We start from the raw sequence: 144,179 nt of genomic DNA on the forward strand, positions 1-144,179 counted from the left end.
TCCAGACATTCTATTTTTTTTATGGGCTAAAAAATAGTGACACTCCTTCACGCGTGTGTAATGATATCTGAAACATTTTGAAATCTTGAAGTTCTGCCTTTGGATTATTAATCGTTGGTGCTAATAGTTGATTTGGCTTTGTACCTGCCTGTTTATTCTGCCCAAAATTTCTGATTACGTTCTTAAGTTTGTTAAACATACATTGATTTGTGATGATACTTTTACAAAATTCATTACGTTAAATGATACTATTCAAACAAGATGTTAGTTTATGTTATATTTTTTCCACTTCTTTTAGTTAGCTGATTTGTATGTTTTTTGGCTTGCAGACTTTGTTCGTCCTGCTACTATCAGAGGGGATGCTTTTGGAAAAGAAAAGGCAACACAACCTTTAACAGACATAACAAATCGTCAAAATTTCACGCGATTTCATTATACACCTTTAAAGAGTTGTGGACTGTCATGACCCAAAATTCACTATAGATCGTGATGATGCCTAACGCCACCGTCAGGCAAGTCAACGGTGATTAATCAACTTAGTTACTTATTTTATTATTTTCAAAATCATGAATCACATTGAATAAGTAGAGTAAAACCTGGTACGCATAGAAAACCCGTGATTTTATTTTCTATTTTCCGTATAAAATATAAATTCAAGGTGAAATGGTAATAATTACGTGAATTACAATAATGAACATCCAGTAGGAACCCCCAAAACCCAGTGTCACAAGTGCATGAGCATCTACTAAGGAGTACAATAATAATACAACATATGTCTAGAACACAAGTTAGACAGGAGAATATAAATAACTCTGATGGAGATTATGTCGTAACATGGAATGCAGCTCACCATGAAGTCCCTGCAACAGCCGCGCCTTTGCGCCCAAAAGACTACCAAACATATATATATGTACCTGCACAATAAGTGCAACAAGTGTAGCATGAGTACGTAAATCAACGCGTACCCAATAAGTCTTTAGCCTGACCCCGGAGAAGTAGTGACGAGAGGTCGACATCGACACTTACTAGTGGTCTAATAAATCAAATACGATAGGAAGTAAACAAATTATATGCCAGGGAAATAAAAAGTATAAACAAATTGTCACGACCCAATTTCTCCCTCCGTGAACCGCCGTGACGGCACCTAGTCTCTACGACTAGGTAGCGTAACACTTTGCGAAAATGAAACAAAAGCATGAATATTAACTACTAACAGTAACAAATATCTAATAAGCAACTGAATGTCACTTGGCATATACAATTATCACCTCTGAAAAGTACGAAAAATATTTTTCCAAAACCCGAAAACCCGCAAGTCACAAGCTACTGAGAAGACTTAACTGTTCTATACATCATTTCTATAGAAGGAAGGAAAAGTGAACATAGGGGAATAGAGAGGGACTCCGAGGATCTGCGGGCAGATGTACCTTGAAGTCTCCAATAAGCAGCATCGACTGCAACTAGTGATGAGGCTGGTAAGATGAACCTAGATCTGCACACGAAAAATATGTGTAGGAAAGGGCGTGAGTACACTACAACGGTACCCAATAAGTGCCAAGTCTAATCTCGGTCGAGTAGTGACGAGATCAGGTGAGGGCCCTACTGGTATAAATATAATGAAAAAGGACAGAATGAAATATAGCAATAAAAATAAATACAGAAATCTAAACAGGAATAGAATCAATGAAAGACAACAGCTTCAACACAGTGATAACAATAGGGGATCTCCCAGGATACCGTCCCGTAGTCCCAAACGTAAATGTGCAGGGAGGATCTACCGAAATACCATTCCGTAGTCCTAAAGTAAATATGTAAGACAAGGGGGATCTACCGGAATACCGTTCCGTAGTCCCAAAGTAAATATGCAAGACAGGGGGATCTATTGGAATACCGTTCCATAGTCCCAAAATAAATATACAAGACAGGGGGATCTATCGGAATACCGTTCAGTAGTCCCAAAGTAAATATGCAGAACAGGGAGGATCTATCGGAATACCGTTCCGTAGTCCCAAAGTAAATATGCAGCGCAAACAATAGAAATACAACTACATCACGAATTCTTACAATTTAGACTAAGTCAAGTCAAGGAAGAAGCAAAAAATTCACTAAGCATGCTGCAGAGAGTTCACATAAGCAATTAAGATATGTAGACATGTTGTTCTAAACTAAACAGGATAATTACATATGCTAGTGTAGCTCAGTTAAGGAAGACAAGTATTTTACTAAATGAATATGAACCTCAACCCTCGATTCTGCCCCTTATCTGCCCAGCGATCATCGCACATGCGGGCCATGGGTCGCACCTGCGACGCCGCATCTATGGAAAATCCCTCGCAGGTGTGTAATCACTTAAGAGGGTTGGGTCCGCATCTGTGACAATGGGGGCCACACCTGCGGAACACTGTCCGCTTCTGCGGTCTTCCTCTGCGCCTGCGAATCCTTGGGCGTATCTGCGAGCATCGCAGATGCGGAAATTCCTCGTACCTACGAGCCCTGGTCAAGCCTCCAAATTCCACATCTGCGCCTGTTCCTCTGCACGTGCGAGCCCGCACCTGCGGTCTCCCCTCCGCAGGTGCGAAACACCAGAACCAGCAAAAACTTAGCAACTTCCCTAAGTCCAAAATTCATCCGTTAAGCATCCGAAACATACCCGAGGCCCCCGGGACCTCAACCAAACATACCAATCAATCCTAAAACACCATACGAACTTAGTCGAGCCCTCAAATCACATCAAACAATGCAAAAATCACGAATCACCCTCCAATTTAAACTCAAAGAAATTGAAACTTCCAAATTCGACAACCGATGCTGAAACCAACCAAACCACGTCTGATTGACCTCAAATTTTGCACACAAGTCATATTCAACACTACAGACCTACTCCAACTTCCGGAATCGGAATCCGACCCCGATATCAAAATTTTCACTACCAATTCAAATCTCCAAAAATTCGACTTTCGTCATTTCAAGCCTAAATAAGCTACGGACCTCCAAAATACAGTCCAGATATGCTCCTAAGTCCAATATACCAAATGGAGCTAATGGAACAGACGAAACTCCATTCCGGAGTCGTCTTTACACAGTTTCGACTACGGTCAAAATCTTAATACTTAAGATTTCGTTTAGGGACTAAGTGTCCCAGATCACTCCAAAAACCAAAACGAAACCTTCCGGCAAGTCACAATAGCAGAAATAGATATGGGAGAAGCAGTTAATAGGGGATCGGGGCTATAACTCTAAAAACGACCGGCCGGGTCGTTACACAAATATAGGTACGTGGTATGGTCCTCCTCCGAACAGTAAACGCAAGCCCTCAATTATCGGTCACCTCCTCAACCAGAGTATATATGGAAAATAGTTCCCACCAGATAGATCGTCACAACTCAAATCAGGAAACCTCACGGATACGATGGCTTCTTTCCAAATATTACGCACGACGCTGCTGAGCCAAATGATCTGATCCCATAAGAGTATTTATAGAAATGTCGGGGCGTACGACCCGATCCCATAATAACGTGTACACTGCCGAGGGTCGAACGACACGAACCATAGATGCATCTATTATACTTCCAAGGCGAACGACCCTCTCCCATGAGAATATGATACTTTAACGGGTCCTTGACCCATTCCCGAAGATATGTGTGAGTTGTGAAATGTCAATAAGCTTTTCAATGAAAACTCACAACGCGCGAGAATTTCGTAAGGGAAAACACAATTATTTTGCGGTTAATCAAGTAGCTCGTCAAATCTCTACAATAGCGAGTCTATCACTCTACGCAAGCCTAGTCTCAGGTCGCAACGTGAAATAAGGGAAATATACATGAAAGGATAACTCAAATAATACAATTAAAGCATAGCGTGAACCTAAGTCTACCCGGACATAATTAGGAACTATAGCATACACACGGACACTCGTCACCTCATATGTGCGTAGCTCCCACAACATGTAGCACATAATAATATAACACCTACGGGGTAAATTTCTCCCTCACAGGGTTAGACAGGAGAGTTACCTCGCTCCGATGTTTAGTAACCGGCTCCAACGCTACTCTAACACCTCAAACCGATGCACGTCGCTCCAAAACTAGTCAAACAATGTGCAAACCAATAAAAATATACTCTAATACTCATAATAAATCAATTTATAACAATTCACAACTCCGCTCGAAAAGTTAATAAAGTCAACCCTCGGGTCCACGTGCCCTGATTCCAAAACTTTTTGAAGATAAACTTTACCCATAAAATTATGAACTCAAATATATGATTTATTCCCAATTCCATGTCCAATTTTGTGGTCAAAATCCAAAAATACCAATTTCTAGGTTTCTTTCAAAATCCCACAAATTCCATAAATTTTCATGTATAAATCCATATATAACTCATGTATTTAACTCGCAATAGGTGGGAATAGCTTACCTCACAATGGATGACAACAATATCCTCTTCGAGAACCCCAAAAGTAGCCCAACCAAGTGAAAAATGAGAGAAGAAGAGCCAAATCATGTTCTTAAAACAGTTCTGCCCAACGATATTTCCGCACCTGCGGCATCGCTTGCGCGACCAAAACTCTGCTTCTGCGGAGAAGAACTGAGCCCGCCCTTCGCACCTCTGGAAAAGGCTCCACTCCTACGACATTGTGGGTGCGACAAGCTCCCTCGCTTTTGCGCTCCTCTCCGCTTCTGCACTCCAAGAAGCCGTACCTGTGGCATAGCAGGTGCGGTCCAAACATCGCTTCTGCGAACCATCCCCACGCACCCCTCTCTCACTTCTGCTGTGATGACCGAAAAGGTCATCTTATATTTTAGAACTCGAATCTGCGCTCTTAAGCTTTAAAAATCTCATTTTTACCCTTCTCGATTTGCGTGCGCAGTCCGGGCAGGTTTTCGGAAAGCTTTTATGTTGAAAATTGATGAAAATAAGAATTTTTGCCTTAAAAGTTAATTTTAGTTGACTTCGGTCAATATTTTTGGTAAACGGGTCCGGATCCATGCTTTGACGGTCCCGGTAGGTCCGTATCGAATTATGGGACCTGGGCGTATGCGCGGAATCGAATTCGGAGGTCCCTAACTTGAGTTATGAATTTTTGATGAAAATTAAAAGTTTGGAAATTATTTGTTTTTAAGAATTGATTGATATTTGGCATTGTTAGTATCGGGTCTGTATTTTAGTTTCGGAGTCCAGTACAGGTTCAATATGATATTTAAGACCTGTCTGTGAAATTTGGTGAGAAACGGAGTTGATTTGACATGATTCGGACGTCCAGTTGAGAAGATAGGAATTGTAAAGTGTTGTTGAGTATTGTATTTGATTTGGTGCTAAATTCGTAGTTCTAGGTATTATTTTGGCGATTTGATTGCGCGAGAAAGTTCGTATGATATTTTTAGACTTGTGTGCATGTTTAGTTTGGAGCCTCGAGGGCTCGGGTGAGTTTCGGATAGGCCACGGGATGTTTTGGACTTTGAAAATCTAGTATTTTGCTGCAGCAGGTATTCTAGCATGTCCTTCTACCTTCGCGAACGCGAAGAGTAAACTGGGAAGCTGAAGTTTTCATCTTCGTGAACGCGAAGGCTTTGTCTCGAATGCGAAGCGATAGGGGCGTTACCCTTCGCGAACGTGACCAGCTCCTCCCAAAAACGGGATATTAGCCAAAACCTCATTTTTCTCAAAAACCAAACGGTGAGAGGCGATTTTTCAAGAGTCATTTCTTTCCCAAATTATTGGTAAGTGATTCTAAACCATTTTCTTTCAATTACCCATTATATTTCTTGAATTATCAACCTAAAATTTAGAGTTTTTATGGTAGAATTAGGTGTTAGGGTAGAAACTAGGAATTTCAGAAATTTGAGGATTTAAACCCGAATTTGAGGTCGGATTCCAAAACTAATTACATATTCGGGCTCAAGGGTGAATGGGTAAAAGGATTTTGGTCCGAACCTCGGATTTTGACCAAGCAGGCCCGAAGTCGATTTTTCGACTTTTTGGAGTAAAATTTGGGAAATTTAATTTATGAAATATAATTGATTCCTTTAGAAATATTTGATATTATTGAGTCATTTTTGAATAGATACGAGTGGTTTGGAGGTGAATTCCAAAGGAAAAGCTGTGATTGAGAATTAAGTGTTGTTCGGAGCGAGGTAAGTGTCGTGTCTAACTTTAGCTTGAGGGAATAGGCATTATGTGTTCATTTGCTACGTGTCTGGTTGTTAAATACGATGTATAGATGAGGTGACGAGCATCTATGCGTTGTTGTCGAGTCATAGCATGCGAGTGAAATTCTATTCTTGTCTATTTTATAGCCTTAAATTCTACTATCCATGCTTAGCGGGTTATTTAAAATGTTGGGTGACTTATATCTGGTTTCACTGAGATTTGGTAACTTTCGAATATTGATTCAAGGTTGAGATTACATTGTGTTATTGATTATGGGTAAAATACTGGTTTCTTTACGGTACTCCTATCTATCTGTTGTTATTGATCCTTTTATATTGTGAGGAAGAGTGTAAAGCACGAAGGGCGATGCCGTGCATGCATTATTTATATTGTGAGGAAGAGTGTAAAGCACGAAGGGTGATGTCGTGCAGTTTTCCTTTGCTGTTTTAATTGCTCAATTCGTTTAAGGATTTTCTGTGTAATTCTGTCTTTTCATTATTCTCACTCTTTATGTTGTATTCCCCCATTGTATTTCCCCTTCCCATTATTTCTGCATTTTTGCTTTACTTACTGTTGTTGCCACTAACATGATTATACTGTTCAGGTTATATGTGGATGTCTTGTCCTAACCTCGTCACTACTTCGGCGAGGTTAGGCTTGACGCTTACCAGTACATGGGGTCGGTTGTACTGATGCTACACTCTACACTTTCTATGCAGATTTTGATACCGGCTCAGGTTGATCGAGATTTGCTATTGGTCCGCTGTCCGGAGACTCAAGGTAGATCTGTCGGCGTTCACAGACCTAGAAGTCCCCGTCTATCTTTTATGTCCTACTGTTTTCTTTCATTCAGACAGTTGTATTTCTTTCAGACTATTACTTGTAGTAAATTCTAGAATGCTCGTGAATTGTGACTCCAGATCCGGGTGGTAGTAATTAATACAGTTTTATGACATTTCGCACTTATTATATTTTATCTTAGGTAGTTATTGTTAATTACTGAATGGGAAAAAGGAATTGGTTTAATGATTCTCTAACGTGGGGTTTGCCTAGCAAGTGAAATGTTAGGCGCCATCACGGTCCCCTCGGTGGGAAATTCCAGGTCGTGGCAGTTGGTATTAGAGCTCTAGATTGCCTAGGTCTCACGATTCACGAGCAAGCTTAGTAGAGTCTGGAGGATCGGTACGGAGACGTCTGTGCTTATCTTCTAGAGGCTATGAAGTTTAGGAACAAGTTTCCCTTCTATTCTTCTCTGTCGTGCGATTTTGTTTTCTCAATACTGATTGAACTCTTCTACTCTTATTCTCTCGCAGAGGGCAAGAACACGTACTGCTTCCTCAGCTGAGCAGGAGCCAGAGCCTTCAATGACAGCTCCTACGCGGGGCAGAGGTCGAGGCCGAGGCCGAGGCCGTGCCAGAGGCCGAGGCACGGGCAGGGCTCAGCCTAGGGCCCGAGCAGCAGCCCCATCAGTGGAGCCTCAGATAGAGCTTGACGAGGAGGTTCCAACCCAGACTGTTCCTGCCGGACCAACTCAGGTTCCGGAGGGGTTCATTGCTACCCCAGTACTTCAGGACGCTTTGGTACATTTGGTGGGCCTTATGGAGAGTGTGGCCCAGACTGGCGCATTTCCCATGGCACCAGCAGTCTCTCAGGCTGGAGGAGGAGCCCAGACTCCCACCACTCCCGCTTCGGAGCAGATAGCTCCCCAGTATCAGGCTCCAACAGCTCAGCCAGTAGGATTAGTTCAGCCGGTTATTGTGGCATAGGACGGAGATGGGCCAGCTATGTCTTCTGAGGCTTTATGGATATTGGACAGATTTATCAAGCTCTTTCCTATTCACTTCAGTAGTGCTTCTTCAGAGGATCCGCAGGAGTATCTTGACAGCTATCACGAGGTTCTACGAAACATGGGTATAGTGGAGACCAATGGGATCGATTTTGCTGCATTTCAGATGACTGGTTCCGCCAAGAAATGGTGGAGAGATTACTTGTTGACCATACCAGCTGGATTGCCTGCTCTTACTTGGGACCAGTTCTCTCAGCTCTTCATAGAGAAGTTTCTGCCTATCACATTGAAAGAGGAGCGTCGCCATAAGTTTGAGCATCTCTAGCCGGGCAGTATGACTATTACTCAGTATGAAACCCGTTTTATGGATTTGGCCCGTCATGCCATTCTTCTGCTTCCCACCGAGAGAGAGAGAGAGTGATGAGGTTTATTGATGGACTTGCTCAGCCTATCAGATTGCAGATGGCTAAGGAGACGGGGAGTGAGATTTTTTTTCAGGCGGCTGCTAATGTCGCCAGACGAGTCGAACTGGTTCTTACTCAGGAAGATCAAGGGTCTGACAAGAGACCTCGTCATTCCGGTGAGTTCAGCGGTGCCTCACCTAGAGGCAGGAGTACTTTTGGTAGAGGCCATCCTCCCAGGCCATTTCATTCAGCGTTCCAGGCATCCCACGGTGCCTCAGGCGGTCGTGGCCCTCAGATGCATTATTCCGACTAGCTAGCCTACAGTGCACCACCAGCTCCTATTAGTGCACCTCCACTCCAGAGTTATCAGGGTGGTTATCCAGGTCGACGGGGCCAGCTTCAGGGTCAGCAGTCACAGCAGCCGAAGTTATGTTATACTTGTGGTGATCCAAGGCACATTTCTAGATTTTGCCTTCGAGCAACGGGCAGCTCATAGCATCAGAGTTCACGTGCCAAAGTCCCGACACCAGTTGCTGTACCACCTGCTCTGCCAGCCAGAGGCAGGGGTCAGGAAGCCAGAGGTAGAGGCCAGACTGTTAGAGGTGGAGGTCAGGCCGTTAGAGGTAGAGACCAGCCAGTTAGAGGCCGTCCCACGGACGTAGTTCATGGTGGTGGGGCCCAGTCCCGGTGTTATGCTTTCCCAGCCAGGTCTGAGGCTGAGTCATCTGACGCTGTTATCACAGGTATTGTTTCAGTTTGCAGTAGAGATGCTTCAGTTCTATTTGATCCGGGATCTACTTACTCTTATGTGTCATCCTATTTTGCTTCCTATTTGGTTGTGCCCCGTGATTCTTTGAGTACTCCTGTGTATGTGTCCACACCAGTGGGAGATACTACTATTGTAGATCGTGTTTATCGTTCTTGTGTGGTCACCATTGGGAGTCTTGAGACTCCTGTAGATTATCTACTTCTCGACATGGTTGATTTTGATGTCATACTAGGTATGGATTGGCTGTCACCTTAACATGCTATATTAGATTGTCACACCAAGACAGTGACCTTAGCCTTACAGGGGTTGCCTCGATTAGAGTGGAGAGGGAATCTTGGCCATTCTGCCAGTAGGGTTATCTCTTATGTGAAGGCTCGGTATATGGTCGAGAAGGGGTATCTAGCTTATTTGGCTTATGTCTGCGATTCTAGTACGGAGGTTCCTTCCATAGATTCGGTGCCAGTTGTTCGTGAGTTTCCAGAGGTATTTCCTGCAGACCTGCCGGGGATACCACCCGACAAGGATATTGATTTCCGCATTCCTCTGTCCGGGCACTCAGCCTATTTCCATTCCGCCATATCGCATGGCCCCGCCATAGTTGAAAGAATTGAAGGAGCAGTTGCAAGATTTGCTTGATTAGGGCTTCATTAGACCTAGTGTCTCACCCTGGGGTGCACCTGTGTTGTTTGTTAAGAAGAAAGATGGATCGATAAGGATGTGTACAGATTATCGGTAGTTGAACAAAGTCACCATCAAGAACAAATATCCATCGCCGAGGATTGATGATTTATTTGATCAGCTTCAGGGTGCCAAGGTGTTTTCAAAGATTGATTTGAGATCTGACTACCATCAGTTGTGGATTAGGGCATCCGATGTTCCTAAGACAGCTTTTCGGACTCCGTATGGGCATTATGAGTTTCTAGTGATGTCATTTGGGCTGACAAATGCCCCAGTAGCATTCATGGATTTGATGAACCGGGTGTTCAAACCCTACTTGTATTCCTTTGTGGTTGTGTTTATTGATGATATCTTGATCTACTCCCACAGTCGAGAGGAGCATGAGCAGCACCTTTGGATCGTTCTTCAGGCTCTGAAAGACAGCCAGTTATATGCTAAGTTCTCAAAATGTGAGTTTTGGTTGAGTTCAGTTGCTTTCTTGGGTCACGTTGTATCAGCAGAGGGTATTCAGGTGGATCCTAAGAAGATTGAGGCAGTCCAGAACTGGCCTAGACCCACATCAGCTACAGAGATCCGTAGTTTCCTGGGTTTGGCGGGCTATTACCATCGATTTGTGGAGGGATTAGACACAGTGCGGCACAGTGGTGCCAAGCAGGTTACTGTTGCCCCGTTCAGGTGGTCGGACGAGTGTGAAACGAGCTTTCAGAAGCTCAAGACTGCTTTGACCACAACACCGGTATTGGTGTTACCCACAGGTTCAGGTCTTATACAGTATATTGTGACACATCTCGTATTGGTCTGGGTGCGGTATTGATGCAGGGAGGGGCAAAGTTATTACATATGCTTCACGACAGCTGAAGGTTCACGAGAAAAATTACCATATTCATGATCTAGAGCTGGCAGCCATTGTTCACGCACTGAAGATTTGGAGGCACTATCTTTACGGCGTGCCATGTGAGGTATTCACTGATCATCGGAGCTTGCATTATTTGTTCAAGCAGAAGGAACTCAAATTGAGGCAGAGGAGGTGGCTGGAGCTATTGAAAGACTATAATATCACCATATTGTATCATTCCGGGAAGGCCAATGTGGTGGCCAATGCTTTGAGCAGAAAGTCAGTCAGTATGGGTAGCCATGCATATATTCCAGTTGGTGAGAGACCGCTTGCAATGGATGTTCAGGCCTTGGCCAACCAGTTCATGAGATTAGATGTTTCTGAGCCCAACCGTGTTCTAACTTGTACAGTTACTCGGTCTTCTTTGGTTGAGCACATCAGAGATCGGTAGGATGACGATCCTCATTTACTTGTCCTTAGAGACACAGTGCGGCACGGTGGTGCCAAGCAGGTTACTGTTGGAGATGATAGAGTTTTGAGGATGCAGGGTCATATTTGTGTGCCTAATGTGGATGGACTTTGTGAGTTGATCCTTGAGGAGGCTCACAGTTCCCGGTATTCTATTCACCCGGGCGCTGCCAAGATGTACCAGGACTTGAGGCAGCATTATTAGTGGAGAAAAATGAAGAAGGACATAGTTGCCTATGTAGCGCGGTGCCTAAATTGTCAGCAGGTGAAATACGAGCATCAGAGACCCGGTGGTTTGCTTCAGCAATGGAGATTCCTTAGTAGAAGTGGGAGCGTATTACCATGAACTTTGTTGTTGGACTCCCATGGACTCAGAGGAAGTTCGACGCCGTGTGGGTTATTGTGGATAGGCTGACTAAGTCAGCGCACTTCATTCTTGTGGTAGTTACCTATTCCTCAGAACGGTTAGCAGAGATTTATATTCGTGAGATCGTCCGTCTTCACGATGCGCTCGTTTCTTTCATTTCTGATCGAGGTACGTAGTTTACCTCACACTTTTGGAGGGCAGTTCAGCGTGAGTTAGGTACGCGGGTTGAGTTGAGCACAACATTTCATCCTCAGATAGACGGGCAGTCCGAGCGTACTATTCAGATCTTGGAGGATATGCTCCGCGCTTGTGTTATAGATTTCGGAGGATCGTGGGATCAGTTCTTGCCCCTTGTAGAGTTCGCCTACAACAACAGCTACCAGCCAAGCATTCAGATGGCTCCCTATGAGGCATTATATGGTAGGCAGTATCGGTCGCCAGTTAGGTGGTTCAAGCCGGGAGAGGCTCGGTTATTGGGCACAGACTTAGTACAGGATGCCTTGAATAAGGTCAAGATTATTCAGGATCGACTTCGCACAGCTCAGTCCAGGTAGAAGAGTTATGCCGACCATAGAGTTCGTGATGTTGCATTCATGTTTGGAGAGAGAGTGTTAATTCGGGTATCACCCATGAAGGGTGTAATGAGGTTCGAAAAGAAGGGCAAGTTGAGCCCTAGGTATATCGGACCTTTTGAGATTATGGAGAGAGTGGAAGAGGTGGCTTACAGGCTTGCATTGCCACCTAGTTTAGCAGTTGTTCATCCGGTATTCCATGTGTCCATGCTTCGAAAGTATCACGGTGATCTATCCCATGTATTAGATTTCAGCTCGGTCCAATTGGACAAGGATTTGACTTATGAGGAGGAACCGGTGGCAATTCTAGCCCTGCAAGGTCGCCAGTTGAGATCAAAGAGTTACCCTTCAGTTCGAGTGCAGTGGAGTAGTCAACCTATTGAGGCAGCTACTTGGGAGTCCGAGTCCGATATGCGGAGTAGATATCCCCACCTTTTCACCAGTCCAGGTACTTTTCTATGTCCGTTCGAGGACGAATGGTTATTTTAGAGGTGGAGAATGTGATGACCCAAAAGGTCAACGTATATTTTAGAACTCAAATCTGCGCTCTTAAGCTTTAAGAATCTCATTTTTACCCTCCTTGATTTGCATGAGCAGTCCGGGCAGGTTTCCGAAAAGCTTTTATGTTGAAAATTAATGAAAATAAGAATTTTTGCCTTAAAAGTTAATTTTAGTTGACTTCGGTCAACATTTTTGGTAAACGGGCCCGGATCCGTGCTTTGACGGTCCCGGTAAGTCCATATCGAATTATGGGACCTGGGCGTATGCCCGGAATCGAATTCGGAGGTCCCTAGCTTGAGTTATGAATTTTTGATAAAAACTAAAAGTTTGAAAATTATTTGTTTTTAAGAATTGATTGATATTTGGCATTGTTAGTATCGGGTCCGTATTTTAGTTTCGGAGACCTGTACAGGTTCAATATGATATTTAAGACCTGTCTGTGAAATTTGGTGAGAAACAGAGTTAATTTGACGTGATTCGGATGTCCAGTTGAGAAGATAGGAATTTTAAAGTGTTCTTGAGAATTTTCATTTGATTTGGTGCTAAATTTGTAGTTTTAGGTGTTATTTTGGCAATTTGATCGCGCGAGCAAGTTTGTATGATGTTTTTAGACTTATCTGCATGTTTGGTTTGGAGCCCCGAGGGCTCGGGTGAGTTTCGGATAGGCCACGAGATGTTTTGGACTTTGAAAATCTGGTATTTTGCTGCAGCAGGTGTTCTGGAATGTCATTCTTCGCGTTCGCGAAGGTACTCTCGCGAACGCGAAGAGTAAACTGGGCCGCTGAAGTTTTCTTCTTCGCGAACGCGAAGCGATGGTGGCGTTACCCTTCGGGAACGCGACCAGCTTCTCACGAACGCGTAGTGTTAGGCTCACCTGCGGGAGGGTTGGTCGTTCCTTCATCGCAAACGCGAGCCATGCCTTGCGAACGCGAAGGCTAGGAGGAGTAACCATCGCGAACGCGAGCTGAGTCTCGCGAACGCGGAGGCTTGGCAGCCAGTACCCTTCGCGAACGCGACAATGCTCTCGCGAACGCAATGAACACTGTCACCCAGCACTTAACAGAATCCAAAAACGGAATTTTAGCCAAAAACTCATTTTTCTCAAAAACCAAACGGTGAGAGGCGATTTTTCTAGAGTCATTTCTTCTCCAAATTGTTGGTAAGTAATTCTAAACTATTTTATTTCAATTACCCATTACATTTCTTGAATTATCAACCTAAAATCTAGAGTTTTCATGGTAGAATTAAGGGTTAGGGTAGAAACTAGGAATTTCGGAAATTTGAGGATTTAGACCCCAATTTGAGGTCGGATTCCAAAACTAATTACATATTCGGGCTCAAGGGTGAATGGGTAAAAGGATTTTGGCCCGAACCTCGGATTTTGACCAAGCGGGCCCGGAGTCGATTTTTTGACTTTTTGGAGTAAAATTTGAGAAATTTAATTTATGAAATATAATTGATTCCTTTAGCAATATTTGATATTATTGAGTCATTTTTGAATAGATACGAGTGGTTTAGAGGTGAATTCTAAAGAAAAAGCTGTGATTGAGAATCGTGTCTGGTTGTTAAATACGATGTATAGGTGAGGTGACGAGCAGCTATGCGTCATTTTCGAGTCATACCATGCGAGTGAAATTCTATTCTTGTCTATTTTGTAGCCTTAAATTCTACTATCCATGCTTAGCGAGTTATTTGAAATGTTGGGTGACTTATATCTGGTTTCACTGAGATTTGGTAACTTTTGAATATTGATTCAAGGTTGAGATTACATTGTGCTATTGATTATGGGTAAAATACTGGTTTCTTTGTGGTACTCCTATTTATCCGTTGTTATTGATCCTGTTATATTGTGAGGAAGAGTGTAAAGCACGAAGGGTGATTCCGTGCATACATTATTTATATTGTGAGGAAGAGTGTAAAGCACTAAGGGTGATGTCGTGTCGTTCTATTTATTTATTTGGGTGAGGTTGAGAGTAAAAGCACGAAGGGTAATGCCATGCCGTTCTATTTATTTATTTGGGTGAGGTTGAGAGTAAAAGCACGAAGGGTGATGCTTTGCCATTCTATTTATTTATTTGGCGAGGTTGAGAGTAAAAGCACGAAGGGTGATGCCGTGCAGTTTTCCTTTGCTGTTTTAATTGCTCAATTCGTTTAAGGATTTTCTATTTAATTGTATCTTTTCATTATTCTCACTCTTTATGTTGTATTCCCCCACTGTATGTCCCCTTCCCATTATTTTTGCGTTATTTATTTATTTATTGTTGTTGCCACTAGCATGATTATACTGTTCAGGTTATATGTGGGTGTCTTGTCCTAGCCTCGTCACTACTTCGCCGAAGTTAGGCTCGACACTTATCAGTACATGGGGTCGGTTGTACTGATGCTGCACTCTGCACTTTTGGTGCAGATTTTGATACCGGCTCAGGTTGATCGAGATTTGCTATTAGTCCGCTGTCCGGAGACTCAAGGTAGATCTGTCGACGTTCACAGACTTTAAAGTCCCCGTCTATCTTTTATATCCTACTGTTTTCTTTCATTCAAACAGTTGTATTTCTTTCAGACTATTACTTGTAGTAAATTCTAGAATGCTCGTGAATTGTAACTCCAGATCCAGGTGGTAGTAATTAACACAGTTTAATGGCATTCCGCACTTATTATATTTCATCTTAGTTAGTTATTGTTAATTACTAAATGGGAATAAGGAATTGGTTTAATGATTCTCTAACGTGGGCTGAAGACTTTTATGATCTATATAGATATCAGCATGAATGCCATACAAAATAGTGCCTCCACATCTTTAGTGCATAAATCACTGCGGTTAACTCTAAATCGTGGGTCGGGTAATTCTTCTCGTGCTTTCTAGAAGCATAAGCTACAACCTTACCATGTTGCATCAGCACACAACCCAATCCAACGCCCGAAGTGTCACAATAAATAGTATAACCCCCGGTTCCTTCTAGGAGTGTTAGAACCGGTGCTAAAGTTAATTTGTCCTTCAATGCTTGGAGACTCGACTCGCAAGCATCAGTCCATTGAAACTTAGCTCCCTTCTAAGTCAACTTTGTCAATGGTGCTGAAAGAGAAGAAAATCCCTCTACAAATCTCCTGTAATAACCAGCCAAACCGAGAAAGCTACGAACCTCCGTTGGTGTCGTGGGTCTAGGCCAAGTCTTCACTGCCCCAATCTTTTGGGTATCAACCCGGATACCTTCACCTGAAATAATATGCCCAAGGAAAGCTACATAATTCAACCAGAATTCACATTTAGAGAGTTTTGCGTACAACTTCTCTTTTTGAAGAACTCTGAGTACCGTACGCAAATGATATGCATGCTCAGCCTCTGAACGGGAGTAAACTAATATATCATCGATAAATACAATCATGAATAGATCTAGAAAGAGTCTGAACACTCGGTTCATCAAGTCCATGAATACTGCTGGGGCCTTAGTCAAACCGAATGACATAACACAAAACTCAAAGTGCCCTTATTTGGTCCTGAATGTTGTCTTCGGAATATATTTCTCCTTAACCCTTACCTGATGGTACCCGGACCTCAAGTCTATCTTCGAGAAACACTTGGCACCTTGCAACTGATCAAATAAATTATCAATCCTCGGGAGCGGGTACTTATTCTTGATCGTCACCTTTTTCAACTGTTTATAATCAATACACATCCGCAAGGAACCATCTTTCTTCCTCACAAATATCACAGGTGCTCCCCACTGTGATGTACTAGGTCTGATAATGCCTTTTTCAAGCAAATCCCTTAGTTGTTCCTTTAACTCTCTCAGCTCTGCAGGTGCCATTCTATATGGAGGAATAGATAGTGGCCGAGTATCTGGTAAGAGGTCAATAGCAAACTCAATTTCTCGCTTTGTGTCACGACCCGAAATTCCCACCTTCGGGACCGTGATGGCTCCTAACATTTCACTTGCTAGGCAAGCTAACGTTAGAATAATATTCGCAATTTTAAAATAATTTTAAATTAATTAATAACAAAGAAACAAATGCGGAAGTAAAGGCTGAAATGTAGTGAATAATCCATAATAATAGCGATGTCTAAATACCATCCCAGAACTAGAGTCACAAGTGCACGAGCTTCTAGAATAATACAAACAAAGATCTAAATAAAATTCAAGTTGTTTGAAATATAATACACAGCTGAGACAAGATAGAAGGGGACTTTAGAACTGCGAACATTGTGCAGTATACCTCAAGTCTCCACTAGTAGCTGTATCCGGGCAAATCTACTATACGCCATTGGGACCAACTCCGAAATCTGCACAAAAAGTGCAGAGTGTAGTATCAGTACAACCAACCCCATGTACCGGTAAGTGCCGAGCCTAACCTCGACGAAGTAGTGACGAGGCTATGACAAGACACGTACATACACAACATGTACAAGTATATACAAATACGAAGTAACAATAATACAATAAATAACAATTACAAATTGGGAACATGCGAAGGGGAAAGATATAATAATTTCAGCAGGAGATGTATCACTTAGCAGTTAATTAATTCATCTACAATAAAATGAGCAAATGATAATAAGAAAATGGCACGACACCACCCTTCGTGCTTTTACTCTCATTTGACACGGCATCACCCTTCGTGTTTTTACACTCACAAATGGCACGGCACACCCTTCGTGCTTTTACACTCACAAATGGCACAGCAACACCCTTCGTGCTTTTACACTCACAAATGACACGGCAACACCCTTTGTTCTTTTACACTCTTTCTTACCATGAAAATGATAATATAAATTCGAAAGAGTATTTAAATGTAGGGATATACACTTATCAATCAATTCAATACCAAAATACCGACTTCACCTTCCAAAATATTCAACAATAATTAAATGAATAATAATTTCACGAATGATGATCAAATAATCAATAATACTTAAATAGGAACATCTTTAATTAAAGAGACAATTATTCACAATAAACAAATTTCACCTGCATACTTTGACTCAACCACAACGCATAAGTACTCGTCACCTCACATATATATTGTACCCGCACATTAAATCATGAAGCAAATAGACAACTAATTCCTACTCCCTCAAGTCAAGGTTAACCACGACACTTACCTTGCTTGCAACCAAATTCAAGAATCCAATAAACCTTTGCCTCGCGAATTCGTGTCCGAAATCCTCAAATCTAGTCATAAACAATTCAATATATTCAATACAAATCGTAAGAATTAATTCCATATGAATTTGCTAATTTTCCAGATTAAAATCTGAAATTCATCTCAAAAATCAACAGTGGGGCCGATGTCTCGAATCTTGGAAAAACTTGCGAAATCCGAACACCCATTCCGAGACGAGTCCAACCATACAAAAATTACAAAATTCTGACATCGTATTGGCTTTCAAATCCTCATTTTACATTTTTGGAAGATTTTATAAAAATCTGATTTTTCTTCCATAAATTCATGGATTCATGATGTAAATAAGTATGGAATCATGAAATATAATCAATATAGGATAAGGAACACTGATCCGGGTCCGTTTTTCCAAAATGTTGACCAAAGTCAACTCAGTTGAGTTTTAAGGCTCTATTTCACATTTTAATCCATTTTTCACATAAAAGCTTTTCGGAAAATTATACGGACTGCGCACACAAGTCGAGGAGTGAGAAATAGTCTTTTCGACGTCTTAGAACTCATAATTAATTATTAAATTTAAAGATGACCTTTTGGGTCATCACATTCTCCACCTCTAAAACAAACGTTCGTCCTCGAACTGAATTAGAAAAAGTATCTAAGCTGATGAAAAGGTGTGGATATTTACTCTGCATGTCCGACTCGGACTCCCAGGTAGATGCTTCTATCGCCTGACCTCTCCATTGTACCCGAACTGAAGGATAACTCTTAGACCTCAACTATCGGGTCTGCCGGGCTAGAATAGCTATCGCCTCCTCTTCATAAGTCAAATCTTTGTCCAATTGGACCTAGCTGAAATCTAACACATGGGACGGATCACCATGATATTTTCGAAGCATAGACACATGGAATACCGGATGAACTGCTGATAAACTAGGTGGTATTGCAAGCCTGTAGGCTACTTCACCCACCCTTTCAAGAATTTCGAAGGGTCCAATATACCTAGAGCTCAACTTGCCCCTTTTCCCGAACCTCATTACACCTTTCATAGGTGAAACCCGGAGCAATATTCTTTCTCCAACCATGAATGCAATATCACAAACTTTATGGTCGGCATAACTCTTTTTCCTAGACTGAGTTGTGCGAAGTCGATCCTGAATAAGCATCCTGTACCAAATCGGTACCCAACAACCGAGCCTCTCCCAGTTCAAAATCCATAGTGAACCGCTCTGAAGAATGGTAACTGCCACCGGAATGAAATGTGCTGACTTGGTCAACATGTCTACAATGACCCAAACTGCGTCAAACTTTCTCTGAGTCCATGGGAGCCCAACAACAAAATCCATAGTGATACGCTCCCACTTCCACTCAGGAATTTCTAACCTCTGGAGCAAACCACCAGGTCTCTGATGCTCGTACTTAACTTGCTGACAATTCAGACACCGAGCTACGTATGTAACTATTCCTTCTTCATTCTCCTTCACTAATAATGTTGCCGCAAATCTTGATATATTTTGGCGGTACCTAGATGAATAGAATACCTGAAACTATGGACTCTTCCAGAATTAATTCACGATGCCCATCCACATTAGGCACACAAATATGACCCTGCATTCGCAGAACTCCATCTTCCCCCACAACAACCTGTTTGGCATCACCGTGCCCCTAAAGACAAATAAATGAGGATCATCACACTGTCACTCTCTGATGCGGTCATATAAAGAAGACCGAGCGACTGTGCAAGCTAGAACCTGACTGAGTTCCAAAACATCTAACCTCACGAACTGATTAGCCAAAGTCTGAACATCTGCAGCTAACGGTCTCTCACCAACCGGAATATACGCAAGACTGCCCATACTCACAGCCTTTCTACTCAAAGCATCAGCCACCACATTGGCCTTTTTGGGGTGATACAAAATAGTGATATCATAATCTTTCAACAACTCCAACCATCTTCTCTACCTCAAATTGAGATCTTTTTGCCTGAACAGATACTGGAGGCTACGATGATCAGTAAATACCTCACACGAGACACCGTAAAAGTAATGTCTCTAAATCTTCAAAGCGTGGACAATGGCTGCCAATTCTAAGTCATGAACAGGATAATTCTTCTCATGAACTTTCAACTGTTGCGATGCATATGCAATCACCCTGCCATCTTGCATCAATACTGCACCAAGCCCAATGCGAGATGCTTCACAATACACCGTATACGATCCTGAACCTGTGGGTAATACCTACACTAGCATCGTAATCAAAGCAGTCTTGAGCTTCTGAAAGCTCAACTCACACTCGTCTGACCATCCGAATGGAACACCTTTCTGGGTCAGTCTGGTCAATGGGCTTGCTATAGATAAAAACCCCTCCACGAACCGACGATAATAACCTGACAAACCTAGGAAACTCTGGATCTCTGTAACTGAAGTAGGTCTAGGCCAAATCTGGACATCCTCAATCTTCTTAGGATCCACTTTTATGCCTTCTGCCGATACAACATGCCCCCAAAAAGCAACTGAGTCTAACCAAAATTCACATTTTGAAAATTTGGCATATAATTGATTATTTTTCAAAGTCTGAAGCACACTCCGAAGATGCTGCTCATACTCCTCTCGACTGCTGGAGTAAATCAAGATATCATCAATGAATACAACTATAAAGGAATCTAAATAGGGCTTGAACACCCGATTCATGAAATCCATAAATGTTGCTAGAGCATTTGTCAACCCAAATGACATCACTAGGAATTCGTAATTCCCATACCGAGTCCGAAAAGCTGTCTTAGGGATATCAGATGCCCTAATCTTCAACTGATAGTAACCAGAACTCAAGTCGATCTTTGAAAATACCTTGGCACCCTGAAGCTGATCGAATAAGTCATCAATTCTTGGCAGTGGATACTTGTTCTTGATAGTAACCTTGTTCAACTGCCGATAATCTATACACATTTGTATTGAACCATCTTTCTTCTTTACAAATAGTACTGGTGCACCCCAGGGTGAGACACTAGGTCTAATCAATCCCTGATCAAGCAAGTCTTGTAACTGCTCCTTCAATTCTTTCAACTATGGCGGGGCCATACGGTATGGTGGGATAGAAATGGGTTGAGTGCCCGGAGCTAAATCAATATAGAAGTCAATATCTCTGTCGAGTGGCATCCCCGGCAAATCTACAGGAAATACTTCTGGAACTTCACGAACAACTGGTACTGAGTCCATAGAAGGAACATCCGCACTGGGATCGTGAATATAAGCCAAATAGGCTAGATACCCTTTCTCTACCATATGCTGATCTTTAATATAAGAAATAACCCTGCTGACAGAATGACCAGGAGTTCCTTTCCACTCTAATCGTGGTAACTCCGGCATGGCCAGGGTCACCGTCTTGGCATGACAATCCAATATAGCATGATAAGGTGACAGCCAATCCATTCCCAAGATGTCATCAAAATCTACCTTATCAAGAAGTAGAAGATCCACACTAGTCTCGAGGCTCCCAATAGTAACCACACATGAATGATAGACATGATCTACTATAATAGAATCTCCCACCGGAGTGGACACACACACAGGAACACTCAGAGAATCACAAGGCATCACCAGATATGAAGCAAAATAAGATGACAAATAGGAATAAGTAAATCCTGGATCAAATAGAGCTAAAGCATCTCTATAGCAAATTGGAACAATACCTGTAATCATGGCATCGGATGATTCAGCCTCAGGCCTAGCTGGAAAGGCATAAAATCGGGGCTGGGCCCCACCACTCTGAATTGCATCCCTAGGACGGCCTCTAACTGGCGGGCTTCCACCTCTAACGGCTTGACCTCCACCTTTAACTGTCTGACCTCCGCCTCTAGCTGCCTGACCCCTACCTCTAGTTAGCTGAGCAGGCGATGAAACAACCGGTGCTGGAACCATAGCATGAGAACCCTACTGCTGCATGCTACCCTAAGACATGTGGCAGAATCTAGCAATATGCCTCGGATCACCACAAGTATAAAGATCTCGGCTACTGTGACTGCTGACCCGAACGGGCCGAATAACCGTAGTAGTAACTCTGGAGTGGTGGTGCACTGATAGGAGTTGAATGTGCACTAAACGTTGGCTGCCCAAAGTAAGGCATAATCGGACCGTGACTCACTGAAGCACCGGAAGATGCCTGAAGTACTGAATGAAACGGTCTGGGAGGATGACCCCTACCAAAATTACCCCTGCCTCATGTGCAAGAACCATCTCGATCCTCCTCGCGACATTAGCAGCTGCCTGAAAGGAAATCTCACTTCCGGCCTCCTTGGCTATCTGAAGCCTGATAGGGTGAGTGAGTCCCTTAATAAACCTCCCCACTCTCTCTCCCTCATTAGGTAGTAAAAGGAGAGCACGGCGGGCTAAATCCAAAAAATGGGATTCATATTGAGTAACAGTCATACTGCCCTGCTGTAGACGCTCAAATTGCCTGCGATAATCCTCTCTCAATGTGATAGGGAGAAACTTCTCTAGAAATAGCCGTGAGAACTGTTCCTAAGTCAATGCAGGCAATCCAACTGATCTGGTCAATGTATAATCTCTCCACCACCTCTTGGCAGAACCCTTCACCTGGAATACAACAAAATCGACCTTATTGGTCTCAACTATACCCATGTTCCGCAGTACCTCACGGCAGCGGTCAAGATAATCCTATGGGTCCTCAGAAGGTGTACCACTGAAGTGAACTGAAAAGATCTTAGTAAACTTATCCAATCTCAATAAGGCCTCAGAAGACATGGCGGGCCTATCACCGGTATGTGCCGCAATAACTGGCTGAACTATCCTAACTGGGGGGCTGCTGGAGCCTGATTCTAGGGGCAATCTGTTCCGAAGCGGGAGTAGTGGGAGTTTGTGCTCCTCTCCCAGCCTGTGAGACGGCTGGTGCCACTGGAAATGTACCATTCTGGGCCACGCCCTCCATAAGACTCACCAAACGGACTAGAGCGTCCTGAAATGCTGGAGTAGCTATAAATCCTTCCGGGACCTGAACTGGTCCAACCGGTACAGTCTGAACGGGAACCTTCTCCTGAAGATCCACCTGAGGTTCTACAACAAGTGCTGCCGCTCGAGCTCTAGACTGAGCTCTACCTCTGCCCCTGCCTCGGCCTCTAGCACGACCTCGGCCTCGACCTCTACCCCTGGCCATAGTTGTCACCGGGGGCTCTGGTCCCTGTCCATCGGTAGATGTATCACGTGTTCTCACCATCTGCGAAAGAATAAGAATAGAATGGTTCAATTATCAATGATAGAATAAAATCGCACTACAGGATAAGAAAGAAGTGATATTGTTCCTAAACTTCATAGCCTATGAAAGATAAGTACAAACATCTTTGTACCGATCCTTAAGACTCTACTAAGTTTGCCCATGACTCGTAAGACCTATGTAACCTAGTGATATGATACCAACTGTCACGACCCGAAATTTCCACCTTCGGGACCGTGATGGCGCCTAACATTTCACTTGCTAGGCAAGCCAACGTAAGAATAATATTAGCCATTTTAAAATAATTTTAAATTAATTAATAACAAAGAAACAAATGCGGAAGTAAAGTCTGAAATGTAGTGAATAATCCATAATAATAGCGATGTCTAAATACCATCCCAGAGCTGGAGTCACAAGTGCACGAGCTTCTAGAATAATACAAATAAAGCTCTAAATAAAATTCAAGTTGTTTGAAATATAATATACAGCTGAGACAAGATAGAAGGGGACTTTAGAATTGTGAACGATGTGCAGTTATACCTCAAGTCTCCAATGGTAGCTGTATCCGGGTAAATCTACTATACGCCACTAGGACCAACTCCGCAATCTGCACAAGAAGTGCAGAGTGCAGTATCAGTATAACCGACCTCATGTACCGGTAAGTGTCGAGCCTAACCTCGACGAAGTAGTGACGAGTCTATGACAAGACACGTACATACACAACATGTACAAGTATATAAAAATACGAAGTAACAATAATACAATAAATAATAATTTATAAATTGGGAGGGAACATGTGAAGGGGAAAGATATAATAATTTCAGTAGGAGATGTATCACTTAGCAGTCAATTAATTCATCAACAAGAAAATGAGCAAATGATAATATGAAAATGTCATGGCACCACCCTTTGTGCTTTTACTCTCATTTGAAACGACATCACCCTTCGTGATTTTATACTCACAAATGGCACGGCAACACCCTTCGTGCTTTTACACTCACAAATGGCACGGCAACACTTTTCGTGCTTTTACACTCACAAATGGCACGGCAACACCCTTCGTGCTTTTACACTCTTCCTTACCATGAAAATGATAATATAAATTCGGAAGAGTATTTAAATGCGGAGATATACACTTATCAATCAATTTAATACCAAAATACCGACTTCACCTTCCAAAATATTCAACAATAATTAAATGAATAATAATTTCACGAATGATCAAATAATCAATAATACTTAAACATGAATATCTTTAATTAAAGAGATAATTATTCACAATAAACAAATTCCACCTGCATGCTTTGACTCAGTCACAATGCATAAGTGCAAGTCACCTCACATATACGTTGTACCCGCACATTAAATCATGTAGCAAATAGACAAATAATTCCTACTCCCTCAAGTCAAGGTTAACCACGACACGTACCTCGCTTGCAACCAAATTCAAGAATCCAATAAACCTTTCCTCGCGAATTCGTGTCTGAAATCCTCAAAACTAGTCATAAACAATTCAATATACTCAATACAAATCGTAGGAATTAATTCTATATGAATTTGCTAATTTCCCGGATTAAAATCCGAAATTCATCTCAAAAATCAACAGTGGGGCCGATGTCTCGAATCTCTATTAAAAAATTATGAAATTCGTATACCCATTCTGAGACAAGTCCAACCATACAAAAATTACCAAATTCCGACATCAGATTGGCTTTCAAATCCTCATTTTACATTTTTGGAAGATTTTATAAAAAACTAATTTTTCTTCCATAAATTCACGGATTCATGATGTAAATGAGTATGGAATCATGAAATATAATCAATATAGGATAAGGAACACTTAGCCCAATTTTTTCCGTGAAAATCACCCAAACATTCGCCTTACCCGAGCTCAAAATAACCAAAATGAGAAAAAAAAATCTCGGAAGCCTTCGTTTTTAACACTGCCCAGGCATTTCCGCACCTGCGAGCTCGCATTTGCGAGAAAAATCTCGCATCTGTAAAATGGCTTGTCCAACGTATGTCCGTATCTGCGGAACTTGAGCCGTAATTGCGGCTGCACAGATGTGCATGAAGGAGCCGCAGAAGCGGTGTTTTCCGCATTTGCGATGGCTGAGCCGCAGAAGCGATACCGCACCTGCGCTCCAAAAGTCGCAAGTGCGAAACATCAAACCAGAACTGGTAGTTTTTGCAAAAAATAATCTGAAACTCACCCGAGCCCCTCGGGACCTCGTCCAATTATACCAATCAGTCCCGTAATATAACACGGACTTACTCGGGGTCTCAAATCACATCAAACAACATCGAAATTTCAATTCACACCTCGATTCGAACTTTTGAGTTTCAAACTTTTCAATTTACAAAACTTGTGTCGAAACATGTTAAATGAATCCGAAATAACTTCAAATTTGGCACACAAGTAATAAATGACATAACGGAGCTATTCAAATTTCCTGAATCGGATTCCGGCTCCGATATCAAAAAGTCAACTCTGTGGTCAAACTTGAAAATCTTTAACCTTTAAATTTCTAGTTTCCGTTAAATGGTCATAACTTGAGCTAGGGACCTCCAAATTAAATTCTGGGCATACGCCCAAGTCCCAAATCATGATACGGACCTACCGGAATTGTCAAAATACTGATCCGGGTCCGTTTTCTCAAAATGTTGACCAAAGTCAACTCAGTTGAGTTTTAAGGCTCTATTTCACATTTTAATCTATTTTTCACATAAAATCTTTTCGGAAAATTATACGGACTGTGCACGCAAGTCAAGCAGTGATAAATAGTGCTTTTCGATGTCTTAGAACACAGTATTAATTATTAAATTTAAAGATGACCTTTTGGGTCATCACACTCTGGCGGGAAAAACATCGAAAAACTCACTAACCACATGGATAGATTGAATGGTTGGTGACTCTACTTTCACATCCTGAACCCGAACTAAGTGATAAATATATCCCTTTCTGATCATCCTCCTTGCCTTGAGATAGGAAATAAATCTACCTCTGGGCGATGCCGTATTACCTTTCCATTCCAAAATAGGCTCCCCTGGGAATTGGAATCGGACCATCTTTGATCTACAATCAATGTTGGCATAACAAGAAGCCAACCAATCCATACCCATTATAACATCAAATTCTACCATATCTAACTCGATTAGGTCTGCTACTGTAGATCGATTATGAACTACTACTATATAACCTCTATATACCCGTCTGGCTATCACTGGATCCCCAATAGGTGTGGACACCTCAAAAGGTTTAACCAACTCAGGTTTTATTCCAAACTTACTAGCAACCAACGGAGTAACATATGATAAGGTGGAACTTGGGTCAATCAGTGCATATACATCATATGAGGAGACTGATAATATACCTATAACAACATCAGGTGACGACTCATGATCATGCCGTCCTGTTAATGCATATCTCGTTCTAAGGGCCGCTCGAGCTAGATGCTCCACCTCTGCCTCTACCACGACCGATTGGTGCTTGTGAACCTTTCCCGGGGGGAGGGGGGTTACTGATGATGACGAACTAGCTACAGATCTTGTTGGCTGAACTATACTTACATCACCTCTCGTCGGACAATCCCTCATAATGTGACATGTATAACCACAAGTATAACAAACACCCAACGCCATACGGCACTGCCCGATATACTGCTTACCACACTGAGCACATTGTGGCAAGGGCGGCCTCATCTAACTTGATTCACCCTTATACTGAGAACTTGAGGCCTTGGAATTTTGACTAGGTCCTGAATATGTGGAATGATCAAATTTTCTACTGGCAAACTGAGGGGGTGTGCTAGCTGATAGATGGGCCGGATACCTCGAGTATTGTTGTTTCTTACCACCTTGAAACTCACCAGAAGGACTCGAAGATCTCGCTCTCTTACTATGGCCCCTATCATGCTCACGATCGGCCCTTTTCTTCTACTTACGCTCCTCTACACCCTAAGCGTATGCCTGAATACGAGAAATATCCATTCCTGGCTGAAGTGAGACCGACATATAGTCGTTAAGCAGTTGTGTCTCCAACCTCATCACTAACCGGTAAACCCGATCCTCCATCTTAGATACAATAGTGGGATCATACCTAGCCAACGAATCAAACTGGAGATTGTACTCCCAAACACTCATGTTACCCTGTCGAAGGGTCAAGAACCTATCAACTCTGGCCCGTCTAAGCTCTGGTGGCAGATAATGACGAAGAAAAGCCTCTGTAAACTCCCGCCATACCGTTGGAGGGGCATCCTCACCTGTGGATAACTCCCAAGACTCGTACCAATTAACTGCAACATCCTAAAGTCTATAGGAAGCTAGCTCAACTGACTCAGTCGCAGTGGCCTTCATTACCCTCAAAGTCCTCTGTATCCTATCGATAAATACATGAGGATCCTCGTTTGGATCTGCTCTAGCGAAAAGCGGAGGGTCCATATTAATGAAATCAAGAACCCTCGCACTGATGGCCCTATCTGCATGACCAATACCTACTTCCTGACATCGAGATTGTGAGGCTACTAATTGAGTCAATAGCTGAATAACATCTCTCATCTCCTGCTCCGGTGCATCTGGTTGAGGAGTTGGTTGTACAGGGGCAGATACTGGAGCTGGTGCCCCTCGGAGCTCCTCTGGAGAGGGCGGGGTATGTGAAGTCTGAGATGGAATCTCACTATGAGACTCTACCCAAGCCTTGGTAACTCGTGGCGCTCGACTAGTAGTCTCATCAGCGACGGACTTGCCCTTCTGGGCGGCTGTAGCCTTCTTAGACATTGCTAAAAACATAATATATCGTTAGGGAAATGAATCTTATATCGCACGATCTAAGATAAGAAAGGAGGATAACATCCTATATTTCCTGTAGCCTTCTGTTTATAAATGTGGTGTACAGCACACTCATAAACAAGACTCTACTAGACACGGTCTGTAGACAACCCTAGGACAGAACTACTCTGATACCACTTTAGTCACGACCCAAACCGATGGGCCATGACGAGTGCCCGAGTCCTACCTGTCGAACACCCCTAAGCATTCATCTATGATATAAACATGAATTAAGGGTAGGTCATGAATAACATCAGTCATTAAACTGTTGAATCGCATGAATAACATACGTGAGAAAAACATGTCCAAAACATGGAATAAAAAATTCCACCTGTGAGTCTAAATAAATTTGTGAATCCTGAAATATTTATAATTTCATGCACGTGCGTATAACAGTTGTATTATGCATAGGTATAGGTGTACATAACATCATCAAGCCTTTGAGGGCATCCCATCATATCATCTTGGCCACTGTAGGCAAAATCATTAACATATACCAGCTGATTAGGTGGTGGTGCGTATATAACGGTGTAACCTTTTCCCATATCTCATATATATATATAATATACGCATATATAACGTCATCTGGTCATGGGTCAATGTACATGTATAAATGAATGAAATGCATAAGAAGTACGTTAATAAGATTTTTCGGAATGTCATAAGATCAATATGTCTTGGGATAAACTTTATCAACTATGTATCTTTCTAAGACCCATAAACAGAAGATATAATAATAAGACACATAAGAATTCAAGAACATAGGCATCTATAGTGCTTCTATGAATAGAGGTATTTATGAAAGCTGCGCGCTTGCTCGTTTCGTTTGTATCGTATGAATCATGCCAAAAAGAAAGAAGTGATAGCCTTAACATACCTGAGCCGATTCTCTTGACAATCCCTCTAACACATGTTAATTGCGACAAAACACGTAACGACAGATCGAAGTAGGGAAAAATCCGTATGATATTCTTGAGAAAGATTGTATCGTATTCTCTTAGAATTACATCTCACACTGCTATTACATAATCTTGTATGACTTTTGTTGAAGCAATCACGTTTCCATTCCATATGATATCTCTCTTTGTGAATTTGATCATAATCTTGTATGACTTTTGTTGAAGCAATCACGTTGCCATTCCATATGATATCTCTTTTCGTGAATTTGAGAAGTCTTTTACCTTAGTGGGTGTGGGGGCCACTTAGGTGATGACTTAGCCAAGAGTTCCTCTAAATGTGCCACCTTGCTTTGTGAGTAAAACGTCACTTAATTGGGCATAGCTTGCTGCCACATTGGGGGGAAATTTCCCACCTAATAATTATCCACCAATTCCTTAATTAACTTGTTAATTCTCCACTAATCTAATAATTAATCAATTACCCATATAATTAAGAATTATCGCAAATTACTTAAAATACTACTCATTTTTAACATACCTTATATATCTTACTATCATGGTCATGTGGTATCTTGTATGGCACTAGTCCATAAATACCGGATATTATAGCTCGCACCGTATTTTATCCCAAATTGACAACCTTAAACGAAACGCATTTTTTTTATTTGTTTACCCTCTAACCTTCACGACTCTTACTTATCGCCTGTTATAAATAGAATAAATTCTTGTAACCTCAAAAATAATCTCATTCCCGAGCTTACGTTGATTAATTTACGGTAAAACTTTAACGGACGAATTGCGGGATGTAACACTTAAAGTCTGCTGAATTTGAAGCTAGTGCAATGTGAGTTCCATCTATGAACCCTATTTTGTTCTTTGCAGAAAGGGCAATCAAGATGGACCTCATCTGTCCTCCATACCCTTTTCCATTGAAGGTTGAGCTTACCAGGTTCATCCTTAGTGAATCTGATGCATGAAGAAAGAAAGAGTGAGAGTAGTCTAGTGCAGCATTAACAATGTTTTCAGTGCTTGCACAGGTTACATCAGATGTTGAACATATTTCCAAATTTATGAAGATGATGAAGAAAGGAAATAAAGAAACAAAGAAGAAGGCAACCAAGAGATTAGGATCTTAGAGTTGCTCTGATACCATGTAGGAATTTAGAGAGTGAATTTAAGAAAATATTCCTTGTGTTTTCATTGCTGTAGTGTAATGTATTTATACAAGTATTTTTCTAAAAACAGAAAAGAAAAAACTGCTATATTTGTACATTATCTATTGGTTATACACTATAATTCAAATCCAGTTATTATACTTATTTAGTATACAACTATTGTACCTATACAACTAATGTACTGGTTGTACAATTCCCATATATATTCATTGTTTGTGTAATGAATCAACCTGATCTAACGACTCTGATGAAGCAGCAATATTTGATCTAAAAGCACACATTCCTCCACTTGGCTTGTTTGCATTTTTGCAAGCTCTATTCAAAACAATCTGATGGCTCTGGTTGAGTCTTTTAGTGTTTGATCTTGTGGGTTGAACACATTTCCAAATTTATGAAGATGATGAAGAAAGGAAATAAAGAAACAAAGAAGAAGGCAACCAAGAGATTAGGATCTTAGAGTTGCTCTGATACCATGTAGGAATTTAGAGAGTGAATTTAAGAAAATATTCCTTGTGTTTTCATTGCTGTAGTGTAATGTATTTATACAAGTGTTTTTCTAAAAACAGAAAAGAAAAAACTGCTATATTTGTACACTATCTATTGGCTATACACTATAATTCAAATTCAATTATTGTACTTATTTAGTATACAACTATTATACCTATACAACTAATGTACTGGTTGTACAATTCCATATATATATTCGTTGTTTGTGTAATGAATCAACCTGATCTAACGACTGCGATGAATCAACAATATCTGATCTAAAAGCACACATTCCTCCACTTGGATTGTTTGCATTTTTGCAAGCTCTATTCAAAATAATCGGACAGCTCTGGTTGAGTCTTTTAGTGTTTGATCTTGTGGGTTAGACAGCTCCACGTATCCCATTAAATTTATCAGATAATTTAGAGACAAAGTCTTTAGTCTCTTATACTCGTTTGTATTCCTGAACCTTCTTCTTGCTTTCATCAAAACTTTCACATCCAAACTCTTCCATTGTTCTGCTTTTCTTTTGTGAATCCTTGAGATGAAAATTGGAATTGAAGGTTTCAATTTTAACATAGGTTACAAAGACAATCTTAGAAATTAGAAGAGTAAGATTTTTCAAGCTATAAATAACCTCATATAACATTTTGTACATCATCTGCAATTAAAAAATTTCTAATTATATTGAGGTTTCTCAGCTAAGTTATGATGGTCGATCTAGGTGTGGCAAACGAGCGGGTCGGTTTGAATGTGGGCGGGTCAAAAACGGGTAATGCAAAAAAAATCTATAAAATATCCGATCTGATTCATATTTGATACAGATAGAAAATGGATTAACTGGCGTATAAATATGGATATTCATATTATTTAGCTTCTTGAATACGATCACTTTTGACAGAATTACTAGTCTCTCAAATTCGAGGAGCTCTCAATTTGAGTCTTTGCAAATGTAAAAGTTAATCCCATTCGTTATCCATTTTTTAAGTGGATAATATGGATTTTATCCATATTTAACTTATTTTTAAGAAGTTCATTATTCATCCCATTTTTTAATAAATAATATGGATAAATAAATTTTTATCCATTTTGCCACCACTAGTCAATCACAAGAGATTATACGAGACAAATGGGAGGCATGGATATTCAATTTTTGTAGCTTATTGTAATTTGTTCTTGCTAATTGGTAACAGGCATGTATTGTTCCTCATATTCCATTGCTAATGATATTGAATTTAACTGGTTATAATAATACTAGGCATTTTTTTTATTGGTATTCTACGTGTTCGCTTAATTTATGCAACATAATTATTATTTGAAGAACCAAATTATTTTTTCTTTTATTATGATTTTCGCAATTTTCGGTTCAACTAAATATAATAATTAGCCTATGAGATTTTGATTTTTTCATATACTTTTTGAACTAGCAGAATTTCTATAAAAGATAAGAAACAAAACTCAACGTATTATTACTACATGGTTAGACAGACTGTTGTAATGTGAATGATTTTAAGATGCAAGAAGTAAAATTAACAAAACAAAAAGAGAAAAAAGAAATTTGCTACAGTTTAAAAAGAGTTTTTTATTTAAGAAAAAAAAAAACTAGAACCGGCCGAGCTCTCATTCTGAACCGGGCACACTATCAGCAATATAAAAATGGAAAACTACCGGTTATGTCCATTTATAAGTAGCTCATTACAAAATTGGTCAATTCATAAAATATTACTAATATTAGAAAATTAGCTATTTGTAGCAAAAAATGTCAAATGTTTGCTTTCTTTTGAGTGTGTGTTATTAGAATAGATTAGGTATATCTTAAATAGCTTGAATCTCATATTTGAGATGATTTTGTGAAGTTTTGAGGTAGTTTTAATTGAAAATTCGAATTAAAAACTGAACATGAAAAAAATGATATGTGTATCATTTATGTATCACATATGTATCATATTTGTATCAATTGTGTATCACATGTATATCTATGTATACTTGTGTGTGAGATACATGCGTGATACATGCGACGCATAAGAATATTTTGAACTCGATTTAATTACGAATTTTGATATAAAATCAGTCCAAATCACCTCCAATCTTCCTCAAATTTTGTATATTGACTTATCTATATGTTTTCAATGAATTTCAATTATACCCATTGAAAAAGTTCCTTTTTTACTTAGATTTTTGGAATATTGTATATTTATTTTTTGTATTTCATCACCTTATTTGCTACCTCATTCATGAAATTTCATTTCCGTCTAGCACCTAATGTTGCTAATCACGCTTAAAAATATGGAAGGTGATTTTTGCATGTGGTTCTTTGACAGAAAGAACCTTATTTATTTGGTTTTCTAATTTTTATATGTGTTTGGCTAGTTTTGGTAAGTCTATGACTAATGGCTAGAGGTTGGTAAGTTGAGACTTATTTGAGACATTTGTGTAAGGGTATCTCCAACCTTTACTCCCATTTTGGGGACAACTTACTCCAACCATTCTCCCATTTTTTCCTCCCAAAAGAGAATATTTTTTTTTATATTCTTCTATTTCTTCTATATTATATTATTATCTTTCATTTCAATTTTATTTTTTAATTTCCATTAAATAAATTCCATCTTTTATTTTCATTAATTTGTAATTTCCATTAAAATAATTTCATAAAATTTTAAATAATATAATTTGTAGGCAATTATTATAGATTAACTAATAATTCAAATAAAAGTGAAATCATTGCGATACAAGATTAATTAAATACATATTACATAACGATAAAATTCATTCGAAATACTACATAAATATTCAACTTCAACCTCTAGTATTCTCCCATAAATGATCTATTAATGCATTACGAATTGCAAAATGAATATCTTTGTCCTTAATTCTTCTATGTCGAGCTAAAAATTCTTGATATCATTGATTTTCATCTACTGTCATTTCTATTGTTGGAGGTGGACCTTCCAAATCATTTTGAATTGGTGCATTAAGATCACGCTCATTCTCGATTATCATGTTGTGCAGTATAATACATGTAGTCATTATATCATGTAGCAATTCTTTTTGCCAAAAACGTGACGGTCCTGCAACAATTGCAAAACGTTGTGGCAAAACTCCGAATGCACGTTCAACATCTTTTCGATATGATTCTTGTTTCATCGCAAAATATTTCTTTTTTGCCGAACGTGGATCACGAGTAGTTTGCACAAGGGTTGACCTTTTTGGATATATACCGTCAGCTAAATAATAACCCATATTATATTCTTGTCCTTGAATAACATAATGGGCGGGAGGAGCAGTACCTGCAGCAAAATCAAAAAATAAATGTGATGACTCTAAAATATTAATGTCATTATTGGTGTCGGGCATACCAAAATATGCATGCCATATCCAAAGGTCATAATCAGCCACAACTTCAAGAATAATTATTGGGGATCCACTACGACCTGTATATTGTTCAGCCCATGCTGTTGGATAATTTTTCCATTTCCAATGCATGCAATCTAGACTGCCTAGCATTCCTGGAAAGCCACGTTGTTCACCGATGTGCAGAAGCCTTGCAACATCGTTAGGTGTTGGTGATCTCAAATAATGCTCGCCAAAAACCTCTACGACAGCTCGGCAAAATCTCTTCAGGCTCTAAATTGCAGTCGACTCTCCAATTTTCATATATTCATCAGTGGCATCCGCTGGCAAACTGTATGCCAGCATTCTAAACACGGCTGTAATTTTTTGCAGAGTAGATAATCCAAATCTACACATAGCATCGGCACGTTGTACAAAGTACATATCATGAGTTTTAACTTCATCAACTATTTGGAGGAATAAATTACGGGACATCCGATATCTACGACGAAACTGGAGATCATTATAGCGTGGATTTTCTTAAAAATAATCCATAAATAAATTATTATCAGAACCTTCACGATCTCGATTGATTACCACATGACCAGGAACAGAGCCAACTCTGATAGCATCATTATTTTGATCGTGCAAATACTGCAACACATATAATTCACTTTTCCTCTAATCACTTAGGAAAAAAATCCATTCGATCTGTAGGATAGTCTGTAGATGAAGATCTTCTATTATGCCAAATGTATTTAGATATTTCTCAAGATCCAATAACGGGCGTCTATCAATCTAGAGATTAATTTTGGTCTCGAGTTGTAGATGCATACAATAATGCAAAGGTATCTAATTGGGATGCATACAACTATTCGGATGTGGATTCTGTTTTGAATCCAGATCGTCTTGAATATTTGCTGCAAGAACCACAACAAATAATGTATAAAAGAAGTCAACAACCATAACAGTCACAACCACAACAATCATCTGTCCCATTCACTTAGTACTATAATAATTTTGGTGTACCTAAAAACGAAATGTCTCGCTACTAAATTATTATGTTATTTAACGTAGTTTCAATTTTAATGTATTTTAATTTAATGTATTTTCAATTTTAATATATTTTCAATTTTAATGTATTTTAATTTAATGTATTTTCAATTTTAATGTATTTTTAATTTTAATATATTTTCAATTTTAATGTATTTTAATTTAATGTATTTCCAATTTTAATGTATTTTCAATTTTAATGTATTTTAATTTTAGCAACATCAAATATTTTATATTTGCACCTTTCATTTTTTGTGATGGTTATATCTTTTTCATACAATTATAACTCATAATAAAATTAACTACCAATTTTACATAAAAAAAAATAGATGCACGATAATTAATTTTTCAAAATTATACGTCAAAGTTAAGATGAAAAATTAATTAGGTAAATATATTATATAAACATAATTAAGTATATATAAAAAGATAAATTAAAAGATTAAATAATAAAAATAATAATATTTTAATGAAAAATAGTAAATGGGGAGATGAATAGTGTGTTCCAAATTTGGGGACACCCTATTTACTCCCCAAAATGGGGAGGGTTGGAGTGAAGTTGTATACGGACCGTTTGACCATGAGTTTTCCCAAAATAAATTTGGAATTTATTTGGCAAACACATGTTTGGCCATAGATTTTGCCCACATTTTGACAAGATCCCAAATCTCAAATCCCAAAATCACTTCAATTGCTGATTTTGGGCTAAAACATGGCCATTACATTTTTTAAAATTTTTAAATATTACCCCAAACTTTTATAGTTTATAAAAGATCCCACATTTAAATAATTACCTCAATTTCTGCTCTTGTTCCTGCTTCTTTCTTTGTATCTGCTCTCGAAAGAAACTGAGATTGATATCTACTCTGAAGAAGCTGTGACTACCCACTTGCAATTTGTCTTGCAAAAACATGGTTTAGCTGACGAAAAATTTTCACCAGCAGTGCCTTTCTTGCTTAACCCCAGCTTTCGCAAGATATTCGTTCATATGACCGAAAAAAATCAAGTCGAATGGTTTGACGACTTAAAGAAAAATTGAGCTAACTGTTATTTTCATTTTGTTATATTGTACTCTAATGCATGAAACACTGATGCTAATTATTTTAGTTGTACGTTGTGGTGTAGGCATGATTGTAATCTGAGTAATGACTTCCTATGTGTAATATGAGTAATGACTTCCTATGTGTAATCTGAGTAATGAAGGTTATGTATATACAAGATAGCAAGTTTGTTTGTTTGGTACTATTGGGTATTTGTGATAGTTTTTGGAACTTGTGGGTATAAGTCATGTTTCATGTTTTTTCAAATAAAAAGTGAAATATGTTTTGAAAAATCATGTCCAAACACATTTTCATCTCCAAATCAAACTTCACCCAAATCAGAATTTTCAAACCAAATTTGGGAATCTATGGTCAAACGCTAGCGTAGTTGCTCTAAGAACCCTAGCATTCAATCCGAAGCTCCAAAGATGACAAAAAAGCCATATCTTTTCATTGAAAGCAGCAATAGAGAAGCTCCAATTGATCAGGTGAGTTCAGCGTGTATCTAATTGAGTTTATTTATCGGGATTTATTATTGGTTGAACTTAAATTTTATTTGTGTTTATTTCTATGGCTAAAAAGTATATTTCCCATGTTTAATTTACTTAAATTATATTGTTAGATGAACATGGGTTGAAATCAGACGCGGCTATGGATTCGGGATTATAATCCTTTTAAGTTATTGGGTTCTAAATTAATAATTTGTACATATTTATTGAATTTCTTAATACAAATATAGAGTTTGAACAAAAGCTAATGGGTTCAGCCTAACCCGCGACCAACACTAGCTCCGCCCCTAGTTGAAATTATCTAATACGTAGCACTTTTTATCATATCTAAGCCATGGGAATTCACTTTCAGGAGGAAATAATTATGTACATCCTCAGCAGGTTACCGCGCGGTCTCTTCTTCGATTCAATTGTGTTTCCAAATCTTGGAAAACATTGATCTCCGAGCCTTACTTTGCGAGGAAGCATCTCAATCATGCCAAGAATGACCAAAATTCCCAAAGAATGTTCATCTGCGAATTGGGCCCTGAGGATGGTATATTTTCCATGTATTGTTGTCCTTTATCGTCGAATCAACTGGTTGAAGATGTACGAAAACTTAATTTCCCTTCAGTTTGTGAACCGTTGTATTGCTCAAGCTATTGTGGTTGTGATGGCTTGATTATTATCGAGGTTTCTGATAATATTGCTGATGAATGCTCCATACTTTTGCTATGGAATCCCTCCACACGACAATCAGTAGTACTTCCTTATCCAAAACCCGGCGGAATTTTTTGTTTGGGAATGGGTTATGACTCAAGAAGTGACTATAAGATCCTTAAGATTATGGAGGTAGAAGATTTTGGTTGTGAAATACCTTGTGAAATTCTCGCGCTGAAAAGTGGTTCGTGGAAAAAAATTGATAAACATCCTCATGGCATTCGCAGTATGTTGTCTGCTATGCATTCTTTGGCATTTGTACATGTGGCATTTCATTGGATAGGCATTTCAAGAAATTATTATGTGGTTTCATTTAATATTTCAAATGAAGTGTACGGAGAGATGCCATTGCCGGAGCAAATATGTTTGATGAGCAACATCGGTATTGGCATTTCAGTATTGGAAGGAATGCTATGTGTTTATTCTACTTCTAATTTTGTGGGAGGGGATACTTTTTAAGTTGTGGATAATGAAAGATTATGGTGTCAAAAAATCCTGGAGTGCATTGTTTACCGTAGGAGATCCCGAGATTTTTTCACCCCTACCGAAATATAGGTTTCCCAAAGATGAAGTGTTATTCTGGTGCTTAGATCTTCAATGTAGTGGATTGTGGCCTCAAGCTGATACCTTTCAGAATGGATTCGCTTTTACAGAAAGATTTATCTCTCCAAAACTACTTACTTAGCATTTGCTTATGTATGATCGAGGCACTTTTTCTTTTTTCTATTATCATGTTACAACCTCTTATTCTTATTAGTTTATCTATTGCTCGCCAGTTTTTTTGTTTCAAGATGTTTTTACCAAAGCTGTCAGCTTCCTTATTTCATGTTTTCAGAGAAACAACAGGAGACATTTCTTTGTTTAGAAAGAAGTGGTTAAATCCCCCTCTCTTTTACTTATTATTGCTAGTATAGTCTACGAGTAATGCACTGTTTATTCTTCAGCTTTTAGTTCAGTGGAAGGATGCCTAGCTGAATTGATAGTTATTACTCTGAAGTCTTAATCAATTGATTCAAAATCTGATGATTAGAGCTTTTTACAGTTTGCAATATCATAAAGGACTGGACTTTTGCGTCGTGAGTTGGGATTTAGTGCGATGGTATATTTAAGGGTTTGTGGTTGGATATGTTAGAACTCTTCGATAGATGAGACACAGTAGAGAGAAAATTACATGTCGTAAGAAGATTATAGATTAGGTTTCTTGTGGATGAGAAAATGGGGTCAAACTGCAGGTGGTAAAATAGTTAAAGTTTACTTGAAACTGGGATGTCCCAGTTGTTTGAGTTTTGGGTTTATCCATAAATAGCAAACTCGTTTTTGTTTAATAATTATGGTTTCTAGCCCAGTTTAGGCACACCTCGACTAATTTCATGGGATACTCACTACCTCCGGCCAGCATTGGTGCCAGATAATAGAAAACTTTGTTATGTTGTAAGGTTAGGTAGTATTATGGTCTGGTGCGAGGGGTATATATACCAAGTCTCAAGTGGTGTCCCGTGATACTGCTTCTTCGAATTTTTTTACTAGTTATGATATTGAGTATAAATATTAAATATAACACCGCTGGTCGTTAAAGTGATTTAGTTATTTGTTCACATCTTGATATCGCTTACTAAAGTTCGTGCTTATGCCCCTGCTTGGTGCATAACATGTTTCTGAGAATAGGTGCACTTGATTATTTCTCAATGAAAATTTTATGAATGTGGGAAAGTGAAAAGTGCATTGCTTCTCATATCATCGGGGATCGAACTTGTTCGTCCAATGTTCCCTAGCATAATAATTGAAATTTGCAAAAAAGATAGTTCAAATGCATTGTGTTGATTAAGTTACTTTATTTCTAGTCTCGTTGTTTTCTTAAGATATTTGCCATATGACATTTTCTTAAGATATTTGCCCATGTTTCTTAAAATAATTCCAACATTTCCTGCATATGATATTTTCTTAATTGCTCAAGCAAACTGTATGTAGAATATTATTCTGTTTGGTCATCTGAAAATTATGGTGAATGGTCTTTGATGTTTCTGGTTTTGATAAGTCGCATTTGTTTAATAAAGCAACATGTGCTGCTATAACTTATAGGAGTAAAATTTATTGTTTCTATTTAATACTACGTGTTCTTTTCTCCTTTCTTTTTTTCCTATCACAAAGTCAAAAGTAAAAACAAACGAATTTGTAGCTGCTTATTCATGTTTGTTATATTGAAAAATGACAAAATACATCGACAACCCCTTAAAATTGTTCACACTTTTCACTTAAACACTCTATTTTAAGTTTCTTTCATTTGAACACTTTAAAGTGCTGACATGGCAACCTAAATATTTCTCACATTTTTCAAGCGCGTGAACTCATCCAATAAAGCAAACTCCACATACTTCTAGCCGGAAACTTAATACCTTCTGTCGGAAATTTTTTCGGTCAACTATTCTTTTAATTTTTTAATTTGTTCACACGATTCACCTTCAGATCTGGGCACACCACCATTCTGGCAACCTGTAACACTCGGAAAAAAATTTCGAAGTATTTTAGGACCATTAAGAAGATTGGCAGGTACTAATTATATTAATTCGGGTATGAGCAAGACTAATACTATAAATGATATTAATTTATCATAATAATATATGTATGAGGTGTATTAAGAATGGTTTATGGTCTAAGAAGAGCCCCAAGGCTAAGTCAAGTTGGAAATTATACGATAGAGTAAAGTTTCAAGTGAGTTCGCATAAGACCTAAATTCAAACGAGCATAACTCTCAATATATGAAGAGTTATATGGTATATAACCTATCAAAAGAAAGGTCTATGTGTCTAATTTCTAATGCTTCAAACCGTTTGTCATTTGGAGATTCCTACGAAATGTTATTACCTTTTTACTAAAGGGTGGCAGAACAGCTACCCGAGCCTTGTGTAGCCTACGCAACATAGTAGCGTAGCCTACACACCATTGCGTAGGCAAATCGAGCAGCTTCCAACTGAAGGGGGATAGAAGTCTATCCAGCATAGCCTTTGTGCGTAGCCTACGCAGCTTCAAGGGGCATTTTAAAGGGGCTGAAACAAGGGGTTTAGAAAGAGAAAATATTAGTTCTTCAACTTGGAATTGATTTTCAGAGAGAAGGATGAGCTCTTCCACCAAGGATACACTTCAAGGTAAGTTGTTTTGGCACAAGGATGATTATATAACATCATTTAGTGATAACATTAACATTATTATGGATCAAATTCATAGGAAATGGATTGAATCTTCAAGAATACCAAAAAGAGGAAAAGTGAGATTCTTCCACCAAGAGGTAATCTCTTCACTTGAGATTCATATTTATGTCATATTGGAGTATGGGTAGCATGTTTATGAGTTTTATTTGAAGTCATAATGGGATATTGAATGCCATTTTTGGGTAAGGATGGGTGATTGGGAGTATGATTATAGGGTATAAGAGTATTATTTATACATATACGTACCAATAAGGTTTGTGGAAAGATTATTGAGTTCAAATGAGTAAAGATTAGGTTGAAAATGGTAGAAATCTTCAAAGACTTTAATTGAAGATTTGAGGGTCGAGTTGATATCGGAATTTAGTAATTTTGGTATGGTTAGACTCGTGGTTGAATGGGCGTTCATATTTCGTAACTTTCGTCGGATTCCGAGACGTGGGCCCCATGGACGATTTTTGAGTTAATTTCGGATTTTATTAAAAAATTTAATATTTTCATATGGGATTGATTCCTATAATTTGTGTTGACTGTATTGAATTATTTTTGGCTAGATTCGAACCATTCGTAGTTGGATAATCGAGGGAAAGGTCTACTATTGGATTGAGATAGCATGATTTGAGGTAAGTATCTTGCCTAATCTTGAGTGGGGGAATTACCCCTTAGGCATCGAGTCTTATGTGCAATTTGTGAAATCTGAAAAGCTGTGTACGCGAGGTGACGAGTACGTACTCGGACTTATATGTGCAAAATTGATTGGGTTAAAGTCTTAGGCATATTGTGCAGTAAATTGGATAATTATTGGCATTTATTAAATTATCTATTTTTCATGCCTCAATTCGCGTTTGTTGAATTTATTTTTATATGATAATTTGATGTAGTTATTGCTTGTATATTTATGTGAATTCCGTGAGTTTGATGATTTGATATTTCCTGGAAATAATTATATTATGGATTTTCCATCTGCAAATAATTAATAAAATAAGTTTAAACCGAGGCGTTATATAATTATCAAGAATTTGGATTAATGAAGGCGTTGTCCTATACTGAGTATTTTCCACCTCTGTTGTTGTTTTGAGGTTTTATACACATTGTGTGGAGCCTTGGGTTATTTGTTGTAAAATTAATTGATTTTGTTATATCTTTGGAATTGGTTGTGGCCATTGGGCAAATTGTGATATGAATTGATTTTGTTATGTTGCCGTGATAATATTCTGTGTAAATTATTATGTTATTTGAGTTATTATTTTGAGGATATAAGGTTGGCATTTAACTGTTGATATTATGTAGGTATAAGGGTGGCATTTTACTATTGTTATGTGTGTTGGAATATTGTCTGGGCGGAGCGATAAGGGGGGCTATAAGAACGATAAGAGTGGCTATTGATATTGTTAGGGCGGAGGGATAAGAGAGGCTATTATAACAGTGATAAGGGTGGCTATTGTCAGGGATAATATGTGATGATGTGAGGCTATTGTGTTGGTAATTTTCATGTGATGTTGTGATTTTCCTTGTGTTTATTTTTATACCTTGTATAATTTGTCTTGTTGTTGGTAAATTGATAATAATCTGATCTATGTTGAAATTAGGAGCATGTGGTTATTGCCAGGCGGATTATGAAATAAAATATGGGCACGAGGTGCCGTGAATAAATAATGATGATATTAGCACGTGAACTGTCCATGCAGTTATGATATGAAATGTGGGCACGAAGTGCCGTGAGTAAATAATGATGATATTGGCATGTGAATTGTCCATGCATTTGTGATATGAAATGTGGGCACGAGGTGTCGTGGTTAAATGATGATGATATTTGGCTCGTGAGTTGTCCGTGCGGTTATGATAAAGAAATTGGTACGAGGTTCCGTGAAAATATGAAAGTGGGCTGAGACCCGTATTTTATAATTTTGAAATGTTGTGTCATAGTGTGACTTTTATTCGAAAGAGATTTATTTGAAAGATATTTATTTGAATGAATTATATTAGAAAGAGATTTGAAAGAGATTTATTTGAAAGAAATTTATTTGAAAGTATTATATCGTGAAGATTTCTATTTGAAAACATATAGGCAAAAGATATATATTGGAAGGACTTAATTAATTGGTTGTACTTGTATTCATTATTTGTTGTGCTATATTTATGGTATTCTTGTCGCCTTGCTGTGTATATCACTGGTTGATTATTGTTGCCATGTTGTGTATATCACTGAAGATTTTCTATTATTTTTGTATACTATATTGCACAGGTTATTAGACTAGTGAGTGTCTCGACTAAGGCTGTCCAACGGGACGGGCCGTCCCGTCCCGTCCCATTTAATTCTAAACGGGATGGGCCCATGTTAAACGGGACACGGGATGGGACGGGATGGCCATTTCGTCCCGTTTGTCCCGTCCCGCCTGTCCCGTCCTATCTTGTCCCGTCCCGTTCCGTCCTGCCTGTCCCTCGTCCTATTTATTTTTGTGCATTATATACAAGAAACTTGTAATCCTGCTTTTCAAGGTTTTTCTAAGACCACAGTTAGAAATGATGTTTTTATATTTCAAACCAAATATTTTCAGTATATTCGTTGTGTATTGTTTCACTTAGATTGTAAAGTGTCTATCACATCTGATATAGGTCGTAGTCCTAATGGTTGTGATTATTTAACTGTTACATGTTATTGGGTTGATCATCACTGGAACATGCAAAAACGTATTATTGGTTATAAATTTGTTGATTCAAAACACAGTGGAGCATATATTGCAACTATTGTTCTACAAATTATTGATTTTTATGGACTCATTGATAAAGTTTTAACTATCACCTTAGATAATGCTTCTGCTAAGTGCTAACACAACTGCAGCAACTAGCTTAATGAAATGATTGCAAAATTAATCCAACTTATGCACCGGCCATTAATGAAATGATTGCAAAATTTAAAAAGTATTTTTTCCCTATTCCCCAAGTTTATTTAATTTCTACTATACTTAACCCATCTTTAAAATTAAGAGGTGCAAATGGACTTGTTCGTAAAATTTATGAGAATTTAGCAATTCAAGAAAATGAACAACCATCTCTCGAAGACTGCCAAGCTAACATATATTCTTATGTTAGATCAATGTTTGATAAATATAAATCTATGGAAACAACAAGTGGTGAAACTAGGGAAGAAGAAGAATACAATGAGATACTTAGCACCGGGAGCTATGACGGCATGGAACATCAATCAACATTGCCAATTTCAGAACAATGTCCGAGAGAAATTATAGATAAGTTACAACGAAGTTATATAGGAGCTTACAAATATTAGTATGATAATTTATAATTGGCTACTAAGAGGCCTAGTTTAAACAGAACCTTTCCTAGAAGGTGGCTGCGTAGATTAGGTATTGTTCAAAAGAATTATATTTGTATGTGAGATTTGAAAGTTCTATTAATAAAATAAAAGGCTTTAAGCGTTGAATTATTTTTATGAATTGTCTTACACTCTTACCTAATTATTTAATGGCTTGAAATTATATTAAATAAATTATAACTCTATTATAAATTTATAATTACTAGAATATTTCATTACAAGTCTTTTGTTTTAATATTTTATAATTCTTTACTTAGTTTCCTAATTTCCGTTTAATTTTTAAGTTTATTAAATAACTCAAAAAACTAGCTGTTGCAAACTTTAAAAACTTAGTCATTGTCAAAAGAATAGCGATTTCCAAACTCAATGCTTAAATAATATTTTTTTAAAATGGCACTTAAGGCCCGCGAACCAGTCTCGTCCCGTCCCGTTTGTTAGCGGGACGGGATGGGCCTATCGTCCGTCCCGTTTGTTAGCGAGACGGGATGGGCCTACCGTTTCATCCCGTTTGTCCCGTCCCGTTTCGTCCCGTCCCGCCACCGTCCCGGCTAAATGTCGTCACGTCTCGTTAATTCTGTCCCGTCCCATCCCGTCCCGTTGGACAGCCATATTCTCGATTGTACCTCGTCACTACTCCACTGAGGTTAGTCTTGATACTTACTGGGTATCGACCGTGGTGTACTCATACTATATTTCTGTACATTTTTGTGCAGAGCCGGGTATTGGAGCTATCGGACTCGGACAGAGTTAAAGTGTGATCGCAAGGATTCAAGGTAGAGCTGTTTGGTCATCGCAGTCCCTTGAAGTCTTTCCATTTTATTGTACTTAATTATTAATCAAACAGTATTGAGTATTCGGTCCTTGAGATCATTTCATGTATTCAGTTAGAGTTCGTGACTCAATATTACCAGTCTTGGGAGGTTGTTATATTTGTAATTATTTTCGTTGTTAGTTTATATATATAAAAAAAATGGTTTGAATTGTTATTATAATCGGTTTACCTAATCTTACAGACTAAGTGCCATCACGATGCCTGTGACAGAATTTTGGGTCGTGACACAACCACCATAAACTACTCATTTTTTTCTCGTTTTTAAGATCCAATTGGCCGTTGCAATTGTGGCCGGAAAAGTAGCATTCCTATCAGATTTTTGTTTCTTCTTCCTCGAATTTTCAGATCTGAAAGCTTTTGATTCCTTCTTTTATATTCATTTTTTTTCAATCTAATGATATGAGTTGGTCCAGTTAAATTTCCAGATTAGTTATTATAGTTGCTAATACGTATTTTAGTTGAAGCCAATTTGTATTTTAGTTGAAGATTTAATCATTGTAATAGCTAGTTAACGATGGGTGTTGATACCCAATTTTTCCCTCATATTTCTCAAATATATATATATATATATATATATATATATATATATATATATATATATATATACTTTTAAAATAGTTTTCATAATTTTTAAAGGCTTTAAATCAATTTATTTCTGTATTTTATTATATAAATATCTAATAATTACCATATAAATTATTTTATAATGATTTAATCAGCTAAACTTATCATTTACACCCATATTAGGTTTTAGATATTTTTAGTACATTCGTTATAATTACATTTGTATTTTTTAAGGCTAAATTGCATATTTTGCAATAATAGCCTATATGTACTTATAAGTATATTATTTATGCAAAAAACAGTCTTTTATATTTTTATAGTGTTAAATAATGGGTTTTAATCATTTTTATACACAAATAATATTTTTGTTATTTATTTATTATTTTTTATAAATTATTTGTTTATTAAATTGAGTATTTAAAATCTGGCCCTAATTCTACAATTAATTTCGGACCTAAAACTACCCAAACCAGCCCAATTGCCTAAGCCCAATACCCTAGCCCAGTATCCTTACCCACTCAATTAAACCCGACCCAACCCTGCCTAAATCCTAGCCATTGATCACAAATGATCAACGGCTCATAAACGACCCCTCACTTTCTATATATCCCCTCCTCTCTACCCTAACCCTCATTTTGCAAAACTCGCCGCCTCAATTCCCCCTCCTCTGATGAACCCTAAGCCCACCGCCTCTCCAAAACTCCCCCCAATCCCGTCTATAATGGGATTTTCTTTCCATTTACCTACCATATCGAAATATTTCTTTTATTTGGTGATATTTTATGGAATAACTTAGTACTTGCCTAAACATGAAAAGTACCCCACTGTAATTCTGTCCTAATCGATTTTCACCTCTTGAATCTGGACGATATTAGGTCCATATACGTTTATTTGTACCATGTGAGCCCGATTTGTTCGTATCTCGCAGATTCGTACTTAACCCTAAGGTTAGGGTTTTCAGATTTTCTTTTGATTCGAACCAAAACTTGTTCAAGCTTTGATTTTTAGCATTATTTCATCATTATTCACCCTATTATGGGTGAATCTGTCTATTTTTATCGATTTCTTTTACTTACCCTAAATTAGGGTTTCAGATCTTTAATTGAACCAAATCTGGTTCGATACTGTGCTTCTTTTGAACAATTTCCTGTCTATGTTCATTGTATGCATTATGTGATGCTTTACCTTATTTTTCTGCTGATTTTGTGTATTATTACCTAAAATTTTGGCTTTCAACTTTACTGATTTAAATACTTGCCCTTTTTGGTATTTAAATTAACTATTTCCATGTTTATGTTCTAATATCTGCACTATTTAAACCCCTCCCCACTCCCCTTTGAAAAAGGTTTTTAAGGAAAAGAGCTCGAAAAATCTTTAACCACTAAGAACTAAAGCTGTGTGCTTCCACTATTGAGTAATCATGTTCTGTATTCTGATTCCTGGTCGGCTGAAAGCCAAGGCCAGAAATTTCTGAGTTCTTGCTTTTGTTTGGTACACTATTGGATCCCTTTCTCCCCTATTTCATTTCAACTGGTAAGTTATTAGACCCTTTGCCGTTTCATACTGATTTCTGTTAATGTGTTACTTCAATTAACCTATGCTATCCTAGATGTTATTACATTGTGGTTTGAGACATGCTTAAACTTATTTTGAGTTGATTAGATAGATTCTATTTAAACTCTATGTCATTGATGACTATCTTTTGAAGTTAAGTTTGTTATGAACCTGTTTGTACACATGCTCTCATACTTTTTTCCTGTGGACTAGTTAACCATGTATAGATGTATGCATTAACATAATCATAAGTCTGTTTGTTGAACCTGCTATAATGTGACCTGTTTGATTTTGTTTTCATCATATTTTGACACCTCTAATAACTGCCTTAATTAGCTTTTAACATGTCCTGATCTAGTGCTAATTAATGTGATTCCTTCTTATGACACTAGTGTTTGCACTTAGCCTAATCTGGATCCTCTGTTATCACTATGAATATGTTGTATAACTTGTCTTGTTAGCATGTGACTGAACTTATTTTCCTAAAACTTGATTAAGTTTGCTTAGGATTAAGCATGTCTACTATTTGATTGTATATGTTCAATATATGACTCTGTCCTTAAATGGATTCCCTAATTCATTCTACTCCTTCATATTCCTTTACTATCTGGTCCTTTAGAATTCTTATTCTGAGCCGGCTGAAAGCCAAGGCTATTTAAGTTCTGTCTTTTGACCTCCCTAGTATGAGCACTGCTCAGGGTCCATGTGAGACCCTTGTGAACTCTAACACACTAGGACCTGGTCCCTAATCTTTCCTTGAACTATTTCTGATCAATCTCTCTAGTGTGAGCACTGCCCTCGGCTCTTGAAGCCTTTGGGAACTCTAACACACTAGGGATTTGGGTTCTGTATGCTCAGCCTTAATATATGGGTGAATCACTCAATAACTGGTTATTTTGTATCTATGAACATAGACTTTGGAGATATTGTGAGTGGAAGGCCTGGCTTTTCCAGGTGTATTTGGGCCTGTTGTAGGCTCCCTATAGTTATACTTATTCTGTAATTCATTACATTAAATTTTGGTTTGTAATAATTATTTGTAATAATAATTCTGGGGTGTTAGTGAAATGGGAAGGGGTTTTTATTTTACATTTGCAACAAGATTGGGTAGAAATCCTGCCTATAGGTTCAGTACTGTGTTGTTAAATGTTGTATGTTAGAAATCATGCTTATAGGTGCCTTATTATGTTCAGTCATTATGTGCTAGCAACCATGCCCATAGGTTAAATGCTTGGTTCAATCATGTTCTGTTAGAGATCATGCTTATAGGAAATGGTGTGATCCAATATGTGTAAAAATTCTTGTTTACATACTGTTCTGTTCAAATTGTAGAAATCATGCCTATAGGATCTAAAACTGGATCAAAATGTAGAAAGCATGCCTATAGGTTCGAACCAAGTTAATTTCTGCCCGTTTATTCATGAGTTTCCAAATACTGTGTTGTTGCCCTCACTAGAAAACATGCCTATATGATTAAAACAAGTAATTTTGGATACGTTTCTGTGACTTGCCACTATTTATTATCGCGTGAAACACCTAGACACCATGCTAGTAGGTTTAATCTCATTATGCTAAAAATCAGTAGGCAAATTTATGTAGGTCTTGGTAATCGTATTAAGAAACTAGATTTTGCGTATAACTGTATACTCATTCGTTCAGTATCACATAGAGATCCTGCCTATAGAATTCTGCGATTTTGCAATTAATAAAATATGTTAGAGCTAATCAGTTTGGCGTGCATTTGATGTCTAAATGCGGAGGGTAACTTGAGCCCATACTTGTTTCTATTTGAAAGTCCTAACTGTTTTTGTATGTCGCCTAGTTTTCTCCTTTTGAGCAACCTAAATTAAGGTTTAGAACTACCCTGAAATAGAGGTCCAAATACCTCCTGGACCATAGGCATAGGACGGGTAGCGCACGCATAGGACACAATCTAGAATCAAATAGAGCGATTTAAGTAAACAACTTAAAGATAGTAATCGGGTAGCAGGAGATGATAGTTTGTGCCCGCTGAATAATATGAGTAACACCCCGTCTTGAGGGATTTACGAAGTATTATTTATGTTGTATGGGGTGATCCTTTAGGCTAAAAAACTTAGGACTCCCCATTCCTGTTAAAATAATTATTTCTTTATCCACTATTTTTTTTTCTTCTCTCTTAGACTAATTCACATGATTTGAGTTCGGCCGGGACCCACCGTTGTGGACCTCGAGGAGTGCCTAACACCTTCTCCTCGAGGTAATTTGAGCCCTTACCTGATCTTTGGTGACACAAACTAGTAAACCCGAGTCATTTGCAATAGGTGCCCTAATACACCTTAATCTGTTAAGTGGCGACTCTCTCTTTTAATAACCCTTCCTCCTTCTAAAAGAGTTGTCAACTTCGAAACCCGATTTCGCGAGAAAAAGGGACGCGACAACGTGCAACATGTGACTTCTGGTACAATTGTGAAGGAGTTAGTTATAACTAACTTCCGGATTCCCTTTCTCTTCCCAACTACTCGCGTATACGTAAGCAATGGATTTAGTTGTACATTTTATTAAAACATTTTAGCCAATAAGAATCTCTCTTATCTCTCTCAGTTCTTCTTCCATTCTTCCTCTTCTTCTTCTCCATTAAGCTCAAACTGTTCAGAAGCAATTTTGCACATTTACTTCTTATGTTTTGCTTATTCTCTTTCTAATTCTGTATAGTACGTATCATTAGTATCAGAGTAGTGTTCCTCCAACCTACTACCATGGATGATCACAACACTCATATGCAAGAGTTACGAAGAGAGGTTGATTCTTTGAAGGGATCGATAGAAGGTGTGGTTGGTTCTATCACAGATCTGCAGCAAACAGTAGATGCAAAGTTGCACAGGCGATAGAGGAAATCAAGAGATTAATGACAGGGATTTGAACCCTCCAATAGTTCAAAACCTTCCTGTTAATTGATAAAACTATGTGGATAATAATGATGTTCCTGGAGAATGGGTATAGGGTTAATAACCTAGCCGGCCACTGTCAAATAACAGCTCGAAACTACCAAGTTGATTTCCCAAAATTTGATGGCTATGGGTTGAAGGATTGGCTCTACCGCTGTGAGCAGTTATTTGATATGGATAAAACACCTGAGGATGCTAAGGTGAAATTGGCTTCCTGCAAACTAGAAGGGAAGGCCTTACAGTGGCATCAGTCCTACATGTAGCACATGGTCACAAAGGAATGGCCAAGATTGGGTGAATATGTCAAAAAATTGTATGCGAGATTTGGGTCAGAACTCTTCGATGACCCAATGGGTAACTTCAAGGAACTTCATCAGGTAACTATTGTCCAAGATTATGTAGATGATTTTGATGATTACTTACAAGAGTAGAACTTTCTGAAGATTATGTTGTGAGTTATTTTGTAAGGGGGCTTAAACCAGAGATTGGGTTAGCTGTCAAAATGCTAGGCCCTAGATCTTTAGCTAAAGTTGTAAGCTTAACTAGAATTCAAGAACAAACTCTAATGGTTCAGAAATAAATTTTTTCTAACCCTTCCCCTCAGAATCCCAGAACTAATAACAAATTTGGTCCTCATGTTCTTACCTTTTCTTTTAGATCCTCCCAGTCTGCTAAACAATCCCAAAACTTTCCTAGATCCCAAAGAACCACTCATAGCAATCCCCTGTCCAAACCAAATAGCAACCCAAATGTTAAACCAAACTTTAAATATGCTAAACTATTAACACCTACTGAAATTGATGAAAGGAGAAGTAAGGAATTATGTTTCAACTGTGATGAGAAATACACCTATGGTCATGTTTGTAAGAATAGAAGGCAGTTGTTTTCTAAGAAAATAGAGGAAAGTTGTGAAGAAATAAGAGAGTTAGAGGATGAGGATGTAATACTAGAACCTGATGAGTTCTTAACAATGGTTGGCCACGGATTTGAGACTGATTTAAGGCTCAATTCTTCCTCATGTATCAGTTCATGCTATGAATGCCTTGGATGACTTTAGATGCATGAGAGTCATAGTATCTGTCAAATGCAAGGTTATTCATGTGTTGATTGATACTGACAGCACCCATAACTTTTTGGATCTCAATACTACTAAGAAATTAGGGTGTGTCTTGATTGCCATAGCACCCTTTAATGTATCTGTAGTTGGTGGAAAAAAGATGCAAAGCCATTATGTGTGTAAGAAGTTGAACTAGAAAATGCAAGGGGTTACATTTGATTCTGATATGCTCAGCCTGCCTATTGGAGGGTGCAACATGGTTCTAGGGATACAATGGTTGATCACCTTGGGTGATATTATGTGGAATTTCAAGAAACCTAAAATGGAGTTTAGTGTTTTAGGACATAAGGTATCATTGAGGGGAATGCAACCAGCTGCTGTTAAAATGATTCAGCAACATAACATGGAGAAATTACTAGCTAAACCAGCTGAACTTTGCATGATATTTGTAGGAATTTTTAAGGGTGAACAGCAAGATGAAGTTGAAGTTGGTGCCAGTTTGTTTTCAATGAATGGATACACTGGCCAGCCAGAGGATATGCAGGAGTTGCAAACTATTCTACAACAATATGAAGATTTATTTGAAGTACCTAAGGAGTTACCTCCACTCCAGGACTATGACCACAAAATTACACTAAAGGATGGCACTTCACCTGTCAATATCAGACCCTACAGATACCATGCAGTACAAAAGGATGAGATTGAGAAGATGATAGATGAGATGCTGGAAACAGGGGTGATAAGACCAAGTACCAGCCCTTACTCTTCAACCATTGTAATGGTGAAAAGGAAGGATGACTCTTGGAAGATGTGTGTGGACTATAGAGAACTGAACAACCACACTGTGAAGGATAAGTTTTCTATCCCTGTGATTAAAGAGTTGCTAGATGAGCTCCATAGTGCTAAGTATTTTTTCAAGCTAGACCTCAGGTCTGGCTACCATCAAATTAGAATGTTTGAGCCTGATATTCCCAAGACAACATTCAGAACACATCATGGTCATTATGAGTTCACTATTATGCCATTTGGCTTAACTAATGCTCCTTCAACTTTTTAAAGTTTGATGAATAAGATCTTTCATTCTCACTTGAGTAAGTTCATCTTAGTCTTCTTTTGTACCCCAACTGGCACGACCATATGATTCACTTAAAAGAGGCTTTCAACATCTTGAGAACCAATGTCTTGTTTGTAAAGAAGAGTAAGTGTACCTTTGCGGTCACATAAATTGATTATTTAGGCCATGTCATCTCTGAAGAAGGTGTCTCCATGGACAGACAAAAGGTGGAGTCTGTAGTCAGTTGGCCTCAACCAACCACTCTCAAAATTTTCAGGGGATTCCTCGGATTAGTTGGATACCACAGAAGATTTATCCAAGGTTCTGGCATCATTGCAAGACCACTCAATGATCTGCTGATAGGGATGGCAAATGGTGCAGTGCGGTGCGGTTATGGGACAACCCCGCAAGGATTTCAACCCGTCCCGCAAAGCATTTCTACCCACGTTCACCCGCCCCACACCAACACCCACATCCACCAGCCCCGTCCTGCCCCGCCCCGTATAAGTTTTTTTTCTTTATTTTGTTAGTTTTTTTTTTAGATTTTGGATGAAATTTTCAGTTTAATAAAAATAAATACAAGATCTTTTATTGATCATATACTGAATTCGTCAATTAGGAAAAAAATAAGTTTTTGTTGCTCATTGTAAAAATCGCAAATCACCCCTTAGTATTTTACATTATTACTGTTTCTATTGATATTAACTCTCTCTATATTATCATCCCCTTTTCTCCACCTCTTTATCTTATCATTCACAATATATTAATTCCAATGAAATATAGTGCTGGAATCTTGAATTTGGTTTATCAACATTCTATGATGTTCACATCCATTTGTTCAATTTTCTTGTCATTAATTTTAGAAACGTGAGTTTTTGGCATCAAATATTGTGAAGTGCATATACTTATCTGTAATTATATGTTTAGGCATGGTTGAGAAGATGAAGCGCTAAGATGACTATAGAAGCATAAATGTATATAAAAATTGCTTAAACCCGCGTAAATCCGCAACCCGCCCCGCAATCGCGCCCGCCCAAGCTAAAACCTGCACTGCCCCGTTTGCCATCCCTATCTGCTGAAGAGGGACATTTTCAAGTGGAATAATGCAGCTGCACATGCCTTTAAGGAGCTCAAAAGAGCAATTAATTCAGCTCATGTCTTAGCTCTTCCGGACTTTTTCAAAGAGTTTGTGGTGGAAATAGATGCTTCACGTAGTGGAATTGGTGTTGTGTTGACTCACCACAACAAACCTATAGCATTCTTTAGCCAAGGTCTATATGACAGGAACAAGGCCCTTTCAGTCTATGAAAGGGAAATGTTAGCACTTGTTACTGTTGTGCAAAAGTGGAGGCCATATCTATTGGGAAGGAAATTTACTATCAAAACTGATTACCACAGCTTGAAGTATTTGCTGGAACAAAAGATCACTATTCTTAGTCAACAAAAATGGCTAGTGAAATTACTTGGCTATGACTACACTATTTCTTATAAGAAGGGAAAATATAATATAGTTATAGATGCTTTGTCTAGAAAGCAGGAGCCTATTCAACTATTCAGCATTTCTAGTGTGCAATCTCAGCTATTGGAAGTTGTCAAAGACTCATGGAACCAAGATGTTAAGTTGCAATAGCTAGTTCAATCCATCCAAGCAAGCAAAAACTCCTAACCATATTATAAGTATCAAAGGTGGTATCCTAAGCAGAAAGGGCAAGATGATGGTGGGCAATGTGTCGGAACTTAGGAAGGATTTGATATCTTTCTATCATGACAGTCCAAATGGTGGTCACTCTGGTATTACATCAACTTTCCAGAGGCTCGAACAAGAATTTTACTGGAAAAAGATAAAACAAGATGTGTATTCCTATATTAGATGTTGTGATGTCTGTCAGAAGTATAAAGGTGAAAATGTTGCCTACCCTGGCTTGCTAAAACCTTTGCCATCCCTAACAGGATTTAGAAAGATATTTCTATGCACTTCATTGAAGGTCTTCCCAAGGCAGCCAGCAAGGAAGCAATCTTTGTTGTGGTGGATAGGCTAAACAAGTCATCTCACTTTATGGCTCTCAAGCATCCTTACTCAGCATTGGATGTTGCACAGCTACTCATGGATATTGTATTCAAGCTGTATGGAATGCCTAAAATTGTTGTCTCTTATATAGATGCTATTTTTAGTAGTAAATTCTGGAAGGAATTATTTAAACTACAGAAGATGTCTCTCTTGACTTCCACCTCCTACCACCCACAAACCGATGGACAGATAGAGATGGTCAACAAATGTTTGGGGTGTTACTTGAGGTGTATGACCTTTGAGAAGCCAAAAGATTGGCCCTAGTTGTTATCACTAGCTGACTAGTGGTACACCACCACCTTTCACTTTGCTATTAGCATGACTCCATATGAGGTTGTTTATGTCTAGACCCCATCTGTGAGAAATTATTAGGCTTGTTGTTGTTGTATGGCCAGAAACCACCCCCTCTACTGCCTTACATGACCTTTGACTCACAACTTGATCTTGTGGATAGAAGCCTACAAACTAGAGAATCAACACTAAGGTGTCTTAAATTCCACCTACAGAGAGCTTAAAACATAATGAAAACTTAGGCTAACAAGGAAGAACTACAGGCAACTGTCTCTAAAGTCCCACAATTTCCAAAAATTATTTGTTAAGTTCTTTGGTCCATTTCAAATCCTGGCAAGGGTAGGAGCCGTGGCTTACACTCTGAACTTACCCAAGGATTCTAAGATTCATCCCACTTTTCATGTGTCTCAACTCAAGAAGAAATTGGGATCACATACAGTTGTTGTCACACTACCTGTAGTTCACTCAGAGGCAGGTCATGTTCTGATGGTCCCTGAAGCAATAATTGATAGGAGGTTGATAAAAAAGAATGTCAAACTTGAATCTCAACTATTGGTTAAATGGCTCCGTGCTGCTGAAGAGGACTGCACATAGGAAGATTATGAGTCCTTTTGCTAACAATTTCCTGATTTCAATCCTTGAGGACAAGGATTGTCTCAAGGGGGGAGTATTGATATGAGTGATCCCGTTAGATTTTCAGATTAGCTATTTTAGTTGCTAATTCGTATTTTAGCTGAAGCCAATTAGTATTTTAGTTGAAGATTTAATCATTGTAACAGCTGGTTAGTTAAGGTCACGTGTTGCATGTGACTTCTGGTACAACTATAAAGGAGTTAGTTATAAATAACTTCCGGATTCCTTTTCTCTTCCCAACTGCTCGCTTATGTATAAGCAATGGATTTAGTTGTACATTTCATTCGAATATTTTAACCAATAAGAATCTCTCTTATCTCTCTCAGTTCTTCTTCCATTCTTCTTCTTCTTCTTTTCCATTAAGCTCAAACTGTTCAGAAGCAATTTTGTATATTTGCTTCTTAGGTTTTGTTTATTCTCTTTCTAATTCTGTATAGTGCGTATCATCTAATCGACACTTATGAATATCGACGATCAACTTGACCAACTCCCGTGCTCAGTTGCTTCAATCAATTATGGTGATTTGGCCAATGGCCGACAATTATAAATACATGAAGTAATTCCTCATGTCATGGATTATATAATTGGATTTCTTCCTGACATCCCCATGCTCTAAGTTTAGTAAGAGTAGAATATATTTAACAAATCCTACGGTTTCCAAGCAATTGAAAGTTCCTGCAGGTGGCGGCCGACGGTCAACACAGGTCCTCCATTTTTCTATACTTTTTCCTCTTTTTAGATTTTTTTTATTTGTTTAAGTTAAGTCCACGTGTCCCCATTGTATTTGTCACCATGGTGTGTGAATTACACGCATATTTTGTATTTGGTTGGCTATCAATTTTGTATTTATATGACACACTAAAAACCTAGCTAAATTGTTTAAATAAAACAAACTTAAGATGAAGTATCTAAGTAAAAATTGTGAGCAACTTTAAGGAGTTGTCGATGCATTCTGCCTTGAAAAATTATTATCTTTGAGTTATGTTATGTGAATTCTCTAAAATAACGTTGTATCCGTGTCGGATCCTCCGGAAATACACTATTTTCGAGGATCCGACACGCACCCTGCAACATTTTCGGAGAGTTCGGGCAACATAGGTGTCAAGAGCATAATCCAAGCAGCTTCATTGCTTTTGATTAGTTCTGCTGAGTTCAAAATATAAATGTTGAGGTGCTTTTACATGCTTTTGACAATGCTTTTATCGACTTACTATTGACATTCAATATTTTTACCTTTTGTCAAATTAAATTATTTTTTTGTTTAGTTTCACATTCTCTTATTTAAAAGTGAAATTATGCTTTCTTGCGTTTACATATTTTAATGACAAAAATCACAAAAGGAATTGCTTTTTGAAGATTTTTTTTTTTAAAAGACAGAGAACATTTTTTTATATGTTTTGAACACATTTCTATTGAATTTTATTTCAAAGGAAACAAAAAATGAAATGCATTATGGTTTTGATTCTTTACGTATTTGAACAAAGAATTTTTTATTTCTTTTTAAAAGTTAAGAAACTGAAATCAACACTAATATTAGATAACTGTTGTTATGCCAATGATTTTAGAATTCGAATAAAAATTACCATTGGCTAAAAGGGAAAAAAGAAAATTCCCAATCATATCTAAAAAAGAAAAAATAGTTAAAAGGAAAAAACAACTTGAACCGGCCTAACCGCGCACTACTTCGGCAATATAAAAATAACACAGCGTTCAAATAAAGCTCCAAAAAAAGACGAAACTTTTCAATCAAAGCTAAATTAGGAGAAGAAGAAGATAAACCCTACCATTCAAATTCTCCAAAAAGGACACAAAGGGCAAATCGCCAACAGAAGAAGAAATCAGTACCTCTCAATCATATTCGCAAAGGTATTTATTTCCTTCTGCTCTGTTTTTTTTGTATAACAACAGTCAACTAGACGGATTTTGAATTTGAAGTTTATGGTTCCTATACTCGATTCACATTCAAATATTTATCAATATTCAGTTGATTTCATAATACATATACAAAGTCTGGGCAAAAACTATTAGATTCATGTGATTATTCGTCCATGTTTTTACGCCTTAACTTTGCCCACCAAACTTTAGGCATATAAGAAGATTTATTTCTCTTTTTTGCCTCCATTAACACAGGGGCCAATGCAACTTGAAAGCACTAGGTTCATCTGAACATAGTACTTTCGGCGCGCGGTATATATTTAAGCGTAAAAAATTACTAAAATTGCAAAAAAATAGTAGATATAAACCCCTTAACTTTAAAAATATAATGAATTTGAAATATCGTTGATCAGGTGAGTTGAGGGTGTACCAATTGAGTTTATCCATCGGGGTTTGTTGGTTGGACTTAGATTCTATGTGTGTTGATTGCTATGGCTAAAAGGTGTATTTTCCATGTTTAATTTAGAATTAAATTGGTAAAATATGTTAGACCTAGTGAGAAAATTTAGCTGAACATGGTTGCAGTGTTTCTAAACTCTTGGTAAATACTGAATTTGTCTATTATTTGAATACTTTAAAAATAAATTGACTGATAGCACTTTCTTGTTCTATCCAGGCAATGGAAGTTCACTTTCAAGAGGAAATACTTATGGACATCCTCAACAGGTTACCTGTGCAGTCTCTTCTTCGATTCAAATGTGTTTCGAATTTTTGGAAAACATTGATCTCCGGGCCTTACTTTAAGATGAAGCATCTCAAACATGCCAAGAATGATGAAAATTCCCAAAAATTTCTCATTTGCCAGTTGTGCCCTGAGGATGGTATATATTCCGTATATTGTTGTCCCTTAACGTTGGTTCAACGGGTTGAGGATGTACGAAACTTGATTGTCCTTCAGACTCTAAACTGTGGTATTGCTCAATCTCTTGTTGTTATGATGGCTTGGCTATTATTGAGGTTTGTGATAGTACTGTTGATTAGCACCACATACTTGTGCTATGGAACCCCTCCACAGGAGAATCAATAGTACTTCCTGATCCAGAATTTCCACCGAAGGGAGTTTCTTGTTTGGGATTGGGTTACGACTCAACTAGTCGTGACTATAAGATTCTTAAGGTTGACGAGAAGAAAGAGAATGGTCGCAAAGTACCTAGTGAAATTCTTGCGCTGAAAAGTGGTTCGTGGAGAAAAATTGATAAACATCCTCATGACATTCGCAATGAGTTGTTTGGTATGCATTCTTTGGCATTTGTACATGGGGCATTTCATTGGGTCGGTATTGAAGAAATTATTTTATGGTTTCATTTAATATTTCAAATGAAGTATACAGAGAGATACCATTGCCAGAGCAAATATTTTTGCTTAATATTGGCGTTTCAGTATTGGAAGAAATGCTTTGTGTTTATTCTACTTATGATTTTTTGTGGGAGAATACTTTTAAGTTATGGGTATTGAAAGACTATGGTGGCAATAAATCTTGGGATGCATTGTTTACTGTAGGAGATCCCCGGATTTATAAAGTCGTACCAAAATATAGGTTTGCGGATGGTGAAGTCCTATTCTGGTCCATGGGTTTTGACGGGCAGTCATTTAGGACGTCCAGAGGACCATTTGGATTGTGGCCTCGAGCTGATAGCTTTCAAAAAGGATTCGCTTTTACAGAATGCTTGATCTCTCCAAAACTACTTACTTAGTATTTGCGGATATATGATCGAAGGCACTTTTCCTTTTTTCCGTTATCATGTTACAACCTCTTATTCTTCTTAGTTTATCTATTGCTTGCCAGTTGTTTGGTTTCAAAATGTATTTACCAAAGCTTTGAGCTTACTTGTTTCATTCCCCCCTTCCTCCTCCTCTCTCTTCTACTTATTGATAGTCTAGTCTTATATATTAATTGCTTCGAGTAATGCACTGTTTATTCTTCAGCTATAGTTCACTGCAACGGTTCCTAGTTGGATTGATAATTAGAACTATGAATTAATTAATTCATAATTGGATGATTAGACAATATCATAAAGGACTGATCTTTTGAGTATGTGAGTTGGGCTTAAGTACAATGGTATGAAGGGTGCTAAAACTTTCTGATAGATGAGACACAGTAGAGAATATCACATGTCATAAGGAGATTTATATGTTAGGTTTGAGCTTGTGGCTTGGGAAGAAGGGGAGCCTTGGCGTAACCGGTAAAGTTGTTGTCATGTGACCAGAAGTTCACGGGTTCAAGCCGTGGAAATAGCCTCTTGCATAAATGTATGGTAAGGCTGTGTACGATAGACCCTTGTGATCCGGCCATTCCCGGAGCCCGTGCATAGCGAGAGCTTAGTGCATCGGGGTGCCTTTTCTTGTGGCTGGGAAATGGGGCCAAATTGCAGGTAGTAAAATAGTTAATGTCATCTGAAAATTATGGTGAATGGTGTTTGATGTCTTTGGTGTTGATAAGGTGCAGTTTGGTTCTTTTTGTTTTTCTTATTTTATAAAGTAACATGTGCTGCTATAACTTATAAATTTTGTTGTTTCTATTTACTTCTATAGGTACTTTTCTCCTCTTCTTTTCTCCTCACAAAGTTAAAAGAAATACTCATACGAGTAAACGAATTTTGCAGCTGTTTATCCTTATTGAAAAATTGCTATATTTTGTGTAATGAAGATTGTGATTTGTGAGTGTCGAGTTGTCTTAAATTGAATTTGTTCGAGTCTTTAACTTGACTGTCATGCACTTCTTGAAATCTGATGCGGTAATTTTCAAGACACAAACTGATATTCATCTTTTGTATAATTATTTACTATACTATGTTCATTCATAATGTTTTCATCAACAATTATTATACCCAATTGTAATTATAATTAGATTGCAACTCAAGCAAAATGGATTGTCTTGCAATGGATTCTATTTTGTTTTTAACTTTTTGGTCATTAAAGTATGTTTTAGTCATATAATAAGTTTTTACTTTGGTTCTATGCTTTTATATGAATCTTTTAGCCTTATCATAAATTTATAGGCCAATTAACATATGGAGAACTTCTAATATATTTTTACTATTATACACAGACACATTTACATATTGCTTAAATTATGTTTTTACTTTTATTTTATTACATATAGTGAAGGATTGAGATAGATTTAACGGATAAGGGTCTGATTTGCCCATTACTATCATAAATAGGCCTTATTTACCCTTCGTTTAATTTTTATATCAAAAATATCTTTACCGTTATACATTAGGTTCATATTTACCCCTTAAACGTTTAAAAGAGTTACATTTGTCATTCGTTATACTTTAGGATCACATTTACCCCTCTACTCTTCGAAAAGGGTTACATTTGCCCTTCGTTATACTTTCTTGACATATTTATCCTTACAATTATACCATACATTTACCCTCATCCGGTAGATCGCCATGTCCCACCTTTGTTTTCCTCCATGGGGCCTATGTGGATTTCTTATTCTTCCAATTTAAATATGGTCACCTATTTAAGATAATTTAACCCGCCCACCCAATTTAAATAAGACTTCATTAACTCTATTGTTGTGCAACTTCTTGTAATTTACTTTGGTTACTACAATAATTGTGAGTTGTATTAGATTAGTGATTTTGAGTTTAAAGTTATTATTTGTCAATATGTTGCCGCTTCTATAACTATTGTATTTCGCACAATCTTCATAAATATCGTATCAGGAAATTGCTTTTCGTGAATCAAGCATGGTCAATTGACCCAGTTTAGACTTTACAGAGTTGCATCTCTACAAACACTTCAAAATATCATTGAGTGATTCATGTCTCCTAACTCTGAAGTATTAAAGGGAAACAAAATAACATAGACAAAGGCGAAATAATTAAATAAATCAATTAGAGATAACACTATAGTTTCATTCACTCACTGTCCAAAATTTTTTCGCTCTCCGAAAAATATGGAGTTGACACGGATAAGAGAGATGGATGAGTGTGGGGGTGGGGGTGGGGGTGGGGTGGGTGGGGTGGGGGGGGGGGGGGGTGACGAGCTGACACAGATAATTATAAGGATAAATATGTCAATAAAGTATAACGAAGGGCAAATGTAACCCTTTTCGAATAGTAGAGGAGTAAATATAATCCTAAAGTATAATGAAGGGCAAATGTAATTCTTTTAAACGTTTAAGGGGTAAATATGAACCTAATGTATAACTGTAAGGATATTTTTGATAGAAAAATTAAACGGAGGGTAAATAAGGCATATTTATGATAGTAGAGAGGCAAATCAAACCCTTATCCGTAGATTTAAATAGGGCTGTGCATAATTTGGTAAATATCAAATTACCGTACAAAAAGCGAAAATTTTATTATTTGGTATTTAGTATAAGTTTTTAAAAAAATTGGTATTAAGTATGGTATTTGATATTTTAAAATGAAATACTAAAATACTGATATCGTACCAAATATATATTATATTACACAATACATATATTATTAATTATAATATAAATATAAAAAATCTATAATTTTTCTTTTCTTTATTCTTTAAGTTCATTAATTAACTCTATGCAAGTAACAAGACATTTCTAATGGCCAAATTTATTTCTTTATGTACATTTTTCTCTCTATTGGTTGATATTTTGCTCGTTTTGGACAAAACTTTTAACGTTTTCAGTTTTGTTCGTTTGAGTACTTTAATTAAGAATATTACAGTCTACGGCTCTATGTACTAGTCAGTATTCAAACCAAATAAATCGAAGTCACCGAACCGACTAAACCAAAATCGAAAGGAGAAAAATCGAATCATACGAATTTAATTAGGTACGATATTAGTATAACATTTAAGAAATTAAATACCGAAAATACCGAATCGAAATATCTAAATATCATACCGTACCGACTAACGAACACCCCTAAATTTAAATGGAGAAACATATTTAATAATAATTTATATAGACGATCATAACTTCTTTTTGGGATTGTTGCTCATACCAACGGATACAGCTTGTGGATTGACAATGAGTTCAAATTGCAGTTGTTGATAATATAGGATTGTTATTAGGTGAATTCGGCAGATTGGACTAATCAATTTTGTAAATAGTCAGCATATATGATTATAAGTTGAATGGAATGGATAAACATAAAGCTTATACTGTCTATGTTTGATCATGTGTTTTATTATTCTATCCCTTATAATTTTTATAATTCCAAAATAATCTTTAAAACAAAAGCCTTAATTCACACATTTCTTTTCCCTTTTTTTTCCTCCACTTTTTCTTCTTCGGCAATATTGAGGTTTGGTATGTAGGAAAATACTATTTTTTTTTAATGTTGATTTTTACTGGATTTTTTTTGATTTTTATCGTGTTCCTTATTATTCCAAAGAAAAAAGCAAATAAAAGAAAATAAAAACTATTTGAGAGATTGTATTGGTTGATAACCAGTATGTACCTTAACTCGAACATGATAAATCTATTAATTTAACTATTTGAGAGTTTGTATTGGTTAATAACCATTATGTAATGCTGATACCTTAACTCGAACAAGAAAAACATGATAAATCTATTAATTAATTAGACATAATTAAACGTAAAAAAAATGCAAAGAGATAAAATGACAAATATATACTTGAAATTATAGAAATTACACTGCTGTACAAACCATAAAAGATTTGTATTTGAACAATTTAGAATAAAAATTATATAGTATCAGCTCCTGGTAGTGGTAACAACTTTAAAAATAATTTAGTTATTTTTACAGAAAAATACTTATTTTTACCAGATACAACAATAACTTATTTTCCGAATATGTAGCTGCTAAAATCATTTCCGACAGTTAAAAAGTGTTTTTCACATTTTGGTACTTAAAAGCTACCAAACGGGCTCCATTCGCTCCTCTGCTAACGGATTGCCGAAAGGGTTTTGCTAATTTTCTTATTTTTTTCTGTTGTTCTTTCTCTGGTTACCTGTATGTAGCTTTATTTTTCTTTTCCAAATAGTAGTAATTGTCAATTTATCAGATTAAATTCGTTTATGTGTTATATCTTATATCATGGGTAATTTTGTGTTTTTTTTTTTGTGAAGGTAGGGGGAATTCATTAGGGTAAGTTGAATGATCAAAATAGTGGTGAAATGTTAGCTTCTAAAATCATCAAGAAAACATTAAGATGGAACTATATTTTGTTAGCAAGTCGATCCTTTTCTGTTGCGACGAGTGAAGCAGACAGCATTTTGTCTCTAATCAATATGAGGTAACATTCATTAATTAAAGCTTTTGAGAAAAATTTCTGATGTTAAACTTTCCTCTCTGTGTTTCAGTAATTTTGTTGCCGTGGTGTTTGATGAATTACTCATAGCCTAAGTTATTGAAGATTTATTTTGTTCCTGCTAATAGCGGAGCCAGGATTTTCATTAAGGGGTATCAAAATTTAAAGAAATAAATACACGTATAAGTTAAGGGGATTCAATACATAGTATATATATATTTTCTGGATTGACACCCCTTGGAGCTATGTGGCTCCGCCACTGGTTCCTGCACCATTTAATTTGTTTCCTCACCATAATTCTAGATAGTCGTGGATTTGGATTTTATCGTGACAACCAAGAGAATAAATCGATGGAACATTTAAGTGTAATGCATATACTTGGAGTTTTTCTGTGTTGGAATCATAATGACTGCGAAAAAGAAAAAATCAAAGATGAAATCATGCTAAATCATGGCAACTAACTGTGAACACCGTGGGAGAGAACATTGTTGATGTTTCTTGATAAATTAGAAAAGAGCTGATCTATCAGTGAAGCAAATGAATTAATAATGAGGTTCTTAATTTAGCAGTTATTAGCTCGCCCTCCTATTACTAAACTTTTTTGATGGCTAGATCATACCAGATAATGATGACAAGATAGAGGTCTGATATATCTATTTTGTGGCCTGAAGTCATTTTCCAAAATAAATCTAAGTAATATGTCCAGAAAAAAGTAGCTGTTTAGTGTGTCATTGCAGTTTGATCAGAAGATTGGAACCCCAGAAGCATTTTTTACAAATATTGGAAAATTTCATGCTATTCTTTCAAATTGAGTCACTACGGTGCGATGGTTTTCTGCGGTTACTTTAAGTCAAGTGTTTTGGAAAAAATCTGTGTTGTTTGAAGCTATTGTGCAAGGTTTTCGCTTTTATCTTTTTTTCCGATTAGTTTTACTGGCATCCAGTGAGTTTTGACAAGCAACTCTTCTTTTTCACCTTTTCTTGATAGTAAAGTAACTATTGCCTTGCAGCAACGACATTGGAGGAGGAGCATTCCAATTGCAAAGACAAATGAGAAGGGATTCATTATGTAGTCCTTTATTTAATCAAGATCATAGGGTGGTTAGATCAAGTATAGGATCTTTTTCTTTGTCAAATTGTTATTACAGCAGCCATGGATATTTAAGAGACGTCAAAGACAAGGTATTCTGTTTTTTGTCCGTGTTTGTGGATCTTGATGTCATTTCATGTAGTGTGCTTTCCTTTTTTGATTGTTGATAAAGATATGGACATTGGACCTAACTCAACCCCAAAAGCTAGCTCATGAGGTGAGGATTGCCCGAGCCATATAAGGAGACCAAGTCCCCATCCCTTAGCCTATGTGGGAGACTCAACACCCCCCTCACGCCCCAGCCTGCCAATTGGAGCGTGGACAATATAATATGGGGCCCAACATCGGTGAAGCAACAAATGGGATGGGTCCGGTTCTGATACCATGTGATAAATGGACATGGTAGAAATATGAACATTGGGCCTAACTCAACCCCAAAAGCTAGCTCATAAAGTGAGGATTTCCCAAACCATATAAGGAGACCAAGTCCCCCATCTCGTAGCCAATGTGGGAGACTCAACAATTGTTAACATTGGTGACCTAACTTGTGTAAGGGTTAGACATATGCTAACTTCCCCGAGTCGTCAGCTCTATGTTCCTTGATTTTTCTCTTTATAATTGTGGCACCATCTAATATATTGTGTAGTCCTTAGGATCTCTTCCTGAAGTTGTCAAGATAGTAGAAGTTGGCCCAAGAGATGGACTGCAAAATGAGAAGACAATAGTACCTACAGAAGTGAAGGTGGAGCTTATTAACTTACTTGTTTCTAGTGGACTGCCAGTTGTTGAGGCTACTAGTTTTGTGTCTCCAAAGTGGGTACCACAGGTATATAAATTTTGCTTGTCCTAGTGGATCTTATCTTTATGTATCTTGCATTGGTCATCCTTGTATAATTGACATACATTTTGTTGCTAATTTGTCCTTATCAACTGTGTGAAACGAGAAGAACTTTCCTTTCAGTTCAATCTTTTGATGGTTAGTTTTTTATCTTTAAGCATGAGTATGGGATTCTTCTTATGGTCATTAGCTATTCACTGGTTAGGACCATTACTAAGGCCCTTAAGGGTTGTTACTTTTGTATTTTGTCTATTTTGCAAAGATCAATGACCATGAAAAGCATTGTTTAATGCTCTTTGAGTGCTTTTGTAATTCATTTTAGATTTTTGAGGAGAAAACATGTGGTTCCTCAAAGATCTGGTTCCCTAAGGTAGAGATATTAGGAAAGGTTTCCCGTTTCAAGGTTCAAGTTCTTGATTAACTTTTTGCTTTACAATAACGACGTTACAAAATGTCAAATGAGTAGTATATGTGTGGAAATTGTATGGAACAAGTTTGAAGACTTATGCTGATAAATTGTTTATACATTGCAGTTTTATCAAATTCATACTTCTATATCATGAAAAGGATGTTCATTCTGCCAGACATGTGCAAGTCATGTCAATTTCACTAAAAGTTCAAACTCAAAACTGTACTCTGTGTCTACTCACTTCTTCTCCCGGATATGATGTCCCCCCTTCTCTTGCATAATGTGTTCTTTTCTATAATGTAAATTCTCTGATATTCTTCAACCAAATTTCTAATTTGACATGCACTTTACATTGTTTTAGTCGTAATTATGTTTTAGTCGTGGTAGTAGGTTTGTTAGGTCCAATGTTCGTTAGGAGTCTTTTTGTCTTGTCAGAACCTTATGTGGCAGTAGAAAAAGACTTCTAGTAGAAAATGTAGAGAACTTGGTGCTAGAAAAAAATTATTTTTTATAATATGAGATTGAGACTGGTTTAAATGGGGTGACATGGATAGTGAGGATTCATATAGCGATCCAAACCTGCTTGGGATTGAGGCACAGTTTCGAAAAATGTAATGAAAATTAGCACCCAGAGAGTGCAACGGATAAATAGTATGACCTAACAATATGCATCTCAGTACACTAGCAACATGTGAAAAGAACTAAGAAATTAACCATCCTATCTACTACTTAGTACATTTTCAGTTTTACACAAATAGGCCAAGAGAGCTAAACATCCACGCTTTAAGGTACACATTTTTTCCTTTTTTCCTACAAAGTATCTTTTGTTTCTCTCCTTCCACATAGTCCACCAAATACACATTGGTATAGTGTTCCACAACTTTTTTTCGCCTTTTTGTAGTCCTCCTCTATTCCAACAAAGTAGAACATCTTTATGATATTCTGGCATGTTCTGTTTAACTTCAAGCAAATTCAAAAATTTGTACTTGATCGGATTTTGTGATTCTACAGTGGATGAATAAATGCTTTGCATCTTCATAATCTTCTTCATCATTTACGAGCCTATAGTCTTCAACTTCCATCTCATGCTAGCTATAAGAGTTAAAACCCATTGTGTTAATTTGTTGAGATTTATGGAAATACTTCCTGGTGACTTAATCCTGTGATAGGCTTGTTAATGATTCTTCTAATTTATGTGCATGAATGTGCTTTGTTTAGCCTTTCATGAACTATATTGTTGCAGTTTATCCCTCAATCAGTATCTATAGAATCAAGGTTTAAGCTAGCAAAATGCCGTAGTTATTATTTAGAGTGTTGATGATATTGTTTCTCTGAAATATTTACCAAAACCAAATTGCAGCTAGCTGATGCTAAGGATGTAATTGAAGCAGTTAGGAGCCTTACAGGAGTCCGCTTACCTGTTTTGACACCAAATCTTAAAGTAAGCTGATAGAAATGCAAAGAGTGAGACTCTCCTTTATATTTCTTGTTGAATATGTACACATTTTCATGCTCGCACTGGAACCTGGATAATGGGGATAGCTCATAATTGTCATCGGCCCTATTCCAGGGTTTTGAAGCAGCTGTTGCAGCTGGAGCCAAGGAAGTAGCAATCTTTGCTGCAGCATCTGAGTCCTTTTCTCGGTCTAACATTAATTGTAGCATTGCAGACAGTCTTGCTCGTTATCGTGATGTTGCTCTTGCAGCCAAAAACCATTCCATCCCCATTCGTGGGTATGAGTTCTAGCAGATCAACATTTTCTAGGAATTAGGTCTAACATTTCCAATTACCGAATTAACATTTGTGACAAATTTGTGATTTTTTCTTTTCCTGATTATTTTAACTCTACTTACGTCTATGAGCTCAAATTATTCCTTTGTCAGTGGTTAGACTTCAACATGCAAAAACAATTTGTTTCTGGTATTAGATATATCTTCAAATCAATGTAGCTCTTGTATTTCAAGCTCCAAATGAGCACCAATAGTAAATTTGCTAGAATAATTGGTAGTAATGTGTAGGAATATGTTCTTTGGTTGACTTGTATGGGAGTTTATCTGGGGAAGTAAGGTTGTATCTCTTGAACTGAAAAAGTGGCTATCACTATTTTCTATCAGGTATATATCATGTGTTGTTGGCTGTCCCGTAGAAGGAGCAGTGTCTCCATCAAAAGTTGCATATGTGGCTAAAGAACTAGTAGATATGGGCTGCTTTGAAATTTCTCTTGGTGATACAATTGGAGTTGGTACTCCAGGTAATTCTAAACCTCATCTGCTTTCACCATTTTGCCATTTTGTACCTTTGGTCTGCCAGAAGAATCTGTATCTTGTGTGTTTGGTAAAATTCTAGCATGTGCCAGCATTACATTGCTTGTCAGTGGTTCTGATTCTTAATTGAAGAAGAATTTAATTTGCAGTTCCCTCCTTTGTGAGAGAAGATAATGATGGATCTTTCAGCTACGCGCTGCTGAGATAACATAGACAGCTAACGATATATTTGCTTTATTTAGAGAAGTGCAGTGTTACTATGTTATTTAGTTAATTAGTAATACATTTTAGTTGAATTAGCTTGCTTTGCAGAGTTGCTGGATTTTAGATTCAATTTCCAGTGACAGATACTGATGACTGCTTATTTTTTATGCTGAATGTATTAAGTTAGGTTTCAATGTGGTCTTCTTCTGGCTTTAGAGAATAAAAATATAAAAAGGACTGTCAGGATGGTGCCAAGTAGTTTTTAATGTGGCGTTACCCTGCCATAGACAAAAGCCTGGCATTTAAGTGGAGAGGGTGGAGGAGCAGGCCCATTATCCACTGAGTTCCGAACCGTGCGCCACGGGCCTTTAGGGATTTCTCGGTTATGGAAAAGGTTTTTACCGCGATGCTTTTTAAGGAGAGAGAAAGAAGTTAGTGTATATAATCCTTAAAATAACTGATATGATATCTGTCAAATGTTAACTGCTGAATGCTTGTACTGGCCATGATAACCTTGATAAAGGCACGATAGGAAAGGCAATGGTGTTCACCTTTTCCTTTTTCATTGTTAAAGGAACTACCTCAATGATTTTAACTGTAGACATATTTGCCATACTGATAAACTTCGTGTTCTACACTCCCTTAACTATGTTCGTTTGAACTCGATTACTTAATAAGGAGATGACGTTATTTGAAGCCAGCACAGAGTGCGTTCTACAATCTACACTCCCTTAACTATGTTCGTTTGAACTCGATTGCTTAATAAGGAGATGGCGTTATTTGAAGCCAGCACAGAGTGCTGTGAAGTCTACACAGAATCCTTCACTGAAAGTATTTCAACTTCATTGTCTATGTCGAAATTATTAAAATAAGTGCAATGAATGTTCACCAAATGTTTTTCCTTAAAATTAAAAGATGTTTACTATTTGTCAATCTGTTATTGAGTTTTATCTGAAATTGATTTGATTGTCAAAAATGTCATTCCTTGCTTCAGTAAACCATCTTTTATTTGTTACATTTTCTCATATTTCCTGTCCCCAACTATCCATTTGCTAGGTACTGTTATTCCGATGCTTGACGCTGTAACCCAAGTTGTCCCTGTAGAGAGGCTTGCTGTTCATTTTCATGACACTTATGGACAAGCTCTTTCCAACATTCTTGTGTCGTTGCAAGTAAGATCTCCTTTCTATACTTTTTGTAGTGAGATTTGTTTTCTAGATGTTTATTCTGGCCGTTTCGATCACATTATGAGAACATTTGTTTGGTGTATAGTTGGTGCTGTATCCATCCAAGTCTTTTAAAAGGTCTAGCATGTCTTTTTTTATTTTATTTATGCAAGCTGGCACTGTGAAAATAAAATGCAAAAAGCGGAATGTAAAATGAAAAATAGTGAAGGTATCAAGTAATCACAGGAACAATTCACTGAGCTAATTTCTTGCAAGAATGGCCCAAAGAACTTTCTTCACTTTTGTTGATTTCCCTTCTTTTGGAAGGAAAGCTCTGGGGAATTAATTAATTAATTAATTACAGAATCTTTAAGCATTTTCTTTCATCCGGGAAATAATTTTCTGTACCCCTTAAAACATGAGTTAACTTTGTATTTTCTTCTGTCATCCTTTTTGGTAGGTAGCTTTTGTTAGGTAATAAGAATAAAAATCCTGATAGTAGAGTAATGCATGAAAAGGATGTTAATGACTGCGCGGTCATTTAGTGTGTGGTTCTGAGAGGATAAGGGCAGATAAAAAAGATTATTATGTTGAGTTTGGTAGAAGATTATTTAGGATGTGTTAGCTACAGCCTACAGAACATCCTCTTAATATTTCTTCCTCGGAGGATTGGGGATTACAATAATGTCTTTTTATTTTAAAAATCTTAGATCAAAATCATGCTAACTCGATTGAACATCTTTGAACTTTCCTAATAATTTTTTGAAAAGATTAATTAATTAGGCTACTATTGTTGTTATTAATATTATAATAATGGCAATAATCTTTACTCATAATAATTTACTTCTAATATTTTTCAATTGAGATTATATTTTTATTATTGTGAATCATCACTACTTACTAAATTCTACAACAACAACATACTCAGTATAATGCCACGTAGTGAGGTCTGGGGAGGGTAGTGTGTACGCAGACTTTACCCTTACCTTGTGAAGATAGAGAGACTGTTTTTAATAGACTCTCGGCTCAGGAAAGCTTACTGACTAAACTAACGGCATAAATTATTTATCAAATTGACAAAATTAGTCTATCTAATAAATTTTAACAAGCTAAAAATAATTTTGAAAAATTAACTAAATGCTTTACAATTTAAGCTCTAATTAGTTAGATCATAAATGCCGACAAAATCAATATAAGTTGGATAAATATTTTTTGGTGAAAGTAAAGGATGAAATTGCGGAATTTTAGGAGATAAGAAGTTGATTTGATTAGGGTCTTGCATGTGCATCTTGTTACTTAAGTGATGGAAGTGGCATAAAACGTATTATGTATTCTTTGACACTTTGAACCTTACAACAACAACAACAAACCCAATGTAATCTCACAAGTGAGGTATGGGGAGGGTAGTGTGTATGCAGACCTTACCCCTACCTTCAAGAAGGAAGAGAGGTTGTTTCCAGAAGACCCTCGGCTTAGACACTTTGAATCTTAATGCATAAATATTGCTTTATTTACCGAAGTGTTTTATCTTGATAGATGGGGATCAGCACAGTGGATTCATCTGTATCAGGCCTTGGGGGTTGTCCATATGCTAAAGGTGCCTCGGGTAATGTGGCTACAGAGGATGTCGTTTACATGCTTAATGGACTAGGAGTGAAGACAAATGTGGATCTGAGAAAGCTTCTATTGGCTGGAGATTTCATCTGCAAACATTTGGGTCGCCCTTCTGGTTCTAAGGCTGCCATTGCCTTGAGTAGAACATCTACTGCCTCAAAGCTTTAAGGGGGACATCTGATGTCTTTGAATTTGTACACCGCTCCCGCTCTGAGGTGAAAATCACTTCACACCAACTCATACTGTACCATAATTTTCTTAAACATATCCATGTCTATGTGTTGTTGCCCTTCCTTTTTACTTTTCCTAAGCCGAGGGTCTACCGGAAACAGCCTCTCTATCTTCTTGAACGTAGGGGTAGGGGTAAGGTATGCGTACACACTACTACCCTCTTCAGACCCCACTTGTGAGATTACACTGGGTTTGTTGTTGTTGTATCCATGTCGATGTGACTGACTGGATTGGTCTTTTGAAGGGTGAGAGTGGGAAGGAAGAGGAAGTTCTCAATTGAGAACCAGTAGACCTGTATAATGCAAACTCATTACTATTAACAAGTTCATTTACACTGATACAGAGTCTAATAATACTTGTATTCATCGAATAGTCAATTTCTTACTGAATCTCCGTATGACGAGCATTGTATACTATATAGGGTTAGAGACATTCCAAACTACGTAAATAAATAACCTTATAGTATCTAATTCACAACCTTCGACAGGTAACAACAATCCAAACAAGCTGAAAAAAAACTTATTTAAGCATGTTGAGATCACAATCTCCAAAATATTTTTTAAAATATTTTTCAATTTTAAGATTTTCTTTTGTAATATAACGTAGGTGGTTATATCTATTCTTAAGCGGGTTTGTGAAACACAATTTAACCGAATCAACTTCAACTTTATTATTTGTAACACCAAATATTAGTAACGGGTAAGCGATTTCACATATACAAGTAGGCGATTTTAAATATGAATGAAGTAATTAAAGTCTTTCTTAAAGATGATCTTATTATTTCATCTTTTTGAAATATTTATTTATTTTTCTATACATAATTTATTCCGGAAACACATATTAATACATGAAATGGATGAACATTATATACAATATGGTTACAGACATTTCAAAACTACTTCATGACTTTCAAACTATTTGACAAACTTATTGTTTCTTAAAAAGGTTTGTTTAAGCATGTTCATATCGCAATTTCAAAAATATTTTACCAAAATATATCACGCTTTTAAGATTGTCTTTCGTTTAACATATGCAATTATATTCATTATTAAGCGGTTTTGTGAAATACACTTAGGCGATTCAACTTCATATTATGGAAATAAACAAGCTCTATTGTATATTCCATCTATTTTCTATTTGTTTTCTTCCTCAGAAGTCCTTAACATGGGAAGAGAAATACCTGAAAAATATAAAATCTCCTCAATAAAAGAAAAGAATAACACATTTCGTAAAAATTGATGCTCAAAGCTTGATGGCTTAATTGAATTGCTTTGATTGACCTATGCTTTTTCATTTTTATCATCAACTTTTTACTGTGGATGAAAAAAATCTAAAAATTATTATAAGAACAGGAAAAGGGTTAAAATTATTTTAAAATTGTAAAATTCCTCTTTAACTAATTTCGTATAAAGTGCACATTTTGGGAATTATTTTTCTAAAATAAAACTCTTATCTTCTCCCCCCTCATTCCCTCATCATCTTCAAAAACCTCCGCAAAACCTTATCAAATAAAGCCCCCGGCGATGGCGACGATTGCAGCCGCCGTAGCGGCGGCTTCCTCCGCCTTCACCTCCCTCCACCTCACTCGCGCAACTCCCTACACGCGCCGCCACATTCATACTCTCATCACATCCTCACTCTCCTCTTCCTCCTCAACTGAATTCAACATCACCTTCGCTCCTCCAAAACCAAAACTCAATAAACCAGAACCCTCACTTCCCAGAAACCCTAATTCCAACTCGGACATTGCCGAACTCGGTGATCAACTCTATATCCCCTGGATTGTTCGTGATGAAAAAGGTAACCTCACTCTCCAATCGACTCCTCCGGCGCGTCTACTCCACGACATGGCTAATGCTAGCACAAGTAAGAAGAATAATAAGAAGAGCAAACAGATTGCTTCTAAAGCCGCGACGGTGGGTCCTACAGCTGAACCTAAGTATTCAAAAGCGGCTCGCCGGTTTTATAATGAGAATTTTAGAGACCCTCCTCAACGCCTCAGTAAAGTCCTTGCTGCTTCCGGAGGTAATTTTAGCATCTCTAATTGTACCGTTTTCACCATTGTGCAAAATTAGAGACAGTTGTTGTAAAGTAAGGGAAAAATGTTGATATTTAGTTATGAGCAGATTGTGTTATGCGGTATCTAAGTGACATTATCAATTCCTTAAGTTGTAAGTGATAGATAGTTGCTGATGCCATAGACTGTGTTGAGGGGCGGGCCCATTATCCTAAAAGTTGTGTACTGTGATCACTGACCCTCGGTGGTTTCTCTGTTATCAAGAAAAAAAGTATTTGTTGTGGTGGCAATAATATTTAGAACTCAGCTAGACGTTAGTGGTGCTAGAAAACAGAAAATATATTTTGTTTATGTATGAACTAATAATGAGATGTACAATGGAGAACATCGGTGTATCAAGAACAATGGCAGCGCTGATAGATTATCTGAAATTGAGGTTTTGTTTATAGTGGCATCCAGACGGAGCAGTGAAGAGCTGATTTTTCAAGGTCGGGTTACTGTGAATGGTTCTGTTTGCAAAACTCCACAGGTCAAGTTTAGAAATGCTCCCATGTTGCAAAATTTGTTAGGGTTTGACTCCGGTGCATGTTTTTTTTGTTTGGTTATATTTTTGACATCTATTCTGCTTGTTGGCAGACTAAAGTAGATCCAGCTAGGGATGTAATTTATGTCAATGGAAATCGTCTTCCTAAGAAATTGCCTTCAAAGGTCTATCTTGCACTAAACAAGCCTAAAGGGTGTGTCTATCCTTCTTTTTTAATCAACAACCCTGGAGGAGTTCGGACTTTTGTTTGTTATGTCTGTGAATTGATTTGATTCAAGTTTAACAAAATTACAGGTACATATGCTCATCCGGGGAGAAAGAAACTAAGTCAGTCATGTCTCTTTTTGATAATTTTGTAAAGAGTTGGGTATGTTTTCTTCTGCTTGTATGGATTGTTTGTAAATATTTGTTCTTTCTGAGAAACCTGTGGCCTGGGAAGAATGGGCTATTTCGTAGTGCTAATTTATGGGATTTATGTTATATACACTGTCAGTTCTAAAAGTTGTTCCCAAAAAGAAAAGCTGTTACTTTCAGAAGCATTGCCATTACTATACTCTTGACTTTTTATTTCTGCTGTGTCTTTTTTTTAAAGGATAAAAGGCATCCTGGACAACCAAAACCTCGGCTCTTTACAGTTGGCCGGCTTGATGTTGCCACGACTGGCTTGATTATTGTGACTAATGATGGTATAGATGACATTTTCTTTTATAATTCCTCAGCACATACCATTTGTGACCTCACCAAGGTCTTTTTAAAAAGATAACCTCCATAAGGTTCGTTCAAAAACTGCCTGCATGGTAATCTGGTTTATGTTGCTCTTGCAGGGGAGTTTGCGCACCAGATTTCACATCCTTCGTCTAATTTGTCAAAGGAGTATGGTTTTTGATGTTTTCCCTCTTTATATGCCTTGCTTTTTTTTTTTGGGGGGGGGGGGGGGAACAAATACACAATTATCTAGGTAAATGACAAATTTTTGTTTTTGTGACGTTTACTGAACTTGTCTTTTGCTATTAGGTGATCTTTTTTCATCTGCTTTAAAACATGTATAAGCAAACCAGTTTATCCTTCTGTTATGATCATCACTCACCAGATGATCTTGTTCTAGATACATTGCAACTATTGATGGTGAAATACATAAGCGACACTTGATAGCCATTAGTGAGGGAACAGTCATCGATGGTGTCCATTGCACCCCAGATGCTGTGGAACTACTACCAAGGCAACCTGATGTACCAAGACCTCGTCTGCGGATTGTGGTACTGTTCACTGCTCAGTCACTTATACAGCTAGCTCCATATTGTTTTCTTAAAATCCTGAATTAGTTGGTATAGGCTATTCTATCAGGAAAAATTGTGTACCTTTTTTGCTACCCATTTTTATTAGGTAGGATCCTAGAGCAAATGAGCAGAAGATAAGAATTGGTTTTGTGAGCTCTGATTTTGTGGAAGGATACAAAAGGAAGGGCACATTCAATTTCTTCTCGTTGTAGTCTATGAATTGATTCTGTGAGCTCCGATTTTAGTTGCTCTTAAGTGGGTTCTGTTGAACTGTTAGATTAACTGACATTCACTTTCCTTTGTAATAAACAATGTTTTTTTTTTTTTTGATGAAGTAAGAGAAGTTCATTAAAGGCATCAAGAAGATGCATAGAAAAAGAGAGTACAAGTAAATAGAGTGTGTCTGCTCATAAACACAACAAAAAGAAACCTATGTTAAAACTAAGGAGCAGACGCAGTCCAAAAAATGATCACAACTAGATACAGGTGCCTGATTAAGCCAAGTAAAAGGTTAAATAAACATTTAGCTTTAAGAGCATGATTTGGAGTTGATATCCCATCAAAACATCTGATATTCCTTTCAGTCCATATACACCAGAAAATAGAAGCGGGGACCAAAAGACAAGTTCTTTTGATGGATCTGCCAACTCTCCAAGAGCACCAGCTTTCGTAGGCCTCTTTAATACTATTAGGCATGACCCAGGCTAGTCCAAAAATTGAGAAGAACATACTCCACAAATCTGCTGCAACTGCACAATGGAGAAAAAGATGCCTCACACTCTCTGCCTTCATCTGACACATGTAGCACCTATTCACAATGTAGATGTTCCTCCGACTTGGATTATCTTGAGTGAGACATGCTTCATATAAGGTTATCCAAGTGAAGCCAATTACTTTAGGTGGAAGTTTAGTTCTCCAGATGAGTTTCCATGGCCAGTTGTCAATCAACTCCTTGTTTGAGCACAAATGTACATAACCTTTCTTGACAGTGAATATCCCATCATGTTGGCCAATCCATAATAGTCTGTCTCTCTCCTGAGGTTTGATAGTGACCCCTGCTAGCTTAGATTGAAGCTCTAGATAGTCATTTAGCTCCCAATTCTGTAAGCTTCTCCTTGTCTGTAGGTCCCATGAGTTGATGTGCCATATTTGACCCACTGTGGAGTTTTGATTGCTAGCTATGAGATATATATTTGGGTAGTCTTCTTTCAGAGTCTGGTTCCCTAACCACTTATCCTTCCAGAATGATACATGTGCTTCATTCCCTAACTTTATTGAACAGTTGAGCTGGAATTCACCCTATAGGCTTGAGATATGCTTCCAGGGACCAGTGCCATGTGGTAACCTGCTCTGTTTGGTGCACCACTGACTCAGCACCCCATACTTTGCCATGATCACATCTTTCCACTTCCCAGTGTTCTCCATGTTGTACCTCCAATGCCACTTCATTAGCATGCTCTTGTTGTGCAATGCTAAGTCTTTTATGCCCAACCCTCCATGCTCCTTTGGCAAAATCACTCTTGGCCATTTCACCAGATGAAATTTGTTGTTTTGACTATTTCCTTCCCACAGAAAGTTTCTTCTAATTTTGTCTAGCTTTTTCTGCACCCTGGCTGGTATAGGAAATAGGGACATGAAGTAACTGTGTAATAAACAATGTTCTACATGAGAAATAGTACTCACAGGATTGAAGTAACTGTGCCTGAGAAATCTTATGTACACTGAATACTATTTTCGTAATAAACAATGTTCTACACGAGAAATAGTACTCAGTGGACCTAAATTTCTTCTTTTCCTCATGATATAGGTTCATGAAGGACGGAATCATGAAGTTCGTGAACTTGTGAAAAATGCTGGACTTCAGGTATTTTTGTCTGACGAGTTTATTCTGTCCAACTTACCATATAATGGACTATATCTTAGTGAGAGCTAAAGAAAGTGATGGGTTTATGCAAAATAACATACTTGTATTGACCTCAACTCTGTTGTTTTTTTCCCTGTATTTCAGCTGCGTGCGCTGAAGCGTATACGTATAGGTGGTTTCAGGCTTCCATCAGATCTTGCGTAAGTTTGCAGTATTTCTTTCTGAACTTTTTTCAGTGAAGCAGTACTATGATTAGGAAGGTCATGTTATAATGTATACTACATCTTCAACCTTTATGAAAGTTGACTTGTGCAGTCTAGTGAGATTACACACGTTTAAAGCTCTCAAATTGTCAAATATTCCACGCCTAAAACACGGAGACGGGGCGTAGTGTGCTCCCCGAAGACTCACCTGTCCCTTAAGTTATTAACTTATTCAATATCTTTCATTAGTAAGTATGGGGAAGTCCTCTCTACCTCCACAAGGTAGGGATAAGGTCTGTATACACATTACCCTCCCCATACTCCCCACACTGTGGAAATACACTGGGTATGCTGTTTTTGTTGTAGCAAGTACGGGGAAGTCTGGCATTGGTAAAAAGTGAATTTAGATCTCAATATGTGACTGGGTTTCGACTGAATATTTTGTGTATTTGGGCTCATCCGGAGCTGAGCTTGCTTGCTACTGTTGGAGCCTGAAATTGCCATTTCCTATATGCTTTTCCTTTAGCTGTTGTTTTCTCTTTCTCTATATCTTATATTCATGCAGGAAATGTCTCAGATGCTTGCTGCAAAGCGGTAAGCGAACAAGCGAGGAAAGGGGGTTGTGGGGGTGTACTCTCTAAAAGCTGATTGTCTTTTCGTTCTCTGCTGCAAAGAACACTTTTGCTTCTTGAAATCAGAGTCAACAGAAAACCATTTCATTTCCTCTTTTATGTAGATAGTGCTGTTAAACTATTTAGACAGTTCTTTGCACTATTAGGCACATTCAATTGGAAAAAAAAATTTGCATTTGCACTTCATTTCTTAACAATTAAATATTAGACGCATAAATATGATGAGGCTTTCAAATGTTCAGAGGCTTTTGCGCTTTATTCAATTCACTTGTAGGGAAGTACTTCAGATGTGTTTTCTAGTCTTGATATGTGATGTTGCATTTTTTGAATCTAATATTTGTGATTTTAGAAGCTTGTGAGATTGGAGTACGTTTTGAATTAAGTATTCAAATTCGTTTGCCATTGATCCATGAGGCCTCCAATATTTTGAGCATGTGCCTTCCTGTCTCCTATATGCTATTAAGACTAAAAAGCTACCAATTTCTGCATTTTTGGCATGGACCTGGTTGTTACAATGGCTACATGTACTATATATATAGGTTTAGTGATTGGAAATTTGTGCCACGCTCTTGTTTATAATGGTTTTCTGCCCCTTGGGTGGCATTTTTGCTGTCTGTTTCTTGAAATTACAACTAAATTGCTAATTCTCAAAATTGCAGGCTTGGCAAGCATGTTGAATTAAATCAAGCTAATCTGAGGGCATTGGGTTGGAAGAGTCAAAAGTTGGATGAGGTCAAAACCTAGTCTCCTAACTACATGCAACAAATGGGCATATATCAAGGATTACGGAGAAGAATAGTCGAAGGGTGCACAAGCTGACCTGGATAAAAGAAAAAGAATTTGGTTGTGACTGGTTGGTAGCATTCACTTCTGCATGTTCCAAACCTTCCAAATCTTGAGGATCTAATGGTGTTTTAGTCATTGCAAGACGAGGTCACCATATGTCAGCTATCATCAGTAAGTATTCTTGAAATTGGAAGCTTAGTACCTCCATTAGATATATCTCTGCCAATTAACAAGCAACAGGCCTGTGAAATTGTACATAGCACAATTATGTGGTTGATGAATGTACAACGTTTTCGATAGATACTTGTACTAAATTTTATTTTATGTAATATTGGACTGAGTTGAGTATTTAAGCATAAATGGCGCGACATGGGCAGTGGAAATTCATAGCTAATCCCAACTTGCTCGGGTTTGAGGCCTACTTGTTATTTAATGTACATTGATGGAAGGAAGTGATCCAGGTGATAGTTGCCAGTAATTTATGCTTGTTCTGTAGTTCAATTCTGATTTGGTTTATTTGCTACACAAATAATTCCAGTTAGATTGCTCATGTTGCAAACAAATTACTGTTTGACTAGAACATGGAAAGATGGAATTTCGAAACTAAGAAACCACGTGATCTTCTGATGGGCATTCTTTAATATTGCCGACACATGTAGAACATAAAGACCCTGTACTTTATAAAATTAAATTTAAAAACAATAAAGCATAAATAGAACCATCTTGGATCTGACTCAATATTCTGTTGTCTTTCTCGTGTCCCGGTTTGGTTTCGATTTTTCCAGATGCATCAGAAAGACAGAAACCCTCTACCTTGCCCCCACCCCCTTTTACGTATAATATACTAAGTGGTTGACAAACAAAACAAAACAAATTGTAATGAATCACCCTGCAGTAACAAGTGTGCACAATTTAAAGAAAAAAATAATATTCACACTCGGTGTATATAGTAAACTCATTACTTTATCATCATCGAATGATTATCAAGATAATAATAAATATTAAATGAATCAAACTGGATTAATTACCACGCAATCCCATCAAAGTTTGTTTTTATTACAATTATTGGTGTTCATAAAAACCTGAAAAACCGAACGAAACCGAAAATCGAACCAAACCGACTAAAAAAAATGATACTTTTTAGGTTTGGTTTTGGTTTATTTAAATTTATTATTACACCTATATATATGTATATTTTTATATAAAGTTTCTAAAATGTTATGGTACATATTAGTCATTTATATTTTAAGTCTAGTTCTTTGCAATTACAATAATCTAATTTTTTGCCTTTACATTCTAGTTTGATTGGTAGTTTGCTTTTGCTAAGTACAAGAATTATTTAATGTTAAAAATAATCGATTTTTAATTGAGTACTTAAATTATTCATCACTATTTGATTCAATTATCATAAATATATCATGGTAAATGATAGATTTCTCAAATAGTAATTGGTTTGATAGTGTTACGTCGAAAATGTAGTAGCCGTAATATATGTTTGGTAGTGTATGTCTCATATTTAAGAAAAAACCCGATAAATAATCGAAAAACCGAAAAAAATGATAGAAGCCGAATCGCTAAAAACCCTACTTAATTAGTTTGGTATGGTTCCAACATTTTAAAAATCGACTTACTTGATTTGATTTCTTTTTAGGTAAAAACTGATCCAAACAGAACCATAAACATCCCTAATTAATTACAATGATATTTTTCTTTATTAAGTCCATCCCACCCACAAAACTTCTCCCAATGTAAATGGCAACAATAATTTATTTATTGTTTGTTTGGAATTGACAGACTTGAATATGACAAAAAGAGAAGAAAGAAAAGGAGGAGAATAATGAGAATGATGAATATTTCAGGAATTATAAGGGACGTGGTCAATGTCATAAAATAGCAGAGGAGTTACGATGGTGACACACACTTTTATATATATATATATATATATATATATATATATATATATATATATATATATATATATATATATATATATATATATATATATATATATATATATATATTTGTAGAAAGTAGGACAAGCTGTCTTAGGCCGGCAACCCATGTTAAAGTTCACATGTTCTCCCCCATAAATTATTATAGGTGTTTCTAAAAGTCCAAAATATTGGTGAATTATGTAGCTCTTTTAATTTGTTTGAAAGATTACTTCTACTTTTAGAATAAATTTCTATTTTCATGCTTAAATCTAAAGTAATTCCCTTCTTTGCTATCCAACCTTTTTCTGATAATCAATGCATGGTAGTTGAAAAAGTGGCCATGCAAAGTTGGTAATAATTGTTTTACTTTTAGAAGGCTATTTAAGTTCACATCAATCCATAGTCAATCTTTAGAAAAAGATAGTAGTGATTTCACCATTAAAGGTATTCTTTTTCCTTTTCCACCATTGAGATAAAAAGGTACTTTCATTTCCACACGCTTCTTGTTTTCACACATATTAAAAAATTTATTTTTTAATATTAATTAATAATAAAATTGATCATATTAAATTTTATTTGTTCATTAAAAATATAACAAATACTTCTAGGTTCTTTACTCCAAGGGTAACTTTAGAAAAAAAAATTAATTCCTTCTTGATATCTGGAAAAATCAAATATTATGGATTACAAAAAAAGTAAAAAAATCAATTAAAATGGACCGGGGAGAGTATTAGCCAGCTGAACCACAAAAATTATCATTCATAAGTACTTAAATAATTTCCTTGATTATTGGCATTAATGATTTTTTTGGGATTCTATTTGCACTTATTTGTTATCCTTGAGGGTCAAATTGAGCATTAAGGGAAGGTCATGTATTTATAGTTTTATACCCCGTTTACCTTTGAGGCATTAAAGAAACTCGACTCACTTGAAATCTCGATAACATTATTAAACAAAAGAATTTAAGGTACAAAGTACACTAGTCACTTTGTAACTTTTTCCTTCTCGCAGATTCATCTAACATAATTTTCACTTTATTAGATTCGAAACTCGGTAAAGTATGTTATGGTGTTATAAATGTCTACAAGTAATATATATTATGTTTGATATGCCTACACTATATAATGTTATTTTTGATTATCGTGTTATATTTTTTTGATTCGAACGTTATGAGTTAGAGTTCAAAATTCTACTACAACTTACTTAATTTATTGGGTTCGAAGTATATTATTTGTATATTTTTGGTGAATTTTTTTAATATATATTTAATATATATTTGAACCAAAATTATTAGATTCATATAAACTCATAAATCTTCTTGTGATCTTAATCACTTCTATCCCATCTTCGCCTAAGTGTCTATTTAAATATAATTTAAATTGTCATTTAGCGTTCAATGAATCAAAATCATGAAAGATAAAAATCATAAAAGATAACGTTCAATTCACGGTAAAAGACAAAATATTATGATTTCCTCCTTCTACTAGTCAAAGGAAGTAAAATACTTTTATTTTTAAAAAAAATTTAAAATAAAGTTAACAACTCTTCAAAGATTTTCACCTAAACACTTAAATCATCTAGAAATACAGATTATACATAGACCAAAATAGAAAAGAATCTTTTGGCAAGATTAATTCCACTTAATTAAGGCCCCATATGAAAAAGGCAAAGAAACACAGAGTAAAACAACGCGGGAATTCAAGAAAAGGAAAAAGCAAAAACAAAAGACTCTTAAATTTTTATCTAAAGCTTTTCAAATCCGACTTTTCAATCAAAATTGTACGTGCCGTCCTCTTCTAATAAAATTCTCTATAATTCTCCCTTCTCTCAAAAAGAACGTGAATCCCTTTCTCTATATTCTCTTCGTTTTCTTCTTCTTATGCAATATTTCTCCCTACTCTAAATTCATTTTCTCCATTTTTTGGTTTCTGGGTTTTGCTTTTTTCTTTGAAAAAATGGCGAGTAATGGTACAGGGAGACCATCATCTTCACACAAGTCTGAAAGATTACCTCCTCATAATGCTTCTGGAAGAAATAATGGCGCTGTTAATGCTAATGCTAATAATGCCAGTGGACAGCAACAACAGCAGCAGCAACAGCGTTCGAAAATAAATTCAAGACGTTCTGTTACACCCACTTCACGAATTCGAACTCCTCCTCAAGACAATGATCCAGGTACTTTTTTTTATTGGAAAAAAGATTAATGGTTACCTTGTGTTAGTGATTTTTGAATTTTCTTGTTATAATTGGTTTTTGTTGAAGTTAAACTTGGTGTAATTGTTAAAGTTTCAGTCGTGTAAACAAGCTCTTGCATAAATGCATTTAAGTTGCGCACAATAAACCTTTGTGGTCCGGCCATTCTGCGTACCCCACACATAGCGGGAGCTCAGTGCACCGACCTTTTTTTTATATAATTGGTTTTTGTTGTTTCTTATGGGAAAAATGAGCATTCTTGTATTTGGGTACTTTGTGGTTTTTGTTTTGTTTTTTAGCTATTGAGGATTGAGTTGTACTCCCTCCGTTCCATTCTATGCGATATGTTTGACCGGAGTTTAAGAAAGAAAAAAAGAGTTTTGAAAGTTGTCTAAGTCATAAACATTTGTATAACTATAAATATTTCCCTTAATGATAAAATAATAAGTTTAAAGTATTGTTTCTTATTATAGAAATGTGTACTTTTCTGGGACAGACTAAACTAAAAAGAAAAGTGTGACACATAGAGTACAAAGGAAGTAATAGTCTTGAAAAATGTTCAGACTTGAAGTTGGTGCTGCGGCACTTGTCTCACATTTGAGTTGTAAAAAAGGGGTCTTTTACACGCGTGAAAAAGAAAACTAGAAAAGGAAGAGCTAAGTTGAATTTTGGGATGGATAGCTGTATTTTTTTGGTTTTATCTGGAAGTAAGATTTGGAGTGTTTGAGCTAAGAGTAGGGTGAATGATGTGTAACTTTGGTTAACAAATGTTGGAAAATTTTGTGATGTGGAGACCCTTTAAATTAGCCGTGATGCGCTAGTCATTTTACCCCTCATAATTTGGCTCATGGTATTGGTGCAAGTAAAGGTGCTGACAAAGTTAGCGATCAATCCATCAACTGCACCTCAATCTCAAACTATTGAGATCAAATATACAAATACTCTGTATTTATTCCTTTATATCGAGGTCCATTGATGCTATTGCCCATTTAACATTAGAACCGGGTGCTAAAGAAAATTGCAATTCCAGTTTTTTTTTTCAACCCCGATTAGGATATGGCTTCATCTCCCAGATGCACATGAGGGTTGAGTGACGGTTGACCAACAGAGCCCTTCATGTTTGAGCCATAAAGAAAAAAGAATAATGTGTAAGACTATTTAATGTGGAATTTTGCAAGTGGAAAGTGGATAGGAGAAAGTCAGTTTTTTGGTAAAGTTCTAGGCTTCTATGAGATTATCAAAAGAAGAATCATTTTTGTTGAATACAAATCCTAATAATAGGGCCACACTTTGCTCGGGAATGTTCTTGTGTAGCTGCAAGACTTTTCCTTTTCCTGCAGACAATCTAGACTTGCTTATCTTCTGCTTCTAAGCTTCCCCCCATGCCCCAAGTGACATGACATCACTAAAGAAATTTTCATGAATTGATTGGTGGGAGAACAAATGGAATGGTCTACAGGCTCAAGTAATGTGCATCAGAAAAATCACCTTTTGCACAAAACAACCAATGAGCAGTGAACACCCACATTACCTAGGATTATCTATTACACAACCCGCTTTTATACCATACGTCATTTCTATTTTAGAGTTGTTATATGCAATGATAATCACATCTTAAGTCTTTGTTAGGGATTGTTGCAAGTATGCAATTGTCAGATACTATGTGCTGTGGACTTGTTTGTACATGTTCTATATTACCTTATGTCATCGTTAAATTTGGTCATTTGTCAAAATCATGCAACATACTAAGCAAATACAACGAAATTTCCTAGAACCTGGAAGAGTTAGAGTAGCCGTCAGAGTTCGACCAAGAAATGCCGAGGATCTTCTTTCAGATGCTGATTTTGCGGATTGCGTTGAAGTGCAGCCTGAGGTGATTAATCTTTACTGCGAATTTGCATGTCTATTTGTCTTTTTTCCTGTCTTTGAATTCGTTATAACTTACTAAATTGATCAAACTACTTCCTTAATCATGCAGCTCAAGAAGTTAAAGCTGAGAAAGAACAATTGGAATTCCGAGTTTCACAAGTTTGATGAAGTTTTTGCTGAAAGTGCATCACAAAAGCGCGTTTATGAGACAGTTGCAAAGCCTGTAGTTGAGGTAAGTGATACGGTGGCAGCTACGATGGGTTGAACAATATATAAAAGTGTAGTCTGTATGTGCTATCATAGAGATTAGCAAGTTTTCATGTATTTGTTTGCATTAAATGTCCATGAACTTCTTGGTAGTAATTCAGTTATGAAAAGCTAGTAGCTTTTGGTTATGTTTATGATAGGTTTTTATTGGAATATTTATTTTATTTGGTTTGTTGATGATTACTAGTAAGCAGTGATAGTTATCAAATGTAGTTATGTATATAATTCACTTGACTCGGGAAGACATAGTTAGCTCTTGTATTCAATGAACAGGGCATTGAGTTTCACCATGATTGGATATTATCTGTTGTAATAAATTCCAACTTCTAATCGGAGCTGTGAATTTCCGCTACCAACTACCCCATTAGCTAAATAGGTGTAGGAGAACTTGAGTTATTGCTGAAACCAGCCAAGTCGCAATCCTTTCAGGACCTTTTGAGATTCCTTCTCCATTCGAACTATGAAAAAGATCGAGAGGGGTTCAAAAGCCCCCAAAGAACAGAAAAGAATTTCCAGGAAGCGGTTAGCTTAAGAAAAAACACTTGCTTTCTCTGTCAATCCTGAATCTTTTTGGTGTTCAATGGGTGATGCCAAGCACTGTAAAGGAAATGTTATATAGCTGGGGCGGTTTTCGTAGAAGAAGAAAGCAAAAGGCGTGGAAATTCGCCCCGTTAGCTCTCATGTGGGTAGTATGGGGGGAGAGAAATAGGAGAACTTTTGAGGAGATTGAGTCTCCTTTTTCACATCTTAAGAATAGTCTTTTATCTATGATTGCTTTTTGGTGCACTCATTTAGCCCCTACTTGTATAGAAGATTGGGCGTCTTTTGTAGAGAATCATGTTCTGATGTAAATTCTCTACGTCTTGGGTATACTTCGTGTACACGGGAGTTCTCTCCCTTTTGATTAATACAATTTACCTTATCAAAAAAAAAATTATGTCCCTGATCTTTTTAATCTTTCTTTTCCCAGTTAGACCCAACTCCATGAACACCATGTTTCTGATTGGACTGTATTTCAAGTTACTTGAGAATTACATTTGTGCATTCTTGTTGGCTGTTAAAGTTGTTGGATTTTGTGTGTAACTATTTTTATTTCTTGTTTAATCTCCGTTAACGTAATTTGATTGATTTTTGCAGAGCGTGTTAAATGGGTATAATGGGACGGTTATGGCTTATGGTCAAACAGGTACTGGCAAGACTTATACACTTGGTAGATTGGGTAAGGATGATGTCTCGGAGCGTGGCATCATGGTTAGAGCTTTGGAGGATATTATTGTCAATACAACCCCCGCATCTGACAGTGTGGAGATGTCCTATGTGCAGGTATTCATATTGGTTAACATGATGAAATCTGTTTGTATAGGTATCGTAGTTTGTATCTTATGTAGTAGAGCACTGCATTTAAACTTATGAAGCTACAGACATGCAAATTACTGAATCCATGCACACTGATAGCAAAGACTAAGCAAAATCCAAGAATTTGGCTTTTAATGCTGTTTGCAGGTTTGTCGCGCATTTTGCATTTGCATTTAGAAAATTTAAAACTCGGACAGGAAAATGGTTTTTCATTTGGTATAAAGTTTGTTGAATAGCTTGAAGTTTTAACTGTTAATCTCATACATTCAACACTGTTGATATTAATGATAGCCAGCATCAGAAGTTTCTATTGGCTTCTTGTTATCCTCGATTTCCTTGTTAGTGATAAGATTTTTCTTACTACTTCCCAACTCTAGAGAAAGGTGGTTACAATGTCATTAATGTAGTCATTGCATCTGATCTTAGAAAACGGAAATATGTAAGAGAAGTGGACAATATGCTTTGAAGAAAAGTTCAGCAACATCCAGAAGATAAAGCTGAAGTGTTTAGCTCTTTTGTATTTTTGGTGTAAAGGAAAACTTTTGGAGGATCATGAATCCATTTTAGACGCCCTAGATTCATTGTAAGAAGAACGGGGGTGAATAGTGTCCTTTTTGTTTAGTTTTGTATGGGCACTCACATTGTAATTATGGGTGACTTCACAATTTCAGTGAAGTCTTTATATTAATATACAAAATTGTTACCTTCTCAAAAAAAAAAAAAAAAAGAGAAGTGGACAATAGGTGAATGCCCTTAACAACTTAATGCTTGTAGAAAGTGTTCTTATTCTCTCGAATCGGTAGATTGTGATAATAGCATTATCTTGAAAATATTCTTCAACGAGAAAATACTTTTTGAGATTATTAATGAGACATGTTCAATGCTAAGCTCTTTTGGGAATTAAAGAGTATAAGACTTCATTCTGGTTGTTGGACATGTCGATGCTTCTCAACTGGGTAGCTCGATGAGTGATGACAAATGCTAGCTTTTGAGGTTCAATATTTGATTGAATGGTCACTATAACTTCTATGTTCTTGTGGAGATTAAGAACTTTTGAGACGGTAATTACTGTCACATGGTCTGACTTTTCAATTAGAAAAAGAAGCACATCAAAGCAACTTTTTAGTATTGCTGTACCTTATTGCTGTCTAGTATATTTCCATCTACTTATTCTTTTAATTCCTTAACACATCATTGAATTTATCAGGAAAAAGATTATACCGGTAGTGGTGTAAATTTGTCCATATATTTTTCTTCCGAATGGTCTAACATTTATTTGTTAGTTGTTATGGAGTCCATTATATCTATGAGTTTCACGGCTAGTAACTGACATTGTAATTAATGCTTCAGTTGTACATGGAGTCTATCCAAGATTTGCTTGCTCCTGAAAAGATAAACATCCCAATTGTCGAAGATGCTAAGACTGGAGAAGTATCTGTCCCTGGTGCTACAGTGGTCAAGATTCAGGATCTTGACCACTTCTTGCAACTACTGCAAATTGGAGAAGCCAACCGTCTTGCAGCAAATACTAAGTTAAATACCGAATCATCACGTAGCCATGCAATTCTTATGGTATGTATTAACTCTCCTCGGCTATTCTCTCATTGCAAAAAGTTGAGGAATGAAGATACATAACTTTATTTTGACCATTTCTCCTGTTCCGGCTCATGCATTTAAGATCTGAAAAATTAAGCATACTTCATATAGAAGGTTTGCCGGAAAGAATATGGAGGATAATTTCAGTACATCTTTCACCAAGGAGACGCCACCAAATTCCGATGGGGGCATTAGCTCTAGATAGGAAAAATTGCTCCATCAATTTCTAAAGCATGTCTATCCCGGCTTCTTATCAGATATCTTAATTCTAATGTTGTCCACGAATTATTTTCACCTTAGTTTCATGACTTATTCCTATCATACCATTATTGATCGATTTACTTTCCTTTGCAACTATTGCCACTAGGTCTCATGGTGCTATATTTTTCTCTACAATGTGTGTTGGAGTGTCCCAAATTAATGAGGGAATAGACTGTTGTCTTCTTATATGGTCTTGGGCAATTCTCACCTCATGAGCTAGCTCAATGTCCATTTTCTTTACATGGAATCAGAACGAGATCCATTCATATACTTGGTTTATGCAATGTTCGACTCCCATGTTATTTTATTCACACTCCTGACGTATAGTCCTAGGTCTGTCGGAGGGTGTGAGAGTGTTCTACGTTGGTGAATGAAAGCAATGTTGTCTCCTTATATGTTTTCGGGCAATTTTCACCTCATGAGCTAGCTTTTAGAAAGTATCCCCACTTGTGGGAATACACTGGGTATGTTGTTGTTTGTTGTTGAGCTAGCTTTTGGTTTGAGTTAGGGTCATAGTCATTTTCTTTACACAGTATTAGACTCAGACCCATTGTTATTCTTGATTGCATAATGTTGAACTCCCATATTATTTGTCCAGTCCTGGGCTGTGCCGAAAGGTGTTAGATTGTCCCACATTGGTGAGGGAATGAACTATTGTTTTCTTATATATTGTGCGCAATCCTCTCCTTATGAGCTAGATTTTGAGGTTGAGTTATGTCAAGGTCCATTTTCTCTACAGTGTTTGACATAGGTTTCTGAATCGTAACGTGCTTTTTGGAAAAATAAATCTTATTACAAGACAGGTAACTTTTCTATTAATTTGTTCTGACTTATCCTTCTTTTACAGGTTAACATCCGTAAATCTGTAAAAAATGATGAAGAAACCGACTCTTCTTTTGGAGAGAAAGACAGCAAAACTGATAGACATGGCAATCAGATACCTATTGTTCGTAAAAGCAAGCTGCTAATAGTTGATCTTGCAGGATCAGAGCGAATAGACAAATCTGGTTTGTTATTCTTATATTCAAACTTACAAGTTCATTTTGATTTCTTTTTTGAAATCTTCACGCATAGGCTGTTTCTGGGACGTAGGGACATTGTGGTAATGTGGTGATCGAAACTTGAAGAAGTGGAAGCCTGCAATACATGTTCATATATCTCTTACTTTTATTTTTGTTCATTCTCCAGATTAATAAACATAGTCTTGGATTCTTTCACTGTGCTGCAGGGAGTGAAGGTCGCTTGTTGGAAGAGGCTAAATTTATTAATCTCTCCCTTACTTCTTTGGGAAAATGTATAAACGCCTTGGCTGAGAACAGTCCTCATATACCTACAAGAGATTCTAAACTAACACGGCTTCTTCGTGATTCATTTGGAGGTTATTTAAAGTTTTCTTTCACTTACTTTAGCTCTTTTAGATCTCAAAATATTGCCCATCGTCATGTAGAGGTTGCTTGCAAGTAAGTGTAATCTTGTGCCCTGTTCTTTCAATGTATGTTTGATTGTTTGTTTGTAAGTGTCTCTTATGCCCTGTTCTTTCACTGTAATGTTTGAATCTTCTTCACTTGAACTACTTGTCCTCTCAGTCCGTGGAGTTAGTTATTCTAGCTCTTCACTAATATAAATATATTTTAAAATTTTACTATGTATTTTGCTACATGTGGATACATATTAGTAAGTAGTATCCTGTCCCAAGGATTTTGGTCTGAACACTCTATTCAAAAATCTATTATTTTGGCCTCCCGAATAAATTCCTGCTTTATATGACCTCAAATAATTTTATCCTCACAACAACGAATTTTCCTTCTAAAGAAATGTATGTTCCTTGTGAAGTGATAAAGAAGATAACAGTTGAATTGATTCAAGCTAATGCTCAGTATAATGAATATCTATGTGGCTTTCATATGCGTAAGAATGAATTTTATCACGTCTAAGTTTATTCCAGATATTAGATTGCATGTTGTATGGGAAAAGATTTTGGTAGCTATTGCAGATAATTGTGACTAACTTCTGTTCTTCCTTTACTGAAAGCTAAAATATCACTCGATCCATCTATTTCTCTAGACACATGTCTAATTATGACTTGATTATTGAATTTTTCATTACTGGATGGAGTATGGACTGTACACTTCTGTATGCATTACACATTGTGCATCATGCCAGATTGTGACGGTTTCTATGGTTTGTATCTAATTTGTGTTTGACAGCCTAGGCTCTAAGTTTGTATTACGTGAATGCAATTCTTGGCTTTATTGGTATTTACTTATTTGAAAATAATATAAGCTAATGAAACAGGTTCTGCACGAACTTCACTTATTGTAACTATTGGACCATCTTCCCGACATTATGCAGAGACCACAAGCACAATAATGTTTGGACAACGGGTGAGATTGGTGCTCTTTTATTACGTTTGACAATTTGTTTATAGTCCTTTAGCCTCTCAACTGTCTTCAGGTTTCCTACTGAATTATACTTGCACAATCTGTCATCTTATCTTTAATCTGGTTCCGCAGAGACTCATAGTTTTACTACAAGTACCTCTCATATTGAAGGAGTGTTAACCATTTGGTCTTTCAACCAACTTGATTCTTGTCTCTGTTTTGAATGCCCAAGCTCTCTTTTATTTATAACATTCGGCATATGTCAGAGAAAGAAGTAGTTTGCCTGTGCTTTCAGCCAATGCAGTATGCAGCATATCCTTATTCTGCTTATCATTGAACTGATCTACAGAAAGTCTTCTTATAAGAAGTTACACACTTGAAAGCAATATATGAATCGATCTACAGAGAGCCTTTTTATTAGCTTTTCCTGCCAAAAAATATCATAGGCTGCTTTTTATATTCCTTGCTAATCATGACATGAAAGACTGCATTTCTGCCAATTTATGACCCAGAAAGTTTGCGCTTCTGCTGATATATTATACCTGATATGCTGTTTTGAAGTTGACTCTTAAAATTTTTCTTGCCATATGAGCTAACATTCACCGCTTTATACAGGCTATGAAAATAGTTAACTCAGTAAAGTTGAGAGAAGAATTTGATTACGAGAACTTATGCCGTAAGCTAGAGACTCAAGTGGAGCAACTCACTGTGGAGGTTGATAGGCAGCAAAAGTTTAGGGCAAATGACCAAATGGCGATGGAGAAAAAACTCAGAGAGTGTCAGAAGTCATTTACTGAAGCAGAGAGAAGTATAGTTTCCAGGTCCGAGGTAATTCTTTTGACCTCTTTTATTTTGTTTTTTAGATAGGATTTCTATACATCTGCTTTCTCTGAGGTTGAGCTTGTTAAACAAGGAATCCTTATGCCATCTTCTGCTTCTCCCTTTCATATTTCTTCTCATTCTGAAGGTTAGTGAACTAATTACTTACGTCCATGCTTTCTATTTCCCTGCATGCATTGTATCCTCTGCAGTTTCTAGAGAAAGAAAACAGTCGCTTGGTGTCTGATGTTGAAAATCTGTTGGAGGAGTTAAATCGCCAGAAGAAACAGAGCAATTCAATGAAAAATGAGATTGTGAATCTAGAATCAGATTTAAATAATAGCAAGGTATGTTTGGCAGAATGACTTCTTTTTTCAAATGTTTTTCTAACAATGAGCATTTAGTCCCAACCCCTGCAAACTTTGAACTTTCTCAAACCAGTAGACTAAAGCTCCTACGCTAGTCTTATCTAATTTCAGCTTCTGGAGAAGGAGAATGGCTGTTTAAAAGTGGAGTTGGAAAACGTACTGAAAGACTTCAACAGAGAGAAAAATCATAATAATTTGTTGCAGGATGAGGTTGCGCGCCTAGAAATGAGTTTAAAGCAAAGCGAGGTATGTGGGGTTGACCAATTATGTTCTTTTAACATATTTCCATTGAAAGTTATACATAGCTATCTTTTATCCTTTTATATATTCTCTTTTACCTATTTCCTCTGTTAGACTTAGATAGTTAGACTTGGTAATTAAGTTACATATGTACCGACATAGTAGTGTATGTATTAGTGTTCTACATTGGATAAATGTATTTTTTACATTCCCTATCAAAAGAAACAATGTATTGCTTACATTGTAGAAAGTAATTATAAAATAAGTCAGCTGTAAGGAACTTGTTTTTTCATAAAAAAGAAATTAGTTTCTTTCGTTTTCCAAGTCTCACTTTCTCTTTCATTTTTCCTCACATCTTCTTTATATTTTTATTCATTAATTTATTTTACAACGAATATTAAGCCCTTCAAACTTCTCTAGTATTCTCTCTGAACTCTTATTGAATAAACAAGTGGAAATTAAAAATCTGTCATGTAATAGATTATATTATTAAGGTCGACTTCAAACTATTTCACGTACTTGCTGAACTCCTATTGAAATGTGCTTCTGGAAATTGAAATTATTACTTGATATGATGTTCTGTAAGTAGTTGGCAATTTTGAGATTTGAAGCTTTAAATTTTGCTTCGCGGTTCTGATTTTGTGCTTATTTAGTAGTTTTGTGTCCAGTTTTGTGTCATAAACTGGACATCTTCTCGTTTGGTCGCTTGAGGCACTAATCTTGTTGTTTTACTGTTAGTAGCAACAACAGCTAGAAAATTCATCATATCAAAAACTACTTGCTGAGAATACTCAATCATATGAGGAGAAGATAGCTGATCTGTTGAAGCAATTACAAGATGAGCATGATCGCTCTGAAAGTGCTCAACAACACTTAGAACTGATGAAGGAGCAATTAACAGGCGTTGAGGAATTAATGCAGGTTGAACATTTAAAGTGGAATGCTCTTTTTGCTTTATAAAACATCAACTTGCAATTTTATTTCTGAATCCATAGCTCTTACTTTGTTTGATTTAACAGGTTTTTCTGAGCCAAAAATCAACTTACATCTAATGAAGTTGTAATAGCCTATAATTAGTCTGTGCAATGAAGTTAATCTAATTTTCTTTTTTCATCATGCTGAAACTAATTGAGAGTCTGTTTTAGTTTCTATATGTCCTAGGTTGCGATGGAAAAAAAACTAATTCTGTTTTTTTTTCTTCTGTCCTTAAAAAGCATCATCAAAAGCAAACATCTATATATCAGAAGGAACTTGCAGACACTACTCTGATGTATGAGGAGAAAATAGCACAATTGGAACAACAGTTAAAAGATGAGCATTCTCATGTTGAGAATGTGAAGGAACAACTACATGCAATTGAAGAACAATTTACTGATCATGAGACCTCAGCGAAGGTGAAGCTCAATAACTGTTTATAGAGAAATTCTAGTACTTTTCATTTTTATTTCAATTTTATATAACATTTGCTTGAGATTAATTAAAATCGGGAACATGGTCAGTGAGGATTCATATTGCTTTTCTGATTGTAGATTCAGAGGGAAAAAGAGATCGATGCACTTAGATCCAGATTAGAAGACATGAATCAGCTGTATGAACCAAGTGTGGAGGAACTTCAGACATTAAAAACAGAATATCAGGTTCTACTATCAGAAAAGGTATGTTAAGCACTCTAACATTGTCCCCTCAAGGTTCTGATTAATGTTTAATTCACTTAAATTATATTACAATGCCCACCTTCCCTCTCAACCCCCCACCCCGCAAAAGAAAAAAAACTGAAAAAGAAAACAGCAAGAACAGGAAAAAAATTGCATTCTATTGCATAAACAAAAAACGTAAATTCTGTAAGTGGAAAATGTACTTATAATAATCTTTGCTTCATTAACTTGATCCATTAGAAAGCATTGCATGACGAACTTCACGAAGTGAGACAAACACTTCTAATCGAGGAAAAGCAAAGGAAAGCTGCTGAAAATGAGCTGTTTAATATGAAGAAGCTTGTGCCTGAGAGTGAAGATGGCTTTGAGGTAAGTGTTACCATGGGAGTTCCTTGTCAATTATAAACCTTGGTTAGAGTTAACATCTGATATTTACAGGAGAAGAAGTCGTATATGAAACAATATACAACCAGTGGATCATTCAATATGCACAGATCAACTGAATCAAGGGAGAGAATTTTTGCCCATCAGAACACCATGACAAAGATAATTGAAGAAGGTAAAAATTTTAAATTTTAAAGTCAGATCTCAGTCTTGTTTTATAATAGCATAATCATGTCACTTTCAATTTATCTTTTGAAGTCTTTATTTTAACTAGGTTTAATGACTTTGCTATTCAGTTGGTGTCCAGAAGATTATCTCTTTGTTTTCATCAGCCGATTTGGATGTCCAAATTCATGCTGTGAAAGTGGTAGCCAATCTTGCAGCTGAAGGTCCGTATAACTAACTGTTGAGTTGTATTCAAGTGTCAAAACTATGGTGCGTTGTCGATAGCATCAAACAGAGTAGCTTGATATAAATCTTTATTGGAATGGTAACTGAAAAGGATGGTTCTTTGGCTGGGCAGATACTCTGAATTACCTCTTGCGACTTCAACAAAAGCCATGAAATTAGAGTTAGGGCATAAATTGCAAACTTGCAAAATATCTTTCCTAAACCTTTAAACATTTCAATAAATATGTGCATTTTAGGTGAATGGCATTAGGTTTTTATTTTGGTTATTACGTAGATTTTGGTGCTTAATGTTATATAACAAATGTAAATTGGCTAATCAATCAGAATTGAGAGGAAGAGAGGTGAAGAAGAGATTTTTAAGCCCACCATTGTATCACTACGTGCTCTACCATTCCTACTAGGTCCATAATCTGATTGAACTCCACAAGACTGGCATGAACAAGTTATTGTCATTTCGGTTTATGAAAAAGAAATCAACATATAATGCGCAGAGGCGAAACCTAAGTCCTTTTCTCTTATTTCAGACGGCAATCAGGAAAAGATTGTGCAGGAAGGTGGTTTAGATGCACTTCTCATGCTGCTGCAATCATCCCAAAATACAACTATACTCAGAGTGGCTTCTGGAGCTATTGCCAATTTGGCAATGAATGGTACTTTTGAATCTTTTCTTCATTATATTCTCATCTGTTTTAAGAATTTCCTTGGTGTGGATTCTTCATTCACTAGAACCTTCTTAACCATGTTTCCGTCTCCCTTTAAAATGTCGATGAGGTAAGTTAGGATATTCTTTTTTGTGCTGGCCATAGGAAGAAGGATTTTAGACGCAATCCAGTAGAACCAGTTAATTGGGCCCAGGAGCTTTGAGTGAGCTATTTATAGGACAAGGACAGTTGAAAAGGTGGAATAAGAAAAACAGAAAGCTAACAATAAAAACAAATAAAGGAGGAGGCTGCCAGGTGCAGAACTATTCAGGATATAAACACTCCTTTGTTTACTTCCCCTGCTTCGACTTTCAAAAACCATAGGCATTTCCTTTAAACCATCTATTATAGAACGTTCAAGTGACAGTAATCTTGTGCATCAATCTGTCTATTATTTTCCAGATTAAAGGTGTAAACATCAGAATATAATTGCATGTTTGATCTAAGCTCACTAATGTTCTGGAGAAAAACACAGTTTGACTATTATCCAGTCAGTTTGATGTTTTAACCCTCTGAAATCTCTTTCTCGTTTCACATGAATCTGTTGTAAAGGGCTGATGGTTCCTATTTTACTTGCTTTGTGCTGAAAACTTTCAAATTTTAACCTGTTCAGAAACGAATCAAGGATTAATATCAAGTAAAGGAGGTGCTCGACTTTTATCCAATACAGCTGTCAGAACTGATGACCCCCAAACTCTTCGAATGGTCGCAGGAGCAATTGCAAATTTGTGTGGAAACGGTAAGTTATACTGTAGTATGTGTAGTCACTCCTGCACAAAAAATGGCGAATTGATTTGCATTATGTTCGCTGAGCTTTCTACTTTCATGTGCACCGGTGGAATTACTAGTGCAAGTTGTTCGCAATGCATTATCTTCCTCAACTTCTTTTGGACCTTGTTTTTTGTATTTAAAAGCAACATTCTGTTTCCTTGATCCTCTCTGAGGCTGGATGATTTGTTCATTTATGTTATACCTCTGAACATTGATAAGGATCTATTTCATGACAGAAAAGTTACATGTTACATTGAGAGAAGATGGAGCTGTCAAAGCATTGTTAGAAATGGCTAGATCTGGAAACATTGACGTCATTGCTCAGGTTGCCAGAGGATTGGCTAACTTTGCAAAGTGTGAATCGCGAGGAACAATTCAAGGTTTGCAAGCTTCAGACATGGATGTAATTACTGTTTTTCCTGTTAGTATGCTCTTGACTTGTATTACTTTTCCAGGACATAGGAAAGGCCGTTCTACTCTTATGGATGATGGTGTTCTAAGATGGTTGATAACCAACTCTAACAGTGCTTCTTCTTCGACTAAGCGCCACATTGAACTTGCTCTTTGCCATTTGGCACAAAATGGTTAGCTAATTGTCCAAACTTATTTCTTGTTATAGATGATGATTCAGGAAACCTATTAGAGTAATATGCAGATGTATATTTAGTTTTTAAGATAGCTGAAAACAGCTAAACCTTCTGGCCTAGTGGTATGCCTTTGTTCCTTGGCAAGTGCTTGTCTAGGATCTAATGCTCTCTGCCTCAAAAAAGCCATATATGAAGTTATTTGTAGTACTTAAAAAGTAAAGATTACGTTTTGCAAGTTTCTAAATACATTCAAATTGAAATGAGAAGAAAACATAAAGGTAAAACAGAGTGTTGTTGTAACTCTTTTGAACATATAACAAATTATTAAGGATTCTGTAGTTATTAATCAATTTCCCGCATGCATATCCTTTGAAAATTATTTTTGTCATCTGTATGAGTTGAGCTTAAAGAAAAAAGTGAGAATTCATATCCCGACCCCGACTTGTTTGGGATTGAGGCGTGGTTGTTGTTGTTGATAGTTAATCTTAACCTGAATATGGCTAATGGCAACTTTAAGTGTTGGGTAACATATGTTTATGCTTCCTGTATTGCTCCTGAGCACAACATATGCATTTGTCTAGGTCTGAATCCTCTCAAACAAGAAAAAACGGCATCAGTTTCTTGATGTTCCATTTTTTCTTTCTTGGTCACACAGCTGCAGCCATATGCAGTTGATGGATTAAACTTGGTCATCACGCATGTCTGGTAGTAATTCAATAATCTAAAAACTGGTGAGAAAATTCAGGTTCTGACAATGCAGTATTGTTGGACTAATTTTCTGCCATGGAAACAGCCTCTTGCAGAAATGTATAGTAAGGCTGCGAACAATAGACCCTTGTATTCCTGCCCTTCCCGGGACCCCGCGCATAGCGCGAGCTTAGTGCACCGGGCTGCCCTTTTTACTCCTTTTTCTTTCCAACCTTATGGGACCTTATTTTTTTAATCTTTTAGAGTCAGGGATCCTCTTCACAGCATTCACTGTTGAGGATTTGGTGTTCCCCAGTTTCTTTTATCATAGGAAATCTTATTTATGAAAGAAAAGTTACATCACTATGTGGACAAATCCTAAAGTAAAGCATTTCTTTTATGATTATTAGCCTTCATTGAGAGCTATTGGCTTCTTCTTCCTCTTTATTTCCTCCTTTTATTCCTTTTGTGGAATTAGCATCAAATTATCTAGTAGCAAAAACTTCTTTCTTACTTGCAGTTTATCCACCTAATACAAGAGTTCAGCGGCATAATATACTTTAAAGTTTTAATGTGTACTGATTCTCATACTTCTTTCTTCTCTGAAAGCTGTATTAGAAACTACCTATGGTCAAGTAATAGTTCTGTTTTGTATATTTGAATTTCGGCAAACACTTCTACTGTTAACCATTTCACATATGCTACTCATTCACTAGTTGATAATTTCTTTATTTCCCTAACAGTCATTTTTAGTAACCTACAGGTTCTTCCCTATTGCTCTAAACTCAAATAATGACTTTTTCCTCATGGCTGTGGCAGAGGGTAATGCTAGAGATTTCGTGTTGAGTGGAGCATTGGATGAACTTGTACGAATATCTACTGAATCTTCACGAGAAGATATTCGCAATTTGGCTAAGAAGATACTGAAGTTGAGTCCTACATTTCAGCTCAGATAAGTGCATAGTGAAAGCAACACTTTACCAATATAAGGAAATTCCAGTTTTTTGAGTCTACAGAAGTAGAACATTATGAAGTAGCCTCTTTTACTAACATGTATTTACAACAGTCTTGTAAGTAGCCCAACAAAATGTAACTAAGATGCTTTATGATATGTTTTTGTAAATGATATACCATTCTTATACATATGCATTATCATTTATCAACATTCTAATTCAACTAGTGTATTAATGCAAAAACAAAATGAAAGGAAAAAAGAAATTTTCGCTTTATTAGTTCATACAAAGGCAGATCTAGGATTTGAATATTATGGTTCAAGTTTCTGATTCTACCACATTCCATTTGATTTACTGGGTTCGACATCTATTATAGTGAATTTTTTTAACACATATACATGGTCCGAGCCAAAGCTATAGGTTCGGATGAACCCATAAGTTATGATGTACATCTGCCCCTGAGTCCATACTACACTGTAATTATTATGCTTTGTTGACTAGATTTTCATTGAATAGGATGGTAGTTTTTGTGTATAGGTCCGGGGAAGGGTCGAACCACAAAGGGTCTATTGTATGCAGTCTTACCTTGCATTTATGCAAGAGGTTATTTTCACGGGTCGAACCCGTGACCTCCTGGTCACATGGCAGCTGGAATTTCCCTACCGGGGACCTGGACCTTTAGAAGATCAGAGTACCTGAAGAGAAGATATTGAATGTTATTCTTATCACCAATTGTCACATCTATTAACATCAATATACTTACTCTGCAAATGTAAACAGGTTCTCATGCTCTGCGATAAATGCAAGTAGGGCCTGAGAAAAGGAATTCAATGGTTACACACATGATACAACTAAATATCAGAAGCATGACATCAGAAAGTTAAACGACGTGAACATCCAGCCTTAGTTACCTCAAATGGCATGTTCGACAAACAGCTCATAGTACGTTCTAACACGATCTATTCTCAACAAATGGTTTATTGAGATGTTAATTGAGAGATCAAATTAATTGAATTGCATTTAGCTCAACAAATGGAAGCACTATAATTGGACAAACAATTTCAATCGGTTGATAACAAACCAAAAAGATGCAATTGGAAGAAAGAAAACCAATGAATTAGCCCTGAACGAGTAATATGCGAAAGCAAAAATATAAGCATTTGTCATCTAGCTTCAATGGTTTCTCAAATCTTCTGCACAACAAACGGATACAGTTTGGTCATGCCATTACTTACTTGTTTTAAAGACCACATGAGGCCATTGCAGAAGGAAAGTTATAAGTCAGTTGGCCAAATGGCAGTAACATTTGGAAAGTTACAAGTCAGTTGGCCAAATGGCAGTAACATTTTTATATACTCAAGTTCTAACTTCACAACAAATAAGCCTGGTCCCCGAAGTCTAAGTGTTTAGAATGTTTCACACTGTTATGAAAATAATTATATTGTGGATATTCATTTATTACTCCGCTATAGATAATCTTCCTGAAGAAGATTATCCATTTAGTACTATGTTGACGTTTATCTACAAGCAGCTGATGCAGGCAGGTTGCAAGCAACTCAATGAAATGATTTGCAGCAGCTTCTTATTAAACAGGCAGGTTGCAAGAAGCTCATGCAGACAACTTACAAGCAGCTAAAGAAAAGTCTTGCAGCTGCTTCCTGAAAAGCCTCGCAGCTGCTTCCTTTCTTCTATAAATAGAGGAGTTTTCAGTTCATTATGTACATGAATTTGAAGTTGAATAATATATCAGTTTCTCTCTATACTTGTCTTTACTTTTACAGTCTTTATTTTATAACACGTTATCAGCACGAGACTCTGCCATCTCGAGAAAATACTTTGAAAGTATCAGAGGTACGAACTTTCTTTTTCTAAATAATGTCAAATCTTTCTAAACTTGAGTTTGTAGCCCTGGATATATCGGGCAAAAGCTACATGTCTTGGGTGCTTGATGCCGAAATTCATCTTGATGCGATGGGTCTGGCAGACACCATCAAAGATAAAAATCAGGCATCAAACCAAGACCGTGCCAAAGCAATGATATTCCTACGCCATCACCTTGATGAGGGCCTGAAAATGGAATATCTTACTGTTAAAGATCCAGTCATACTGTGGAGTAATTTGAAAGATAGATATGACCACCTGAAGATGGTCATTCTTCCACAGGCACGTTATGATTGGACTCATCTAAGGCTACAAGATTTTAAATCTATCAGTGAGTATAATTCTGCTATGTTCAGAATTATTTCCCAATTGAAACTATGTGGTGATAATATTACTGATCATGATATGTTGAAGAAAACTTTCACCACTTTTTATGCCTCGAATATGCTCCTGCAGCAGCAATATCGAGAGATGGGATTCAAAAAGTATTCTGAACTTATCTCATATCTTCTTATAGCCGAGCAACATAATGGGCTATTAATGAAAAACCATGAAAGCCGACCTACTGGTTCTTGTCCATTCCCAGAAGTGAATGAGACGAACTTCCACCAAGCTAAACGTGGAAGAGGACGTGGCCCCAGTCGTGGTCATGGCCGTGGTCGGGGAGGAAACTCTAATCGTGGTAATAATAATGCACCAAAGAACCCTCCTCACCACCAGCAGTGGAAAAGGAAGGAACAAAAGCATGAAGCGGTGCAAGCAGCAAAGCCAGAAAATGCATGCTATAGATGTGGAGGAAAAGGGCACTGGTCACGTACATGACGTACGCCAAAACACCTGATTGAGCTATATCAAGCTTCCCTGAAGAAGACAGAGAAAAATGCTGAAGCAAATTTTATTTCTGAAGATAATTTAGACTTCATGCATTTGGATGTAGCTGATTACTTTGCACTCCCAGAAGAAGAAACAATTCATGTGATCGGTATTTAATCTGTAGAGATGTAAATATTTTAATTTCTGTTATTTGTAGTAGATAGTATAGTTATGTAATTGTTGTACATAAATAAAAGTTATAATGTTTACTATCATATTTATTTTGTTTATGTCATTTTGAAGAATATGGATAATCCTCAAATTATGTTTGGATCAAAGACCAATCATGAAGATATTTGTGTAGTTGATAGTGGAACAACTCATGCCATATTCAAAGATCAGAAATACTTTTCTTATTTGCATAAGGAAAAAGCAAATGTTTCTACAATTTCTGGTAATAAATTTGATTGAAGGCTCCGGAAGAGCTATTGTATTTATGTCTAAGGGAACAAAACTTATTATCGACAATGCATTGTACTCCTCCAAGTCCCGAAGAAACTTGTTGAGTTTTATAGATATCCGCCGAAATGGGTATCATGTTGAGACAATAGATGAAATGAATGTGGAATATCTTTGTATTACAAAGAATATTTCTGGCCAGAAATGCATTGTAGAAAAGTTATCAACTTTATCTTCTGGCTTATATTATTCAAAGATTAGTACAGTTGAATCACACTCTATCGTAAACCAGAAGTTTACTGATTCAAATACTTTTGTGCTTTGGCATGGCCGTTTGGGCCATCCTGGATCAATAATGATGAGACGAATTACTGAAAATTCGAGTGGGCATCCATTAAAGAACCTGAAGATTCTTACAAATAATGAATTTTCTTGTGATGCTTGTTATCAAGGCAAAATAATCACTAGACCATCACCAATGAAGGTTGGCATTGAGTCCCCTACCTTCTTAGAATGTATACATGGGGATATATGTGGACCTATTCACCCACCAAGTGGGTTGTTTAGATATTTTATGGTCCTAATAGATGCATCTTCAAGATGGTCTCATGTGTGCCTATTATCATCTCGCAACCTGGCGTTTGCAAAGTTATTAGCCCAAATAATTCGATTAAGGGCACAATTCCCAGATTATCCTATAAAGGCTATTCGCCTTGATAATGCTGTAGAATTCTCATCTCAAGCTTTTGATGATTACTGTCTATCAGTTGGGATAAAAGTTGAACATCCGATAGCTTATGTTCATACTCAAAATGGCCTTGCAGAGTCATTTATTAAACGACTGTAATTGATAGCAAGACCACTACTTATGAAAACAAAATTGCCCACTACTGTTTGGGGACATGCTATCTTGCACGCAACATCACTTATCCGTCTCAGACCAATACATTATAATAAATATTCTCCGTCACAATTAGTTTTTGGTCATGAATCAAATATTGCCCATCTACGAATTTTTGGATGTGCTGTATATGTGCCAGTAGCACCACCACAGCGCAGTAAGATGGGCCCCCAAAGAAGGTTAGGAATATATATTGGGTTTGAATCACCCTCTATTATTCGCTATCTTGAACCATTGACGGGAGATTTATTTACTGCTCGATTTGCAGATTGTCGATTTGATGAAACAAATTTCCCACAATTAGGGGGAGAGAAAAAGGAAATCAAAAGAGAAATTGTGTGGAAAGTTTCATCATTATCTCACTTTGATCCACGTACCTCTATATGTAATCAGGAGGTCCAGAAGATCATCCATTTACAGAATATAGCAAATCAAATGCCATACGCATTTACTGATTTGAAAAGGATAACTAAGTCACATATCCCTGCAGAGAATGTGCCTATCCGAATTGATGTCCCAGCAGGACCATCTATTAGCATGAGAGCTAGTGAACCTAAAGCACGCCTGAAGCGTGGTAGGCCTATGGGTTCTAAGGATCGAAATCCTAGAAAAAGAAAATCGACAAATGATCAAAATGATATTATGAAGGGATCTCCTGAAGAGACCCAAGATCTGATTAGTTATGAGATTCCTGAAGAAATCAATAAACCCGAGGCTCAAGTGAGCGAGGAACTTTTAATAAGTTCTACTGGTGATGGGATTAATTTAAATCGATCTGAAATAGTGGTGGATAATATTTTTGCATATAATGTTGCACTTAACATTATGCAAGATAGTGAGGATTTTGAACCCCGATCTGTCGAAGAATGTCAACAAAGATCTGATTGGCCAAAATGGCAAGGGGCAATTCAATCAGAATTGAACGCACTTGCTAAAAGAGAGGTCTTTGGACCAGTAGTCCAAACACCTGCTAGTATAAAATCAGTTGGTCATAAATGGGTTTTTGTGCAAAAAAGGAATGAGCAAAATGAAGTTGAAAGATACAAGGCTCGCCTTGTCGCACAAGGATTCTCACAACGACCTGGAGTCGATTATGAAGAAACATATTCACCCGTTATGGATGCCATAACATTTCGATATTTCATCAGTTTAGCCTTACGTGAAAGGCTTGAAATACATATGATGGATGTGGTTACAGCTTATCTGTACGGGTCACTTGATAATGAGATTTATATAAAAATCCCTGAAGGATTTAAAATGCCTGAAGCATATTCAAAATCTCGGAAAATGTACTCAATCAGATTACAAAGATCTTTGTACGGTTTAAAACAATCTGGGCGTATGTGGTATAATCGCCTCAGTGAATATTTGTTGAAAGAGGGTTACACAAATGATGTTATTTGTCCATGTATTTTTATAAAGAAAATGGCATTAGAATTTGTTATACTTGTTGTTTATGTTGATGACATAAATCTTGTTGGAACTCCAGAAGAGCTCCAAAAGGCAATTGAATATCTTAAGAAAGAATTTGAGATGAAAGATCTTGGAAAGACAAAACTTTATCTTGGACTGCAAATTGAATATTTAGCAAATGAGATCTTTATGCATCAATCTGCCTATACAGAAAGGGTCTTAAAACGCTTTTACATGGACAAAGCGCACCCATTGAGTACACCAATATTTGTTCGATCACTTGAAGTGAATAAGGACCTGTTCCGACCTCCAGAAGAGGATGAGGAACTCCTGGGTCCTGAAACACCCTATCTCAGTGCAATAATTTACTAGCAAGATATAGCTCTTCTCCTACACGGAGACATTGGAACGGGATTAAGCATATATTGCGATATTTAAAGGGAACTCTTGATATGGGTTTGTTTTATGCTAACAAAGATAGTGCAGATCTTGTTGGTTATGCAGATGCAGGTTATTTATCTGATCCCCATAAAGCTCGATCTCAAATCGGGTACGTGTTTACATGTGGAGGTATTGTCATATCATGGCGCTCCACAAAGCAGTCAATTGTTGCTACTTCTTCAAATCATGCTGAGATAATAGCTATTCATGAAGCAAGTAGGGAATGCATATGGTTGAGATCAATGATTCATTTTATTCAAGAAAAATATGGTTTGGAGTGTGATAAAAGATCCACAATTTTATACGAAGACAATGCTGCATGCATAGCCCAATTGAAGGGAGGATTTATAAAAGGAGATAGAACGAAGCACATTTCACCAAAATTATTCTACACACACGATCTTCAGAAAAATGGTGACATTGATGTGCAGCAAATCCGTTCAAGTGACAATCCGGCAGATTTATTCACTAAATCTTTGCCAACTTCAACTTTTGAGAAGATGGTATACAAGATTGGAATGCGGAGACTCAAATATTTGAAACAAGGTTTTCATCAGGGGGAATAAAATACGCGATGTACTCTTTTTTCCTTACTAAGGTTTTTTCCCACAGGATTTTCCTTATAAGGTTTTTAATGAGGCATCTAGAAATGCGTATTACTAAATATGTGTACTCTTTTTTCTTCACTAGGATTTTTCCCACTGGGTTTTTCCTAGTAAGGTTTTAACGAGGCACAATACCTTTTAATGAACATCCAAGGGGGAGTGTTATGAAAATAATTATATTGTGGATGTTCATTTATTACTCCGCTATAGATAATCTTCCTGAAGAAGATTATCCATTTAGTACTCTGTTGAAGTTTATCTACAAGCAGCTGATGCAGGCAGGTTGCAAGCAGCTCAATGAAATGATTTGCAGCAGCTTCTTATTAAACAGGCAGGTTGCAAGCAGCTCATGCAGACAGCTTACAAGCAGCTAAAGAAAAGCCTTGCAGCTGCTTCCTGAAAAGCCTCGCAGCTGCTTCCTTTCTTCTATAAATAGAGGAGTTTTCAGTTCATTATGTACATGAATTTGAAGTTGAATAATATATCAGTTTCTCTTTATAGTTGTCTTTACTTTACAGTCTTTATTTTATAACGCACACATTGTTATAAAACTTTATCTTCTATTCTTTAGAACTAGTATTTATGAACGTTGAGTTGCACGTTAATAATGACACATGATTATTTAAATATTTATTTATATAAAGGAACAATATAATTTAATTAATAAGAGAAATTTTATGTATAATAATACAACAATCATCTAAATGCCGAAAAATATTATTACATTAGTATAATACATGAATTTAAAATAAAAGGACATCATCAAAACTTACACAAATTATCAATTTTGTCGTGTTAGTTAGATAATTATGTATTATAATTTAAAAGTATTTAATGTGATAGTATCTTAAAGAACACTTCTTTGTGGACAATATTTTTTTGTGTATGTTTCCTCCTGAGCTTTGCCTTAACCAGAACTCTTGTTGTCGATCTTGATATCCCTCTTGAAAGTGCAATATACAGTTGTTCGTGCAAGAAAATATATTGCGTTAAATATAGTCCAATATTTAGTATGTTTGTCTTTGTACTTTATTTATTATATTTGCAAAACATAAGCATACGAAAAATTATTTTCACACAAATTTAAAAGGATATTCCTTAGTTTCGGAAGACGAAAGTTAAATTCAGGGATAAGAATATACTTAGAAGCACATTGACCAGTATCATAATTTTTGCATGTGTGATGTTATTGTCAAAACTTCTATATACCATTTGTGTGCTATTACATAGGCTATTCGGCGTATTTATGTATACTTTACTTCAAAATCAACCTATATACAATGGAAGATCAACTTAGTCTATTATATAGACGGTGACACTAACTTACGTAAGAAATAATAAACTTGACAACAAACATGTATGGTAGAAGGCCGTTTGGTATTAAAGTATTTAAGTATTCTTCTTGGTAATAATTATTAGTATTATTTTCTGCTGAGCCAAAAACAGAAAAATATTTTGTTTTTAATATAAAATTTTGCAATCAACCTTTTATTTAATTGATCAACATATTCATTTCTGCTACCTAAGATGTCTTTTTAATTCTATCATGTGATTTGCATAAATTGCGTTTTAATCTAATGATAGAAATATTTCTCTTATTAAATGCACTACTATTACCATTGGGATTGATAACCAAGTGTTCAAAAAAAACCAAATCATCTTTTATTGGATGCTCTTATTCGTTTCCGACACGAAACAAAAAGATACTGAATGTTGGATTTGTTCTTACTTTATATTTCTTGTCGGTTGAATCTTTTTCATTTGAGGCCAGAAGTATAACTTTGGCAAGTTAACTTTTACCGTCTCTGCTTTTGTCTATTTTGAAACTAGTGGTAATACTTTGACATAAATTACCTCTCAAACCATTAATTTTTCACCAAACGGTTTATTAATATCCAATATATCTATCTCTCGAACTCTGTTTGACACTTAGCAATAAGTGTTTCATCCCATATTATCAATTTTGCTTTCTTATAAATTTAGCACAATTGTTCTGCTTTGATATATTTGTGATAGTTATTAAAGGTGTTTGAAGAGGTATATCAAATCTAAAGTGGTTTGCCTCACAATAAAATCGTTGTTGGTACACCACTTGCTATTATTGCTAACACTATCATGCCTCTTGATATGATATTTGCAAGTAATGTGTGACATAGAAATATTATTTCGATTCTTCTAGAGGCATCTACAAAGAATAATCTCGTTATACTCTTTATAATATAGTCTTGAAAGTTTGTTCTTGTTTAGGATATAGCTTTGATTGTGCTTCTAAACACTTGTATAGCATTATAATTCTCAATAATATATTAACCTTTTTACTTTGTGTTATAACGCTCTTTTTATAGAATAAATATATGTATCCTAAGATTATTTTTTTTAACTTGAATAAGAATTTTACTCATATGATGAATTTAAAAAAATAATTGAATTGGATTGTCTTGCTAAATAATTTATTCTATGTTGATTTAGATCTTAATATTAGTTCATCTCTTGTTTTGAATATTTAATCTTAATTATAATTTTATCCACCATAAATTTTATTTTCAAAGAGTAAAAGATTTATATGACATTTTACTTTTAGATCTTTATGGCTGTAGAACCATTAGTGGTATTGACTCTTACCTACCAGTTTTTTTCTATTTCTCACACATTTTTATTCTTAAATATTTTTTTAGTTAATTTTTAATAATTGGATATTTTTTAATATTACACGAAAAATTAATTAAAAAAATATTATTTGAGTAGAAAAATAATTCAAATATAATATAAAAATATATTATTGTGGGGATATTTTTTCTTCTCTATTTTCAATTTCAAACAATTCATTTAATATTACTTGTTTTTGTATTGGACATTATGGAGTGGTAATGTATTGCCAATACGGAGGATTTTGATGAAATTGATTTTATTAAACCTTCCTACATATTTTTAATAAGAATCTAATAGACAAATTTTATTAATTTTAAAATCTTAAATATTAAAAATTAGCATAATAGGTATTGTAGTACGAAAAATAAGTTATTGCAGTTATGCCCTTTCCCTATGAGTTCTCCCGTTTAATATTTGTGGGCTATTCTGGTATATTAATATTGTATTTATATTTTTATAATAATATAGGCTCTCCTTTTTCTAAATGGGTTTGGACAATATAATACATTCTCAAATTAAATTAGTAATAGGACATTAAAATACGTTTTCAAATTAAATTAGTAATAGAAATTTTTAAGAAGTATATCGTAAAAGTAATAAGATTACATGACTAAAGATATTTGCTTGTTCAATTTTATATGAATTAAACAGACGGAAAGTAATTATACTAATAGGATTACTAAAGGTAATCATGTAAGATTTTTAACGTGTAGTATTACGTCCTAAAACTAATAGGATTACCAGGCTAATGTCTAAAATTCCGATTATGTCCTTTCTATGAGTTATTATGCTTAATAATAAAAGATTATTTTTATAATCCAACATTTTATTCATGCTTTTATAATAATAATATAGATTAATATCACGGATGGGGCACCGAGGAGGTTTGAAACCCTATAATGAAGTCCGAATACAAATACAAGAAACATGATATCATCATGCTACCTTTCCAAGAGAAGGTTAGCATACAAGTTTAGCTCATGAATTTTAACAGATCATAACAGCTTTTCATGTAGTAAAATTGTAGAACACTTGAATTTATAAAAACATCAGGACTTAAAAAACAGAGCAAACCTGCAATTGTGCTTGCATTCAACATACTGCATTCCAAATCGAAATCCCTTACTGTTATTGTGATGACCCGATAGGTCATCTTTAAATTTAATAAATTGTTTCTTTGTTCTGAGACCTCAAATAGCATTATTCATTATTTCTCGACTTGTTTACGCAACCTGTATAATTTTTCGAAAAGTTTTTATATGAAAAATTGATTAAAATATGAAATAGAGCTTTAAAACTCAATTGGGTTGACTTTGATCAATATTTTGAGCAAACAGACCCGGATCAGTGTTTTGACAGCTCCGACAGGTCCGTATCGTGATTTGGGACTTGGGCGTATGCCCGAAAGCGAATTCGGAGGTCCCTAGCTCGAGTTATCGCGTGTTGTCCAAATTTTGAAGTTTAAAGGTTTAATGACTTAAGAGATTTGACTAATGTTTGACTTTATTGATATCGGGTCCGTATTTTGGTGACGAAATCCGGTATAGCTCCATTAATATATTTATGACTTGTCTGTCAAATTTGGTGAGAAACGGAGCTGGTTTGACGTGATTTAGACGTCCAGTTGTTAAAATAGAAGTTTTAAAGTTTTATTGAAAATTTCATTTGATTTGGGGTCTGATTCGTAGTTCTAGGCGTTATTTTGGTATTTTGATCACGCGAGCAAGTTCGTATGATATTTTTGGACTTGTGTGCATGTTTGGTTTGGAGCCCCGAGGGGCTCGGGTGAGTTTCGGACCATTTCTAGGCCATGTTTAGCTGTTAATTTTTGGCTACAGCAGTGTGCTATGCGATAGCGGGTAATTGGCCGTGATAGCGATGAGTAAAATGGGAGAAACTGACCATTGCTTCGCGATCGCGGATGACCTTTCACAATCGCGTAGAGGAAACTTCTACTGCACTGACCCGACTTTGGAAGCTTATATCTCGCAATCTATAAGAAATTTGAAGATGATCCAAAATGAAAGTTGCAGCCCTTTGTGTCTAGTTTTCAAAAAGCAAACCATTTGGCATTTGAAGTTATGTACAAAACGTTATGGTTGGTACACTACAGGCTGTCCGGGAAGATGTTTGGAAATCGCGAAGAAGTAATTTGTGTTGCACAAGGTTAAATTTGGCAGCTTATATCTCGAAATCTATAAGGAATTGGTAGATAACTAAAACATGAAAGTTGTAGATCTTGGTGTCTAGTTTTCAGAAATATAAACCATTTGTTATTTGGAATTTTGTACAAAAGTTATGACCATGATACTAGAGACTTTCAGGAAGAGTTGGAGAAGGCTGTTGGAAAAATTATTCTTCGCGATCGCGAGATAATGGTCGTGATCGCATAGAGTAAAAAACGCAGGAAAAATCTTTGTGCTTCACGATCGTGGGAGTTTGGCCGCGATCGCATAGGATAAATGACTGGGCAGAACTTAAGTTCTGGGAATGTGATTTCGTCCCATTTTTCACTTCTCACAATTTTGAGCTCGGATAAGACGATTTTTGGGCGATTTTCATGGGAAAACATTGGGATTTGAGGCTTTCGGACACTAATTCGCGAGGCAAGGGTTTATTGAAATCTTGAATTTGGTTGTGAAGTGAGGTAACTATCGTGGTTAACTTTGACTTGAGGGAATAGAACCCTTGAATGATTTGTTATATGAAATTCATGTGAACGACGTATAGGCGAGGTGACGAGTATCTATACGTCGTCAAATTAATTGTTTGCATAATTATTTGAAATCATAAATTATTTTAAGACATGAATTAATTATTATATTAATTGTTTCTCTCATATTCCTTGCACAATATTATGCCTTGAATCCATGCTATAATTGTTACATGTTTATTTGACTTATGTGACTTAATTGTTACTTGACATTTAGTATATTAGAAATTAAATTGCCTATTTCCACAATTAATTGCTACTTGTCATTACTTATTCCTAAATAATTTATAAATATTGTGTGCATTGTTACCTAATAATTTCTTACCGAATGTGATATTTATTGGAGTATTTTTATTATATTTAAGATTTATTAAATTATATGGTTGAAGCGGGTTGTACGCCGCAACAGAAATAAAAAATAATATATTAGGGGATCGGGTTGCACGCCGCAACAGATTATATTTTAAGTTTATATTGTTGGAGCGGGTTGCACGCCACAACGAAAATTTATTGAAATAATAGTTGGTTATGACTGTCGAGTTGGCTTCAACTGTTGAAATAAGTTACTTGTTTTATTTATATTATTGTTGTTATTACTATTATTGCATACAAGTTAATGTAAGTGATATGCCTTAGCCTCGTCACTACTTCGTCGAGGGTAGGCTCAGCACTTACAGAGTACATGGGTCGGTTGTACTCATACTACACTATGCACTTCTTGTGCAGATTTTGGAGTTGGTCCCAGCGGTATACCATAGACTTACTCAGATTTCAGCTACCCAGAGGAGACTTGAGGTATAATTGCACAATGTCCGCAGTTCCGAAGTCCCCTTCTACTTTATTTTTTTGCTGTGTGCTTTTCTTTCAGACAACTTTATTTTATTCAGACCCTTATTTATATTATTCTAGAAGGTCGTGTACTCGTGACACCGGATTCGGGGATGTATTTGGATGGTTCGTTTGTTATGGCCTTCCGTACTTTATTTCAGTAATGAACTTCTGTTTAATTTAATTTGTTTAAAAATGGTTAAAGTTATTCTAATGTTGGCTTACCTAGCAAGTGAAATGTTAGGCGCCATCACGGTCCTGAAGGTGGGAATTTCAGGTCGTGATAATTATACACATCAGATATATTCCTTGGTTTTTGTTTTTCTTTTTCGTCTCCATATACATTCGAACACCCATATCATTCCGAATTTTCATTGGAGAACAACGTTCGTTCCCTGTGTATTTGATCTCGATGATTTTTAATCATTAGGTCCTCTGCAATTATGTTATTCAATTGACTATAATTTGAATCTTCATTGACTACAATTTCGTCAACATCAAAATCTATATATCTCCCGAATCTATCCCACCGACCATTGAGCTGAAGCATTATCGCCAATTTTGACATTACATCCCCAAATTTAATTCAATTGTAGAGAAAATAATTTCGCAAACCTATAAAAACTTTAGAAATCAGCTATATATCCAAAGCTGATTGTGAATACTTCACATTAATCTACAATTATTTTCTTCAGACTTTTTTTTTGAATTTCTTGCCTTGTTTATGAAAAATCAGAGGAAATCTTCGTTAGAGAAGGATTCTGCAAATATTGGGGCGATGATTGCGTATTATGTTCGTTGTAGATTTTACCGTCTAAATTTTGTAACTGAAATATATTCTCTCCTAGATATTGCGCGTCTAAAAATGAAAGTCCACGGAAATAAGGAGTCTATTTTAAACGATTGTATATTTTTAGGAAAAACGTGTTTATGGTGGGTAATTTCTAAAACTAGGACAATTTAGTTAAATATGTTTCATATAATGTATAGGAAAGAAAAAATTCCATATTATAGTAGTAAAAAACTGACCATTTTAATAGTCCAAAATACATTTAGAGCCTGCCTATCTAGTTACTCCAAGTCGGCCCAAACCCAGCCCGTTACGTAGATATAGCGGCAAGCCGACCGACTCTATTTAAAAATAAAAAAATTATTTGAATAGAAAACTGGGGCCGAGTCGTTTCTATACTTCCCACCGGCACTGTGGAATTTCGATCTCCAATCTCTGATCATCTACCGTCTGAAGATTCTCCGATTTAAATAGATTTCTTCACCACTATGGTGGGTTCTTGCTTCTTGCAATGCCTTTTCCTGTTCTTCCGAAATTTAATTATACCTTTGGCTGCCACACATTATAATTGAACTGAAATTAATTGTTGCTGGTTTATCCTGGGTGCTAAATCAATATTGCTGGAGCATATACTATAAATGAGCAGATGAAATTGAATTAAATCATAGTTTTAATTTACAACGCTTGAAGATTAACTATAATATTTCGGTAGATATGCAATTTGGTCATTTTTTGCCCTTACAAGGGAGGCTCTATAAAATTAGTGGCCTAAAGTCAAATTTTAATAAGTGGCCTTATACTTTTTTTTTATTAGTACGTATACACACATATATGCAAAAAAAATTAATCTTGCCATTTTTTTCATACTTGTTATTTATAGTATATATTCTTAAATGACATAAATTCTTTAACTTCACATGGTAATATTATTATCTATACTAGAAAAGGATAATTTAAATAAATGAGATGTTAGACATGTATTTGCAATATGTTACCTTTGATATTGTTGTAAAAAATGTATTTACTAATATAAAGATTTAAGTAGTTTAATTCAAAGTTTTAAAAAAAATTTACTGTTAAAGAGTAGACACCTTTCTTTGCTTTTTACAAGTTTTTTGTACTTTTTAAATTTTTTCTACAAACATTAATATTGTCTAATTTGAAATAAAATTATAAAATCCATTATTAAAAATTTTGGGGGACCTAAATCAAGGCTGTACTAGTCTCCTACTAGAGCCACTTGTCCGCCCTTCACATTCTCAATTAAATTTATAGAGTCTCACTTAAGATAAAGCAACAATGATAATAACATTAAAGATAGTGAGTATGTCATTCAGTTACCAAATGTGAATAAAACTAGTTGAACAATACGTTCATGGTGGGGCAGTAGTCTGTAAATAATTATTGATCGTCAATGAGGGGCGACTCAACAAAACTGGTGGCCTAAAACCAAAATATATTAAAAAGAACTTGAAACTTCTTTTATAAAATTCATATAACATTGAGACACAAAAAAAAAACTACGTGACTTTGGTGAGAGCGCAACTCATGATGTATGAGTTAAGCGCACATCATATGGTATTGAATTCTTTTCTTAAGTGAAAATGGTAAAGGGTAAGCCCATTATTCATCGTGTTTTGAACCTTGCGACATTTGTCTCAGGTATTTCTTAGTTAAAAAAGATGATACGCAAAATAACTTGCTTTTTGGTGTGTGGATCAATAAAATATGACAAAAAGAAATAGTTAATTTAGAGAATTTGAGTTGAAATTAGAAAGTAAAATCGCGAGAACCATAAAAAAAGACTATACATAAAAGAAAAAAAATAAAATTGATGAGAAGTAAATATATTATTTAATTTAGTGAGAAAAATTTATCCAATTAATTCACTCAATTTTACGTTTACCAAATGTTAAAAATGATTAAAATTTGAAATCTTTTATTACTAATTATATAAATATAAATTATGACATATTTTCCAATCTGTTTCAAATTAGATGAGATACTTTTCTTTTTAGTATCTTCCAAAATAAATGATATATTTTTAAAGTTAAAAATAATTTAACTTTAAACTTTTCATTTTACCCCTTAATAAAAAGTTTTTATAACCACACAAACTTTTTAAGAGTACAACTTTTAATAAGGGAGTATAATAATATAATAGTGTTTCGCCTTAAATATTTGGGGGGCCAAATCACTTGCCTAACCCTAGAACCGCCCTTGTGCCCTTATTTTGGATTAGGAGGAGATGAGTCAATTCTGTGATGTAAAGGTTCGATAATATTCATGCAAATTGGTGTATGTTCTTATTTTGAACATGTATGTATGTTTGGTTTTGAATTTGGATTTTCATTCTTTTGTAGGACGGACAAATTGGAGGCGGTAATGTACTGGTGCTTGCTGAGGATGTTATGGTACCAGTTAGTGTGGTATCCAGTGCAATCAGCATCGTAAGGAAAGAGGGGATTGACAAGTTGGACCCTAATATTATTACTCAAGCTTCATCCCAGAGTAAATTTTACCTCTCAAAAAAAAAAAAAAAAATTCTCCGAACTGATACTTCTCTGCTCTGCTTATGCTGTGACTACGAGTGACTCATTTTGATGACTAGTCTATGTGGTTTTTATTATGTTGTTGGATTCTTTTTTCTAAGTCCTTTGCTATGTTTATTTATTTATCACTATGTTCATACCTATCAAAAAAAAAGTTTGTTGCTATGTTTATCGGAGGTTTTATATGCAGAAAATTTTTATTTCAAATTTGTTTTTGGGATTTGATGATGAAAGAGAGAAGGTAGGAATTTTTTATAAAGTGGTCAGGTTTATATTAATAGGCGGTGAGAATCAGTGTGTTGGAATTGCAATATTATAATCTAAGAATTGTGTCTATTTTTGTGATGTAGCTCTTTCTTTGTGTGGATCAAATCTCCGGCTGTTTGTTTCAGAAGTAAATTAGTACGGATCAAATATCAGAATTGAGGGACCAATATCAGTTAATCTGAGTCCAAGTGGCAGCAATTTGAAGCCTCTGGGAAGATTCTGATTGGTAGTTATTGGAGATAAAGATGAGCTCAAGGAAGCCGTTTGGATAAATTGGAAGTGAAAATACTGATAAAAAAATAAATTGGAAGAGGAAATTGGTGGAAAAGAGGAAGCTGCTTGAATAAGAAAGAAGCTAAAGAAGTTCCAGCCAATTTAAACCAAAAAGATAAAGAGGGACTATATGGTTTTTCTTGTTCTGGGTTTTATTTACTTAATTGTATAGCATCCAGAGCCCTTGCTTATTTCATATATTAGATTATTAACTCTGAGACAAAGGGAAAAAGCTCTTCTTCACCGTAATGATGTGATGAAAACATGAAATTGGTATGTCAGAGAGAAACGAGACAGAGAGATCGCCCTGATCCAATACAGTTCCAATACTTTACTGATCAAAAGGAAAAGACAGAGGGGTGTAGGGGTGGGGAACCATCTGCAGATAATAAATTCCCAAGTGGGTTAGGATAGAAAGGGAGCTTGTCTTCTTCCTTTATTTTTATTTTTCCTTTTCCTTTTCTGTGCTCTCTGCTTAAGTGTCTAATACCACTCTTTTGTAAGTGCTTGCCCCGTGGCCCTAGATTCTTGTGATATTGAATCTTTTCCCTCTGGTTATTACAGGCCTGACATCAGTGAAGTCTGCTTCTATGGATATCGTTGCTCTCATCTGTAGGTCCCTCGAGTTTCCTAGTGATAAATTGTGTGGGGACATCTCAAGAGTGTTGAAGCCAGGTGGAACAGTCCTACTTAGTCTAAGTTCTCAGTTAATCTCGAAGGTTACTGAATCCTCCCTTTGTGCGTATTTTTTAGTGGAAAATTTGTACGCATGTGTGAATTGTCCTTTCCATCTGAATTGCAGGAAAATTCTACCCATGAGCGCACATTATTGTTGGCTGGATTCTCTGATGCACAGTCATCTGAAGCTGGCCACTCTTTCGTGGTTAGTATTATATCCATGTGCCTTTATTTAACTTCCTGTCTTCCTCCAACCCCCTTCAATACAATGATTCTTTTATCAGAGAACTATTAAGTTCCTTCTTCCATTTTAAATTCTCATAACACCTTTTATATGATGAAGTTAAATTGGCATAACACCTATTTCATGGCATGATGATGCTCATTGCTTCATTGTTATTTGTGCGACATCAAATTTGCAACTCTAGACATTTAGATAAAATTTGAAGTTTATTCAGTTTTCAACTTCAAATTTGCGCCTCTAGGCATTTAGACTAAGTAGGACTGTTCCACCTGATCAGATGAGCACTTCTTACAAATGTTTCAGTGTGTTTTCTAATGATGCACAATGCGTGATTGGGTTTGCCTTAAATACAAATAAAGATGTTCAAATTAACACAACAAATATAGATGATGGAGCAGGCTGTAAAGTTTTAGTTGCAGTGGCCAGGTTAATTGATTGGGGAATGCAGTGGGTTTGCTCGGTGACAGTGGGCAAATGTCCCGAGGGAAGGTCAGCAATTGAGTGGCCAGAGTTTAGGTTTTCTCATGCTTTTCTTATTTGTCTTAATGTTTCTGGCTTAGTCTCCTTTTGCGTTGCATTAACCGGTGAACATATAGCATGTATAGATCTGTTAAATGTGTGTGGAGTTTCTCCTTCCTTAGTATCTCAAGAACAAAAGAATTCATCTCTGAAGATGATAGAAAGTCATATTGAAGAGAAGAAATGTGGTCAGTTCATCAATCAGGAGGGAGATTATGTTGGTAGAAGAAGGTTCAAAAGGCTTCTTGTCATTTCCCATTCCTTGACTTTTTGTGTGATCGATGAATATGGTTTAACATATGTAATAAATGTGGATGACCATATCCCAAAGAAGTACTGTTCACTTGAGAAATTACACCCTCAGTATCAACAGTTGGGTAATGAAATGTTGGCTGCTTGGGAGGTAGGTTCCGCTGAAATTGGCTATCAAAAGGGCTTTTCTGATTTTTTCGGTGGGAAGGAACAAAGTAAATCATCCATTATTAGAGAGTCTTCTTTTACTGCTAGTACACATGGGGAAAGGAAGTATGACTCATATGGGAGTAGCCTATCTGATGCTACCGATGTAAATAAGAATGAGATTTTTGGTAGTAGATCGCATTCATGCCATAGCAGAAAAGGTTTCATTGGTATAGATGGATCCAAAGAAGATGCTGTTGTTTGTTTTTCTCCTTTTGGGCTCACTCGGCTAGTTAAGAGAAAATATTCTGAGGGAAATGTCAAGTGTCAACTTGTTCATTCCAGTTTACATGTAAACTTGACAGTAAATGATGAGAGCTGCTATAGCATTCACGGTTGGGATGCTGTAGTTGACGATGCTATAGGTTGTAGTTTTCATGGTTTTTGTATTTGGTCACAAAGGACGGTATTGCTGTAGTTCTGCCTCGTCTTTCACTTCCTTCGAATTTCTATCCTGTCGAAGCAATTGGATACCAACAATCTTGTTATAGTGCTGGCTCAAAGTATGGGGCGCATAAGTTTCATGAATTTGAATGCACAAAAAGACCTTTTTCTCCTTGGAAAGTAGAGGTCTTGGATAAAGCTCTCTTGTATGATGGGCCTGAAGTGGCAGATCAATTATGCTTGGAAAATGGTAATTTGTTGAAGCCGAAATACACCCTTTTACTAGCTTTCACATTTTTCTCCCCACGAAGTTAAATAATTCCAGATTAATTTATAAATATGTTCAGTTAGAGTTTGTTTGGCCTAATTGTCTGTGTCCTAATTTGTTACTTTGTGCTGCACTGCTGCTTGAGTTTTACAGTTTGTGCACATGCTTTCATTGTTAATATATGAAGCTTATCTTGCTCTTGTTAGCATTTTTCTTTCAGGCACTGGGTTTTTTGTGCTTTGTGACTTTTTGACAGAAGTTTCTTGTTTATAATTGCTCTAGGAAAAATAATTAAAATTATCTTACTCTTGTTAGATATTTCCTTTTAGTGATGGGCTTTGAAGTTGCTCTAGGAGAAATAATTAAAATTATTTTACTCTTGTTAGATTTTTCCTTTTAGTGATTGGGCTTTTTAAGGCTTGTTGACTTTTTGACAGAAGTTTCTTGTCTAAAATTGCTTCTTGTAGTGTAGCTTCTGTCAGTTGTACTCTTTCTGAAACAACCTTTGGGAGTTGGCAGTTGAGTTATTGCAGAATATGAGATTGTGTTAGTATGATGTAAGCAGTGTTGTTAAAGGCTCACTTGAGTCGTACTTAAACCCTGAAGTTTGGTGCTGCGCGGACTGGCATTTGTCTTTGCTTAAACGGCGGTAAAACACAGGCATCAAAGAACTAAGGCACATGTGCAGCATCTCTCTTGGGCTCCATCCTGAAAAGAGCAACACTAAACAACAAAGACATTTCATTTATATTACTTAGCTGTTAAGAAAACCGGGTGAATAAATATTTTAGTGACTAGGCATAGGAAATTAAAAATTTAGTGTTAGAGAAGTCATAACTAAATTCTAATTACTTTGGTTTAGATATCTTACTCATCAATATTATAACTACTGATGTTTCTTTTACTTTAGCTAGCTTTACTATTTTTGCTGTCATTACTTTTTTGTTCATAGGATTTTCATCATAGCTTTTTCACTCTTGTATTTTTCAAACGTGTTTTGAAAAACGCTTTTCTTGAGCCGAGGGCCTATCGGAAACAACCTCTCTACTCCACAAAGGTAGGGGTAAGGTCTGCGTACACCCGCCCCTCCCCATACCCCACTTGTGGGATCATACTGGGTATGTTGTTGTTGTATTCAGTTTTCAACTGATCGTCGCACCACTCTCATATGTTGATGTTATTTAAGGAAGCCTTGAAGTTAGTCATTATAGGAACACTTAGATTAAGTCCGGTGTTTTAGGAGTCCTTCAGTTTGGCTATATATGTATGATGGTGTTATAGAGATACATGTGAAATTTAGAGACTCTTAGTTGTAGAGAACCCATGTTTGTTTTAAAGATAAATAATTGCGATGGAATGATTTGGGCCCAAAGAGGATAGACAAACACCCGACTCTCCTACTTGCTTGAGATTGAGACATAGTTGTTGTAAAAAAACCCTGAAGTTATTGATCTTGACTCAAATAAATTGTGTGGTTAATTTAATCTCTGAACAGATAACAGCAAAGAAACCTTCATGGAAGGTTGGTTCATCCTTCTCTATCAAGAAAGTCACAAAAAGTTTGCCGAAAGTTCAGATTGATGATGATTCAGATCTCATTGATGAGGATAGCCTTCTCAGTGAAGAAGATCTGACGAAACCTCAATTGCCAAGTGGTAATAACGTGCACCGGGATTGCCTCACTCTGGCATTATCAGTTTCTCCATTAGTATTTTGAACTCAATTTGTTGTACACTTGGTGGTGCAGTTGGTGATTGTGAAGTTGGAAAGACAAGGAAAGCATGCAAAAATTGTACGTGCGGAAGGGCTGAAGCTGAAACAAAAGTGCAACTTGGACCAACGGCGGAACAGCTGAACAATCCACAGTCAGCCTGTGGCAGTGTATGTCTCCTTCTATATTGATTTCTGTTATACTAGTTGATTACTCTCGTCTTCCAAAACTTCTGGCGTATTTTTCAGCCTTTCAAATAACGCACCTCTTTGAATGAAAAAATTCTTTGTTCGAAGTATTCAGAATGGTGTTAACTTTTAGCCTTTTAAAATAATTGTTCGGTGGCTATACAAAAGTAAAGAATCTGCTCATTTTTGTGCGGTTTTCTACGAAATTTACTCTCTATATATTCTGATAGTTGCCTTTCACTATCTCAATTCAACTCTGAATTTCTAATAAATTTTTGAATAGGTGCATACGCTAATGTCTTTACTAGTCGTCAAGCTAGTACATCTAATTTGAGTGTATAGGAGGGAGTACTTTAGTTGAGTAGTTTCTGCAGAAAACTGAAAATCTATTTTCAAGTGCACTGTCATCTACTGATATACTTGTATATTTGGTTGTTGATTGGTGTTATAGTGTGATTTAGCAGACAGCTGGACAACTAGTTAGTTTCTTTCTTTTGATTATTACCTTCATTGATCAGCCTTTGAGTTTTGCAATTAGTCTTCTTGTTAATTGTTTTTTCTGGGACATGTCTTCTATGTTGACAGTGTGGTCTAGGTGATGCTTTCCGTTGCAGTACGTGTCCTTATAAGGGTCTTCCTCCGTTCAAACTAGGCGAAAAGGTACATGGCAAGAACAAGTTATTCCCCTCTATTTTTCTATTTCCTTCTCTAGGTTTCATTATGCAGGAATAAATATACATTTATATATTCCTTACTTACCTAAGGAAAAAGATTGCAGTATACATGAAGACGATGTGTATTGACATTTTATTGTTATGATGCCAGTATTTATGGTGAACATGAAAGTGAAACCTTTGATTATTGACCAAAATCTGATTGCCTCTTTGAAGCTTTTGTCTCACCAATCATTTGTTTATGGAAATAATGCATTTAGATGACAAGCAACTGAGTTGTGATTCTGCTCTTTGTTAGAATCCTGATTAAGAGGAGGGTAATATGAACTGGTTTATGATTGGCATCTCAAGTATTCTTTCTTTTTTTAAATTTTTTTTTTTTACTAGAAGTTCTGATTTGTTACTTTGCTTTGTTTGGATCTTACATGTGGCTGTCTTAAAATATGAACAGACCCAGTTGACCTGTTTAAAACCGATAGTGGATCCTAAATTTAGGACTATATTTATGGAAGGCTTTGAAATGATGCCAGTTGTTAAATCTCATTGGGTTTTGCTTGTTGGTGGTTAAGAATAATAACTTATGTCTCATGGTCGTCACTACCATGTAAAGAAAAAGTTCTTTTGAGGATTTAAAAAGTTCTCTTGGTATTGAGTTTTGAATAAAATTCAATATACATTATAAAAAGAAGGATTAAAAAAATCACAGCCAGATTTTGTCTAATTATCCCGGAGGAGAGCGAATCTCATTGTCACAGCCAGATTTGTTTATTGCACATAATTGGGGCCTTGGGCATCAGACTGATGCTACTGATGATTTGGTTGCTTGATTTTTTTTGTTTTGTTTTTTGTGAAATGGGAAACCATTTAATCCAACGCGATCAGTTATGGCTGTTGCACTTGATGTTCTTCACTGAGCATAATGATTCCTGGGGAGAGAAGAGCCCTAGTCTCTGGTTGATTTCATTATTATATTCTTGTTTGCATTATGATGTGTGATAAATTACAATTGAGTATGACACCTCTCTCACTGCTTTGGCAGGTAACGCTTTCTGGGAATTTTCTTGATGCTGACATCTAATTGCAGATGATAACAGTCGATATGAGATTGCAGAAACTGTTATAATTAGTTCAAAATTAGTTTGTTCATTTTGGTTGAGGTGAGATAAGTGAATGTGTAATAAGTGAGCGAAATAGCAGTGGACTGTGAACATAAAGGTCTCTCTCTCACCCCTTGCTCTGGTATCTTGTGTATATGATCATTTGGTGTTTGTTGCTCGATTGGAAAGAAAATGATGAACACCAGGAGGATTGGTGATCTCGAGTGTGAAAGGTAGAGTCTGACTCGCAATTCTTAGCACTGTGCGTTTGCTCGCTTTTTGCCATCATATTGTTTGGTTTGATTTGGTTTTGGGGGGTCTCTGAATGCCAAATCATCTAGAATGGAAATATGAAACATGTCTACGCCTGCTATTTCTGCGTGATAGTATTTTTTGCGCAACCAATAGTTTTCGGAATTTCACCAGACTGCATGTGTGTCTTGAGTTTGATAGCGGATGGTTCATGCTCGTTTTCTAGTACTTAGTACGGAGATTTATAAAGATAAATGTTCCATTATGCTTGAATGCAATTTACTAAACGACTGGACGTGAAAGTTAAAATGTCAGAAAGGGTTAGTCAATAGAGTAAATTTTGTTTTACTTGATTAATTTTTAATGGTAGTCCACCTTTTGAATGAGACTGATAACCTCCCCGTTGGTTTAGGTAAGAAGTCTATACTTAGGCCAGAGAATACCATGAATTGGACAGTTGAAGAATTGGAAATCACTTCGCACTATTTGGTATGCAAAATCATTAAACATTTTCAAAATGAAACTGAAAAATTTGAGAGCAGCATCCATTCAGAACTCCGTCGGTAGGAGAAAAAGATGCTAAACAATATCCATAGAATTTCGACGAAAGTGGCAACATGATTGATGATACAGTACCCTCCCTACAAATATTGCAATATTAACTTTATTTCGCTGAAGCGTTTAACAATTTTCATTTTCTATCTGCAAATCATTTTGATCCTCTTAGTTTGCCTTAAATTTCAAACTCCTCCTCCAACATTAAAAAATAAATATTCTGCTCCCCTATCATATGCATTGTCTATTTTACCCTGGACCTTTTTAATTTCTCCTCTATGCATATAATTCTTTTATTATATTTAAATTGATAAAACACTTAGCTAAATATCTTATTATGAATTTTATAATTAAAGCTCAATAAAACTTAAGTAGAATAGTACATTTATGAATTTGTAACAAATTTATCGTTACTCTTTTTTATTATTACTTTAATATTAATGTTATAAATAGAATTGTATTCAAGTTTTATAAATATTAAGATTCTTCAAGGTTTAGTTACAACTGTTTAGAATGTTATAAATATTAAGATTCTTATGTTTAACTAATTTTTAGAATGTTATAAATATTAAGATTCTTATGTCTAACTAATTAACTAGCAAGTAGATTAATAACTAAAGATACTGAGGGCCGGAGGAATTTGAGACATTAAAAACAAACAGAATATCAGGTTCTACTATCTGAAAAGGTATGTTAACGTTGACCACCCCTCAAGGCTCTGATTATATACTTAAATTATATTACAATGGCCACCTTCCCTCTCAAGTCTCAACCCAAGATTTGCATTCTATTGAATAAACAAAAAACGTAAATTCTGTTAGTGACTTATAATAATCTTTGCTTCCTTAACATGATCCGTTAGAAAGCATTGCATAACGAAAACACTTGTAATCGAGGAAAAGCAAAGGAAAGCTGTTGAAAATGAGCTGTTTAATATGAAGAAGCTTGTGCCTGAGACTGCGAGTGAAGAAGTGTTACCATGGGAGTTCCTTGTCAATTATAAACCTTGGTTAGAGTTAACATCTGATATGAAACAATATACAAATTAAAGTGGCAGCCAATCTTGCAGCTGAATGTCTGTATAACTAACTTTTGAGTTGTATTCAAAGCGTCAAACAGATATAAATCTTTATTGGAATGGTAATTGAAAAGGATGGTACGTTCTTTTGCCGGGCACATACTCTGAATTACCTCTTGCGACTTCACAAAAAGCCATGAAATTAGATTGCAAACTTGCAAAATATCTTTCCTAAATATGTGCTTTTGAGGTGAATGGCATTAGGTTTTTATTTTGGTTATTGCATAGATTTCAAGGTTTGCATGCTTCAGACATGGATGTAATTACTGTTTTTCCTGTTAATATGCTCTTGACTTGTATTGCTTTTCCAGGACATAGGAAAGGCCGTTCTACTCTAATGGATGATGGTGTTCTAAGATGGTTGATAACCATCTCTAACATTGAACTTGCTCTTTGCCATTTGGCACAAAATGGTTAGCTACTTGTCCAAACTTATTTCTTGTTATAGATGATGATTCAGGAAACCTATTACAGTAATATGTAGATGTATATATAGTTTTTAAGATAGCTGAAAACAGCTAAACCTTCTGGCCTAGTGGTATACCTTTGCTCTTGTTAGTGTAAGAAATCGAGCTGTGAGAAAGGATTTTACACAAGAAAACCCTAGAAAATAGAAAGAGGGAAGAGAGAGTTTATTTCATCGGAAAATGTACAGAAGATATAAAAATGAATCTGATCCCTTTCTAGATAGTTCTCCTACTATATATATATGAGCTATTAGTAAAAAATACATGGACTAAAATGTAAGAAATAAAAGTTGTAATAAAGCTAAGTGGGCTGCTGGGTATCAGCTATTATTGGGCTTGGAGATGGGCTCCTGTTAACCCCCCCTCAAGCTGGAGGGTGAAAACACTCCTAGCTTGCCCAAGATAGAATGATGAAGGGGACCATGCAAGGCCTTAGTCATAATGTCTGCTAGCTGATCAGAACTACGAACAAACTAAAGAGAAATCAGCCCAGAAGAGAGATAATCGCGGACATAATGGCAATCCACATCAATGTGCTTTGTGAGCTCATGAAATACGGGATTCTTAGCAATATGTAAAGCATCATGGCTATCACGGGCAGCAATAGAAAGTCCAAGATCACCAAGATGTCGAACAAGCCAAGACACTTCAGCCACGACCTTTCTCAAAGCCCTATACTCTGCTTCAGCAGAGGAAAGTGAAATAGTAGGCTGTTTCTTGCTCTTCCAAGAAATGGGGCAGCCACCGAGAGTAATAAAAAATCCAGTGACAGACCTCCTTGAGAAAGCACAAGTGGCCCAGTCAGAATCAGAAAAAGCAACAAGAGATAGATCAGCTGCATTGGACAATAGAATCCCCCGAGCTGGTGCAGACATAAGGTATCTCAAGACACGCAGGGCAGCCAACATATGAGGGACCCTGGGAGTCTGTAGAAATTGACTCAAATGCTGAACAGAATAAGCAATATCAGGCCGGGTATGTTGCAAGAAGTTCAGCTTGCCAACTAGTCTTCTGTAAAGACTAGGGTCTGGGAGAGGGTCACCTATGTCAACAGTCAACTTAATAGAAGGGTCCAAAGGGGTGGAAAGAGGAGAAAGATGAGAGCACTTGAATTCCTCCAACAAGTCTGAAGTATACTTGTGTTGATGCAAAATAAAACCATCAGAATGGGAGGAATCTTCAAGGCCCAAAAAATAATGAACCAAACCAAGGTCTTTGATCTTAAATTGATCATCCAAAAACTGTTTTAAAGCAGTCATTACAGCAATATCAGAACCAACAAGAAAAATGTCATCAACATAGACCACAAGGATGACCAAAGAAGCACCAGAAGACTTGGTGAATAAGGAGTAATCATTCTTACTGGAAATGTATCCTTTGGAGAGCAAGGCATCAGACAGTTTAGAAAACCACTGCCTGGAATCCTGCTTAAGGCCATATAAGGACTTCCTGAGTTTGCAAACCAAAGAAGAAGTAGTAGAAGAAGTAGAGGAAGAGATCTGAAGACCAGGGGGATCCTCATATACACTTCCTCATGGAGATCCCTATGAAGGAAGGCATTATTGACATCAAGCTGAAAAACAGTTCAATGTCTCTTGACATCCAAAGAAAGGAGGCACTTAACAGTAGTGAGCTTGACAACTGGAGAGCAAGTCTCTGTATAATCAATACCCTCCTTCTGAGTATCACCCCTAATGACAAGCCTGGCCTTGTATCTCTCAATGGAGCCATCAAACCTCTGCTTAATCTTATACACCCACTTGCAGGGAATGGCTTTCTTATGAGAAGGTAGAGGGACAATGTCCCATGTATGATTTGTCTCAAGAGCCTGGAATTCCTGTAGCATGGCCTCTTGCCAAGCAGGATTAGATGCAACCTGCTGGTAATATTGAGGGTCAAGCATGTGCAAAAGAGAGGTAGAAACCTTATAATTCTGAGAGACAGGTGGGGAAGATGATGGAAGAACAGAGGAGCAAACAAAATCTGATAGGTATGCTGGTGGGTTAATAACTCTGCCTGAGATCAGGAAGAGGGGGAGATGGAGGAGAACCAAAAGATGAAGGTGGTAGAGGAGGAGAGGCTGGTGGAGAAGTATTGGTAGGAGGAATCAAGGGAGAAGAGGTACAAGGTGTTGGAGGAGGAGAGGCAATATGAGGAACATCAGAATCAACAAAATCAGTGTGAGGAGAAGGGAAAGAAGAGGAAGGAGGAAGGCGGTAAGGAAAAATGTGTTCATGGAAAAACACATCCCTAGAAAAGAATACAGGATGGGTAGAAAGATTAAGAAGCTTATAACCCTTCTTCCCACAGGGGTATCCCAAAAACACACAAGAGATGGCTCTAGGTTTGAATTTATTCATGCCATGCTTGGGGCTAGTAGCATAGCAAAGGCACCCAAAAGACCTCAAATGATCAAAAAAATAGGGAATAACCATGCAGTTTTTGAAAAGGGAAAATGTTATGAAGGACAGTGAAAGGTAATCTATTGATCAAATAAGTGGTTATGAGAACACAGTCACCCCAATACTTGAGGGGAATTTTAGATTGATACAAAAGAGCCCTAGATACTTCCAATAGGTGTTTGTGTTTTCTTTTAACCACTCTATTTTGTTGAAGAGTGTGAGGGATACTAGTTTGATGGAGAATGGCATTGGCAGAAAAAAAATTATTGGGCTTCAGAGCTAGAGCCTAGCTCATAAGCATTATCAGGCCTAAAAGACTGGACAATTGAGTGAAAATGAACTTTCACCATTGCATGAAAAGCCTTAAGCACAGAAAGAGCATTGCTCTTGCATGACAATAGATGAGTCCAAGTGACTCTGGAGAAGTCATCCACCAAGGTCAAAAAATACCTGAACCCATTATAGGTCAAAGTATTGTATGGACCCAGATGTCAATATGAACAAGCTGGAAAGGAGTAGAGGAATGAATAGAGCTGTCAGAGATTGGCAATCTCTGTTGTCTTGCCATTGGGCAAACATCACAAAAAAATATTTGTTTAGATGAAATCTTACCAGATAAAAAAGAGATAGATTTTATTCTATTAAAAGGAACATGTCCCAATCTTTGATGCCAAATCACATCATTTTTATTAATATCATAAGAAGTACTAGTACAATGGGTAAAAGAAACATTAGCAGGACTAGATTGAACATTATAAGATGCACTAGAATTATTGCACTGAACATGATTAGAAACAGTGATAAGAAGAGAAACAACATGCATAGTAGATGAAGTCATGGCAGGATTCAAAAAGTACAACCCATTTGCAGCTTTACCAATTTCCAGTGGCCTCCTCAGAGAAGGGCCCTGTAAAATGCAGGTAGAAATGGTAAGAGTTGCAATGCATCTGAATTGAATAAGGAGTTTGTGAATAGATATGAGATTGAAATGAAAAGAACGAACTAACAGAACATTATGTAAAATCATATCTGGCTTGAGTTGTATAGATCCAGTAAATATGGCTTTCACTTTATATCCATTAGGCAGAGTTATTAAGAAAGGAGTAGTGAGTGGTGTTAAGTTGATTAAAAGATGTTTGTGTAGTGTCATGTGGTTGGTAGTACCTGAATCTAGAATCCAAGGATTTGAGCCTAAGCTTGAAACTACATATGCATGAAAAGCAGCAGAATGTACTTCGGGATGATTAAATACACCTGCAAAGTGAGCAAACCAGTATTTTCTGAACCAAGATTTTCAAGATGTATGATAGGATGGTGATTCAACTGTTGAAAAAGGATCATGGGATGGTCATATTGCTCCTTGCTGAAGCCATGACCAGTGGTCTGAGAAGGCTGTTCATCAATGTGATTATGATGATGAAAAGGACCTTCAGATTGCACACAAGCAACAAACCTTTTGCCTTTGGTGAACTTGAAGTCAGGGGAAACCCATGAAGTTTGTAACACTTCTCAATAGTATGACCAGTCTTTTTGCAGTATTTGCAAGACAATTGAGAGGAAGAACGTGAGCCTCTCTTTTGTTCAAACTGGAACTTTTGAGTAAAAGATCTAGCAAGTGCATGAACAAGGCTGCTAGAAGCATTGAATGAGGCCGACTTATTTGAGAAGTTGGAGATAGGAGTTGAAGTCTCCTTTTGCTTTTCATTATGTTGAAGCATAGAAGAGGCTTTGCTTAGGGATAGAAGGGATGGCATCATCAAAATATTACTCTTGCAAATGGAATAGGACTCATTTAAACCACTAAGGAATTGGTATATTTTCTGTTGTTCAATAAATTTTGGTAAGGCTCCACAAGTATACATTGGTCCTACATAGGCAGTACTAAGTTCATCCCAAAGACCCCTCAATTTTGTAAAATAAGTGGCAATATCTAGAGGACCTTGGGAAGCAGCACTGATTTCCCTTTGTATTATTTTGAACCATTTGATGTACCAAATATTTCATTAATATCATCCCAAATGCCTTTAGCAGTATCAAACCCCGTGACACTGTTTGCTATGTCTTCAGATAATGAATTTGTTATCCATGCAATTACCATGTCATTGCATCTTTCCCAGAAGGAGTAATAAAGAGAGTCAATTTGAGGTTTAGTAATTTTTTCAGTTATGAGCCCTAGTTTGTTCTTAGCAGACAGAGCAGTAAGCATATTTTTGCGCCAAATAACGAAACTATTCCCATCGAAAGGTGGAGATACTAAGTGTGCACCAGGACTATCAGATGGATGTACATAGAATGAGTGAGATGGATGTATAGTAAAGTCATCAAAACCATCTAACACAGAAGAAGAACTAACATCTGGACTTCCTATGATTAAACCCTAGAATTGTGAAATTCCTAAAACTGATACAAAAAATACTTGATTTTCACCAATATGCAGCAGGATTAAGGAGAATGTTACCGTCCTTCTTTGCAACCTAAAAAAGGTAAGGCCTTGAGACAGAGTTAACCGCTGAAATCAGTGAGAATGAACAAGTACCGGAGAGCTTCAAAGAAAAACACCAGAAATCACCGTGAAAAATTCAAAATGGTTGCAATGCACAGCTAGAAAATACTGTAGCCCAAATCTCCACATCAAAACGCGAGAAGAGATGGAGTTCGACGGAACAGAAAATTTCCATGGAAATCGATGAGGGTACCATCGGTCGAAAGAGGAGAACAAGGATCATCGATTCCTTGCTCTAATACCATGTTAGTGTAAGAGATCGAGCTGTGAGAAATTATTTTACAGAAGAAAACCCTAGAAAATAGAAAGAGGCAGGAGAGAGTTTATTTCATCGGAAAATGTACAGAAGATACAAAAATGAATCCGATCCCTTTCTAGATAGTTCTCCTACTATATATACATGAGCTATTAGTAACAAATACATGAACTAAAATATAAGAAATGAAAGTTGTAATAAAGCTAAGTGGGATGTCGGGTATCAGCTATTATTGGGCCTGGAGATGGGCTCCCGTTAACAGCTCTCTGCCTCAAAAATACATATATGAAATTATTTATAGTACTTAAAAAGTAAAGATCACATTTTTGCAGGTTCCGCGTGCATATCCTTGAAAGTCATTTTTGTCATCTGTATGAGTTTAGCTTAAAGAAAAAAGCGAGGATTCATTTCTCATACTTTTTTCTTCCCTGGAAGATGTATTAGAAACTACCTATGGTCAAGTAATAGCTCTGTTTTGTATATTTGAATTTGGACAAACACTTCTACTGTTAACTATTTCACATATGCTACTCATTCACTCGTTGATAATTTCGTTATTTCCCTTTGAAGTCATTTTTAGTAACCTACAGGTTCTTCCCTATTGCTCTAAACTCAAGTAATGACTTCTTCTTATGGCTATGGCAGAGGGTAATGCTAGAGATTTTGTGTTGAGTGGAGCATTGGATGAACTTGTACGAATATCTACTGAATCTTCACGACATGATATTCGCAATTTGGCTAAGAAGATACTTAAAGTTGAGTCCTACATTTCAGCTAAGTGCCTAGTGAAAGCAACACTTAACCAATATAAGGAAATTCCAGTTTTTTTGAGTCTACAGAAGAACATTATGAAGTAGCCTCTTTTACTAACATGTATTTACAACAGTCTTGTAAGTAGCCCAACAAAATGTAACTAAGATGCTTTATGATATGTTTTTGTAAATGATATACCATTCTTATACATATGCATTATCATTTATCAACATTCCAACTCGACTAGTGTGTCAATGGAAAAAAAGGGGATAAAGAACTGTTCGCTTTATGTAGTTCATACAAAGGCGGATTTAGGATTTGACTATTATGATTTTGAGTCCCAAATTCTACCACATTCCATTTGATTTACCGAGTTTGAAATCTATCATTTGTATTTATTTAGTGAATTTTAACGCATATAGCCAAAGCTAGTGGTTTGGATGAACCCATAAGTTATGACCTACATCCGCCCGACTGTTCATGTTGCACTGTAGTTATTGTGATTTGTTGACTAGATTTTCACTGACTAACATAATTAGGATGGTAACCTTTGTGTACTATGCATCTTCTACTCTGCCATTGCCCAAAAGATTGTAAATACATGCTAAAAGCCAACAAGGTCAGTATTAAACATACTTGGATGGCAGCAAACAAATATGAAAATTTTCGAGCAAATGAGCGTCACAAACATGAAGAAAATTTGCTAATCTATGAAGATACGCTCAAGGAAATGGAGTTTCTTCTAAATTAAGCCGTGTAGCTTATGAAAGAGTTTAAGAAATTTATCTAGTCTTTTCCGATGTACTACAACAACAATAACATACCAAGTATAATCTCACATAGTGAGATCTGGGGAGGGTAGTGTGTACGGCTGTACGCAGACCTTACCTCTACCTTGTGGAGGTAGAGAGGCTATTTCAATAGACTATCGGCTCAGGAAAGCATAAGCACCACAATAATAAAAAGAAAAATAAGACGGGACAACACCGATAAGCCATGTAAAACCAGCATAAATAACAAGATAGTAAGATGATCGAAATGCGAAAAACAGCAGGTAGTCAAAGAAACCTAATACCAACCAAATACGAGAGTACGTACTAATACTACCGGTATGAATAATCTAGACTACCTAACTTACTACCCTAATCCTCGACCTCCACACCTTCCTATCAAGGGTCATGTCCTCGGTCAGCTGTAGTTGCGCCATGTCATGCCTAATCACCTTACCCCAACTGTTCTTCGGTCTACCTCTACCTCTCCTGAGGCCCTCCAAAACCCCTCACACCTCCTTACCTGGGCGTCTGTGCTTCTCCTCCTCACATGTCCAAACCATCTAAGTCTTGCTTCCCACATCTTGTCCTCAATAGGGGTCACACTCATCTTGTCCCGAATAACTCAATTACTAATCTTATCTAACCTAGTATGCCCGCACATCCAGCCCAACATCCTCATCTGTGCTACCTTCATCTTCTGAACATGGGAGCTCTTGACTAACCAACACTCAACCTCATAAAACATAGCTGGTCTGACCACCACTTTATAAAACATACCTTTAAGTTTGGTGGTACCTTGTCACACAAACACTGGAAGCAAGTCTCCATTTCATCCATCCCGCCCCAATACAATGTGTGACATTTTCATCAATCTCCCCATCCCTGTATAATAGACTCAAGGTACTTAAAACTTCTCGGATGACTTGTGAATGCAACCTCACATCTCCTTCACTCCCTGAGTTGCACCACTAAACTTAAAACTCCGAAAAAAGTTTTAGTGTCAATTTCCTTTAATAGCCAAAGGGTTAATATGCAAATGGAGTAAATAGCCAGTGTTGACGATCAACTTACAATCAGCGTTTGAAGCAAAGATCTTTTATTACTCAATACAGTATTTTACAGACATGATCCATTTCATCCAAACTAAAGAAAAGCCCTTCATATGAACAAGAAGAAAATAAAAGCTTGCCAAAAATGATGCAAGACACTAAAGAATATGACTACAAAAAGAATAATAACAACAAAAAGTCTATCAAGCCTGACCAAAACCATTAACATTTATCGACCATCCGAAGGCGAAGGTGCACTCTGGTTATGCTTCTTCCATGCAATTTAGTTCCAACTCCAGTTTAAGCACCCACTATCATAGCCGACAATCTATACATATGCCTGCACTTCACAAAGCTCTGCAACGGAAAAAAATCAATCTGCAAACACTGTTGTTCAGCAAATTCCAATATATGCAGGGTTCTTGCTGCACATCAATTTGAACTAGCGGGGTAAAATTTCAGCTACACGATCTTGTGCATCAGCTGGAATTTCCCTACCCGGGACCTGGACCTTTAGAAGATCAGAGTACCTGAAGAGAAGATATTGAATGTCATTCTTATCACCACTTGTAGCCCAATTGTCACATCTATTAACCGCATTAACATTAATATACTTACTCTGCAAATGTAAACAGGTTCTCATGCTCCGCGATAAATGCAAGTAGGGCCTGAGAAAAGGAATTCAATGGTCACACATGATACAACTAAATATCAGAAGCATGACATCAGAAAATTAAACGACGTGAACTTCCATACTTAATTACCTCAAATGGCATGTTCAACAGCTCATAGTACGTTCTAACACGATCTAATCTCAACTGCACAGCCTCACCGTCTATCGAGGGGATAGCAGCCAGAGCCTGCACCACTTGGAAGAAAACTATTAGCTATGCTGTGGGGGAAAATAATAACGCAAGCATTGGAGCTAGAAGGAAAAACGAAAATTAAGTAGAATCATTGAGTAGACAGATAATAGCACATTGGTTTCCTTGAGGTGTTAATTCAGAGATCAAATTAATTGAATTGCATTTAGCTCAATAAATGGAAGCAATATAAAGAAATCCTTTCAAGGAAAGAGAAATCACCTGTTCCAGTGCGATGGAATTACGGCATATTTGCTGAACTCCAAACAGGTTGATAGATTTCAAATCAGCCAAAGCCTAAGAGGTGATAAAAGAGAAGAATAAGATGGGAGGTGGTAAGAAATTCAGTTGAATATTAGAATTTTATCAACAGAACAGCTCTATGCAGACCTTGATTGATGCATTTGAAGCAACACTACATATACCACTGAATATGTAGTTCCGCCTTGATCCTGCAATGAAGGGTGCCATTTCCTCATCCCGGCGTGTTATCTGGATTACAGAAACCAGAGGAAAACATAGATATACAATAAGTGTAGGTTCTTCACCTTTTATATAATAAGAGTGAAGAACTAAAAAGAATAGGACAAAAAAATTCAATCGGTTGATAACAAACCCAAAAAGATGCAATTGGAAGAAAGAAAACCAATGAATTAACCCTGAACGAGTAATATGCAAAAGCAAAAATATAAGCGTTTGTCATCTAGCTTCAATGGTTTCTCAAATCTTCTGGAAAAAGCTACACAACAAACACAGCGAGATGATTTTCCTCCTCTCCAGTCCATGCTATTTACATCTCTGAACGACTTTTACGTATTTGTTCTAAAGAGTAAAGACTACATGAGGCCATTCCAGAAGGAAAGTTATAAGTCAATTGGCCAAATGGCAGTACCATTTTTATATACTCAAGGTCTCTAAGTTCATACCAAATAAGCTGGTCCCCGAAGCCTAAGTTACTCGTCAAGTGCTTAGAATGTTTCACACATTGTTATAAAACTTTATCTTCTAAGTGATTTTCTAATAAATTTCCATATATTTCTTTAGAATTAATATCACGGATTGGGCACCAAGGAGGTATGAAACCCTGTAATGAAGTCGGGATACAAAATAAAATACAAGAAACATGATATTGTCGTGCTACCCTCCCAAGAGAAAATCAGCATACAAGTTTAGCTCATCCACAAAGTGAGAATTGGAATCTCAAAGGAGAAGACAGAAAGAGAGATCATGTGGTAGACCACAACATACGAATACTACCACAAGGAGACTTTGTAAAGGGTAAGGAAAGAGATCTTTACGAGGAAATGATAGGAAAATTATAATAAGCAAAGACCGAAGAAATATTTACCAGGGAAGTTAACGAAATTATATAATCATCCGGCTCCTCTGCATCTTGATCATCCAGGTATTCCTTACTCGTCATTTCCTGTAAAGAGTTGTTCACACTGTTGGTTGTAAATATTACCTCTTCCACAAAGTTAATGGAATTCACCACACATGCCACAAACCTGCAGATGAAAAATAGTCTCCAATTGCATCTCCACACGAAGAACCTTGAGGCAATCAATTGCAAGTTTCTTATATTCTTCAGCGAAAGATGTCAAATCCTTAGGAGGTATACTGCTTGTTCTAGAATGCTTTGGAGCTTTCTGCTTCACATTTTCTTCTACCTGATTTGATGTGCTAGGGCAAATCTTCCCAAGCCTGTAATTTGCATCAGAACTAGGCTTACTAGCAATAAAAAGGTATTCCAAGTTCAAACAGAAAATTTCATTATATTCAATCAACAATCAATGTCAAAGCTTCCCCTAAATGAAAAATGATGCATTTAGCCAACAACCTTGGTGAGGGGAAAGAGCTTGTGAGGGGAAGAGGAGGCAGACACAGCAATTTTAAGGGTACCAGTATCTCAGATGTGTCTATGTTTTCAAGACAACTTTTCTTTTTCCTTTTCTCTAGAAAACCTTTTTCTTCCTTTCAGTAAGACAACTCCTTCCTATTGTTATACAAATAAGACGTGCGGTCAAATTAAAATTATAGATCATTCTAAGTATTAAAACTCTAAAAGGACGGGTCCAAATTGTTAAAAACATAAAAATAAATTTGAAAAGATGAGATGTCGATTAAGAGTATCAAAGTAAGACGCCAAAGAGTTGTCACTGCTGATTGGTAATGACAAATGATAGGCAAATATGAGGCATCTATTGTGCGCTCTAACTAAATTAGTGTACCATAACCAAATGAACAGACATATTTTCGCCTATCTATGTCATCATGAGTACAGTTATTCATAAATGCGTGTCTGTGCGGCAGTCCTCTCCCGAACTATGTGAGAACACATGAAAAACTCTATGTTCTCCAGACTCAAGTAAACATTCAAAACGAAGGACAATACTGCAAAAAGATTTAAGAACTTGCCTTTCAATTGAATCAGCAACATATTCCAATGAATCACTTAAAGATGCCAGTAAAATTAGCTTGTTATCATCACGAATCAAGTTTTCCTGCAAAAAGGAATCGAAACTAGCTTATCATCTCAAAATCTTCTGACACTGCACGGAGAAAATTTAAATCAACTTATTTAACTTGTCAAGTTTTCTGAATCAATGTCAGCTCTATGCTATCATCTATTGCCCCATTATTTTCACATTCATCTCATTTATGGGGTAATGCAGCAAGTAGTAATTCCACCTCTTTTCACATTAGCATTCATCTTCCTCTTCTTCTTCATTCCAATTAGAACAAAAGCATTGCATTTCTAATAGGTCTGATACTGATCATCCTGGACCAAGTCTTACCCTCTTTAGCTATTGTCTACGTAGCCACGGTGTCGGTAAGTATCTCCCATTTAATCTAAAGCTTTTTTACACAGGCATTTTCCAGCAGCATTTGTTTTAAAACATGAGTAATAATGTTAAATTTCTACTGTGAATATTCCATTGCTTTCCTTGGAGTTCATTGATCAAGTAACACTCTTCGGAGTCATTTAGTAGACAATAAGCATGAAATGGAGGTAAACCTGTTGATGACAGAAACATGCTACAAAGACGGAAAATATGCAGTGCATCTTGTAACAGCCCAAGAATCATCAACTATTAACCTGCTCAAGAAGATACCTGTCTGATTGGCCTCAAATTCAATAACGTGTCGCTGATTTCCATTTCAACCTCCAAATTTTCAGCATTGGCAGCACCATTTTCTGCATTTAGCTCACCAATTGAACAGGGTAAACACGTACTGGCTGGATCGCGTCGCATCAGATTTTCAATATCATGTCTGCCAATGAGCATATAACTTTGCTTCTCAAGAACTGCCTGAATAAATAAGATATAGGATGGTCAAGTGAATAAAGATGGAACGAGGAAATTGAGGCAACCTAATAATACTCTACTTCTCTACTCTATTCCATCTTTTAACTATGCCCCACAAAGTGAATGTTTACATTTTATGAGGAAAAAGATAATAAACATGATGATATAAGAATTAAGGGTATGCTCATAAGGCAACTCTCTGATTTGTTTGTTTGTTTGGAAGACTTTTGTTTAGCAGTAAATTAGCTGTAAAACTCTACTTGTATCTTGAAAAGAGATTTTTTCTCATCTGATATATATAGTTATTCTGATTAAAGAACAGTAGAGAACTAATCCTCCCATTCTATAGATGATCCTCTTCGGAACAAGAAATATTGATTAGCACCTCCCTACAATAGCAACAACAATTGCCCAGTGTAATCCTACAAGTGGGGTCCGGGAAGGGTAGGATTTACGCAGCCTTATCCCTACCCTAGAAGGGCAAAGAGAATGTTTCCGATAGACCCTTGACTAAGAAAAGATGGAAGAAGCACTGATAGCAAATAACAATCATACAAGATATTTAGAAAACTAAATCCAAGAATGCAAAAGAGAAGATGACAGGAGTACTGGTAGCAAGTAATAACAGTACAAGATATGTCGTGATAACAAACTACTGATGGCAAGTAATAACAATACAAGATATGTGATACAAGCACCTCTCTACCTATACTAAAAACCACCAAAGGAGAAAGAATTGTTCAAACCTCCATGTATGAAGTGCGACATCTTTCATATGTTCTTTCAAGAAAAGTTTGAACATAGTTCACAAGAGCAACAGCAAACTTTGGCATTGCTTGTGCCCATCCAAGCACCTGTGTGAATGTAAAATATCATAAGAGGACAAAAACAATGATGTCTTCACTTGTATACAACAATTTATGATGTTAACCATCGCTCGTACTTGCTAACAGCAGAGAACAGATTAACTTTAAGGCATTTGACTCCTGCTCAAAAATAACGAAATGATAGAGATCCAAGATTTATCAGAAAAAGCAATGAACATATAGTACCTCTTTTGCTAAGAAATCTATTGCCAAAAGTCCTTGCAGGATAGGTCGACCTTTCTCAACCAATGGGGTATAAGATGTGACAGCATGCGCGCGTGGACGAAATGCCGCTGGGCCTACAAAAGAACTTTAAGTTTTACAACTTCATAGTATCTATCTACATAATTCAACAATGTCAAAGCAGATTTTATATTTCTAGTACATTTGAGGAAAATTGTGAATATTAAGCATCGCCTTAAATCCATCTCTAAATTTACTCTAGCTGTTTCTTTTATGACCAAGAAATCCCAGAGGGCCGGTAGCACACAGTTCAAAACTTAGTGAATAATGGGGCCCCACCCTTCTACCCTTCTCCACTTAAATACCAGGGTTTTTTTTGTGGCATAGTTCGAATCTACCCACACATCACGCTTTGTGCACTTACCACTAGACCAAAGCCCCAGCCAAACTTGGTGTTTAATAAGTAAAAGTATCAAGTATCTGGCATTTATTGTACTTTTGGCGGTACGTAGGATAAAGTTTGAACTTACCAATACACAGGCCAAGAGCTAGTATTGTTGATGCATAATTACGCATATCATTTAGTAATACTACTTGTTCATATGTTGTACATGGACAGATAGATGCAAAACTCCACTATCGAGAAAAAAGCAGCAATAGACAAGAAAGGTTATCGATGCTAAGGAAATATGTCACTAGTGTAATGTGTGGATGTGGCCTGGGAACTTTTGAGATCAAACCCAAAGATCCGCATCAACTAAACCTTCGTCACAAAATTAATCAAAGGTGTCGTTGAAGGTATTTGGCTGGATGCTTAGAAAGACAATGAAATTAGGAACTTGTCTCATCAATGCCACATCTTCAAATCTCTTTCTCAATCATGCAAGCAATATTCTTTTTGATAACAACATGCAATGCAATATTCTTTTATGATTATTTTCCCATTTAATGTGAGCACGCTTTCTTCTTCTTCTTGTTTACCATTAAAGTTCCTATTTGTGTTTTTAACAACAGACGATTGTTTTGCAACTTCAATAACTCTCATTAGCTAGCAGAGAATGTAGCCTGTTAAGAGACTTGCTTGATATTGCCTGCTGTACAGCTTTCCGATAATCAACAAACATTGCTGGTAAGAAGTGATCCTTCACAAAGTTCTCCACAAATGCCAGAAGTCCATCATTCCTGCAATAATTATAAGTAAAAGTTAAGGGAGAGTGTCAGATTATAATGAAACTTGGATTTGCACTATTGCTGATGCAACCTCTATTGGAACAAATAACATGGTTGAGAGTGCATTTAATATTCCTAAACAAAACGTAGAAGATGTGATACCCACTAGCACTAAGCTAATAAGCATCTAAAACCTGTTACAAACACCTTAGGAGCAGCTTTTTCACAGGCATGTGCTGCAAAGTCCCATACAACTTTAAAATCTGGGAGGTGCCAGAGACTGTTAGCAACAGATGTTGGTATAGGAGCAATTAAACAGTTTATGAAACAGGTTGTCCTCATAAATAATACCCGCATAACTTAACCTGAATCTATATATTATTTTATGCGGGATAGAATGTAGAATAGGAACGCAAGATTAGTAATACATGGTTTACTACAACAATAACCCAGTAAAATCCCACAAAGTGTGGTAGTAATACATGGATTAAAACTATAAATGACAAAAAACCCTTCATGTAGCAATAATATTTTATTTTGTAAAAAAAATTAAAATATACACTATATACTATTTTTTTAATATAATTAAACCAAACATCCAATAATAAGTAATTCCTACATTACAACTAGTACTACTATCCCTGCATTACAATCCCTGCATTATTACTCCTTGTATTACATAATACATGCATTACTAATCCTCGTATAATTTGCTTCTAGACCAAACAGCCTTCGGTGAATATAATAACTGCATCAAACTTTTTAAGGAAAATCACGCAGTTTCCAAATAACATACAGAGACAAAATTGCCTTCCATAACTCTGGGACATTTTGTTACACTATAAGCGCAGCATGGAAATGAGAAAAGTAAACACCAAAACACAAATATGCTAAATCATTAACTGTTTCTTTAGCAATATAGATTTCTCTATACCAAAGCAGTAGAATTAACAAAGCAGGATGAAATTAATCCTAATTTCCTATTTACTTTGGTGGGGAAGTGCTTCTGCTGGTTAGTAGACAAATCATTTCAAGGTGGGGTCAATGTGAAAAGAAGGTTACTTGTCATCAATAACCCTTACATTTCACACAAATATTGAAAACATGATAGATCAAAAAAGATAAGGTACAAAAGAATCCAGCTTACCCAAGTTGCGAGTACTTCTGTGGCAGCATGGAAGCGACTTTATCCGTGAACTGTTCACAGAATGTTGGAGTAAAATTAGCGTAGAACTTTCCAGTACTCTTGGACTGATTATAGCATTATGATTAGATCAAACCTGAAGAACAGGCCGGTATAACGAGGCTGCTAAATAAATTCCCTGCTCAGGTAAAATAGCTGCTGTACCATAACCTTCTTGGAGCACATTGGAGCCTCTCTTACTCCATCCTTGCCTAATGAGATCAACCCCTGAGTGAAAATTGTTACGGAGTCAAATCATTAAACTAACCAAACAAGAGATTGAAGGTGCAATAAGAAGCTTTCTCACCCTGCTCATTATTTTAGTAGGAAGATCAATAAGAAAATAGACATGTACAATGCCCAACAAAACGAATCTAAAGCTAATAAACTTTGTTGTTTTGGTAAACCTCCTGACATACCTTGATTTGAAATGGATAGAGTAGCATCTGTGAAACGAAATGCAAATGTTAGACCATCTTCTGACCCATCCCTGTAACCAATACGAATCAAAGATGGTCCATGGTCACTAGAGAGAAAGTTGACATATGATAGCTAAAAGAACAAAAAGTAGTTCCTTTTTTCCATGGAAAACGAAATGTTGAGAACAATATATGATGACATCAATGATCCAAGTTCCACAACAGTCCACTACTCTATCTTATTGCAAGAGGGGAAGCATTTTCACCACTTAGCTCACAAACAAAAAAGCAATTACTTTACGTTTCTTCTTTTCATAATGCTGCCACCAGCTAAAATTGGATGTATTTCTGCGGGCATAAGTGAAATATGAATTTCCACTGGAAAACTACAGAATGCCCAAAGTGAACCATCTGTTCTGCAATTCGATACCATTTAAACAAATCTTAGGCACAAAACTTCAGATGGCTTGTGGGCTTGGTTTTGGTTTTAGTCTTTACGTAAAACAATCACATTCTAACAATGTCAACTGTGTGAAAATCATAGGGCGAAGAGCTACTCCCTTAAAAAAGAGAGAAAAGCAGCTTGATGGTGCGATACAATATTAAAACACTTGACGGTGCAAAGAAGAAGAAGAAGAGGAAGAGGAAAAGAAGTAGCACCGAACAGTAACAACAATTGAAGCGAACAAAACAACATGGTGTAAATAGAGCTCTAAGAATATGAAAATACGAGTGCTACTAATACCACTGATAATGGACGGAAAAACTCTCCACCCCCTACTAACCTTCTACCCTAATTCTCAATCTTCACACCCTTCTATCAAGGGTCATGTCCTTAGTAAGCTGAATCAACGCCATGTCCTGCCTAATCACCTCTCCCCAGTATTTTTTTGGCCTACCCCTACCTCTTCTCAGACACGCCATGACCAGCCTCTCACACCTCCTAACAGAAGCATCAGTGTTTCTCCTCTTTACGTGCCCGAACCATCTCAGCCTTGACTCCCGCATCTTTGTCATCCTAGGGGGCCACTCCCACTTTGTCGAATAACTTCATTCCTAATCGTATATCTCCTGGTGTGCCCACACATCCATCTCAGCATCCTTGTTTCTACTACTTTCTATCTTCTGAACATGAAAGTTTTTGACTGGCCAACACTCAGTCCCATACAGCATAGTTGGTCTAACCACCGCTCTGTAGAACTTACCCTTGAGCCTTGGTGGCACATTCTTATCACATAAAACACTGGATGCGAGCCTCCATTTAATCCACCTGCTCCAATACGATGTGTGACATCCTCGTCAATCTCTCTATTACCTTGGATTATAGACCCGAGATACTTGAAACTACTTGAGTATCAAGTTTCACATCCACGTCCACTACATGAGTCCCGTTACTGAATTTTCACTCCAAGTATTATGTTTTGGTCCTGCTCAACTTGAAACCTTTAGACTCCAGTGCGTGTCTCCAAACCTCTAGCCTTGCATTTAACCCCGCCTCACGTCTCGTCAATCAGCACTATGTCATCGGCAATAACATGCACCATGGCACCTCCCTTTGAATGTGTCGCGTCAACAAATCCATCGCAAAGGCAAATAAAAATGGGCTAAGGGTCGATCCCTGGTGCAACCCCATCACAACTGGGAAGTGTTCCGAGTCACCTCCCGCAGTCCACAACCCAAGTCCTAGCAACATCGTACATATCTTTACTCTAATGTACGCTACCGGAACACCGCTAACCTCCAAACATCTCCACAGAACCTCCCTCGGGATTTTATCATATGTTTTTTCTAGGTCAATGAACACCATATGCAAGCCTTTCTTCCTCTCTCTATACTGCTCCACCAATCTTCTCACCAGATGAATAGCTTCCGTAGTCGATCGCCCCGGCATGAATCCGAACTGGTTCTCGAAAGTAGACACACTCCTCACCCTGACTTCCACCACTCTCTCACAAACTTTCATAGTGTGACTCAACAGCATTATAGTTGTTGCAATTTTGGATATCATCCTTGTTCTTGTACAATGGAATCATTGCACTCCACCTCCATTATTCAGGCATCTTCTTCGTCCTAAAAATGACATGGAACAACCCAGTAAGCCCCTTCAAGCCTGCCCAACCCGCGTTCTTCAAAATTTCCGTCGGGATTTCGTCTGGCCCAGTCGCTCTACCTTTGCTCATCTTACGCAACGCCCCCTTAACCTTAATACCCCTACAATACCCAAAATCACACTGACCCTTGGAGTGCTCCAAATCACCCAGCACAATGCTTTTATCCCCCTCCTCGTTCAATAGTTTATGGAAGTAAGTATGTCATCTCCGTCTAATAAGTGCCTCTTCCATCAACAAATAAAAAAAATTAATGATTTAAATTTATGAGTAGCTGCCACTTTCCAGCTACTCTACCCCACTAACAGAATTGGGACATATCTTTTTCCGAACGAGGCCCCAGGTATTTTATTAACAATTATAGTCCTTAGCATATAGATAGTGCTAAGAGAAACCAGAGATACAAGACCCCCCCCCCCCCCCCGATCTAAGCGTTGGCTAGGTAAGCGTCCTGTAGTAAGAGGAGTAGTTATGAACAGTGTAGACCATCCCCATGGGGGTGGTGAAGGGAGAGCCCCAATTGGTAGGAAAAAAACCACAACCAACACTTAGGCGTTTCCAATTTGGTTACAACTTACAAGCATCAAGAGATATGTTAAAACGGGATTTGACTCGATGAATGCACATGATTTCAACCAGTCCCTCCCCTTAACATAGTATATACCCCAAACAAAAGAACAAGAACAGTGATAAGCAGTCCGTTAACTTGCCTCTTATCCTTTGAAGGGGCCTTGCTTGCAAGTCTTGCTGTTTGGACAGCAGCATCTGCGGATGCAGCTTCTGGAGTAGCTCGCAGGATCTCACATATGAGTTGCTGGCATTCACTCTGTTTACAAATAACATTAGTGAATATATTTGTATCATCCATCATCGAGTTGGCACTGCTTTGTTACTACACCATACATCTGTAATCTAATCAACTCGGGGGATCTTGGGCATCAGGATGCAAATGATTAACATGGAAGAAGCTGACCTGTAAGACAGTCAATGAAAAGCCAATACTATAGCCTCCAGTGTCACGAGAAGCATCTGAATCAGGGTTCCAACTGATGTCTGTAGGCATGGACTTAGGCGTGTTCAGGTCAACTTGTTGCGAGCACTTTGACTCAAGAAGTTCTCCAACAATGACATGATTCTCTGGAAATTGTTCCAGTTGCAATCACAAACCGAAAGTAAGAGATTGTGGAGTTGAATGTAGATTACTAGAAGCAAAATCAATAAGGAATGAAGAAGCAAAACTGATGAAGAAATTTGCAAGACCTTATCACTTACCAAATATATGAACAACAGTATCAAGAATTGAATCAAGGAGTTCCTTTGCAGCAGCCTGTGCTGTTCCTGTAGGAGCCATGACAGGTGAAACAGGGCTGACTGCTAGTAGCACTGCAAGATATATCCCATTCTGATGCTTCTGTTTCGATGACTGAAAACTCTCCAACTGCCCTTTTAGATAGTGAAGACCAGTAATGGCTGCTTGGGCAGCCTGGCCAATGCCAGGCCGTGGAGCATTTTCTGCATGAGCTTTGATCTTTGTTGTGATTATCTCATGAATTGTAGGCCGCAACCTTTGGCTGTTGAAATGTCAGAGACTAAATATTCAAATACCACACGAAGAAGATAACCTCTTTACAGAAAGAAAAAATATAAGAGTCAACCAATTCAATCATGAAAAGTAAACAAGTCAAATCATCATAATTTAGAGCAAAGATAAAATCATAGTCTCGAATCATAGTTCTGGTAACCTCCATTAGCATTGTATTCAAGCATTAACAGGAATACATTTATTTGCTAATAGGTCCCAAAAGTGCAAGGCTGCCTTAAGACCGTGAATGTCATCCTTCAGTTGACATGGTTTGCCGTATTGAGAAATTGGGTCTTAGCCAGTTCGTTTACAAGTTTTAAAAGAGCTTCTCTGTCTCAACTGACCAGCAAAGCTCTACAACCTTCCTTTGATCATTTCTCCGCCATCAATGGCAGAATCACCCCTCCCCTATTGCCAGATTATCTTTTTGGTTAGCACCTATTTGAATCCCACAGCCTACAGGTCATTCTAAAACATATCTCTACCCGAAAAAAGAAGAGAATGCAGGTGATCAACTCAGAGCTTTGCTTCCAATTGGCCCAAAATTATGAATATCAGGACTAACCATATTATGGCTCCTGCTGCTGCAACTTTCCCAAGCATGCAAAGGCACTCCACCATGGTCTGCAAGTACTTCACATGCAACGGGGCTTCAGTTTTCCTGATTGCTTCCTACATTTGAAGTATATCGGAATCATTAGCACTCTTATGAATATATATCAGAACTTTGATATTGACAAGCATGCAGAAGGCAACTTTGTATCAATCAGTCAACTATGCCACAACCCCAAATTAGTTGGGTTTGGCAACTTTCTTACAACAAATTCATCTGGTGTAGAATCTGAAAGCCATGTCGGAATTTGATGAGAAACCATTTTGACATCCTTCGAAGCACCATCAGTGCCATTAATCCTTAAAGAGGTAGGATAGCCATCTGACACAGTATCTTCACCATCCTCATCATGACCTTCTGCTACAGAGCTGCAAATAAGGCAGAAGAAAGTGACTCGGCAGCTATCATTTGCACCAGAAGAAGAATAGATGGAGAATCTACCAAGAGATTGATAAAGTTAAACTATCACTGCAAGGCGTTTAATGAGGATTCTGTCAAGTTTCACTTAAAGATGAAATCAATGGAAGAGGTAGGTCTAGATTACATGTGGTCATCTGCCGCAATATTGAGGATGATATTACCAACAGAACCACATCACTTAAATTTTTTGTCTTACCTGCCATCAATAGAGCTAGTTCTGTGAGATCCATCCCCAGGTCCAAATGAACCAAACTGATTTTCACCTTTTAGCAACCTAGTTCTTCGAGAGAGAGGCTGTGAGTTGTTCATGGACAATGGTACAGCAACAGTGGTCGGTACTTCATCGTCCCTTTCACTGATACTGAAGAGAGTTGAGCTGCAAAAGGAAGGACAATGTTAAGCAAATATACAGCAACATCTAAAATTAAAAGCATGTGGCTCCTCTTTAACAGAAAGTTAAGGATAACAAAGTACAAGAAGAATTGCCTCCAAAACTGCTTCAATATTTTAAGTGGATAAAGACAGCAAGATATGGATATCAAACTTCAGATTCATCGATCAAAAAGAATAATGTCTACAAATGAGAGACTTGGCATGTATACAATCTCAAAAAACTAGAAGGTTTATATAGACTCAGGGGAAAATAATATGTACCTGTATTCACCCTTATTATAAAGATGGGCATGCAGATCCTCCAAAACTTTATAGAAAAGAACGCCTCGTAGCTTTGTCAACTCAGATCTGACATCTTGTAAAGCACCAACCTGTGTGACGCCAGCAATATACAGTAAGTACACTGGGCCATCCTTTCAACATTGAGCAAGGATTGCCAACAAACAATGCTACAAGAGATTAGTGCTAAAAACTTGTTCATCAACTTGAAATTGGTTATGCAGTGTTGACCACAGGAGATGCAGCATTTGTAATATCAATGCAATTCCTATAGAACAAAAAGCTGCCTCTTTTAACAAAAATCAGTTTTAACGTACATTTCAAACTAGGTATCATGAACATAGTAGAGAAATTTGATCCACGTGAGACAAAAAAAGTCAGTGTTAAAATTTTGTCCACAGTTTTTTCCGAGCAGCCACAAGTGTGAAGGTAGAATTAGCTATGAAGTTTTAATTGGCCCACCGTTTGAAGGCCCTCTCGCTCAAGCATAAGAGCTGATTGAACATGCAACTGCACGGCAGCGTAGAACTGCTTTTCATTAATCAGCTTTTCAATACGAGCAGGAACCTGTGGCAGAAAAACAAGGTAATGCATCAACAAGAATGAAGACGGACAATGAATGATAAAATAAAGCGCTGAAAGAATCTGAGAATCAGCATAGCATCATCAATACGGGCAGCCTCTTCTTGATTAAAATTGCTTGTACAGGAGTCTCTGGGAGGGTGGCAGCATCATAAACACTTGAGAAGCCAAGAGCATAATATA

General features: G+C 36.8%; 5 protein-coding genes and 3 pseudogenes across 7 annotated transcripts in view; 6 read left to right on the top strand and 2 right to left on the bottom strand.

Annotated features, from left to right (window-relative positions):
• Positions 1-29,381: 29,381 nt before the first annotated feature.
• On the bottom strand, positions 29,382-35,554 carry LOC107832583 (uncharacterized; annotated as a pseudogene).
• Positions 35,555-36,524: 970 nt separating this feature from the next.
• On the top strand, positions 36,525-37,574 carry LOC107832582 (F-box protein CPR1-like; annotated as a pseudogene).
• Positions 37,575-54,666: 17,092 nt separating this feature from the next.
• On the top strand, positions 54,667-58,143 carry LOC107832587 (F-box protein CPR1-like; annotated as a pseudogene).
• A 3,956-nt stretch (positions 58,144-62,099) lies between these two features.
• On the top strand, positions 62,100-70,711 carry LOC107832586 (uncharacterized). Of its 3 annotated transcripts, none has more exons than XM_016660446.2 (9): positions 62,100-62,210; positions 62,376-62,542; positions 63,567-63,738; positions 64,293-64,472; positions 66,254-66,334; positions 66,464-66,627; positions 67,009-67,145; positions 68,419-68,534; positions 70,065-70,711. In XM_016660446.2, exons 2-9 carry the CDS (start codon positions 62,424-62,426, stop codon positions 70,308-70,310), a joined length of 1,215 nt encoding a protein of 404 aa, XP_016515932.1. In that variant the 5' UTR covers positions 62,100-62,210; positions 62,376-62,423; the 3' UTR covers positions 70,311-70,711. The 3 variants fall into 3 exon arrangements, with proteins under 3 accessions (XP_016515932.1, XP_016515931.1, XP_016515933.1); XM_016660445.2 differs by having other exon boundaries at positions 62,123-62,259; XM_016660447.2 differs by having other exon boundaries at positions 62,151-62,259; positions 62,380-62,542.
• A 1,089-nt stretch (positions 70,712-71,800) lies between these two features.
• On the top strand, positions 71,801-78,083 carry LOC107832585 (putative ribosomal large subunit pseudouridine synthase SVR1, chloroplastic). The gene is made up of 10 exons (XM_016660443.2): positions 71,801-72,398; positions 72,840-72,919; positions 73,027-73,127; positions 73,229-73,301; positions 73,527-73,620; positions 73,759-73,807; positions 74,040-74,190; positions 76,019-76,075; positions 76,220-76,275; positions 77,570-78,083. The coding sequence occupies exons 1-10, from the start codon at positions 71,897-71,899 to the stop codon at positions 77,652-77,654; spliced, it is 1,248 nt and encodes a 415-aa protein (XP_016515929.1). The 5' UTR covers positions 71,801-71,896; the 3' UTR covers positions 77,655-78,083.
• A 3,291-nt stretch (positions 78,084-81,374) lies between these two features.
• LOC107832584 (kinesin-like protein KIN-UC) lies at positions 81,375-97,339 on the top strand. Its single transcript, XM_016660441.2, has 22 exons — positions 81,375-81,805; positions 83,596-83,696; positions 83,802-83,924; positions 85,097-85,282; positions 86,666-86,887; positions 88,020-88,179; positions 88,401-88,550; positions 89,468-89,556; positions 90,169-90,381; positions 90,585-90,719; positions 90,852-90,986; positions 91,722-91,901; positions 92,195-92,374; positions 92,510-92,635; positions 92,876-93,004; positions 93,074-93,194; positions 93,316-93,408; positions 93,955-94,080; positions 94,745-94,870; positions 95,139-95,282; positions 95,358-95,486; positions 96,996-97,339. Exons 1-22 carry the CDS (start codon positions 81,586-81,588, stop codon positions 97,130-97,132), a joined length of 3,225 nt encoding a protein of 1,074 aa, XP_016515927.1. The 5' UTR covers positions 81,375-81,585; the 3' UTR covers positions 97,133-97,339.
• Positions 97,340-112,755: 15,416 nt separating this feature from the next.
• LOC107791769 (anamorsin homolog) lies at positions 112,756-120,190 on the top strand. The gene is made up of 8 exons (XM_016613903.2): positions 112,756-112,894; positions 112,986-113,133; positions 114,279-114,433; positions 114,517-114,597; positions 117,762-117,921; positions 118,014-118,147; positions 118,751-118,825; positions 119,879-120,190. The coding sequence occupies exons 1-8, from the start codon at positions 112,871-112,873 to the stop codon at positions 119,915-119,917; spliced, it is 816 nt and encodes a 271-aa protein (XP_016469389.2). The 5' UTR covers positions 112,756-112,870; the 3' UTR covers positions 119,918-120,190.
• Positions 120,191-130,054: 9,864 nt separating this feature from the next.
• The window catches only part of LOC107791768 (exocyst complex component SEC8), a 19,244-nt gene continuing 5,119 nt past the window's right edge, over positions 130,055-144,179 (bottom strand). Inside the window, exons 5-27 of the mRNA XM_075228462.1 lie at positions 143,877-143,981; positions 143,397-143,506; positions 142,939-143,118; positions 142,528-142,690; positions 142,275-142,381; positions 141,400-141,698; positions 141,101-141,264; positions 140,838-140,953; positions 138,020-138,090; positions 137,698-137,828; positions 137,565-137,614; positions 136,329-136,429; positions 135,251-135,363; positions 134,945-135,052; positions 134,004-134,201; positions 133,306-133,391; positions 132,396-132,591; positions 132,236-132,313; positions 131,278-131,379; positions 131,110-131,184; positions 130,789-130,884; positions 130,643-130,692; positions 130,055-130,554 (exon numbers count right to left, since the gene is read on the bottom strand). Coding sequence (XP_075084563.1) covers positions 130,467-130,554; positions 130,643-130,692; positions 130,789-130,884; positions 131,110-131,184; positions 131,278-131,379; positions 132,236-132,313; positions 132,396-132,591; positions 133,306-133,391; positions 134,004-134,201; positions 134,945-135,052; positions 135,251-135,363; positions 136,329-136,429; positions 137,565-137,614; positions 137,698-137,828; positions 138,020-138,090; positions 140,838-140,953; positions 141,101-141,264; positions 141,400-141,698; positions 142,275-142,381; positions 142,528-142,690; positions 142,939-143,118; positions 143,397-143,506; positions 143,877-143,981 — 2,787 coding nt within the window. The 3' untranslated portion in view covers positions 130,055-130,466. The remainder of the gene's footprint in view (positions 130,555-130,642; positions 130,693-130,788; positions 130,885-131,109; positions 131,185-131,277; positions 131,380-132,235; positions 132,314-132,395; positions 132,592-133,305; positions 133,392-134,003; positions 134,202-134,944; positions 135,053-135,250; positions 135,364-136,328; positions 136,430-137,564; positions 137,615-137,697; positions 137,829-138,019; positions 138,091-140,837; positions 140,954-141,100; positions 141,265-141,399; positions 141,699-142,274; positions 142,382-142,527; positions 142,691-142,938; positions 143,119-143,396; positions 143,507-143,876; positions 143,982-144,179) is intronic.

Source organism: Nicotiana tabacum, chromosome 13 (assembly GCF_000715075.1).
Source record: "Nicotiana tabacum cultivar K326 chromosome 13, ASM71507v2, whole genome shotgun sequence".
Taxonomy (NCBI): domain Eukaryota; kingdom Viridiplantae; phylum Streptophyta; class Magnoliopsida; order Solanales; family Solanaceae; genus Nicotiana; species Nicotiana tabacum.

Coding starts and splice junctions, on each gene's coding strand:
- LOC107832586 (XM_016660446.2), top strand. CDS start 62,424: ATGTTAGCTTCTAAAATCATCAAGAAAACATTAAGATGGAACTATATT. Junction 64,473..66,253: donor CTCCAAAGTGGGTACCACAG/GTATATAAATTT, acceptor ACCAAATTGCAG/CTAGCTGATGCTAAGGATGT. Junction 68,535..70,064: donor ACATTCTTGTGTCGTTGCAA/GTAAGATCTCCT, acceptor TTATCTTGATAG/ATGGGGATCAGCACAGTGGA.
- LOC107832585 (XM_016660443.2), top strand. CDS start 71,897: ATGGCGACGATTGCAGCCGCCGTAGCGGCGGCTTCCTCCGCCTTCACC. Junction 72,399..72,839: donor AGTCCTTGCTGCTTCCGGAG/GTAATTTTAGCA, acceptor TTTTGTTTATAG/TGGCATCCAGACGGAGCAGT. Junction 72,920..73,026: donor CTGTTTGCAAAACTCCACAG/GTCAAGTTTAGA, acceptor GCTTGTTGGCAG/ACTAAAGTAGATCCAGCTAG.
- LOC107791769 (XM_016613903.2), top strand. CDS start 112,871: ATGAGTCAATTCTGTGATGTAAAG. Junction 112,895..112,985: donor GTCAATTCTGTGATGTAAAG/GTTCGATAATAT, acceptor ATTCTTTTGTAG/GACGGACAAATTGGAGGCGG. Junction 113,134..114,278: donor TACTCAAGCTTCATCCCAGA/GTAAATTTTACC, acceptor TGGTTATTACAG/GCCTGACATCAGTGAAGTCT.
- LOC107832584 (XM_016660441.2), top strand. CDS start 81,586: ATGGCGAGTAATGGTACAGGGAGACCATCATCTTCACACAAGTCTGAA. Junction 90,382..90,584: donor GTATAGTTTCCAGGTCCGAG/GTAATTCTTTTG, acceptor TATCCTCTGCAG/TTTCTAGAGAAAGAAAACAG. Junction 91,902..92,194: donor GCGTTGAGGAATTAATGCAG/GTTGAACATTTA, acceptor GTCCTTAAAAAG/CATCATCAAAAGCAAACATC.